This window comes from Dipodomys spectabilis, unplaced genomic scaffold (assembly GCF_019054845.1).
Source record: "Dipodomys spectabilis isolate Male_0828 unplaced genomic scaffold, ASM1905484v1 ptg000140l, whole genome shotgun sequence".
Lineage (NCBI taxonomy): Eukaryota > Metazoa > Chordata > Mammalia > Rodentia > Heteromyidae > Dipodomys > Dipodomys spectabilis.
The window spans coordinates 8,823,811-8,957,500 of NW_024870817.1; the positions used below are offsets into that span (position 1 = coordinate 8,823,811).

Here is a 133,690-nt window from a genome sequence, read left to right on the forward strand (position 1 = left end):
GAGAGTCAAGGTCTCATGTCTGTAATCCTAACTACTCAAGCGTCTCAGATCTGAGGATCATGGTTCAAAGCCAGCCTGGGGGCAGAAAAGTCTATGAGACTTATCTCCAAATAACTACCAAAAAGCTATAAGTAGAGCTCTGGCTCAAGTGGTAGAGCACTAGCCTTGAACAAAAAAGTTCAGGGACAGTACCCAGGCCCTAAATTCAATCCACAGGACTGGCACTCAAGAAAAAAAAAGGGGGGGAGACAGAGACAGAGACAAAGAGAGACAGAGACAGAGAGAGAGAGAGAGAGAAACTATTGCCTAGCAAGCTTGCCTTTGGAACTGCCAGGCAAGCCATTGCATAACCATGGGCTTGATTCACTGGTCCGCCTCCTTTATTCAGCTTGCTGAGATTATGATATTCTTGTCTTTAAGGATGATGATAGGCCTACAGGTTCAAAATTGCCCTCTGCAGCCTTCTTCTGGCTGTATATTTATTGTCTATTGAGGTCCCTGATTCTTTTCCCTAAAAGTTTTAGCTTATGGCTTTGACTCACTTAGAACTTTACAATGAAAGAAGGTTGTCTCGAACAGGCGTTGAGTTCACAGAGTCACTTCCTATTGGACTGGAGATGAATCTGTCCTAACTTTCAGCTGATTCATATTTTCAATGGCTTACTCAGTTATGACTCAATAATGACAACATCATTTTAAACATAAAGTTTGAAGAGAACCATGGACAGAAATAGAAGGGGGAAACATATAAAATGAATTAGAATAAAAAGAAACCATACCAAATGAATGACTCCCAGTGTTTCTTTGTCTAGGTATGAAATAGAAACTTTACTAATAGCAACACATCATTTATAGTTAAGTAGTGCTTTAATGGTCATCATTTTGTTTTATGTCCACAACAACTCTGTGAGGTAAGCAATTGCAAAGCTGAATCTCAGAAATCCTAAAGAACCAATCAGAGGCCACAGCTTAGAAAGTGGGGCATGAGTCAGGGAAGGGTCAAGTGTTCTGCTTTGCAGGCCTGGCCCTCTCAGAACACAAAGTCACAACCTAAGGCTGCTGCCCTAGTGAAACTAAGAAAACAAACAGTAACTGTGTGCTGATTGAAAACTCAATGAGACTTGGGAGCAAAATAGTAAATACAGGCACAATTCCCAAGTTTTCTGAGAGTTTGTAATACAGAAAACAGAAGAGGCACCAAAGCCTCATTGATAATCTAAGAAAAAGACAGAAGAAATAATTGTAAACAGAGAAGGTAGTATCCATAAAAGGAAACTAGAGGCCAAACTAATTGGGAATCTACTTTGTTATATTTCAATTTTAGCAAATTTTGCTGCTGATCTATTCATAGGCTTCTTTTGATAAACATATCCCCGAGAGAAAGAGAGAGGGGGAAGGAGGGAGAGAAACTCAGAGAGAGACAGACAGACAGGGAGAAAAAAAGAGGTTGAACCTATTAGAAGCCCATATGTAATATACATTTCATATATATATATAAATACGTGTGCATGAATTCCCCCATAATGCCATTTAACAATATAATCTGTGATGAGAACAAAAATATCAAAACTGTATAGGAAATTTATTTCCTTATCATTTGTTGAATAACATCCAACAAAAATATTTAGCATGGTTGTTCTGTGTACAGATAGATAAGTAACTTCGGTTTTGCCTTAGCTTTGTTTTTAATTATCTCTTTCTCAACTACAAGGAAATCTTAGTGCTCATAAACAAAAGGAAAGAAAAGAGAAAGAGTGGAGAGAGTGCAGGCAGAGAGACTTTGGCTGGTCTTCATCCTGCATGCAGGTAGTTGCTACACAAGTTCCAGATCTTGATTTGAATCTCAGAGGCCAGAGCTGTATGTATTCCACAAAAGGCCCTTTGAAACTCTTTCCTTTTCCTGGTCTGACAAAGGCCTAGCTGACTGACCTTTAAGGGACAGGAGCCCTGGTTTGGCTTGGCCTCTGCTCTCCTGTGGACTGTGAGCCATCCTTGTCTGTCAGGGATATGTGGCTGAGACTACTTCCTCCATTATATTTAGCTCTTTGGTTGTTTTCCTAATGAGCTGTTCGTTTGCCTCCAGCCAGAAGATGAATATGTGAAATCATAAACTAGACACCCAGCTCTCAAGAGCCAAAAGGAACTATTAAGTAGATTTTGAAATCTCCCCTCTCTGGAGCTCTTGCTGTAACTGGTTCTTTATTCCCTGTGCCTTTGGCTGAACAGACTTGCTGCCCTCTAGCTAGAGCCGTCCCATCCTTGGACCTACATTCTCTCAAAAGGCCACCTACATTAGCTGCCTTCACTTCACGGGCGCCAGGCTACTAAGATAACCGGCAGGCACACCCAGCACCTGCTTAGGTAGCAGAAATACACAGAAAAAAAAATGGAAAAAATGGAAAAACATTTAATCAACAAATAACCACAGTTACCATAGAAACAAATTTTAAAACATCAACCTTGTGATTTTGAATGGCCTTTACTTTTAATTATATATGGTGGCATAGCAAAACATATATCTTTGTATGTTTCATTCAGGACTCTATAGGCATTATTGAGACTGCTTTTTAAAGTCCTATGATTTGTCTTTTGCTTGTCTCTTCTCCCCAGTGAAACTTTCACCCAATGTTGATGTGACTCAAATAAATCCTGCTGAAAATCTGGGTCTTTCAAAACCTTAATCATCCTTACTTAGCATGAACTAGTTAGCTCTTACCATTCCTTCAGAGTCAGGAAATCATTAGAGAAAACATGGAATAACCTACTTTCAGTCTTAAAAGCCAAATGATAATGTTTTGTTCTTCTGTTTAATGGTAATTCATAAATCCTCTCTTTCATAGTGAATGCACATCAAATATAAATTATTACTCTTTTTTCCTGTGTTGTGTGCTGATCCTAGGGTTTGAACTCAGGGCTTGGGCACTATCTCTAAGCTTCTTTTGCTCAAAGCTAATCCCTAGCATTTCTGGCTTTTTTGGTGGGGGTAGTTTATTGTGATAAGAGTCTCACAGAGTTTCCTTCCCAAGAAAGAAACAACTGCCCAATAAATAAGCGGACTAAAGACTTAAAGAGAAACTTCTCTGAATAGGAGAAAAGGATGGCCAATAGACATGAAGAAATGTTCAACCTCCCTAGCCATAAAAAAAATGCAAATCAAAACAACATTGAGAAACCACCTCACCTCAGTTAGAATGGCTCAAATCAAGAACTCTAATAACAACAGATGCTGGTTTCAAATCTTAATCCTCATATTTCAACCTCCTAAGTAGATAGGACTACAGGTGTGAGCCACTGGTGCTCAGCACAATTATTTCATGAGCTCAACCTCTCATCTTCTAGAAATACATGGGCACCTATTATAACTAGTTTGTATATAGATTCACTGTATAAAAATGGACTTCAATGTTTTTATTTAAAACTGGAATGTGTCTTATAGCAGAATTCCTCCGAAACTATTAGGAAGCAGTTTATACTCCAAGAGAGAAAACCATGTGGACATAGAGTCGGTGGCGTGAAGACATGGTTGCTGTGTGTGCACAGCTGGAGCATTTCTACTCAAGCCCACACAATGTGGATGAAAAAGCCAGAGAAAATTTGAGATTCATTTAGCAAATTCACTCACCAAATACCATATGGTCACTTGGTTTCAAAAGATCTTAATATATAACATAGATATTATATTAACATATAATTTTGACAAAAAAATTAACAATGAGGTAGCCTGCATATGTTTTCATTAAATATATCTAGGTAGAAAGATAGATATCACACTGGGTCATAATAAAAACATGCTACCAACTTTTTAAACAAAAAAGAATGTAGATCTTTAAAAAGAACTAGGAAACACCTTAAAATCTTTCCCAAACAAACTAAAAGACTTCCCAGAACATTTAAAAGACAGTATTGATATTTTGATATATGGCCTTAAGAATATCTTTGGGGGGGGGAAAAAAAGCTACACACAGATTGTCTACAGTGAGAATTTTGTGTACAGTGAAAATTGATTGGCTCAAACAACCGGTACACTCCCTCCCTCCCCAATACCCGCATGCCCGGAGCATATGAGGACTATCGGACATGCTCTCCCTCCTCCCTCTGCCCTGACAGGAAGAAGTGATATGGCCTGGGATTTTTGTAAACATGAGACACTTGCTCACTATTCTTAGGAAGGTAAACCCCAAGCCTGGCAGAGGGGAAATCTCCTCCCAATTCCCCAAACTGGATCGTCAAGATTAATTTGAACCATGTAATCCAGCTATGCCAAAGTAAGCCTGGACTGTCATCCTGTGGCCACAGCAAATCAAAACACATAGCAATATAGGCCCATTTCCTTGGCAATTTTTGGATGGCAATGAGAACTCTAATCCCAGGTCCCTGCTACCTCCTTGGAACCTCCAGGAGAAACTTCCCTGTAGAGAGCCTTGTGATTGACTTGAAATGGACTTTGTTTACCCTTTGTGTACGCTTTGTTTACCCCTAGATGAATAAAGGATCTATGGAGAAGTAAATCCCCCTGACCACAGCTTCCCCAAATGATTTTTCTCCCACACCCCTCATGGAAAGCCCTACAAAGCACAAAATCAATCCTCTGCCCTTTCAACCTGCCTCTGCCCTGCACAGATGTTGCTCAATGTGAAACATTACAGGGGCTCCTATCACAAAACAAACAAGGCCTATGTGGCCGGAAAAAGAAAACTGCTCTTTAAAAGCTTTTAAATGCTGTTATATTTTTAAAACCACTTACTGAAGAGGTGAGTTATTTTCTACTCCTCCTTCCCCCGAAGCATGTAACCATTATGGTTACCTGGAAACCTGTCCAGGAAGCATGTGGCAAATAGCAAACGTGCAATAGAAACATCCGGATTTGTCATCTAATAAGAGATGATTTCAGCAAGGTCATGCTTGTGTGGAATATGAAACTTAATTAATTTGCATGTCCTGGCTATTTGAGGAGGCTGTCCACATGGACTCCAGATGAATGGGCTGTTTTTAGTTCTTCACTTAGCTGGGAGGACATTAGGTTGGCATAAAGTGGAAATGAGAGGTCTGAGATTGAATACTACCTTGGCGGATCACCTGGGAAGGAACTAGCAGGAGAAAAAAAAATCAAATACACCTTTTTACTCTGAAGGAAAACCTGATCAGCTGGAGATACTATGTACCCAGGGAATGGCCTAAGAACATTTGTTTTTAAAGTTTTGCAAGTAAAATAATATACCGTGAAGGACAAGAATTGGGGCAAGAAGACCTTACAGTGATGATGACTTTGAATAAGGTGTTGAGAGACAGAGAAATCAACACAGCAGAAAGGCAGAAGCGGGCGTGGTACATTAGCCACACTTGGGGCAGAGGACATGAAATGAAAGAACTGCAAGATAGATGGTAGAAGGAAAAACTTACAGTGATGTTTACTTTGATATTTTAATTTTTCTTTTTTGGGGGGGGGTCCAGTCGTGGGGCCTGAAGTCTGGGCCTGGGCACTGTCCCTCAGCTCTTCAGCTCAAGGCTAGCGCTCTACCACTTGAGTCACAGCGCCACTTCCGGCTTTTTTCTTTTTGCTTATGTGGTGCTGAGGAATCGAACCCAGGGCCTCAGGCATGCAAGCCAAGCGCTCTACCACTGAGCCACCTTCCCAGCCCCTGATATTTTAATTTTTTCACTATATTTGTGTGTGTGTTTGTGTGTGTGTGTGTGTGTGTGTGTGTGTGTGTGTGCCTGTACTGAGGCTTGAACTAAGGACCTTGTTCATTCATGGGTGGTACTCTACCACTTGAGTCACATCTCCCTTTCTGGCTTTTTGCTACTTATCTGCAGTAAGTCTCTCAGATTTGTCTTCCCAGATTTGTCTGGCTTTGAATCTTGACTCTCAGATCTCAGCCTCTTGCATGGCTTGGATTACAGGCATGAGCCACCAGTGCATGGCTTTCATTTTTTTTTTTTTAATTAAGTCTAGAGAAGTAAAAGGGAGAACACTGCTCTGTGTCTTGATAACCTCAGATCCAGACTGCTGAGCAAAGCCTTCATTTCATGAAAGCCATTCCCTTGCTTCCAAAGAGCTTATTCCTAATGTATATTTCATTTCCAACCCACACCTTTCGATGTCAGCCAGTGATAACGCTTGTAATTGCAGGGCAGCCTCAAACTTGTATCTCAGCTATTTCAGGGTAAAGCCTTTGCCACAGACTAATTCGGTTTTTGGGAAATCCAGCCAGCATGAACACAGCAATGAGGAGCAAAAGGCCATTTAAAAATGAGGTCTAGGAATGTTAGCCTGTTCCCTTTTGCTGTAGCCCCAAATAGATCTTTTTTTTTTTTTTCCAATTCAGCAAGAAGATGAGCGACAAGTCAAACTCTGCTCATTCTGAAAGTTAAGCTATGGGCAACTTATTCTGAAGAATCAGCAGAAACCCACAGGCCAGGCAGTGGGACAATTCCTGGGTTTTCCACGCTGACATCTTTCCATTCAGCAGTCATCAGTTCAATCACGGGCACCAGGCATGAGTCAGTGAAACATGGTTACAAATACTTGGGCAACTCTGCAGACTTAGACAATTAAGATACAGACAGGAAATCTCCGAGTGCAGACAGCCCTCAGGAAGGGAGGAGGAGTACGTGATGGAAGCCTGGCTGATATTCACCAGTGCTCTCCAGTGACTCCAAACCAGTGCTGGCAACCTGGGAATAGGGAGCAATATTCCAACCTGTGGGCCTCATGGGGCACAGGTCTCATCAGTGATGAGTAAGAGACAGGGGGAGGGGATGCTCACCTGTGAGCTGGGGGACATGACCACAGACTTGTTGGCAAGAACTTCATGACTGACCTCAGTTATTCTAAAATGAGATTGAGGCATTTTCCAGACTGGAACCTAGTCTTCTGCATTCTGTAGTCACACCCCCTTCCTCCCCCCCTTCATTCCCCCTTTCACCACCGGCAAAAGGTTGAGAGGCAGAAGATTAAAGGTCTGATTGGAAGTGGAAAGACTGAATCACACTTCTAACTACATGAGCTCAGGAAATTCACCGAAGCCCTCTAGGAATCTTTCCCTAATTCACTTCAATCTGCCAGGTTTACTGTGCAAAGGTCAGGCATTAAAAATGGCAGATGAAAGCTGGGTACTGGTGGCTCACACGTGTCATCCTAGCTACTCAGGGAATTGAGATCTGAGGATCATAGCTCAAGGCCGGGCCCCCCAGTTGAAAAAGTCCAGGAGACTCTTATCTCCAATTAACCACCAAAAAGCTAGAAGTGGAGCTATGGCTCAAATGGTAGAGCGCCGGACTCGAATCGGGAAAGATAAGGGTATCCAGGCCCTAAATTCAAGCCTCAGGACTGGCACGCACTCAGAAAAAAGTGGCAGGGAGTACCTGGAATGTTCTGTATATTGACCAATTTTCTTGTGTAGCCTTATTGTTCTCTACCACTCTGATGTATTTGAATCAGTGATAACTTAGCAAAGTTCTAGTCTGTACCTCTTTCTTTTCTCACACCATAGAATGAGACCTCTTTCATCTTTTTCAACCCCAGTCTGTTTCTCTAAGTGTAAAAAGAATAAAACTTTATTACAGCACACATGCAAGGGAACGCAGAACATGTGAAAGCATCATGTGTCCTGTAGTTTAGTTGGACAAAGATAAATCTGCTGGACTTGGTTGGGAAAAAGAGTTGATCTTGCTGTTATTTTTTATGTGTTTGCTTGTTTGCTTACTCAGCTGGCATCTCTATCTACGTGTCTGAAGCCTTTTCGCAGCATTCTCATTGAATTCCATCAAAGCTAAGAGAGATCTTGGACAGGGAGGCTAGGGAAGAAGGAAAGACTGAAGAGAGTCCCCAAGAAGGTGTCTGCCTTCCTTCTCCAGTCCCCAAAAGATGTTTTCCTAAGTGAAAGCTTAAATGGACAAAAAGAACAAAACAAAAAAACTGTGCAAATAAAAAAATCCAACCTGGCTAGAGATTGCCATAGGGAAACTGAGGAATAATGAAATTGGGGGATTTATTACAATTGGCATAAAAATTCCCTGGGAGGCCACATAGGCAGAACTAGGAATGGGGTTTGAGGAAACTTCTTGGAATGTATTTCCCCATACATAAGGACAGGGGAAGTAGAGGAGTAGAAGACCAGGGCCCGGGTGGGGGGCATGGGAGGAAGCTATTCTCCTAGGGCCAAGGCCAGCAGCTGATGGGCTTTCAAGTCAGGTGGGCTGCAGTCCTGAGTCTAGCCTGGAAAACTTTAGTCTCCCTCCTCCTCCCAAGTTAATTCTCTTCAGGTGCTTCTCCTGATGTAAATTAGGGTATTATTACCCTGGCTTCTTTGGGTTCACTTGCTTAAGTCCTTTCTGACCCTTCCAGCTCTGCTTGTTTGTCTCTGCCTTCTAACCACATCTTTCCCACCTTTGGAAAATTCTGTCAAAATCTTCACACCAGATCATTTCCCATGGTGGCCCTGCCCGGTCCAGTCATCACTGTCTTCGTAAGCAATCCCCTCCAGGGTTTCCTGCCAAGAAAAAGATGTTGCAAGTTTCACCTGAATTTCTTCACAGTGTACTTTCGAAGAGTCAACTAACGACAGTTGTTACCCCTTATCCATTGTTTTCATATCTGTGGTATCAGCCTGACAGCCAACAAACATTCCAAAAAAAGAAAAGGTGGTAAATTCCAGATAGACACAACTGGTCCCTATTCAACTTGCGCCATTCTGAGTGTGGTGATTCAATCGTATCCATCCATGCTGTTCAGCACGGTGCACCTCTGTCCAGTACTGTGCCCACACTATGCATGCTGCCTGTGTCACCCAGTAGCAGGCAGGGTTCATAGATTAACTGGCAAGGTATTTGCAGTGCTGGGGTTCGAGACACCCTTATCTTTAAACATTAAATAATTCTTAGATGTTAATTTGATTAATTAATATCTATTATATTATATCTAGTATTATCTAATTATTAAATATTAGATAACAATGCCCCCTAAAGGGCCAGAGCCATTTAGATACATACACCAGGGAAGCTCCAAGCCTCTCCCTTAAGTGACAGAGGAAAAGGTTGCCACTTCATGAGGAAAAGAAAGAAAGAAAAAGAAAGAAAAAATCTATGTCCAGGTTGCTAAGATCTACTGGAAGGACACATCTATCCAGAACCCTGCAAAGAAGGGAAAAAAAAAAAACAAAAACTCATGCTGGCTTTGTCCTCGTACAGCCACAAGATAAGATATGGACAGAATGAAACAATGTGGGGGGGGGGGGAATTAATCCCCATCCGAGGTCTCCCTGCCCCATGGCATGCTCCCCACACCAGAGACAGGGAGGGCCAGGCCCATGGACTTGGGGGGCTTTTTGTGACCAATCCCCCCCTTGGATCTATCCCAAGTGAGTGATGCCTGTCCATCCCCCCCCAAAGAATCATACTTAGGAAATAGCACAGAGACAGCTGGTGGCCCAGAGTTCAAGGGACGGCCTAAAATGAGGGGAAGCTGAGTCGTTTACAGAAAGTGAATCTGAGTCACGGTGGGTATGCTCCTGAAACTTCACATGAACTCATCCTGCCTGTAAACGCTGCACAGCCACGGTGAGCAAACGCGAGCTCCGGCCAGGCCAGGCACAAGCGCTTTGTTTTCCGCAGGGCGGTGACGCCAGATCCCCGCGGCTTCCGACGAAGGCCCCCGTCAAGCCTGTGTGTCACCGTTTGCGCACGCACCGCAGCTGAGCTCGGCGGCACGCGCAGGCTCACCTCGCACCCGCTGGGTGACTCCCGCAGAGAGGGCCGGACGGCGGGCCCGCGTGGGGTGCAGCGCCGCCTTCTGGAAGCCGTGTGATACTGCAGCAACCTGGAGCGGATCCTGGAAACACAGTGTGTTGATTATGTTGGTTCGCTGAACTGCAAGGAGAGCAAAAAACACTCAAGAGAAACGTGTGCCTTTCGACCCAATCCGTTCAAATCAGCCCTCGAGGCTACATGCAACCTTTTCCTCGCTGTAGCATGTGGAGCGGGTTGCATGAGTACATGGGAATGGATGTGAAGTGTGTGTGTGTGTGTGTGTGTGTGTGTGTGTGTGTGTGTATACATGTGTGGGGTGTATTGTGCTGTGTGCATGAATGGATGCGGTCTTTCAAAGGTACCACAAATGACTGATCATCTCTTCTCCTTGCTGGATTTGTATGGCTGACAGACATTTACTTAAACAATCTCGTTTAATCTCCCCCTACTGCACAAGCAAATAAAACTGTCTGAACCAAATAAATACTGGCTCTACTGGCAGAATTACTCATAAGCTAGCTACGTTAGAGAAGCAGCTCATTAGTACTCTTTCCTTCTTTCCAAACACTTAGCCTGTGTGGAAACAAAGACTGTCCCCTGCCAGGAAGACTGGCCTTCAGCATGGAGGAGATGATGAAATACCATCCGGTCCACTAGAGGAAAAAAGTTGCAAATCAAACTTGAACTGCTGCTGAGAGACTGGCTGGCGGTGGCCATCTCAGAAAACTCAGGTCAACAGCATACTTAGGTTTTTGCCAGAACCTCTGGCAATTTAGACATGCTTCACATGTCATAACCATGAGGTAATTCTTTCTGCCTAAGAGGCTTCTGAACTAACCTGGAGGCTTCAGAAAAACGTGATGATTCTCAGTACCTTGTTGTTGACACATTTTTGCTTGTTAGTTTTACGTGTGTGTGTGTGTGTGTGTGTGAGAGAGAGAGAGAGAGAGAGAGAGAGAGAGAGAGAGAGTTTGCTGGGCTTAAACTCAAGATCTGGGCTCTGTCCCTTAGCTTTTTCACTCAAGGTTGGTACTGTACCATTTGAGCCACAGTTCCAATTCCATCTTTTTGGTGGTTAAATGAAAATAAAGTATCTTAGATTTGTCTGCCTTGATTGGCTTTGCACTGTGATCCTCAGATCTCAGCGTCCTGAGTAGCTAGTATTACAAGTGTCTAGAGTGCCAACATTTCTAAGAATATAAGCTACTCAACTGGTTCCCCTATTTCCCTGACTGCTGAATAATAAAAACTACAGTGGCTTGAGGGATTGCTTATGCCAAACAGTAGGCTGAATGCTTTAGTTTTTATTTTTCCATGTAGTTCTTGTAAGTGTGTTTTGTAAGATGTCTATGATGACTAGATAGGGAAACTGAGTCTAGAGCCGGCTATATAGCTCAGAAGAAGTAAAGGGAGCATGCATGTCCAGGTCTCTGTGACCCAAAGACTATACTCCTGTTGTGTTCCTGGCTGTTCTCTGGCTGTTTGCGCCCTGCCAGAGCCTGCACTACAATGTATTTTACTATTGGTGTGAGGGCCAAACTGCCTCATCACCACTTGATCCCCCCCCCCTCTTGTTCACTTCGAGCCCCTGACTGGGAAAGCAGGGCTCCAGGAGAGAGCTTTCCTTCAGTTTGTTTTGAAACAGTTGGAACAAATAGTTCTGTGTCAGAGGTCAGGGGACAGGCCAGGCTCCAGGGCAAAAACAAACAAGCCTCACAGTATGCTTCTCCAGTGTGCTGGGCCGCTCAGGCTCACACCCCCCACCTGGAAATGGAACAGACAGAAGGGGACAGCCTGGTGCATCTTCAGTCTTGCCACCTGCCCACTCTTGAACCCTGCAGCAGACAAGACTAGGGGAGCTGCTGCACCTTTGGAGAGCTCTGGAGAGTCCAAGACACAGCGCACAATGATGATGCTCACCACCCAAAGTCGCAGTGGCGCAGCAAACCCCAGCTCCAGAATACTCTGGAAATGTGCAAGCATTAAACAGAAGAGAAAAAACAAATCCCACCAAGTACAACGCATTATTCTCATTCACTCTGGTATGCAATTATGGGAGAGGTGACAAAGGGACACAGTGCTTACAGTCGTTTGCTCCCTGGAGAAAATCATGCGGATGCAGAGTTACATGGTGTAGCCCTTTGACCGTGCTAGATAATCAAGAGTGACATGTTTTATCAAACTCGACCTCCACAGGCCCACTTTGCTACCATCCATCCTCATAGAGCCAACCAGTCCTAAGAACAGGAAAACAAAAAACAAAAACAAAATCCCATCAGGGACAGGTGTAGGTCTCAGTGCTCTGCCAGGCATGGAGAGAGGAGAGAAGGAAGGGAGAGAATGCTTGCAGCTCTTTCTTGGTTAGGATCCATGCCAAGCCGGTGCAGCGCACTCCCTTCCCAGCCCCCACCACCACCCTGCCCTGCCCGGGTGTACAGAGCCTCTCCCGGGAGTGTGGCAGCCGGGCAGAAACTGGAACCTGGCACTGAGGAGGCGGCACTGGCCTCCAGCTTCAAACAAAAGCCTTCTTGTCTGGGAGATGCTGGGAGATGCCACACAGCACTATTTCTTTCCAAATTAGCTTTTCCCTTGAATGCACTCTCGATCCTGGAAGACTATTTCCGTGAACTAACTTTTAGTTCTCCTGTGTGAGTGAAAACAGGAATGGCCAACATTAAGAGAATGGTAAAGTACAGAACAGCATAGCCCAGTGACGTTTGGGGGAGTTTATAAACATGTAGCCAAAGCGTGCAACAGCATAAACGAACGCTGCTGTTGTCAGGCTGAAATGGTAGCTCTTGATCTTACGTGAGTCAAAACCCATAAGCTGCCTCTCATGTATGTAATCCTAACTACTGAGGAGGGTGAACTGTGAGGATCGCAGTCCGAAGCCAGCCCAGGCTGTGGCTCAAGTAGTAGTACTCTACTACTTGAGTAGTACTCTACTCCTGAGGGGGGAAAAACAGCTCAGAGACAGTGGCCCAGGCCCTGAATTCAAGCCCCAGGGTGGACTCAAAAAATAAAAACAAACTGGAAAGAAAAACAAAGCTTTCCAACCCATAGAACAAACCCTAATGTATTCAGTTCCTTGCCACACTTATCCAGTCAAGTTCACTGTAAATCTAAAATCAACCTGAAATATGGCTATTAATCTGCTTACTGAAAAACATTATCAGACAGAAATGGTTAGGATTACCATACTTTAATGGTGGAGTTTTGACCTTTTGTTCTTTTCTAATTAATTCAAGAATGAGTACCCTACACAAAATCGAGGTCTGCCAAGAAGCAGTTAAGCAAGAGAGTACAACTCAGGGCCCTAAACCCCCATGTTAGCCAGGAAAATCCCAGTGTTATACTTTAAATATGGTTATCCTCTGTAGAGTTTTCTTTGGGAAAAAAATAATCCTGTTCGTTTAAAAACACATTATCAATGAGTTATACATGTACAATGGATTACTTGGTGAAGACAAAATTCAACAAGAGAAATGCACCCATAAATATAAATATGAGCCCTTCAAACAGTGCCCCATAGGGCAGAACAATTATCTCCAGGGTTCCTCCTAGGTTCTGGTTTGTTTTGGTAGGAAGGGCTGCAGTGCTAACGTAGGCTGCCCTAAAATATAACTACGCTCTGATTTTCTAGAAGGCACAGGGTGGAGTCCTCGACACAGTCCTGTGGAAGTTCCATGTCACTGCAAGGTTTCAAGATCAGCAGCCACAAGGGAGGTGAGCAGACTGGCAGTCACACCAGGGGAGAGACCCATGCAGCATGGACCTGCCACCCAGCTCCATGAAAGGACCTGTGGTTCTTTGGTTGGGATAATCCCAGCACGTATCAGAAATGTCTCCCAACCTTAAGCTATGGAGATGAGGATGCTGTGGGGGAGGGGCTGGAGGATGGCTGATCACGTGTACATGTGTCACAGTGTGTGTGTGTGAGAGAGAGAGTGTGTATGAGAGAAGGAAGGAGAGGAGGGAGGGAAGAAGAGAAGAAAAGGAGATAGATTTTGTTAAAAGGTTTTTTTTCTAGATGGGAAACATATAAGAATCCCCAACTCTCTTCCCTGGGTTAAAAAGAAGAAAGTGCTACAATCTTTCCACCAATAAACCAATGTGAAGTAGAGAAGAAAAGAAACGATGTGTTCAATTAAACACAACAGCTACTAAGATAAGGAGGACTTGTATATACTATGAGGAATGCTTGTTTGCTCTGCTGATTTGTACTAATTCCCTCCCCCATGCCTTACCACACAGGTTGAATTTCTCTTTTATCTCTGGAACAAAAACAAAACTATCCCAACCACTAAATCTGAAGAGATGAACTTTTCCACATTACTAACTTGACAAATCTATTATACAATTCTCTATCCTCCTTTTCCCATCCCTCTCTTTATCCTGCATTGTATAGTTTATATGAGAGGTCATTTCCCCAAAGTACTTTACCATGGGTTTTGGTGGTAAGCCCTCTATGGGGGCAAAACTTCTCATTGAAATGTAGTTGGAATACAAGCCTACAACCCAAAAGTGAGCCCTGCTATTGCCACTTGTTAATTATACCTCCTACTTGGGAGACCTCTGTCACCCGAGTCTTACTCCTTTACAAGATAACTATTTTGGGGGAGGGTGTCCCATTGTGGGGCCTGAACTCTGGGCCTGGATGCTGTCCCTCAGCTCTTCAGCTCAAGGCTAGCGCTCTACCACTTGAGCCACAGCACCACTTCTGGCTTTTTTCTTTTTGCTTATGTGGTGCTGAGGAATCGAACCCAGGGCCTCATGCATGCAAGGCAAGCGCTCTACCACTGAGCCACCTTCCCAGCCCCTATTTTTTTCCTCTGGACCTTTCAGACTTTTTGTTTATGAGACTACTATTTTTTTCTGCCTGATGTCTTTGTGTGGGTTTCTCTGTCTGTAGTATATGTTGTAGACAAACTCCACTTTTCAAAGTCCCTCAATTCTGGGAAAATGACTGCCGTTACTTTCTTAAAATATTTCCAGTGCTCATATTTTTGTTCTTTTTCTGGGATTCCTATTATCTGGAGGTTGGAACCTCTACTTTTAACCTCCACACACCTTAGTGTATATATATATAGAGAGAGAGAGACAGACAGACAGACAAAGAGACAGACAGAGAGACAGAGAGAGAGTTTATCTCTTTATGTTTTTCTGTACACCTTTAGGAAAATTTATTTTGTCTTCCAAATCACCCATTCATTCCTCATCTTATAATTCTATTCCTATTGTACATTACAGCCTTTATTTCAATTATTTTATTCTAATGCCTAATTGAGGGGAAGGAGTTGTCCTGGTGCTTAAACTCAGGGCTGGAACCTTGTCCCTGAACTTTTGTGCTCAAGGCTAGTGCTCTACCATTTGAGTCACAGCTCCACTTCTGGCTTTATGTGTGGAGGGAAGGGTTTAACTGGAGATGAGAGTCTCACAGACTTTTCTGCATGAACTGGCTTTGAACGAGGATCCTCAGATCTCTGCCTCCTGAGAAGTAGGATGGCAGATGCGAGTACCTGGCTAATGCCCAGTTTTTGCACTTGGTTCTTCTTACTTCAAATTACCATTATTCTCCTTTCCTAATATAGTCTTGCCTAATTCTTCAAGATGAGGAATAACTCACATGTGAAGCAGATTTGGGTCCCATTTTGTGAAGGCTTTGACTATGGGTTCCACATGACTCTACTATCTACCATCTTCCTGAAGCAGCTGCCAATAGATTTCCCTTGGTTTTCAGAAGCAGCTGCTGTGAACATGGGGCAGGGGCACCTGGAATTCCTGACTTCAATGACCCCATCCATTTCTGGGCCTAAAGTTGCTGCAGAACTCTGAGGCAGACTCAAACTAGGCTACAAGCTTTCCTGGCTGATCACTTCGAACATGTGCCACAATAGCCCAGCAAGCGTGGACCTTGGTGGTGGGCGGAACCTGACTGACAGATGCCAGGTAGTGGGAATTGACCGGTTGGGTGGAGACTGGACCCAGAGGTTCAGTTACATGGAAATGAGTAGGTCTGGGAAACAATGCAGCCTTGTTTTCTATCACTTACAGGAATGTGTCCTCAATATCTCTTTCCTCTGAGAAAACAGACCATTTCCTCTGCAATAAAAGCCCACACTTGTGTACTGTGCTAAGAATGTGGAGTGCAAGCCAAGACTGGACACATGCACATGTGTGGCACGTGTGTGTGCATGTGCTGAGCTTCAGGAAGCAAGCCTCTCAGACCTCGTCTGCCGACAAACTACCTTTAACTCTGCCTCCTGAGAAAGCTGTTTAAGGTTTCAAAAATTAGGAAGTAGCTGAATGAATTAGCTTTCATGGTTTCTTTGTTTATTTTAGACTGGGACTCAAACTGAGTATCTGATATTTTTGCTCATTGGCTTGTGCTCTACCAACTGAGCCACACCTCCAATCCCAGCCTGTAGGCTTTTAAGCTCTCTGACTGACCCCAAACTTAGACCTGAAAGTGAGAGCTTCTTTTACATTGAACAGGCTCAAAATCTTCCCTTCCTGAGCACAACAGTATTACTTACAAATCTGGGCTAGAGTCTATTCCTTAGGTATAATCTACTTTCACTCATATATATTCTTGCAGATTTAATTAAATATTTCCATGTCACATGGATCTTCCAGAGTGACTGGATATAAATAATAACCACCACATCTCAGTGCTTAATATAGACAATGCTCCATTCTAAATGACTTAAATATGCTAATCTGTTTAGGCCTGTCAGCTAATCAAGACTATCAGTGCTAATAAAGAACAAAGAAGGTAGAGATAGATGATGATAGATCAATTTTTTTAAAGCTGAATCTACAGTTCATTGACTAGCCAAAGACCACAGGCTAGTGAAGAAACTCACTGAGTTAAGTAATAGTTCACTGAAAAGGAAAACTGTGAGTGGCTGAACTGCTAGCGAGTTTTGCATAATTACTAAGAATTAAAATCCAGTACTCTGGACAGGATTCAGTAATGCTGCAGGCCTTAATGCAGTTGGGTAAAGCTAACACTACTGCTTGCTCCTTAGTGAAGAACATTCACATAGAACCAAAGTGTACCAACCCACAGACACTCCAACTGCATGATCCTTTATCAGCATCTGGTGGTTAGAGCCAGCCTTGAGAAACACAGTAGTTAGCTATGACCTCTCCTTAGCAAATGCTGCCATAAATGGAAAGATTTTCTTTCCATTCCTTACAGCACTTTTGAAGGTGTGCAATTATTCTCATTCCCATTTGACAGTCCTGAAGATGAAGGTACAGAGGTATAAAGTCACATTCCCAAGATCAAGCTCAAATTCAAATTTAACGGGCCAGCACCCCAACTCATGACCCCTCTTCTCAGTCAGCAAACACCGATTTAAAACCAGTCACTGATAAATGTGACCTATTCATAACACTTTGTTAAAATTATATTTATTTTTAAATTGTACCTAAGTTGAATGAACACATAATTCAAGTACTATCGCAATTTCAATGCTGCTTTAACTTGAGGTCTGACTTTAACCTTTGCAAACCATTTCATAAATGTTGGATATTTTCTGAATGAAATAAAAGTATATAAATAAAATATAAAATAAATTTGCTTTTTCATGTCAAAACCAGCTTTACAATGTCGGTGGGGGGGGGAGGGGGGGTATGATTGGGTGGGAGGGAGGGGGGAGGCTGGGAAGGGAGGTGAAGGGTAAACAAAGGAGGAGGCTGCAATGCTTGGTAAGAAATGTATGCATTATCCTGCCCATGTAATTGTAACCCCTCTGTACAGTATGTTCTCAAATAAAATAAAATAAAATAAAATTAAAAAAATAAATAAATAAATAAATTTGCTTTTGTATGAATAGGAACTTGTTGAAATAGGGACCAAGTCTGACTATACCACTTGTAACAAAACTACCCTGGCCGAGTGAGTAGATTTCCTCCTTGTAATGACTTGTTCTCATTTTCCACTCATCCTAGGTTTACCCTGGACCTTGCTTTGAATCTTCCCTAATTGGAATATAAAGAAACACTGTCTGCTATGATATTAATTGTAGTTGCTTGTTCATCTACTTCTTTCCTTGTATCTGTGGTCAGTTTAGAGTTTATTGCTTGCAGCCTCTCGAAAATAAAGCATCTCAGCCAGGCCACATGATCTAAGGATCATGGTTCAAAGCTCATCCAGTCAGGGAAGACTGAGACTCTTGTCTCCAATTAACCACAAAACAGCTGGAAATGGAGCTGTGGCTCAGTGGTATCAGCCTGAAGCAAAAATGCTCAGCGACAGTGCCCAGGACCTGAGTTCAAATCCCAGAACACTCTCTCTCTCTCTCTCTCTCTCTCTCTCTCTCTCTCTCTCTCTCTCACACACACACACACACACACACACACACACACACACACACACACAGTAAAACATCTCCTAGACACTGAGAGGAACGATGATATTCTGCACAAGCTGTGACCATTCTCTTTCATGTGTTAAGAAGATTAAATTCTCAAAATTAGATAATATCTGAAAAACCTGATGTCTAAGAAAGTCTATTGAGCTGTGAAATGCAGTACCCAAATCAACTTAGTGTGGTTTTCTACGTGATTGATATAAATTGAATCAAAGACAATTTCAAGAGAGGTTTTTACATTGACCTTACCAATGGTAATGCCATTAGAATACAGTTCCTCCCAATATTCTCTTTAATAGTAATGGTTTCTTAGGTTGTATGTTTGGTGAAATATTCAGTACCAACTACAGAATTAGCTGTACCTCATATAAGCATTGAATTTAAACACACAGGCAACATGATGTCTTCCCTTGATATCAACTCTATGAGTGAAAAGTGTTGCTTTTTTGCAAGGAAAAAGAAGAAATAAGACATTTGGAAGTCAAAAAGTGAATCTTATCTTGGAGAACTCAAATAATTACTGTTTGTTATGGCACCAACATACCTTTAGAATTATTAGTAAAAAAAAAAAAAAAGTCATAAAATTGTACCTCCTATATTTTTTCCTCTAAAGCATTTTTAGGTGGATCTGGTGTTTTTTGTTTTTGTTTTGTTTTGTTTTTATAGGAAACGTCTGAATGCTGTTGACGGTACTATTTACTCATTTATCCTGTGGAAATGGAACACACGTTCATCGCATACACTGTTGTGCATGGCCACTAGGTGGTGCTCCAACTATGTATCTTCCTGAGCTGGGAGCACTTGTTCCCTACATAATGACCCTTGTCAGGCCCACTGAATGAAGCCATGTGTGCATGCGTGCCTACAGAGGAACTTGAACTCAGTCTCTCCCTTAGTGTTGTTTTTTTTTTTTTTTTTCAAGATTGGACTCTACTACTTGAGCCACACTTCTAATTATGGCTCTTTTTTTTTTTTTTTGCTGGTTAATTGAAAATAAAGCATCTCACAGATTTTTCTCCCTGGGCTGGCTTCAAACCATGATCCTTAGATCCCCGCCTCCTGAGCCAGACTCACTGGTGCCCGGCTTTACTCCTGATACTCTTCAAAACAAGAAACAAGTCTCTTCTTTAGCAGGACTGGAGATTCACTTCGGTCCCAAAGTTCAGAAACTTTACTGTTTTGTTTTTGTATTTTAGGATTTTTGTTCTGCTTTTGTTATATTTATTTTACTGTCTGAGTTTTGGTAGTACTAGGATTTGAACTCGGGGCCTCTTATTTGCTGGGTAAACACTATCCACTGACCCATGACTCCAGCACAATTTTTTGGCACTGGCTATTTTTTAGGATGGGACTTTGCTTCCTTCACAGGTGCACACCTGGGCTGCAATTCTTGTATTTTTTCAGCCCCACCATAGTTGTGGTGTTGTGCACATACCACCACACCCAGCTCCTTCCATTCAGATGGTGTCTGGCAGACTTTTCTGCCCAGGCTGGCTTAGAACTGTGATCCTCCTGATCTCATGTAGCTAAGATGGCAGGTGCACAGTACCGTGCCCAACTAAGGGTTGAGAAGGCATCTTGTGAACTTTTCTGCCCAAACTCTGGCCTTAAATCATGGTACTCTCAATCTCAGCCTCCTATAGGCATGAGCCACTGACACTTGAATCCTTACTGTGTTCTTACCATAATTATTGCTATAATTATTGTCCACTTTATGTTCCCAATCAGATTTCTGACCTTTACCACATTCTCTCTCCCTCTTCTGTGGCTGAAATGGAAATCACAGAATCTCCCTCACTCCTGTGGACTGGCAGGTGGAACTCCAGCTGCCATTACTGAACACTTAGGGACAGGCACTGTGGAAAATACTATTATCTCTTAGAATCCTCACCCCTTCTCCGAGGGGGGCCCTATCACCATCGTTAAAGAGATTAGGGGCTTGCCTGAAATCACACAGCCATAGTGGAGTGGCGGTCAATAGACTGGAATGCTTGCCTGACCCAGAAGCCATGCATAGTCTGCCCACACTGCTCTGTGCGCTTTGCTGCAGGAACCCTTGTCCAGAATTAGACCCCAAAGGTACAGAATGACAAAGACAAGTAAGGGTGCCCTGAAATACCACCCAGGAGCCCCCAAAGACTCAGGAGGTCATGTTGCTGAAGAACATAAGGCCGAGTGATTTCAAAATTAATGTGTGACCACACACACACACACACACACACACACACACACAGATGGAGGGAGAGAGACTTTTCACAGAAGGGGTTCTTCATGTGTTACCCCAAAACAATTTTTAATGGAATTGATGATTTTCAACATTATCCTTCCTAAGAAGTGCAAAATTGTTACTACTACCTCCAATTCTGATGTGTTCTTCCTTCCTCTCCTCTTCCTCTTCCTCCTCTTCTTCTCCTCATCCTCTTCCTCCTCCTCCTCCTTCTCCTCCTCTTCCTTCTCCTCCTCCTCCCCTTCCTCCTCCTTCTGTTGCTAAGTTTCTTATAGCTTGAATTATAAATGATTATTTCCTTTTTCATTTTCCACACATAAAATCACCATGTAGTATATGGTTTTCAGACATATTTAAAGTACTTAACCCCTCAGATGGCATAGGCCTCAACCACTCAGAATCTCTGTTGCTGTCTACCATATTGGTTGAGTATTAGTGCAGGACTGGCCCTGAACACACATCCCAACCAGGAGTCATTCAAAACTTCCTAAGAACATCACTCCCATTCCAGACTGGCCTTAGTGTGTCTGACAATGGAGTCACAGAACTCCACTAGAAAAAAAAACAAATTGGAGATTGCGTCATTCCCTTTCTTTTACGCAAACCTTCCTCTTGACCAGTGTCTCCCTCGATGCACAATTGGTCATTCTCTCAGTACACAGGAAAGGAGATCATAGCATCTTCCAGGTGTGCTGGTGTACATCAGAGAGTCTACTGCATTGCTAGCATGGCTACTCACCTCCAACTTCAACTATTAGGAAACACAGCAGGTGCACACACCAGCCACCCACTTCTTCTCCAAAAGGGAGTTTCCACTTGCTTTTTGGGTCATAAGAAGGTGTGGCACTTTATGTCATAATCCTTAAATATGGACTCATTTGGCATTCAGAAGCCAACTCCTAAACTGGAACATTCCTGTTCTTACATGTTGGAGCAGGGTATGGTGACAGACATGACAGGGTCATAGAATGCCTGGCCTCCTGGGAAGCAGTACTTATACAGGGTCTCAATGTGTTTGAAATAGGAACACTGCTCCGCTCAGTAACATGGCCGTAGGCCTGAGGAGATGGGCCAGAAAGTGAGGACAGCGATGCAGACTCAGAGGTCTTGCCATTGAGTCCTTGTGGATTACCAGAAATAACTAGGCATTCATAAGAGCTGAACTGAAAGAGTCAGAGAATGCTATCTTCTTATTCTTGCCCCCCCTCCTCTCCACACACATACAGAGTTATAGTCAGCCCTATGTACCCATGGTCTTTCAACCAACCACAGATCCAAAATATTCAGGGAAAAAAAATTGCATTTTCCAAGCAATGATGGCTCTGTAATCCTGGCTACTCAGAAGGCTGATATCTAGAGGATTGTAGTTCAAGGCCAGTCTGGGAAGAAAAAATCTAAGAGACTCTATTTCTAAAGTAACTAGCCAAAAGCTATGCTACAGGCATGGCTAAAGTGGTAGAGTGCAAGCCAAGAAAAAAAAGCCAGCAAGAGTGAGGCTTTGAGCTTAAAGCAGGTACTGACGTTAAAAAAAAAAAAACACTATCCTGATGAGTGTATATTGAAGAATATGGTGTAGGTCATATGCAAATAATACTTCATATTATTTAAGTGACTTAAATAGACAAAGAACTTGGGTATCTGAATGTTTTGAAATCAAACCTCAACAGAGGTTAAGGTAACTGTATATTCAGTTCCATGGAGGTTTTCAAGGCCTGTGGATGATGATGTGGTCATACAATGAAGAATTTCCTTCCTCATTCTCAAGAAAACTGGGGAAAGCTTTGTTGAGGCATTTCTGGGGTTTTCTTGAGGAAGAGTACAAATATACCAGCCCTGAGATCTCTTCAGGTGCATCTCAAATCTCCAGTGATTTGTCTCAGGGTTCCCCATTATTAACAATTCCCCAGGATGTAATATCTGTTGGTCCCCAAACACAGTAATCTCTATAAAGCCTTGGCTCACCATCTTTCCTTAAGTTCCCCAACCCAACCAGCTCACACTCTGGAAATTCACTGTCATATTACTACTAGATGGAAACCCAAAACTCCACAATAGGCAGTTACCTCTGTTCATTAATGCATTCATAAAATGAATATTATAAAGATGAGTTAAACCTACAAGTATTCAAAGTAAATTGTCAAGTGGCAGAAGCAAGGACAGAGCAGAGAGCTAATGTGATACAATCTAAAGCTCACCTCCAGAAGAAACTGGTAACCGGTGGCTGCATTTTGAGAGGGGAACTAAGTTGAAGATTAAGACTGAGAGGAAGTACACATTTGTCAGTCTTGGGGCTTGAATTCTGGGCCTGAGCGCTGTTCCTGAGCTCTTCAGCCCAAGGCTAGCACTCTACCACTTCAGCCACAGCGCTGCTTCAGGTTTCTGGTAGTTAATTGGAGATAAGAGTCTCACAGATTTCCTGCTGGGCTGGCTTTGAACTACTATCCTCAGATCTCAGACTCCTGAGTAGCTAGGACTTGAGCCACCAGTGCCCGGCTTGCGTGTATTTTTAACAATGAATCCTAGCTATTTTTTAAAATTTTTTCTCATGAGGAAAGAGGGAGAAGAGAAATCACCTATTTAAGAGTATTTGAGAGTGACCAAGTTACAATCTCACCAAGGACATCCTTGGAAAGAAAATGAGAGTACACTCCCTAGAACACAGCAGATACTTTCAGAGGCTCTTGTCGAACTCCTAGGAGTTCCTCTTCTGCCTTCCCACATCACCCCCTCCACACCCATCTTTTCATGGGTTCACATTTCTCCATACCCTGAACTCTGTGTCCCTTCAAAAGCTACTGGACAGGCACATTCTTCCTCCATGATCTGCCATGCGAACACCAACAGATCTATACATGAGGTAGGAGTCATTCCCCTACCCTAGAGCACAGAAGAGCCACATTTCTTAATCTTTATAAAGAAAATTAAACCTGATTCAGTCTACAGCGCCCCTCCCTTGGGATGATCAAAGGACATTAGAATCCTGATTTTCACCACTTAGGAACATTATGCAGGGACTTTCAGTACATCATGGAAACAACAAAACTGTGTCCACGCCCCTGGGTTCCACCTGCAGGCATCTTGGTGGTTTCTACCACCTGCCAGTCAGACAAGGTCTCATCTTACTTGATTCACCCTAGATGCATCTGAGTTTAGGTGCTGACGAGGAGAGACATGCATGTTATGTCCCCACTACGTGAGACCTGACTGTCCTCAGGGTCTGGATGCTCTTTTCTTCCCCAAAGAGCCCATTTCTCATCTCCCGCCTGCCTCTCCCTGTTCTTCACATTTCAAAAGCAGCATTTCCATTCTCAAAAGCAAAAGCAGTTGACATTCTGCCCATTTCTCACCCAAGACAAGGGGATTAAGAACTCAACCCATGTCCTTCCTGTGAGGGGCAGGGGGAGGTAGTGGCATGACAAGAAACACCACACAGCAATTGTCAACACATCGTTGTGATATGCATCCTCTCACTAAACTTTCAGCTTTATTGCCAGAAGATTCTTTTCACAAATAAATGGGCCTACTCCCAAAAGGATGGCTTAATATTTGTTTAATGATACTTATTAAAGCACAACAAGGAAGATTTTATTCATGAACATAGCAAAAAGTTCAGGACCACAGTGACTGGGTCTTGCATTAGAAGAAAGAGATTGAGATCAATTCCAAAATCATCATAGACAGTAGGAAGTGTGCATGTATGTGCACGCTTATGTGCACGCTTATGTGCACTCAGGACCTGGGCACTGTCCCTATCTTTTCTGCTCAAGACTAGTGCTCTACCACTTGAGCCACAGCTCCACTTCTGACTTTTGGGTGGTTGGAAATAAGAGTCTCATGGACGTTTCTGCCTGAGAATCATGATCCTCAGACCTCAGCCTCCTGAGTAGCTAGGATTAAAGACATGAGCCACCAACCCCTGGTTGGACAGTGAAAATTTATAGCCAGAAATTTATAGCTAGAAATCACTAAGGAGAAATATCAGGGTTAGGAAAAATTCTGGTTAAGTGAGTGATCCTAACAAGATTTTGTGCAGAAGACAGGTTAGAATGACCAGACAAGCCTCAGGGCCTGGGGGAGTGATATGTGGGAAAGGAAGTAGAAAGCATTTTGCTAAGCTGACTTAGCAGGACTCTGCTATAACTGGATTTAATAGGATGTACACAGATGGACCCAGCAGAAGACGTAGGAGCCTGCCTAAAGGTTGACCAAGCAAAGGATCTTTGTCAGAAGGTTAGTCTAATTGTCAGCTGGGGCTCCTGAGCTTTGAATTCCTGGAACTAATGCCACAGCACGTCACAGGATGGTAAGCTTACCAAGATTTGGTCATGAGCCAGAGAACAAAGTGAACTTTTTGTCTCCCCACAAGACAGAAAGGAAACCTTTGGGTGTCTGTTCCGCTGAGGAGGAAAGGTCTTTGGTAGGAACATAAATTTAAGAGGACCCAAGGGATTGAAACTGAATTAGTCTGGGGTGGGAGATAAGCTCAGTCAGCTATTTTTTAGTTTCCCAGAAGAGTCTAGTATTCAGATGGAGCTGAACAAAGTGGAAGCTTTTAAGTTTCCCCCTCCACCTCCGCGTTCCCATTGTGCATCTTCTGATGAACACTCTGCATATGTCCTCAGAGCTTCTGCCCTCCCCACAGACTTGAGGCCAACACTCTGGATGATGAAGTCCCTCACTCAGGGGAAGGGCCCTTCCCCTCCTTATGCTATCGCAAATGTCAGGAGTAAACCATACTAATCATTAGATAGGGAGGGTGCTTACCCTGTCTCAACCAGCTCAAGCCCGTTCTGCCTTGGTAGCCAGGAAAGATGTGGGGGAGCTGAGCAGCAATCAGGTACCTCAACAGGGCAGAAACAAGTCAGCCACCCAAGTTCAAAGCATAGTATGTCACGCTGTCATCCACTGTAATAAGCAGGCTTGGCCCCAAATGGCCCCCTAACCTCTCCGACTGAACACCTTCTGCATCCATCTTTCATGCTTCAAACATAACTTAGCCCAAATACTCGGTAAGGGGTACAGAAGGATAACATGTCATGGAGGCCTGCCAGTTCTCTGTGCCACAGGTTCTCAAGTATCCAGTAAGTTCAGTAGGCAGAGCTATCACCACGCACAGGGGAAGGGCCTCGAAGGCCGTGTCACTAATATTGTCCATCAGCAGTGTTCTGTCAGCCTGTGAGTCACTCTTACAGCATGTTATGTGAGCCACGGTTCCCATGTTCCTTTCCTTGAAGCCAGCGTCAGTGTCAGAAAACACCCACAGTGTCAACCACTTCCCCTGTTTCTCAAACAGACTGGCCTTTGCCACCATCTGTCCCTGGCAGGTGTGCCCATGTCTTCACTTCAGAATTCAGTCGCCTCATACTTTGCTGGTATCCCCAAATCTACAGGAGGGAGGTGTTTGAGCCTGGGATAACTACCATATTCTCTGTTTCCTCTTTCTTTTATGGCACCTCAAAGTGGTGGTCACAATGATCAGACCGGAATCTAGGTTACTTTGTGTCTGTGTTACTACCTTCTGCTTCTCTGACTACAATGGTATTGTAAGTTGATCCTGTATTCTTCGCCTTTATAGTCTCTTTCTATGTTCTTGAATTAGTAAAACCTCTATATCCTCCTAATTGTACAAGTGTCGAATAAATATAGGCATCTACGGAGCAGAGCAGGGAAACCCACACCATCCCTCCCATTCTCTCCCATTCCTCAAAGGTGCCATTACCCACAGCTGGCCACACACCTGCCCAGTCTCTAGTCTAAGCATCCACACCACACATTGCTGGACTCCGCAACCTATGTCTATGTCATGTTCATTCACTTTTTAAAATAAGTATTGCTATTACAATGAGAAGTACAAAATGTCATGTCAAAAACGAGCTTTACAATGTCAGTGTGGGGGGGGAGAGGGGGGAAGGATTGGGTGGGGGGAGGGGGGAGGCTGGGAAGGGAGGTGAAGGGTAAACAAAGGAGGAGGCTGCAATGCTTGGTAAGAAATGTATGCATTATCTTGCCCATGTAATTGTAACCCCTCTGTACAGTATGTTCTCAAATAAAATAAAATTAAATTAAAAAAAAAAGTATTGCTATTATAAAGGTGATGTACAGAGGGGTTACTCTTATGTATGTCAAATGAAGAGAACATTTCTCTTTGGACAATGTCCTTGCCCTCTCCCCTCTCTCCCCCAGTTTTTCTCATCCATCCCCACCCACAAGTTGTATAGTTCATTTTCAACATAGTGTCTAGTGAGTACCACTGCTGCATTTGTTCACACTTTATCCTTCCATTTCTGTGCCCCTCCCAAAGACAGATAAATGAATCAACAAGACAGAAAAGAAAAACAAAAAACAGCAACAAAGTTACAGCATCATGTTTCCATTTCCGGAGTTCATTTCCATAAATATTATTTTATATGGTCAGAGCCACATTGGTATTGTACCTGTGGGTTCTCACCTAAACATAGTCTCCATTGCTCTCAGTGAGTGTGAATACCTAGAGTCCTGTGTTTTGTAGGTCTAGCTTCTGCATTGTTCTCTCTCTTTTTAGAGAGAGAGATACTATTTTGCAACTTTTAAAACACTTCAAAATCTATAGGTTAGGATACATAGATACATTTATATATTGTTGTATACACATTCTCTCCTACACTACATTTTGAGATTTATACAAGATATTGTCTTATATACATGGTTTCACACTTTGATTTTTAGATACTAGAAAACTCATTCCATACATATTTCTGTTCTTATTATTGACAACTACAACCTCTTCCACTATTTGAATATGCTAAAATTTATTCATCATAAATCCACTAGGAACACTTTTGCTACATGTTATACTTTTTGTCTATCTGAATGAGAGTCTTTTAGTTGTAGTCTGTATTTTGTGGAGTAGCAGGAGACATTAAAATTATCACTTGAGCATAAGATGCTGGGAAAAAACTAGAAATGGAAGTAAGGATTTCTGAGGGAAGAAGGGCTTAAACACTAGTATTTGCTTTTGGCTTATTTCCTATATTTTCTGGTAAAGTTGCTCAATAGCAATTGTTAGCTCAGACTTTTATTTTCCAGAGTCTGCTTCTTTTAGTTTTACCACAAGCTCTTTGAACAAGTCTTTCCATCTATGTATGTGTGTGCTTAGTGGTTGTTTCTGGATAGGATAAACTGTTTTTTTCTAACTAAAGATACAATAAAAGTGATTCATTTCCTTTCAGCATCTCAGATCATGTTAAAGGATTTTTTTCAATCAGCTGTACAAAAATATAGCTATGATCTCTGTGTAAGATGGGTGTTGTATACCTGATGTTAACAAAATGTTTCAATATTTTGAGCCATTAGATTTTATCAACATATAGTTTGCTGTCCTTAAAAACTAGTCTTACTAGTTACATAGACCTGACTAAATTATGGCATGATTTTAGCCAGTTGTGTTTTCCAAGAAAAGCTTGATGCTATTTTTAATGACTTCTGTTGCTTTAAATCAGCATTTCTGCCATTGCTGCATATATTTGCTAATGCAGCCACTATATAAACCCAAATCCTTATAATTGTCTGCTTATAAACCTGAATTTCCTATCGAGTACTATTTTTTTTCATTTTAATTGGTACTTGGGTTTGAACTTGGAGCCATGCCCTTACTAGAAAAGCACTCTACCACTTGAACCACACCCCAGTTCTTTTTGTTTTCATTTATTTTTCAGATAGTATCTTATCCTTTGGGGCTGGGGCTAGCATAGGACAGTGATGCTTCTACCTTCGTTTCCTGAGTAGCTGGGCTTACTGGGGTGTGCCGTCCATCACACCCAGCTTACTATTTGTTTTTAATCTTTTCCACTGAACCAGTTTTTCCATCGTCTTCTTTACTTTAATGTCTCCATGTTCTGATCTTTCGTAGTCTTTGAGCTCCACGTGCCTCTTCCCTGTGTTGGAACTCAGAATAGTCTCTTTCGCAATTTGTCAAGCCCTAGCATCCTTGTCCTCTTGGGACTTTCAGCCTACCCATCTTCAGCCCTAGCCCTTCCATGTTCCTGACACCCTGGCCTCTCCCTCAAAATGCTAGCCCCCATTCTGGCCAAGATTAACCTGTAGTTTGGCCCTTTGTCTCCTCCTTCTGAAATAGATGGTAAGGGATGGTCTCTTCTTGGGTCACTGGGAGAGGAGTTAAACATTATTAAATATGGCTACAATACTGTTAGTGATAAACTTTTTTTTGTAAGCCCCATTCATTTTTGTTTCTTTAAGTGTGCTGAGAAGTTGGGGAATGGCAAGATTTAACTCACAGTTAACATCTGCTAAACCCTTCCCCAGCCAGCCACACAGCTGGACTGCCCTAATTCCAGTACCCAAGACAGATTCTGCTTCAGATGGTACTACTGTAGAAAGCAGCTCAGACCAGACTTTTGATACTACAGAAACTACTTCCGCTCAGGTCAGAGGGGAAAGAAAGCTCCAGTGGCCCAGTAAAAAGCCTCTGAATGGTGACAAGGACTGAGCCATGGTCAATATAAGCACAATCCTTCATTTTTGTGAGAGGACTGCTGAGATTGATGCAAATACCAACTGGAGGACACCTTCCATTACAAACTAGTTCCCATAAAGACTTCCTCCGGAGTGGCAAGCAGTATGCAGGAAAAATAGAGAAGCAGCACCGGGAGAGAGGCAGTAGGGTTGCAAGAAGGGCCTCCTTTAATGTCTGGAAGGTGTCTCCTTACTTCTCTAAACACTATTTTCAACAAGTTTACAAAGAAAGAAAGAAAAAGAACAATTTGAATGTGATACATGCATATGCACATAAATATTCATTGAAGAATAATGGAAAAGAAAACATCCTACTCCATCTGACTGCTAATTTTTTTACCCAAAAAGTAGTGAGGAAACTTACTAATTAATTGACTTTTACTCAGGTTCACAGATAGATGGATGGATGAATAGACAGACAGACAGATAGACAGATAGATGGATGGATGGATAGATAGATCGATAGATAGATAGATAGATAGATAGATAGATAGATAGATAGATAGATAGATAGATAGATAGATAGATAGATAGATAGATAGATAGATAGATAGATAGATAGATAGATAGATAGATCCTATTTACATGTATAGAATCAAATTGTTCTGATTTTACTTTATAAATAAAATTCAGAACTATATCCTGGCACAAAAATCTGGGAACAGTGGTTGCCCCTGGTGAAAGGAGCTGAAAGGTTGGGTGACAAAGATAAAACAAGAACTTTTTATTGCATATTCTTTTGTATTATTAAAATGTTGTGATATGCTTATATATTTCTTATTTAATTAAATAAATCACCTAAAATGTTATATCTCATACAGGGCTATATGTGTGTGTGTGTGTATGTGTGTGTGTGTGTGTGTGTGTGTGTGTGTGTGTGTGTGTGTGTGTGGTGTGTCAATACTTGAACTCAGGGACTGGGCACTGACCCTGAACCTTTTCATTTTTCTGCTCATAGCTAGCCCTCTACCACTTGAACCACAGCTCCATTCCAGCTGTTTTAAATTTTTCTTTTGGTTATTAATTAGAAGAAGAGTCTCACAGACTTTCCTGTCTGGGCTGACTTTGAACCATGATCCTCACATCTCAGCCTCCTGAGTAGGTAAGATTACAAAAAGGAGCCACTGGTTTCAAAATAATCAGTTATGTAGCTTTACCCTGATCTGTGCATTATGGCCATATTCATGAACACTGGCTCCTTCTCAGGGTTTAAGGTTAGTTTGTGTTATCACAAGCAGAACTATGGAGAGAATCCTTGACCCCCACAACAGCCATGTCCCTGTAGGATCTTAGTGATACTTCTTTTCTTCTCTGTACTGAGATCTCATGATGGCTCTTTGTTACCTATTCATTTTTAAGTGAGTTTTGCTGGACAGACCTCTCTAGGAAATCTGATGCATGCTGCATGTGTGAGATGTTGGGGGGAGATGATAGGAGAGGGGACAAGGCCAAGGTCAGGTTCCTAACCTTCTAGGAGAGTCCTATGACCTAGGATGTGGGTGAGAAACTGCAATGGGCGTAAGACAAGCAGATGGAAGGAAATAAGACAGGTCAAAGTTGTAACCCTGGTTCCATTTACCCCATAGAAAACTCACAGATTCCTTCTAAACCTATCTCTTCCATGTCTTCCAAGGCTTTTCATACCTTGTCAGTAGGCATGGGGAAGATCAATGCATAGATCCACTACCTGTGATAAGTGACCCATTAGTGAATGACATTGAGATTTCAGTCTCTGCTTCTTACAGATATGCATCATTCTTTAAGAATGTTTCTCTCAGAGCCCTTCTTACTTATCCAGGGGATGAGAAAATGGACAAAAGCATAAACTCCAATACTCCTTACTAGGTCAAGGCATGTGGGTGGACAAAGACTATGCGCCACACTTTATGGAGTCCATTCCCTCCTCTGTTAGCAAGCCCTAGGAAAGAAGTCAGGCTAGGTGTTCGTGGCTCTTTGTCCAAGATTCAGTATTCATCCCTTCCTATCTTCAGCCTAGCAATTCTACTACAATAACAAAATCTTCCTCAGTATATCAAGTTTAAAATATAAATGAGCTGCATCTTTATCTTATTCTAGATAGTCAATGCCAGTTGATATAGGTCTGCTCTTTAAAACAATTTAAAATATTCCATCATATCAATATATTATTACTAAGCTTTTGCATCTTTCTAGAAGACATTGAAGACAAGCACTTGTTATGTTTTTTCTTTTCTTTTTTGTTTTTTTTTTTAAATTTTATTGTTATTATAAAGGTGATGTACAAAGGGGTCACAGTTACAGTTACCTAAGTCAGATAAATAATACAATTCTTTTTGCTCTCTTCTAGTTTTTCCCTCCCATCCCCACCTAGTCATACCTTTTTAAAATGTTTATCTACCACAAGGGGCTTAGCATCAAAAAAAATCTCCTATTCACAGATGTTTTGTAGAGTAAATGTCTACAAATGAAAAAGTATATGCAGATAAAAGTTAGACTCAAAATAAGATGAAAGCAGGAGCATCTAATTTTGGTTATAAGTTTATCTCAGGTTGATTGCAGCTTTGTGGAGCTTTTATCAACTGTGTGAAAAAGAATGGCTTAGCTTCAAGAATGGCACCTATACTTTTATCAGCTTGTAGAAGCATCTCCAAACAGATTCTAAACAGAAATTTACTTAGATGTGTTTTCAGAAGAGCCTAGTAATGTGATTTTATCTTCACTCCTATGTGCAACCACTTTTTTCCCCTTTCTCTCTCGCAAGGCCATGAGTCTATCTCATGGGTATCTGTGCACACATAAGCTGATTTCTTCCAGATCCTCTATCCATGATCTTGAATGAATGAATAAAATTTCCCCTCTTACCTAAGACTTCTGTGAGTATTGGGTGTGGGCATGCCATTCTCTGGGGAGTGGCCATCACCTCCCAAATCGACACTCAAGGTTCCTTTCCTTAATTTGAATTCCTCCTTGTTCCATGAAGTCTACAGAGCAGGTTGGACAAGAGCTAGCTGAAAAATGGCAGAGTCGCTAGCTCAGGATTTGAAGATTGATATAGATAGTCTTTGGCACCACCAACCTTCAACTGCTCTCCAAAATCTTTGCTCTGCAGAGCAGTGGAGAAAGCACCTGCCATAGACTCACTAGCTTGAATCCCACACATATTACCTCCCTGCTGGGAAGACTTGGACAAAGTATCCTTATCTTCCCCTGTCTTTTCTTATTTGCAAATGTCAGGTACTGGCTCCTACTATAGTGGATACTTATTTGTTAAGTAAATATCATTTTGCTGAGCTTACTGAAACATTTAGTCTTAGCAGGCACTACAGTCTATTGAACAGCAGAAGTCTCACCTTTTACTTCAGTGGTTTTGGCTTTTATCCACTAAGCAAGACTTCTACAGGTGGCTCACTGCTCCTAAGAAGTTTATTCTAGGAATTAGCAATGGAATGGTTCCCTATTCCATTTCCATTTTCTCCTTCATCTTTCTTTAGAGAGCTCCTGTATGCTCAGAAATCTATTCCTTCCCATCTCACTTTCTTTTCTTTAGAAAATAAAACTAACTCCACTCCAGGGATGGACCTGGTTTTCTCCAAAACTAGTAGTTATTCTTTTTTTTCGGATGGGGGTCTTATATGAGCTTGTAAAGCAATGTCAAACAATAGCTCAAGGTAAGTTGTGCTGAGGGACAACTTGAGAGTTGTCTTTTCTCATGTCCTCTGGGTATGATTGTCCATGGAAAGGAGGCATTCAATGATGATTGCAGGATGATTGCAATCCCAAGGACTTGGTGGGGAAACGAAGCTCCAGCCACTGAATTATGCTTGCCCTCAAGCCAGCCCTACTTCAGACTTGTGGTTTGTTTAGGTATTCTGTTTTGTTAAGTTGGGATTTTGCCCTCAGAAACAATGGCATCATGAGAGTTAAGGAATGATTGATTGTACAGAAAATGCCTTTTTTTCCTGATGTAATTCCCTTGGGAAGGACATACCAGTGAAAAACAGAACCCTGCCCTCCTTGAAGGTGAAAGCTTGTGATAGACAATAAAATCTGAACTCCACATGTGGCTAATTGCCCAAGAGCCTTGTTTTCTTTTCTTAGGGGCCTAGAAAATTCAGACACCAGACATACAACAAGGTGAGTAGCAAGCAAAAACTGATCCTGAGGTGAACACATGAGCCAGTTCCCACTGGGAAATGGAAGAGAAGAAATGTAAGGAGGATTGCTTGCTTGTGCCTACATTTGAATGGATTGTGTGAAGCCCAGCTGTGCAGCTCTGCAGATGCCAGCTTAAAATCATGAGAAAGAATCAAGAGACGGTCAGGCACCAGGCAGCTCATACTTATCATCCTAGCTGTTCAGGAGGTTGAGACCTGGAAATTGCAATTTGAAGTCAGCCCAGACAGGAAAGTCTGTGAGACTTTTATCTCCAATTAAGCATCAAAAAGCCAGAGTGGAACTGGGGCTCAAGTGGGAGAGTGCTAGCCTTGAGCAAAAATGATACGGTGCTCAGGCTCCTCTGAGTTCAAGCCCCTGGACCAGCACACACATACAACACACACACACACACATACACACACACACACACACAGAAAGAGAATCTTAGAGACACCTGTTCTGAGGCTAAGATCATGGAGCCTTGAGCCAACTTCCTACTACTGCATTTCTCTAAAGATAAGAAAAAATGAACCATTCTGATCAAAATTAGATTTAATTGGTATTTTGTTATATTCTACCTGAAATACCCTGAGTGATGAAATTGGTTAGAGGTGCTAGCTACAAAATCTGGGGTATTCTGCCTACTCAGATGTTACTCTGAAATCCAAAACTATGTGTTTCCCACACAAATGACCATAAAATCCTTAGAATCCAAGCCAGGCTGGGGTGTGGCTTAGTGGTAGAGTGTTTGCCTAGCATGCATGAAACCCTGGGCTTGATTCCTCAGTACCACATAAACAGAAAAAGCCAGAAATGGTGCTGTTGCGCAAGTAGTAGAGAGCTAGCCTTGAACAAAAGAAGCTCAGGGACAGTGCTCCGACCCTGAATTCAAGCCACAGGTCTGGAAAAAAAAATTATTTAAAAAAATACTCCAAGCCACAGTCCAAAGGAGACATTAACCATTTCTGTCCCCACGCATCCATCTCATAGAAGACAGGTATGGAACCGGAGCACTGAGAACACATCTCCTCTTGCTCAATACATATTTGACTTTACTGACCCTCCTCTTTCATAGTATCAGGTGAGGTGTGTTTTCTCTCACTACTATGAATGTGGTGATGAGCAAGAAGACCTGGAGCAGCTCCCTCATCTGGCCTGTCCATTGCCATAGTATGTCAGGAGATGGACGTGAATAAACAGTCAATGGCAGTAACCACCTCCCAAAATAATGATCTTGGTTTTTAAGGCATAATGTTTGGTGACTTTGTTTAGAATCACATGTGCATTTTTGTTCCCAATCCCCTACCTATGGGAAGCTGCCATCTCCTATGTAAGTTGACTCTAAATCAGCTTCTTGGGCAAGATGAGACTTTAGGATGAGAGTCTCTGACATATTCTGATCAGCTAGTTCATTGTAATAAGCTTCTTTTTCTACCATCACTTTCATCTTCTCTAACAGGTTTTCATTCTGTTGTGGGCCATTTAAGTGAGTCTCACAACAAGGGATGGATGTGGTGTGATAAGATATCCTTCCTAAACATCAAGCACTGGGCAAGGAGAGAGATGAAATTTGCTTCTCTCTTGGTGTCCCTAATAAGAGATTCTCCTTCTAGAAGGAGTCATTTGGTTTATCTGACATGGTTATGTTAGCGAGTATTCCTTCCCATGGATTCAAAGACAAGAATAATACCCAGATGGCCAGAAATATCTGGAAAAGCCTTGGATCCAATCCTTAATTTAAATGGGAGAAAGAAACCTCAATGGGACCAAAGGATTTTTAGATTATCTATTCTGGTTGCCAAAAATGTACGTCTGAACTGTACTTGGAACTTAGAAATTGTGGCAACGGCTGTGTACTGGTAGAATCTTACCTATTCAGGAGGCTGACTGCCAGAATATGTCTAAGACAGATAAGAAAGTCTTTAATACTTCATCTCTAAAATAGTCAACAAGAAACAGGGCTAGAAACATGACTTAAGTGGTAGAGCACTAGCAAGCCCCAAGTTCAAATGTCAGTGTCACCACACACACACACACACACACACACACACAAGAGTGGAAAAATAGGCACTGTCCAAATGAAAAGAATATAAGACAGAGCCTGTTAGGAAGCACTTGATATTCCTGATCTTAGTTGAATTTCATGTCCTACATGTTAGAGGTCATTTCCTTATTCCTCTAGTCAGTTTGGGATTCAATAATATCCATCTTTTAAAGTTGTGATAAGGCTTAGAAATGACCTATATAAAGCTGTCAGCACTGATTCTGGCATATAATCAGTGCATAATAATTTAGCAATTTACCATTTAACTCACCATATGACCATAAGATGTGACATAGTCTTTAGTTGACTGGACATTTAACTATCCATGCTTAATGTACTTCTTATGGTTCAGGATTCAACTCTTTTTGCTATGAATGCTTTCCTTAACTACCTTTAAGGTGGATTGGCCATTTTCATTTGAGGTCCATATGTAGCTCAACTATAGCACTTAGAATCCATTTTCCACAGCTGTATCCCTCATTATACTAGGACTTTCCAAGCACTGGGACATTCTTTGAGCATGTGTGTATCTGGCCCACACTGGTTGATTAATAAATATTCATTGAATGGGTACACAGATAGAAGGACCAAAACCTATATCTATCAGATCATCTCCTGGACTCTGATAATGAAAGGATTAAATCATCTGTCCCTGTATTCAAGGAACCCACTATACATGGCAGAAAGTTCATTTAGGCAAACAACACATGGTAAGTCAGGGCAGAGAACCTAGAACCCAGACCAAACCTGTGTTTGGTCCTGTTGGAGCAGCATAACTTAGCCACACAGAAATAGGAAGGAGTAGCATCCTTGGCCTGGGGCAGCAGGTCACACTCAGTGAAGATGCAAGAGGCGTAAGTTTGATAACAGCACAGAGTCCATTTGACTGGGGGAAAGGAGAAATGGGAGAAAGAGCAGGAGTGTAGCAAAGGACATTGGGAGGTCTTGTCATACGGGGTCATATCCCTCAGGGGAATCTGAATTTGATGCTAAAGAAACCTGGATGTCTTTTAAGAAAAAGAGAGAACTGGCCAGCTTTTGTGTCTTTAAGGATTGTCCAGCAGCAGGGTGGATGGGGGGTGAGGCTAAGGTGATTGAGTAAGGGCAGGACCTACATTAATAGCCAGACATTTGGGCAGAGGGGAGAGTTAGGAGGCAAACCTGGGAGGCTTGGCCACAGTGTAAAAGCAGAGGGTAGTAAAGAAGCCTACAGATTTCTGGCCAATAGGATTAATGATGACACATTCAGGAGGATGAGCAGGTATAAGAGAGAAAGGAGGATGACTTCAGTGTGGTCCCAGGAAGGCTGAGAGACTTGCTCTATGTAAGTGTTCTCAGCAGGTGATAATATATTGGTGGGAGGCTTGAGAGAGAGGCGCAAACAAGAAAACTGAATGTGATATTCATCAGCAAATGCAAAAAGATGATTGCTGGGACCACATGTGGAGATAAGATCTTCAGGGGGGGTGGGAAGCACTCGGTGTGAGAAGATACATCTTCAAGAGATACCAAATGTGTACAGAAACTCATCCCAAGAGACATGATGGCAGAGGATCATACAAAGAATCAAGTAATCCAGCTGCCATTGGCATTGAGAAAAAGTGGGCTTCTGGAAGGGAAACATGATAAACAACATCAAATCCTGGAAAATGAACAACTAAGAGAAAAGCTTGAGAAATGCTCTTTTGTAGCCAAATTTTTATAGCCCTTGTCAGCCTGTGTGTACAAATGAGATCATGGTAACAGCAACATCATTCCCATCCATCACTAGCTTGCTGCCAACCATCTGCATACCAGACCTGCTTTTCCCCTAAAGAAATACCCTCAAATCGCACTGTTTCAGGAAGGACACAGGGGAAGGGGGTCCTCACATGACTCCATGGAGACCCTCATGTGCTCTTCCACATACACACATACCCTCTTTGTGTCCACAGATCTTGAGGACAGGTCTCCCAACAGCCCCCCACTTCTACTCCCCACTTAAATGCCTGCGGTCTCTGCTGATCTCTGCCAAAGCCACAAGCCGACATGCCAATACAGCAGAGAATCCTGGCCTTGAATTTTTCACTGACTGAAGCCTTGGCATTTACTGAGAAATAGCACACTCCCACTTTGCCATTTCATCTGTTTCTCTCCCATGTCTCACTCTGTGTCTCACACAAACATCTTCTTCTGCCCATGCCTGGTGACCATCTGTCTGTCCCATGACTTCAGACACCAGTCCTTGAGGCTGAGCTGTGGGGTAGACAACAGAGGTCCCCTTGGTCTAAGGTCTGCCCTGAAAATAAGGGGAAAAAGGTAGCTGAAGTAGTTCCCCTACCTCCATTCACAAGCAGTAAGAACACAGGGTCACAACCCTATAGAAAAACATCCTCAATCTACTTGCAGTTTGTGTGGGTACCCAATCCTGTGTGACCAGTCCTTTGGGAGATAAATGCTACCAGTTCCCCAAAGACTCCACACCCAGGCTTCTGGGTTAAACCCAGTCAGGCTAGCTAGCTACAAGGTGATTTAGCAATGCAGAGGAGTGGTTGATAAGGAGGTCAGATTACAACAAGAGGAAAGAAGAGAAGGTGAGTGAAAACAATTCCAAACTGCAAACACCAAGTGTCAGGAAGGGACAGAGGAAGACTAGCAAGAAAGGGAAGACAGCAGTAGTGGCTTTTAACAAAGAAGTGAGTTGAACATATTCAGAGAAAAGAGAAATGGAATGAAAACAACCTAAAAGGGAAGGCATCTGAGGGAACAGAGCAAGCATGCTGATGAACTCTGGGTGTTGGGAACAAGAGGGACCCGTTGGGGACTCAGGTAGGCCTCTGGGAGGAGACTGGACAAAGGGATCTGAAATGAAGGAAAGAGAAAATGCAAAACATAGACCCCATCACTGAGCTTGATCTGGAGGAAACATTGAGCCCAAAGGTAGACTAGCCCTATTACATTTCTTGGTTTTTTTATAGAGTTCTTTCCAGCTTCCTCTGTTGCCCAGAACCTGACCATTTATTATTTTACCACTTTAATTTTAGCAACAATTAGATTCACAGGAAAAAAAAATGTTTCTACATAGAGCTTCCCTATGACCCAGCAATCCCACACCTGGGTATTTACCCAAATGACCACAAACCAGGACACACTAAAGCTACCAGCACACCATGTTTGAAGGACTGACCCTCAGTCTGTTTTCCCAGGTGCACACAGACACCAGACAAGCCAGCAAAGGTAAGTGCAGACTGCCTGACGCCAGAAGGGCATTCTGCATAAGCCTGGCTGTAAATAGTCCATCATGGGCCCAACTGAAAAGCCCCTCACCTCCCTAGATGTAATGGCTTTTTCATTAACCTTTGCCTCCTTGCTCAGACCTCATTAAACCCCATTCCTGAGCCCATCTCCTGTCCACAGGAAGGCTGTGTTCTCCCGTGTCACATCTCAATAAACAATGCTTGCTGATGGAAGGTTGAGCCTGGCCTATTTCCTTCCTTTCTCCTCCATTTTCCTAACAATGATCATTGCAGCATTTTTTTTTACCATAGCTAAGATATGAAATCAACCCAGATGTCCGTCAGTGGATAAATGGACCAATAAAATGTGGTATATATACACAATGGAATTCTATGCTTTCATCAGAAAGGAAATTTGTTAAGGAAATGGAAAGCCTTGGAAAAAATTATATTAAGTGAAGTATGCCAGGCCCAAAGAAACATAGGCTTCATGGTTTCCCTCATTTGCAACAATTAGAATGTGCCTCTAAATCCACAAGTAAACCCAATGGATAAGAAAAGACAAAAATTATACTTGAACGTGATTAAACAGCACTCTGAACATTCAATCACATAGTAAGACCAATGAAGTATATTCTTAGAAGAGGATCACAAGGGCTCAACAGCTATGTGAATATGATTATATAAAAATATGTTTATTGAAATGAACTTCAAGAAGTGGAAACAAGAGGTTTTTAAAAAAAAAATAGTTCTGTTTGCAGTTCTTTTCCCCACCCCTTTGTTTTAGTCACTTTTGTCCCCCCCTTTTTAATGTACCCTTTGTCTTGTGTCTTATAACACCTGAAGATAGTAGCTAAATCATCACACTACTTCACTCATTAACAGTGGAAGCAAAGGATCACAAAGTCCCACAGAAAATTCCCTCAATTCTACCTGAAACTGGAAGTCAGAGGTTGAATGGGAATTTTTGTCCTTCAAGGGGTCATGAACTCAAATGCTTTCAGAATGAAACAGAGGTGTTAAAGGCATATCCTGCCAGGAAGTAGGGTCTGGGAAAACTTAAGGCTAAATCTGCTTGTTCACAAGATAAAGAACCCAAGTCAGCCATAACTGCTCTCACTGAAAGCAACTTAGCACTGGCCCACCTGACTTGACAGAGAGAAATTCCAAGTCCAGATTCCCATATTTTAAAGTCCAAGAACTGATTCCATTAACATTACCACCATCCACAAACACCCACTGCATGGGCAAAGCAAAGCACCCTGGGAATGCACTCCACACAGTGCCAAGTCACCACTTCAGTCTGCTTGCTCTGAAGAGATGCCAAGCAGTTGCTTGTGTCTACATTTTTAGAAGCCAACTTCATCTCTCAGAGGGGAAACTTCTTTTCTTTCTTTAAAAGGTCACTGTCTCCTGGGGTCCTTCCTGAGGCTGGTCTTGTCTACCCCATGCTTCCCCAGAGATGACCTAATTCTGATTCAAGCGGAAGGGCAAGTGCTTCGGATGAGGGGCGGAGGGGGGGGGGGGAGGAGACAACAACTAAGCCAATCTGGCCCTTACTATCACTGATTAAACAGCAGGTGTGCCTGCTTAGGCTCGCCTAACTAGTGAATCACACCAGACTGAAAGGACTTTGGGACTGTCCCTTTAAAACTCAAGCACGCTACCAGGCAAACTCCTCCTCCAAGGAGGTTGCTTATTAAATGAGAGCCAGCTGTCTGGGCCGTTCAGCACCCCCAGCAATACCTGCAACCCAGGATTCCTCCCCGGGAGGCTGCAGTCTGTCAGCATGGCTCAAGAGTTTGTGAACAGCAAAATCCATCCTGGGAAGGTGGTTGTGTTTATGAAGCCTAGCTGCCCCTACTGCAGAAAGACCAAAGAGATCCTCCATCAATTGCCCTTCAAACAAGGGCTCTTAGAATTTGTGGATATCACAGCCACCAGCAACATGAGCGAGATTCAAGATTATCTGCAACAGCTTACAGGCGCCAGGACGGTGAGTGTGCTTCGTTTGAACGGGCAAGAAAAGGGCTCCCGGGTTTCTTTTTCTTCCTAGGGCTGTGACTTTATGCCTGCGTCTTTTCTGGGACGCCACCAGGGCTCTGTCCTCCAAGACATCCTGAGGGCTTTTGTAGGGTGTGGGGGAGGGGCCTATCACTTGAATGGGCAGCTGGTTTGCAGCCACCAGAGTTGTCTCAGAACGGAGGAGAAAGCCAAGTGGATGGGTGCTGTCAGGTTAGTAGACCCAGCAGCTTAGCTGCGAGTCGCCAAGCGCCCAAGCACTGTATCAAGAGGCTTTGTTTAAGCACTGCCACTGACAGTTTGTAGCTGGCAGGGCACGAGGAGGATTGGAGAGGTCTGGCAGGAGCTGCATATTTCCTTTAAATCCAGTATGGTATCATGCACTCGCTTTAGTCTAGTTTTGGAGGCCAAATGGACTTTGCTTGCGGGCTTTCTTTATCAATAACCTTTATCTGTTGCTCATTCTTCCTTATTGGACTCCTCCCACTTGAAAAAGCCAACACTCCCATTATTTGCCCTTTATTCTACATTAATTATAGGATGTTTTTAAGGCCTGCCAGAATTTTTTGGCCCAGCTTTCACAATGAATTGCTGGATATATCTTAGACAGGTTACCCCCTCTGGGATCCTCAAAGACCCCAGCCACAAGACTAGAATGGCTGACCTTCAAGTAAGTCATTCTTTCTACAATTTACTGTGGAACCCTCTGAAAAGTGCTCACTACTGCCTGTGAGAGGTTCACTCTCCCATCCCCCACACTTCCTCTTTTCTCAACATCCTGGGCTTCTGTGGGAAGCCCCCGCCAGGCAGTTTCTGAACCTGGAAGGATGAGATGTTGCACCAGCTTTGATGAAAGTCCCTTTCAGAAGGCACATATCAGGACGCAGCATTGGCAGACCCATATATTTCAGCTTTAGCTTGACTTTCAGAATTTCTGTGTTTGGGGTGTAAAGAATTAGAAATTGTCTCTCCTCTTCTGTCCAATCAGAAGTCAGCACATAGTACTTAAAAAGGCTGTGAGCTGAGGGTCCTGGAGCAAAGGCACTACAGGAAAATTGCTTTGTGGACTTCCTATATAGATTCTGGGGCCTGAGAAGGAAAAGGTACTACAACCACCACTATGAGCCCCTGCTCTGCCTCCCACCAGGGATCCCTCCCAGCCACAGTTTTCTGGCCAATAGAATCACCTGTAGAGCTTTTGGTCTACTTCGTTCTCCAGTACAAGTTCCTCACGGTGTCAGAGATGGGAGCCAGGACAGAATATTTTGGAATATCCTGAGGGCTTCCAGTTTGCCACAAAGTTTAGTTGTGGAGATGGGAGGGAAGGGATGATAGGGGAAAAACAAAGGAGGAGGCAACAATGCTTGATAAGAAATATGCTCATTACCTTGCTCATGTAATTGTAACCCCTCTGTACAGGATTTTCACAATAAAAAACTTATTTAAAAATGGCTTAGACTGACAGCATGTTTTCTAGTAGATAAAGCACTTCGTGCATTTATTTAACATTGTTTTAAATTTATTTGTAGAGCAACAATATTTTTATCATTACCTTTGAAGTTTATTTTAAATTAAATTAAAATTCTTTCTCAAGTTCTACTGCCCAAATGCATTCCTTTAAGTGGAAGAAAAATCCTTCAGCATTGTTTGCTTCCTGATCCTCCATGGTGAATTGTTTGAAGGAGATAAGGAACAAGAGGGTTGTTGCTGTAATGATCTGTAGATCACTACAGATTTGTGTATACACTCGGAGTTCAGATGAACTTACTCCTTCAATCAGGCCATTAACTTAAGAAGCCACAGCTTCTAGATCAGTGCTTTCATTTATTCTGTTTTGCTCTTCCTTTCTCCAAGGGAACTGAGGTTCTTATCCTATATCATTTCTTTTATCCCTGAAGAAGTCTTTTGAAGCAAGTCTATTAGAACACATTCACTCCAGTTTTGTCTGGAAAAGTTTATTTTTCTTTCACCTATACTGTACCTATACTGTAGCAAGCACTTTTCTACATAACATTTATGTTTCAAGCTGATAGTCTTATGATCAAAACAATAAATGCAATAAGCAATATACTGGGAGGTGGCAAGTAACATATATCATGAGGAAAATTAAGTAGGGAGCCAGAATACTGGTGGCTTATGCCTGTAATACTAGCTCCTCAGGAGGCAGAGATCTGAGGATCTTGGTTTGAAGCCAGCTGAGGTAAGAAATGAAAAAGTCTGTGAGAGTCTTATCTCCAATTAATCTCCAGAAAACCAGAAGTGGTGGGACAGCTCAAAGCGGTAGAGCACTAGCCTTGAGCAAAAAGGCTCAGGTTGAGTTTAAGCCCTGTGACCAACAGAAAAAGAAAAATAGGGCTGGGAAGGTGGCTCAGTGGTAGAGTGCTTGCCTTGCATGCCTGAAGCCCTGGGTTCGATTCCTCAGCACCACATAAGCAAAAAGAAAAAAGCCGGAAGTGGCGCTGTGGCTCAAGTGGTAGAGTGCTAGCCTTGAGCTGAAGAACTGAGGGACAGTGCTCAGGCCCAGAGTTCAGGCCCCACGACTGGACCCAAAAAAAAAAAAAAAGAAAGAAAAAGAAATTAAGTAAGAAATAGGATATGGGGAGTACACAGTAAGATATATCCCTCAAGGCCTCACTGATAAGGAAATATTTAAGTAGGCCTCTATAGGAAGCAAAGGAAAAAAGAACACATACATTTAGAGGTAAAATATGCCTGGCAGTGGCAACAGCAAGGACAGAGGTCCTGTGCTAGGAATGTGCTAGGGTTAGTTTAGAAGATGTGGGAAGAGATTATATAAGGGCCAGGGTGGGGTTGAAACTGGGAGCCATTAGGAGGCTGTAGCAGTAATTCAGGGGACAAAGGAGGTGGCTGAGGGAGAGTGTTGGTATGTAACTTGGAGCAGCTGTGTATGACTAACCTAAAGCACAGAGGCTGTTGCCTTGCTGGGGCTGAGAAAATGCACCCCAGGAGAATCCAGGCTCAGAATAGCAGAACTGGATCTTTTAGTGACTGCTCTTTCCCTTCCTGGGCTGTAGCAAACAGGGTCTCTATAGAGTTTATGATGGCAGAGAGGTTTTCCTCTTCCTGCCTGAATCACCACCAGTACTTCAGTGTTTCCTGTTTCAACAGCAGCATAGCAGCAGCACACCTGGAATTGGTTAGATGTACAAACTGCTTGGCCTCAACCCAGACCTCCTGACTCAGAACCAAAGGGGAGAGCACATCTGTGTTCGATAAGCCCTTTCACAATTCTGGAGTGTCCTCCAGTGGGGAACCTACACCCAGGAGGGGACTCTTTTGACTCTCCGTGCTTCCAGCCAGACACAGTAGCTCAAACCCTGAGGTCAAAACCTTGGTGGAGGTATGACAGGCTTAAAACTGGCAAACATTGGGTCTTTTTGGAAATAGAGACATTGAAAAATGAATGACATGGCTTCATTATTTAAAGCTCATTTAATTCATCCATACTCAACAGCAGGACTGTGCGGTAGAATCAACTGATGGCAGAAGGAAAGGGTAATGGGGGGTGATTGTGATGTATGTTTGGAAATAAAATAATGGAATCATTAAAACTGAAAAAGGGAATAAGAAAAGGTAATCAAGCATGTATAGAAATATTGTGATGAAACCCCTTTGTACAATTAATATACAGTAACCTTGAATTAAGTATTTTATTGGGTTTCTCTACTGCTTTCTATTACAACTGACCACAGTCAAGTATTTCTGGGAAATAGAAGCTGAAAGGCCTCCAAACTGTTAGTTGCAGGGAGGGGACTGTTATTTTTTGTTGTTTTTTGGTGCCAGTCCTGGAGCTTAAACTGAAGGCCTGGCTGCTGTCCCTTATCTTTTGTGCTCAAAGCCAGCATTCTACCACTTGAGCCACAGCTCCACTTCTAGCTTTTTGCTGTTTCATTGAACTTTCCTACCCAGGTTGGTTTTGAACCACAATCCTTAGATTCCAGGCTCCTGTTTTCTGCCGTTCCCCTTTCTGGTTCCTCAGGTAGTTTCTAATGTTTTGGGAGAGGGCCTGCTGCCTACCTATGGCTCAGGTGATCTACCTGCACTTCTCATTGCCAGTCCACCTTCCTGTGAACACCCTAGGGAACTGCCTGGGCCACAATGGAGCAGCACACTCCTCCTCTCTGGGATTCTGGAATGTATGCTTGGACCTAGCAGTGGGTAGGCTGCACATGACTGGAGAGGCATCCTTTCGGCAAGCATAATGCCTGTGGCAGTCTGGCTTGCCTTGGTTCAACCACCCTTGCAGATGTGAAGCCAAAGCAGGTGAAATATCCTTGTCCTAGAGCTAGAACACTTAAACAACCTACAATGGGTCAGGGATTAAACAAGGAGACTCATATACCACTGCACACTACAGAGAACCAAATTCACCTCTATTTCAATAACAGAGAGAAGTGACTATATTTAATAAATCACAGACCTAAAGATCAGACTAAGACCAAATGCAAATGTTTCCCTGGCTGTGGTTAGAAATGAATGCCTCCTTGGGTGCTGTGGCTCTGTTTTAAGGTCTCAGGTGTGGTTCCAGTTGCAGAGAAAAACCAGAATGCAATCAGGGTACTCTGACTGTAGCCAATCAAAATTCTCTCCTGAAACATGTTTCTATATAGTAAAAATTTTAAATTCTTTTGCAAGTTGGACAGTCATATGCCAAGCATACTCAATTTGTAAAATATTCTGGCTTCAAACATTGAAGAAAAGGTTATCAAGCAATTTAGAATCCTGGGAAGAATTTGAAAGAAGGATTAAAATATCACTCATTCTAATCTGATCATTAAGTTCCTTATCTCTTCTGGACTCCATTGCTTTTGCAGGTTCCTCGGGTCTTTTTTGGTAAAGATTGTATCGGTGGATGCAGCGATCTAGAAACTATGCAACAGAATGGGGAACTTTTCTCCAGGCTGAAGGATATGGGAGCTCTGCAGTAATTACAGGTGACATGCTGGGCCAGGAACACTGGGAAATAAAACATTGGGGTCTGCTGCCAGGTTTGATTATACTGTGGGAAGGCATCTTGGGGGTCAAAAGAATGATCCAAGGAACTGTGGTATCACTTGTTCATGAATTTTATATTTACCCAAGGATGAATTGTGTCAGTGGGAGAAGTCCTTTTTATCAACATTCATTTAACAAATATTTATATGATGCTAGACATTATACATAGTTAACACAGAAGGATAATGTGAAACACATATTCTGGAGAGGCAGACAGATCATAAGGAAGTATGTAAATAATTCCTGAGAATATATTGAACTAGCATGGTGAAGGAGGAGTACAGTAAAGGAGCTAGTTTCGTAAAGGAGAGACTTGCCCAGAAGATCGTGCTTAACAAGGGGGAGAAAGCCAGAAAAAGATGTGGCAAGTAATGAGTGCTCAAAGGGATGGGGAGAAGAAAGGCAGACTAAGAAAAAGCACTGAAAAAAAGAAATAAGAAATGTAGGCAGGACCCACAGTACACAGAGGCCATAGTAAGCAACTTGGATTTATTCTAAGTTTAATTTGAGATCAAGGTAACTTTTGTTTCTCCTGGGTTCACATGCAAATCAACTCAATCTGATTGGCTTATGCAACACTCAAATAAAGTTTTATAAAGTCAGTAACCTAAAATCTTTGACTTGGTGGAAAACCATGGGGTGATGAGCTGTTTAGAAAGAAATCAGGATGCTTTGGAGGGCTGATAAAGGAATAAACATTTAAGTATAGCTGGGCATCAGTGGTTCATACCTGTAATCTAAGCTCAGGAGAATGAGATCTGAGGATCATGGTTTGAATCCAGATGGAGCAAAAAAGTCTATGAGACTCTTACCTCCAATACTACCCAAGAAGCCAGAAGTGACTCAAGTGGTAAAGCTAACTTTGAGCAAAAATGTTCAGACACTGCCCAGGTCCTGAGTTTAAGCCCCAGGACTGGTGAAAGAAAGTCAGAAAGAGAAAAGAGAAAGAGAGAGAGACAGAGAGAGAGGGAGAGAGAAGGAGGGAGAGGGAGAGAGGAAGGAAGGAAGGAAGGAAGGAAGGAAGGAAGGAAGGAAGGAAGAAAGATAGGAAGGAAGGAAGGAAGGGAGGGAGGGAAGGAGGGAGGGAGGGAGGAGAAGGAAGGAAAAGAAGGGAAGGAGGGGAAGAAATGGAATGAGGAGAAGAGAGAGGAGGGGAAGAGAGGAGAGTAGGAGAGAGGAGAAAAGGAAAAAAAGGAAAGGGAAGAAAGGAAGGGAAGGGAGGAAAGAAAGAGAAAGATGTCAGGGTTCTGGTGGCTTTTGCCTATAATCCTAGCTACTTGGGAGGTTGTGAACAGAAGATTTCTATTCAAGGCTATCCCAGGCAGAAAAGTGCCTGAGACCCCTTCCTAACCTGTGGTTGGGTGCTTCTATCATCCCAAGCTATTTGAGGGGCTGAGATTGGGAGCTCATGATCCCAAACCAGCCTGGGAAATAAAGTTCAAGAGACACCATCTCTGCTAAGAGAAGGTAGACGTGGTGGTAAGTGCACACGATTTCAGCAATGACTGGTAGTCTAAAGTAGGTAGGTCTCAGGCTGGCACCTGTGAGAGAAGTGAAGCTCTATCCTAAAAATAACCAGTGACAGTGTGTGGTGTGTGGCTTTTTGGTCTTGGGCCAGCCCAGTAAGCCTGCAGTTTGCTAAATTCAAACTGAAGTACTAAGGGGAAGACTGGGGGGAAAAAAAGAAATATCATTTTCCCAACTGCACTTTATTATTTTGGTGTGGGCTTGGGTACCTTCAGAGTCTGGAAGTTTGATTGCATTATCTTTCCTCAGCATTCTCTCTTGTCTGTATGTCACTGACAATCCCAACCTAAGGCTATCTATAACAAAGTATGTTTAAATGGCAAGAGTAAATGTTCTGGGGATAAGAGCAGAAATGGAGAAAGCTTACCCTATTAAAAAGGCCCATTCTTTGTTTCTTTCCTAGCAGAGCAGACTTCTTGCTGAAATCCCCCTGGAGAGCTGGACTACATCACAGAGGATGACAGCATTTCCTGGTGGATGGGAATTGAAGCAAAACCAACTTTGTTTTCCTTTTTTTTCTCAGTGTTAAAAATTGGACCAACTTGCTCCTACCCACAAACCAAGAAGGTTGACAGATTAGTTGGTTTTCTCCCATATTGGCCCCTTGGGTTCCAAAAGACCATGTCAAGTTCTGGTTTAGAATTTGTCCTCTGATCCGAAAAGTGCTCTTTCTCTCTGCCACATGTTTCTTCTTAAACTTTTCTATGTGCCAGCATGCCTCTACCCCCAATCATGTTTATCCAGAAATCCGTCCTCCTACCTCCCCCCACACCAAGAATGAATTTATGGTTGATTTTCTCCTACTGGCCATCAGCTGAAATTATTTTGCTAAAATTCACTCCATGCAGTTTATATTATGAAATTGATGGATATTATGATTTATTTTTCTCAAAGTATACACATGCATCTTCCTCATCTCACCTTGAGAATTACTTCTCTGAGCTAATGTTCTCAATCTTACCATCTCTAGCTATCATTTGAGATAGCATTTGAGGAACCAGTTTGAGAAACTGTATGTAGAAGTAAAGCGTGATTGGTCCTCCACCACTGGAGATATGTGGACAAACATGATAGAGCAAATGCATAGCAATATTGTGGATAGAGGATGGCTGTATAAATAATTCTGAAAAACAGTATGAATTCATTTAGAATACCAGAAAAATTAAAATATGAAATGTAAGGTTATCAAAATATCCTTGTAGGACTTTCCCCAGAAGTATATCTGGAAAAGGAAGCAAATTTGAGAAATACTGTCAGAATTCCCCAAATTCCCTTTGAAATCTAATCTCTTACTGTGAATTTGTCCTAGAATTGAAAGTTAATTTCCTTTTGTACTCTCTAATGAGTACAGTTAATACCTTTCTAATAAAAAAGTACCTATTGTGGGTTTTGTCTATTCTGTGTTCTCAATACTATAAGCAATAGTATTAGTGTGAAATTTAAAGCCTTATTCCTTTGTCTCTGCTATTTATTATCATTATTATAATATCACAATTCTGATTATTATTATTATGATAATGAGTGGGTGGCTCATGCTTGTAATCCTAGCTATTCAGCAGGCTGAGATCTGAGCATCATGGTTCAAAGCCAACCCAGGAAGGAAAGTCTGTGAGACTCTTACCTCTAATTAATCACCAGAAAACTGAAGTGGCATTGTGGCTCAAAGTGGTAGAGCAAAACGAGAACAAGGACAGAGCCCAGACCCTGAGTTCAAGTCCATGACTGACTTCTTTCTGCCCCTGTCTCCCCACAGAAGTGCTGCTGCTATCACTCTAAATATACCTGATGGAGATGATTGTTTAATTTCCTATTGCAATGACTATCATGTCAACACTAGCATGCTGAAGAAAGTTTGGTATTTGATCATTGTTTTCACTGTAAATTCCTTTTTTCCATTGCCCACCTAATACTCTTGTACTTTTAACTAGCCAGGATTGCTATGGATAAGTGTACAGGTTACATATTGAACAACACAATGAATATCATCCTCTGGAAGTTAGGCACAACTCTAGATCCACTCAGGACCATACCTGAACTTTCTCCCATATTTCTGGGTCCTTGCTCCTTGTGTTTCCTCATCCTGAGGTATCCTTTCTCTTTTGGTCTATTTTCATAGTCCTCCTCCTGGAGCAGATGGTTTTCTATACACCTCCCTTCTGTCCCTGTCTTTTTTGAGTAAAAACAATCATTGTTTCCTTTCTGTAATTCAGAAGCACCTCCAGCACTCCACAGCTGTTAACAGGCTATGATATAGTTGTTCCATAGCTATTTACAGTCTATACTAGAGTTGCTCATCTGTATTGGTTCTTGACAGATTAAGAAATACCCACAGACAAGAAATTTGACTTAGCTGTCTTTGTACCTCAATTTCTAGCTTGGAGTTTTTGTTTTGTTTGTTTTTAAATCAGGCAATATGCCAGGGTGCCAGTGGCTCACACCTATAATCTTAGCTACTGAGAACTGAGGATCTCAGTTCAAAGTCAGCCCAGGCAGGAAAGCCTGGGAGACTTATCTCTAATAAATGCTGTGGCTCAAGTGGTAGAGTGCTAGCCTTTAGCACAAAGAAACTCAGGGAATTCAAGCCCCAGAGCATTAAAAAAAAATCAGGTAATGTATATATGTAGTTTTAAGAGCTAAACAATATTTAATTGTTCTGGTGCAATCCTGATCAACTCTAGTTTTGGTCAAACATATCAGTTTCATGGCTTATAAATCTTATAAAATATTATAAAGCAAACATACAGAAGTAAAGTGTACAGGTCTATTTAGCATCCATGTATCTACCTCCTTGGTTAAGAAACAAAGTACCTATGTCTTTTTTCAATAAGACTCCCTGAAACACCCATAAGCAACATGTTTTACTCTTTGGTTGTTTTGGGATTGTTTTTGTGACAGGGTCTTTCTGTGTAGTCTAGGCTGTCCTGGAACTCAACAATCCTCTTGCCTCTGCCTCCTAAATGCTAGGAACAATAGGCAGGCCCATCATGCACAACAACATGTTTTACTTTTGACTAGCATAGCTCTGTAAGGAAAAGGCATTACTATTACATCATAATGAACAATCTCATCCCAGAAAATAAGCTGATTGGCTGAGAGATAGACTGATGTCAGCTTCCCTGGGAAAGCCCTAGAACCTTTGCTAGCAGTGCCATCTCTAGGGAAATCTCAGAGGTTTTGAGTGGGTCCACAGAAACACATTCTTGGAGGTGATTTATGAGCTGGGTGATGAGCATCTCCCAGAAATATGGTCAACGGGAAGGGACTGCTCTGTATTTTCTGTCTTCAAGCTCCTCTGGCTTTCAGAAGTAGGTCAAAGCATACCCACAACTCTCAACTGGCTAGCTGTCCCAGATGGACAAATACCATCAGCTCTAAGCAAGCTAAGGACAGATAAAGAATCCACGTCAGCCCAATTGGACATCATGCCCTGAAGTTTAAAAGACAAAGATGGAATACCAGAACATTCCTCATGTGGATGAGTTGCTCTCTGTGCTGGGATTAAGATCCTGGGCTCCATTTCTCTTTACTGTCAACCGGGGGTATTCGCTTTGTCTCTAGTCTATGTTGGATCTCCTGTTTCCTGTGACCCATATATATTAGGTAAAGCTGCTAAACCAAGAACACAGAAGCACAGCACAGGAATATTTCTCTCAAAGTAGTCTAGAGGCAGGTAAGTGGCATTTGCTCCATGAGGTATGGGTAGACACAGCAACTGTGTAGCACTCTGCTCATTGGCCAGAGCTTAGTCTGTGGCCCCACCTAGCTGCTGAAAGGTGAGGCAATTGCATCTGTCTCTTGATCAAAATGCTTCTAAAACTCAGGTCTATACCAAAATAAATAAATAAATAAATAAAATGGTGGGAGGAGGAACAATAGAGAATATGGAAAGAAAATTAGCATGTTGAATCTTCCCTTTAGTCTTTTCCTACTGGGCTCCTATTTTCTGTTTCTGTCTTACATGTGAAAGCCTTTTTTAATATAGTCTAGAGATATGATTCTCCATAAATATTTAAGATGGGGCACTAAGTCAGGTGCATGTACTAGACCTGTAGTCCTAACTAATTGGGAGGCTGAGGTAGGAAGAAGATTGCCTATGCCCTGGAGTTGATGGCCACCCTGGGAAGCACAGCAAGACTCCACCTCAAAACAAACAGGCACTGAACACCTGGTTGGAAGATGTGTGTGCCTGGGCTTGTTAATTAATGGGCTTTATCATACTTAGCAGACTGTTCAAATGTCTCCCTCTCAGAAAGGGCTCCACATTGCTCCATGTAAAGTGGAACACCCTGCCATCATCCCATTCACCCACCCTAATCCCTCGTTTCATTTTTCTCTACGACATTTATCATCTAAATAATTGTTCAATTTACTTAGTTTTTATTATCTCTCTTTACTATTAGAGTATAACCTCCTGCGGTCAGATTTCTGTTTGTTTTATTCATAGCTGAGTCTGTGCATCAAGAAGACTGGCAAATACTAGGCATGTGATAATAAATGTCTGCTGAGTGTCTGGGCCAATAAATTAAAGAATGGACGCCCTGGCCATTTGAATGGGAGGTTCCCCAGACTGTTAGTTCCTGGATGTCTTTTCTTTGAGCTATTCAGTTTCTCTAGTGTCACAGCTGGGGAGGAGGGGCTGGACCTTCTTGCCAGGGTTCTGTCTGCCAAGCAGGGCAAAGGGACTTGGCAACTCCCTGGTCAGTATGCAGACTCATATGATTCCCTGTTTTCTGTAGTGCTCCTTGCTGAGTAATTCTGTAAGACAGGCAGTGATAGGAAGGACTATCATCAAAAAAGTGATGAAACTTTGGCAGAAGAGATGGGCAGGGAAAGTAATGTGAATAACTAACAAAAACACGGGCCAAAGTGTTACTTTTTTTGTTTACTTAATAAAACCAGTGATTTAATCCCTGCAAAAGCCTCCTTTCTCTCTGCTGCTTCCAGCCTAACTCCTGATGCTGGACTCCTGGCAGATATTCCTCCCATTCAAGTCTGCCTGAAAATGACCCTTAAGGGAAAACAACAGCCACGGGTATGGTAATAAATGAGTAGATATGATCTGGACCAGTCTATTTAAATCCCTAGTGAGTATGACTATTACCTTGACATCTGGTTGTGAGAAAGCCATATTCCCTAATTTACTTCCCCATAATCATCATTTACCAGTCCTGGAATATATTTTCAAAAACTAGCCTCCTGCAGCAGATTACTGAAAATTTATTTCTTACATTAATAACAATCTTCTCTTATTAAGTACTCCGAATGTGAGAAGGGACAGAGTTTAATTGTTCTCAAATTAAGCACAAATAATTTTTAAATATGGGCCTATTTTTATTCCCAGGTTTATATTTACTGTCCCCAGGCAACATTTCTGGGGAACTGTGCAGAGCTGACAGGGGAGCAGAAAAGGCAGGGAGTAGGAGAGCCAATGAAGGTACAGAACACGGTGCATCTTTCAGGCCTTGCTTAGGGCTTTGGCTCTGGTGGACCTTCCTGCCCACTTCTCCCTCCCAATCAACTCTCTGTAGCCTCTGGGGCCCTGCAGCTGAGCCTAATCGGAGAGCAAAGTCTCTGCCTTTTTACTTCTCTTGTGTGTCTCATGAAACTTGAAAGATTAGTGAAATTACATACAATTTATCAGGCGTGGTTTTGCACTGGCTCTATTCTTCTTCCATGTCACCCTAGAGAACTGGGCCTGAGAGCTCTCTAAAACAATATACCCAGAGTTCTAACTGGTAATAAGGACCAAAGAATCCACTTTCAGAATGGAAGATCCATTCCTAGAAATACAGAAGCCAAGAACATATCTGGAACCTGTGGTGTTGGGGGACTGCTCCCGTTATCTAGATCAAATACATGTGTGACCAGAGTGAGTAGGTAAAGCTGATTCTAACTTTCCTTACCCAGCCCCTCATGGAAGATCTTGTTCAGCCTCAAGGCAGTTCCTATGTGATGGAAGAAGACCAGAGAGGCAGAAGAAAAGGGTAGATCATGGATTGTCTCCAGAAAGGGAAGACTGTGGGAGCTCCAGATAGGTAAACCACCAAAAACGCAAGAAAGAGCCCTGATTCCCTCCCCATTCGATGAGGCAGGAGCAAGCAGCAAATGGGTAGAGGGTGGGAACCATGAAGTAGCTTTCTACCACTTTAGAAGCCATTTCTACCACTTCTTCTGATGTGGCCTTATGGTTAACAAGACTGCCAATCCAACCACAGGAATTATTTTCCTCTCTTCCTTGTCCTATTCTTTTCCCCACTCTCCCTCTCCTCCTCCCTATCCAAAGGAGCAAAGAATGCAGAATGCTTCCTAAAGACTCCTCAGCTGAAAGAGAAGAGAGACCTCCCTTTATCTGAATCCAAGGACCGAAACAGTAAATGTTCCCCACTAATGAGTAAGCCATTGTTTCTGATAATTCTTTGACTACAGAAGATTGAGCCCCTATGAGCTTCAGACAATGTAAGACAATGTACATATATCCCATTCTTCACAATGACAACGATATACAAACAGTGGCCATTCTGTATTATCTTTCACTGTATCTCTTTTCCCAATATCTTAGTAAAGATGAGCACTTGATTTTTCTGGTTTATTTATGTATGGCAGTAGCAGCAGGGAATGAAATATAAACTCATTTAAAGGACAACTGTCATGTACATATAATTATCTATTCAAAAATGTTTCTATTCAAAATGCATCCAGCCTTCACAGTAGCTTTTGACAATTGCTGTAAAAGCACGGTGAGTAGCTGTGGAAAGGTGGGCTCTATTCCACGTTAATTTTGGAGACCACTACCACAGTTGTGGTTTCTAGATTTCCTTTTTACATAGACCAGAATCCCACAAGCAGCTCAGAAAGGGGTGGCTTTCAATAATGATTCACTCTTACCAATGTTAATGCTAAATGAGTCCAGTGCAATATTTCCCAGGCACTCTCAAGTGGATAGGCAGTTTCTCCATTGGTTGAAAAAAGATAAAGAGTCTGCGTGTTACGATGGACACTTAGACCCAGCTGCCTAGGCATTTTAAATTCTGTATATGTTTTCATGTGGTCTCAGAGCACGCCTCCAATCTAGTGTAATTTCCATTTTACAAGTAGGGAGACTGAGAAATCTCTAAGGGGGCATCCAGGAGCAAGTACTTATAAGCCCCTCCACCCTCCAGTCTTTCTCTACAAGAGGTCTGTGTTCCCTGGCCCAATGGGGCAACTGTCAGGCCCCTGAGCACTGAGCCACAACCTCAGAAAATGATTAGATACTTCTCTAGAGTAGATTGTCACTTAGCACAGTGTTTCCCAGAGTAGGTTCCATGGAACACTGGTTCCACAGCCTGTCAATCTATGTGCCTCCCTGAGTGAGCCACCTTCCCTGAGGGGCACCTCCAGCTTGGACAGCTATTGTGGGGCTCAGTTAGCGGGTGAGCTCAACTGAGGCCTTCAGCCCAGTTTTACCCTTTAAACATATCTGAATTTATTTTGTGCTGTTACAAAGGATGGGAAACAGACTTATTTTAAAAACAAAAACAGTTTGGGGGCTAGGAAATCCGAAGTTGAGGGGCCTACAGCTGGCAAGGTGCCTTCGTGCTGAATCATTCCATAGGAAAGGTGGGTATGCAAGAATAGGGGAGAGTGCAAGGAATCAAACTCATGAACTTTGTATACTTGGCATCCATCCACGATAGATAAGGCTGGAGCCTTCATGGCCTGGGCACCTCCCTGCGCTCCACTCCCAGCATTAGTGCACTGAGGATTTCGGTCCCAATACATGGGCTTTGAGGAACACCTTCAAACCAGAGGATTCTGCCCCCTGGTTCCACAGATTAATGTACTTCTTACATGGAAAATGTCCTTATTCCATTTGAATAGCCCCACATCTTAACCAATACTCTAAAGTTCAAAGTCTCACATAAACCTGTGTTGAGCAACACTTGGGGTAAATTATCTCAAGCTATGGAACAGAAACAAGTTTATCTACTTCCAACCTACAATGAGACAGGTGTAGGACAGAGGAAAAATTGATAAGCAAAAAAAAAAAAAAAAATGGAGCACTGTTCCCAAATAAATAAAAAATCCAACAGGAAAAACATTAAGTTTCTTATCTCCAGAATAATTTTCCAAGACTCTATGTCCTACATTTCAGGTACAATGAGGTGAGGGTTGAGCGTGAAGCCATGGGCAACCCCAACTCATGGGTTTGTGGGTCACAAATAGTGCCACAGCTGCTACTGTTTGGAAGCCATGCCTGAAGCTTTCCTTGGCTGGAGCTGCAGTCCAAAGGTCTTTGTGGCAGCCCCAACCTCAGTTCTGCTGGACATTTCATTACTAGGACTTTCTGGGTGACTCTACCAGTGACAAGTGTCCAGGCAGCCAGGCTGTCCAGTTTATCCTCTGAAACCTAAGTGGTCCCTGCCCTCAAATAATAGCTAAGTAGATACTATCATACACACATATCTAGAAATGCTGCAATAAGATTGACCACAAGATATGAATGATGAGCTGGGGAAATACATGTAGAAGAAAATAATTCTCCCTAAGAGAGGAACACAAAAGAGAAATGCTCAAGTTGGGTTTTATTGGATATGCACGCTCTTGCAAAGTAGACAGAAGTGATGACCTAACCCAATCCATTCAGATGATCTGTGTGGACAGTCATGTGTCAACATGGGAGCATATTTTCTGCTTGGGAGAGAATTATCAAGGCAGAAAAGATATATCATAATTATGAAGGGTCTTGCTGCCAATGAGGAGGACTATGCAAGTTTTTGCATGGGTGATATGGGTTTTCTAGGAAGGTAAAGTATCTATATGTGACGTGTTAGGAACAAAATCCCATTTTAACTATAATGCCTTGATGCATTCAGTAGACTTTACAGAGAATTTAGGAATCTTCAAGAGAGGGACCACATCATAATTTGTTCTCACATTGTAACTGCCTTTCTCTCTCCTCTTCCTCACTGGGCTCCTTAGACCTAGGATGCTCCAAAATCTTATCCCTCTATTCAACCGAGTGACCTCTCCATTTTGCATTTCTTGGGTTCTTCAACATTGTAGCTTACAAAGAACTCAATCTATGCTTCCTAATTGTCAAACCCTTCTGAATACTTATTTAAACAAAGAAAGATTCTTTTATCCTTCAACTAGTTGTTAAAATTAATAAAAAATTGTCCATTAATTGTTCAGTATTAGAGAATGAACCCAGGACCTCAAGATGCTAGACAATTGCTTTATCACTGAGCCACATCTCCATCACATAAATAATTCCCATCACATAAATAATTCTTTTAAACTTACCACACACATATGAATATCAGCAACATTTTAAATATTTTATACATGATGGAAATTTTTATGTAATTATGCCTCAGAAACACAAGGTAGTATGTCCAAAATAACTGTAGCTATTTAACATCTGAGGTACAATAACTATAAGACAATTCATTAAACTTGCTTTAAAAAATTTTTATTTGTTACAAAATGTTAAATACTAAAGCTAAAAACATATAAATTCCAGTCAGGCTATATTAAAATACACATATACCCTTCTTTGCAAAATTATTAAAGGTTGAATTAAACAGATGCTTTAAATAAAATAATCTTTGAGCACATTTAGGTCTAATTATATCAATGTAGTGTAGTTTGTAAAATTACAGTTGAAAAGCTGGCCTGTCAAATTTATCCAATTCTTCAGTCTTTTACCACTACCTAATACTGAGCCACCATGCTGGCTTCAACAGGGTAAATTTCAATTACCATACTGAGAGTTCTTTATTATATATCTCCTAGCAAGACGGAGTAGTCAGAGGTAAAAAAATGGTTAAATAGAATGAAAACTTGGCCAAGAAAGCAAGGGCCTTAGTTCAATTACACATTATCTTCTCTAATTAAAGTTGATTGGTAGATACATTGAAGCAGAAATCAACACAAGCATACATCCATCTAAAAATAATATTTCAATTGCCCAAAGTCCACAAAAATCTTAAAACCAAACTCACTTCTCAAAAGTCATTAAGTAAATTTCTCATTATTTAAAAGTGAGTGAATTCAAAAGTAAGAAGAGTCTACATTCAAACAGGTTTAAGTCTAACAAACTGTATTCTGACTAGCTCTGGAGAATCATGATATCTGGCTAAATCACTTATATAGGTGGTGAAGTACTTTCCACATCTAAGAGTACCAGTTTCCAAACTCAACTCTTACTCAGAACCATCTCTAAGAACTAGCTTTAATTCTACTTAGAAGTCAAATTGTTTTTTCAAATGATATTTTATTTTGAAACTTACATATCTCAATTTCCTAAAAGTTTTAGAATCTGAAATGCTACAATTAAGAAGCAGGCTGAGATTACGGTTATTTAAAAGTTTGTAAATATGAGTGGATTTCTAAAAGTTAGCTCTAGTATCTATTCTTAACAATACTAATTCTAGTCAATTTGGATTTGCTATTAATTCAAGTGAGAAAAATACACACAAAAAACTCCATAAAATACATTCCAGTAATATTCAGTGACACAGTCCAATTAAAGTTAGGTGTCTTGGAATATTTCTATAGGGAATTTTTACTGCTTCTCTGACAGTGTTGATATACATACAAGGCTAATTGTATGGAATCCTAATACTATAGGACTTTAATCAATCTTTGAAAGTTGTGGAAAAAATGTATATTCTAGAGTCACTAGGAATTAGAGGAAAATACATTCCAATACTAAATTACATATGACAATGAGACCAACAATAAATAGTAATCTGTTTTTCCAAATCTGCAGGCTTGTGAGCTTCTCATGGAATCATTACGTGATAGGAGAGAAACTCTAATTCTGTTCTCTACGACCATTCTCTCTGAACATAACAGTCTAATTTATATCCTTCCTTTTATCTTACTGGGTAAGGTAATTGAGGCACAAAACTAATGTCATTTCACACCATATAGCCTTGTAATCTACTGGAAAGAGTTCAAGAGATTCCAACTACTAACATCCAAATCTTAGCAAATACACTAAGGAGAGAAAACTTCTCAAGCTGTCATGGCAAGCATCTTTTGCCTGTATCTTTATAAACATGGAGTATTACAGTCAGGCTAATCAGTCATTCTTACCAATATTCTTGTCTTTCAGAATGAGTAAGAAGATACTTCTTCATCTGGAGCTGAGCCACAATGAAGTGTTTTAAAGCTAACACAAGGAATTTCTCACATACCAGTGGGGGTGGCAGTGGAGGTCTTGGGTACTACAAATTTCAGCAATCGCAATTGCGCATTCTTCCTTCCAACAAGCCACACCCTCTTCTCTTAGGATCAGTGTTCCTTTTCTGCTGTCAGAGTATGGTGTCTGAGCATGAAAACAACAGTATTTTTCTTTTCAGGAAATAGACATAATTGGTATGTCTGCAACAGGGGCACAGTGCAAAGTGAAAGCATAAGGTCCTTCTCTAAATGATGATAAGAATTAAGGATCTGACAACTACACTCCAAGTGGAACCCAGGGCCAGGCCCTTCCAAGTGTGGGTGCTGTGCAGTTGAAACAGGTTAGGCCCGATAAAGCCTGATTAGGTTTCCTGCTTAACCAGAATCTTAAGGAGGGGACAAGACAGGTAGGCAACATTGTCTGGAAAACAGACATTTTTCTTCATGATATTCATCTATACACTCACTGATTCAGAACCAAGTGGCATGCCACTTCCATAATCTGGTTTTAATGATTAGTGATTAGTTCTTCCCCTAAATTTTTGACTATAGAAATAGTTACACTGGGTCTTTCTTAAGGCTCTTTATTTTAATAGAACACTTAGACATGATGAAACTTCTGTATTAATCTAGGTTTTTTTTTTTTTTTTAACTTAACATTTTTTTTTAACTGGAAGGAGTTTTCATGTCACTAAAGGAACAGGATATTTTAAAGGGAGAATACACCTGTCCTACAGCTTTATATTCTACACAGAAGCCTTTTTAGTCTGCAGTATATTGCGTTCCCTTTTAAGACCCACAATAGTGTTTTGCAAAGAGAACTAATAAATTTATCAAGCTGTATGGTGATGTATTTTTTTAATCACCCATATTCGGTCTCAGTTATAAGAATTTCACTGGAATCCAGAGGCATCCCAGTCTTCATAGTAATAAAAAAAAAAAAAGTGTACGCATATAAAAGCTCCAGGTTACATGACTAAGCATCGACATTTCCGGGAGTGAATATACTTCCTGTATTCTGCAAGCTGCTTCAAGTACATATTTGATGGCCATCTGTGCTTTTCAACAAAACTGCGTTCTTCCACTAAAATTTTAAGAGAAAAGAATGTTAATGGAACTTATTTTACTTTGGATCGGTTGAGGTATTAACTATCAATTTCCTATACAGTCAATGAGATTCACTCTGTTATATACTCTTCCCCTTCCCTCAAGCTTTCCAGAATCATTTAATACAATTTTAGCTAACTGAATCAGGAGGCTTTGTTGTTGTTGTTGTTGTTGTTAAGTGATTTCCAATTATATGTGGCTTGTCCAGAGATTCACCAAGTAGTGTCTGATGGTTTACCTTTTCTTTTTGAGTACAATTTTTGTTTGTCCTAGATGTAAACTCATTTATTTTCACTTAGTTTCTTTGTAGTAAATCTTCTAAACACTGTGTTCTCAATCCTGCTTTCGACTTGGTCATCGTTATCAGATAACCTATCCATTCTCTTGTAATTGCTGCTGCTCCAGAGGACTGACTTCTAAGGCCCATATATCCTTTCGGCTTTTATACTTTCATCATAGATCCCACCATTCCTCAACTCCAGGTCTTTGACTTTGCTTATTCTCTAGTTTTGGTGAAACATACCCTTTAGTAGCCTGCCTTTTTACTGAGTAAAAACTTTATGTAGAATAAACTCTCAGCTACACAACAGAGAAAAGCAAATTATTCCGAAAGGAAGGTTCAAGTCTAAGAGAGATAAGATTTTTGCCCTCCTCTTTCCTTTTCTCTCTTCTCCTTACTGGCCAACTTTCTGTCCCCAACTCAAGACAACTTTCAGGCATTTCCATGAAGAGTTTTTGTCCAGAGTTTGAAAGTACATGACCAAGTATTCTTTCATTTCCTTATCTTTTTAGTTCAAGTTTTCTGCTTGAAACTATGCTAGATTATAGCATAATTAATTAATTAATTAATTGCTAATTAATCTGATTGTTTACTCTGAAAGCTATTCCATTTTCATTTCTTTCTTTTTATGTAGTATTAGGAATCTCACCCTTTGATTTGTTTCTATCTTTGTAGTTTATCTTACAAATTGTATTACATATACTTTCTGGTTAGTAAATTCACAATACTTGATCAATTAAAACATGTATTCCAAAGCAATATAAGGAGTGCTTATATAAATATACTTAATACATATAAATATTTAATTTTAAAAGACCATGTACTACAAAATAATTAACAATAGTTAAGTTCCTTTATAAGAACATATTAAAGTACTATTTAAATTTTGCTTCTCACTTATAGGTAGTTAAAACTAAGATCTCATTTACCACAACCAAATGCCACCCTAGGACAGTATGACCACTTTATCTCTCAGACAAAAATGCATGGCACTTAAAAATGAATGAGAAGTATAAAATAATCATTAGAATACTTGCTGTGTAACATAAGTCAAGCTGCTTATATGACACAAGTAGCAATAAATAAAAGTGTCATGCAGTATGTTGAATCATTTAAAAGAAATATATTAAATTGACTATACTTTCTTTTCCAAAACCATGATTTTTAAAATTATATCTCAAGAGCAAAGATTAGAAATATTTCTTTATTTATCTTTTGCTATTTGAAACTGAATCCAGAGTCTCTGCTCTACCACTTGAGCTATGCACCACCCCTCCCCTCCCCCCAAAAGTTTTCTTTTCAAAGTGAAATTGGCAATCTACCTGAAAGGTCCTGAAATTCAGGCTTTTGACTGAAGATGAGGTAGTTAGTGGCAATGAAATGAAGTAGCCAGGTGGAAAGGCAATCAGAGTGGTGAAACTGCAAGGAAATGAGAAGAAAAAAACATTGCACATAAGGATCATCATTATGAAATTAAGGCCAGACAGTAGCCTGAGAGAAATCAAGAAGCCTACTTCCAAGTTTGTGTGTGTGTGTATGTATATGTGTATGTGTATACATACACACACACACACACACACACATATATAAATGCCTTTATATATATATATATATATATATATATATATACATATATATATATATATATATGCCTTCAGGCAACTGTCCCTGCAGAGAGGGGAACATTATTTATAAATAATAATAAACTTACTTCATTCAATGAAGAAGCAGAAACACTAAGTTGATGCTGCTAGAGTGACCAAATGTCTTCAAGCTGAGGCTTGGCGACATTTGTGATTAACAAAAACCATTGCTCTTAAAGATTTAAGCTTTTAATTTACCAACATCATAGAATTCACTAGCTATACTTATGTTTCCATCACATAAAAATATTATAGGGAGCAACAGCCAAAAAAAATCCATCTGAGGAACAAACATAAAACTATTTTGAGGAGTAAACATCATCAGCCAAAGGGTGTGGGTTTCCATGTGCAAATATTTCTATGAGGAGGTAAGGTTTGAATAGTTGCTTTTAATGGATCTCCTGTTACACTGAGCATGATTTCTCGCACAATTCTCCCCATTCTGAGTTCAAAAAGCTGCATACCAAAGGAAATTCATTCAACCACCAACTCAAGAACTTGCAGAGTAAAGTTTATTATTGTTTTTTTTTGGCCGGGGGGGGGGGGGGGGTGGGGGTGGGGGAGGGAGGTTGGTTGTTGAGTCTTGAACTCTAGTACTGGGCACTGTCCCTGAGCTCTTCAGCTCAAGATTAGCACTCTACCACTTGAGCCACAGTGTCACTTCTGGTTTTCTGGTGGTTAATTGAAATAAAGAGTCTCACGGATGTTCCTACCCAGATCTCAGCTTCCTGAGTAGTTAGGATTACAGGCATGAGCCACCGGTGCCTGGCCATATTACTGTTATTATCATCCTTGTGATACAATATGTATAACAGGTGGCTTACCATTTTATCCAGTTCTAAGTGTACAGTTCAGTGGTACTAAGTATACTCACATACTTGTGCAACTAGTACCCTACTGAGTTCCAAAACTATTTTATCCAAACTGAAGCTCCACATCCATTACATAATAACTACTCTTAACCTGCTATCCTTGGGCCCTGGTTATTTCTATTTTACTTTCTGTCACTATAAATCTGACTAATCTGGGTCCCTCATTTATTTGTCTAGCTCATGTCTCATAGTATAATGTTTTCCAAGGTTTATCCACATTGTAACATCTAAGCCATTTCTTTATGAAGATCAACAGTATTATACTGTATGTGTATGGCACACTGTTTATCCTCAGACAGACTTTAGTATGTATCCAACTTTTTGTTGTAGATTTTTCTTTTCAGAATTCTCACAAATATTATACAAGTAGTAAATAAGTAGTAATATCATGCAAGCACAGTAAATAATGTTAAGTTATCACCTCACATCTTAAGGAATAAACAAGGACAAGGTCTTCCAATAGGTTATATAGTATGAAAATATCTTAGTATACAAATTAATACATCCCTCTTTTTGTTGTTACACAGAATTTCTGGGCTGGAAGGAACTTTATAGTTTTATATAATATCACATTTCAATTCTTCTTATTTTTAAGCAGATAAATATAAGTTAAAAATAATGTAGTATATAACAAAAGATATTATATCATTAGATGATTGGCCCAGAGCAGATAACCTTCCACCAGAAGGTCAGGACATCAAGATAATGGCCTAAGGCTTATGACTTTGAAAGAGAAGAAAAATCAGAGATAATAGCTGACTGTAAAAATGTGCTTCAAATGCAGAATCTTACATTTTTTGGTGAATGTGTATGTGTGTGTGTCTGTGTGCATGTGCAGGTACTGAAGTTTGAACTCCCTTAGCTTTGTTGTTCAAGGCTGCTATTCTGTCATTTGATCCATATCTCTACTTACAGGTTTTTGCTGGTTAAGTGGAGATTAAAGTCTCATGGACTTTTCTGCTTGTGTTGGCTTTGAACTACAATCCTCAGATCTTAGCTTCTTTAGTAGCTAGGTGTATGTCATTCGTGCCTAGCTAGAATCCTAATTTTGACTAAAATTTAAGATACCACCATTGTGAGCTCTTGACAAGAGGTGGAAAGCATATCTTTGTTAAAACTAGTTTTTTGGAAAAGTCTATACTGTCATAATATGTTTAAATTGAAGTAGAAAAAAAGAGAGAAAGGCATTAAAAAAATCCACAAACTAAATGGTATTCAACCTCAGAGCTATATAACAAATACAAAGAAATTACCTAAGAGCCACAGAAAAGAATCAGATCTGAAGTAAGCCAGGCCCAAAGAAACATAGGTCCCATGGTTTCCCTTATTTTCAATAACTACTATATGTCTGGGACAAGCAGAAAAGGTTAAAAGCAATGTACAGATGACCAGGTAAGATAATATTAAGTGAAATGAACCCCAAGATAGGGACACAAGTGGTTTTTTCTTTCTTGCTATTGTTTCTAACACATAATATACCATGTAATTTTTTTGTTTCTTTGTATGTTCCTCCCCCACAGTATAACCCCTGTTTTCACTGTATTTGATATCAATGCCTTGCATCTTGTATATACACTTCTCTACTTTGGGGAGGGGAAGGGAAAAAACAAAATGTTTAAATAGGGATACAGGTTGACCCATTGTAACAATGAGATGCACAAGACACTATGTTGAAACCGAAATTTACAATTTAGGTGGGGGGGAGGGGGTGGAGGGTGTAGTTTTAAAGGTAGAAGGGAAGGGATGGTAAGGGAAAAACAAAGGAGGAAGCAACAATGCTTGATAAGAAATGTACTCATTACCTTGCTCATGTAACTGTAAACCCTCTGTACAGTATTTTTACAATAAAAACATATATTAAAAAAGAATCAGATCTTATGGACCCAGGTAGCCAAATATTAGATATACTTTATAAGAATACTATTAAATTTTAATATGAGAGTAAATACAACTTCATAGTATTAAAGTTTGCATAGATATTGCTTAAATGTCAGAGAGAAGGGATGATCATTTCAGTGTGAAATTGATTTGACTGAGCAAAATAAACAAGGATCATTTGTGTATTAACAGATGGAGTGTGGCCAGGCACTAGTGGCTCACGCCTGTAATCCTAGCTACTCAGGACGCTGAGATCTGAGGATCATGGTTCGAAGCCTGCCCAGGCAAGAAAGTCCATGAGACTCTTATCTCCAATCAACCACCAGAAAAACCCTGGAAGTGGAATTGTGGCAACTCAAAGTAGTAGAGTACTAGCCTTGAGCTAACACTTAAGAGACACTGGGACAACACCCGGGCCCTAAGTTCAAGCTCCATGATGATGATGAGAGGGAGAGATAGAGACAGAGACAGCGAGAGACAGAGAACATACAATTTATTTGATAGAAATAAAAGAACCAGTTAGAATCATAGTAGACAATCAGGAGAAGGAAAAGTAAGAATACCAAAATTGCTCATCTCCAAAAGAAGGCTTGAATGAAGCTCAGTCTCACACTGAGTTTTATTAAATTCCTCACACAGTTGGTAAGACATTCCAACAAAGGGCATTTTGCAAGGATTAACAAACTATACTAGCTTCTCCTATATAAAAGTTTCACCTTCAAACATAAACAGGCAATGAATGAAGAGATCAATGAATTTAGTCTAATCACACCTATCCTTATACAGGGACTCATCTTGTCATTTTTCTTTTAGAAGTTATCATTTTTTTGGTAGGAGGGTAGAGGGATTCAATGGAAATTCAACTTCCCATCATGCCTGTGTGACTCAGTAGGGCACTACACTCAAATGACTTTGGTTAAGGACCACTACTGAAAGAAAAACTCCACATCCATAAATTCTGCTGCAACATTGCTTAGTCACAGACACCACTGTGTCTCATAAAGGTATTTTTAAAATATCTCATGAAAATATTTAAAAGGTTAATATATGGCTGGTTGCTGTGGTCAGGGCTCAGGACTGGCTATCACTTTAGTCGAGAGACTGAGGAGTTCACCACCACCCTGAGTCCTGATAACTAGCATTTCACAGTGGCCTTCTGGAGACAATGCCTTAATCCAAAGAAGTGACTTGAGGATAAAGAACTTCAGGTGCATTCCATCATAACCAGCATGAAGTTTTCTTTGGAAGAAAAAACTGGTCACACAAAATGGACTCACCAATCATATCAGCCTACTGCTGGAGGGCAACCAATCACACCAGTGCTGAAGTAGATGTCCAAGGGCTCTGAAGTTGTAGAGAGCTGCCCCAGAACCTGGATTCTGGACACATTGGAACATCATTTGGATGTCACTGGTGAGCTGACTGCTCAGCTAACAGATTTGTTTTTAATCCTCTGCCAGTTATCATTCTTCTTTCTATGCTCCTTTGGATTTCACATATTCCTGGACAACAGCAGCACCTCGTAATTCTCAGACACTGTCATTCCTTCCATGACTGTGTTTCTGAATCCTCTGAGATCACCAGCCAAAGCGTGTGGAACATGTGCTGCACTGTGTACAGCATGGCCAGTGCTCATTGAGAGGAGCCCTAGACTTGTGACAATCCCTGACCCTTCCAGTCCCAAAGTGACTAGAAGAGTAGGTTATAATCAAGACCTGATGAGAATACAAGTGACAGCAAATATGCTCAGAACCATAGGTCTAATTCTGCATAGAATGAATACCTGAAGACATTGGACATGGATAGATAGCTATGCTTCTCAGTGCCACTTCCTGAAGGGCAGCTGGTGGAAACTCTGGTGCCCACAGTTGTGTGATGGAAGCCAGGAAAGTGACTCATAAAACTATGTACCTATCCAGCAAGAGCAGGTCCCACCCTTCCCCCAACCAAACTGGACATGGTTGTATGGGGGAGGGACTGCGGGAGCAGCTCTCATCTTGACTCCACCCATTCTGCCTGGATCACAAGGTTCTGACCATGGCCCCTATTTTTTCATGTTTCTCTCTGACCAATGGGATATAAGAACTGGGGCCACACCCATATTTCATGCTGCCTAGTAGCACTGGTATTCCCTTTGTTGATTTATACCACTACCACCAGTTGAGGAAGATAGAGGTGGCTGAGTGGTTGAGTGACAGAATTGAGGTGATTTTGGAGATACAGTAGGAAATAGACATAGTTGGTGGTGATTTTGAGAATAAAGATGATTTCAGAGCCTGGGAATGTGGCCCTTCCACCTTTTCCATCTCAGAGCTGGGATGTCTGAACTAACAAGACCAAAAAAAAAAAATAGTTGCAGGAAAGAAACTGCTGCAAGAATACCAGCAGAAGATTTGTCCCGATAGACCTGCAGAATCTAAGAAAAAGAAGAAAATGAGATATGAAAAGGAAAAGGAGATATCCCCAAGATGAACACCACAGGGGATTGTAATTCAAAGAGGATGTGGCCAAAGATCACATTAACCCTGAGCCTTTGGGCACAGCGCTGCCAGGGTCTGGAGTGTCACAGGCCCCAATAACACCGAGGATCTGGAAAGGTGCTACCACAACACCTGAGAGTTGCCCTGGACTCCAGCAGAATATGAAACCAGCAGCTCTGGGGTGTGACTGAAAACTAGCAGGAAAAGAAAGACCTGCAGGATCAACAGGAAAAAGAAAATGAGAAGAAGCACTGAAGGAAGCCCTGAAGACAGAGCTGGAGCTCCACAAGCTATCAATACAGATGTTGATTTCAGAAAAATCTGATTTACAATCTGCCCTGGCTCATGTGCAGCAGGTGGCCAATGAAAAAGGACTGCAGCATGAAGATCATGCCAGCCTCCAGCAGGCTTCACAGCACCACATTGCAGAACTGGAGATGACATTGTCTACAGTCTTCACCATGCAGAACGAGCAGAGAGGAGCATCCTAGGGCTCATTCAATGTCTGAATAATGTGAAGTTGCGGCTCCAGGGAAAGGTCAGAAGCTATGATGACCTGGAGGAAGAGAACATCTAGATGCAAGAGAGGCTCAAAGTGCTCCTGACATAAAAGGCCAACATGAAGATCAAAATTTATGAGTTACAACAAGCACTAGAGGAGCAGACAGAGCTGGAAAGACAAATAGACAGCAGGAAAGAGTTGGTGACAACATTTAAAGTTGGAGAAAGACACCTTTTCAGTGGACCTGAGGCTAGATGGGTCCATGTAGAGGAAGGAGAAGGAGCAGTAGCTCTTGGAGCAGATGAGCCAATTGAGAGTAGAGAAAGAGCAATGGGTGAGGCAGGTGTTAGAACTAAAGAGCAAGCTGGTGGAGCTGAGAAAGCAGCTAGCAGAGCCACAGCCACTGAAACCCCTTGCAGGACCATCTCTGGCTGAGCAGCAGCTGTAGGCCCAGGCCTTCCAGATGCAGGAGGAGCTCAAGAACCTGGAGGAACAACTTCATATGCAGATGCAGGAAAACCAGAGTCTCAGCCTCCAGAACCTGGAAGCGCAAGAGTGTCTGTGGATACTGGAGAAGAAGGCGGAGGAATGGGATCAGCATGCTGAGGACTGATACAAGATCCTTGAGACAATGGAAAAGAAACATGAGACCATGAGATGCACACTTGTGCACAACCAAGACCTGAAAGATCAGCTGGCCCAGTTACAGAATGCCTGCCACAGACTGAGTGGTGAGAAGGAGGAGCTCACCAACATCCTGCACTCAGAGCACAAGTAAAGAAACATCCATGAGAAGTTAGAAGAATGGAAAGAGATGGCTGAATCAAAGAGCCAAGCAGCTCAGAATCTGCAGGAGCTGCATAACCAGTACCTGGCTCAGAACCACCTGTGAATAGCACATAGTCTCCAATCAGCTGCTGACCTCAGAGAAGGAGGCCCTGCAGCAGCACTTGCTGAGACACCTGCAGGAGCAGGTGTAGAGCAAGTTGGGGAACCAGATGGTTCCTCAAGACTTACAGGAAGTGCCTGGAAGCAATAAGACATAGAACATGCAGCTGTGGGCTTAGCTGAGCTTACTAGCTTTCCCTAGGGAAAGTGAAAGAGCAAGCAAAAAGGAGAAGGATGAGGCCACTACACCTGATATGACTGTTCCAAAGGATGTAGACAACCCACAAACTATGTGGAATTTTTACCTTGAAGTGCTATCCGTTGCTGAATCAAAGAAGGTAAAACTCAGCTGGCAGTTGCAGGAGCAGCAGGCCCACTGCAGGTACCTAGCCAACCTGGCATCCCAGTGCTAGATAAAGCTGGAGCACCAGGCCCTCTTCGCCAAGAGATGAAACTGTGGCATGTCTGGGGACAGGAAGCAGTATACACAGGTGCCCAAGTAGAAGCCAACATCGATGTAGCCAGCTGTCAGAACACATCAACACCATCTAAGAGTCTAGAGTTCTCTACAAAGAACAGATGGAAGTCCTAGATGAGCTGTGTCATCTGGCAAAGATGAGTGTGTCCTCTGGCTGTCCCAGGAGAAGAGGGAAAAGCAGCTGCAGAAGGTGCTCTTGCACCTTGCAGGTGAAGGCACAGAGTGCCAGGACAACATGCCGGCAGCCACCCACACCTCTGCTGCTGTGGGCCCACTCAGACTTGTCAGGCCCCACAGAGGTGTAAGTTATGGAAGAGGAGCAGAGTTTTAAAGAGGTACAACTTGAAGACTACGTGGAGCCTTCCCAAGGAGAGGCTAGGGCAACCTGCTCCGTGGAAGACCTCACCACAGAGCAGATTGTGCCACTGCTGCCCAATATCCAGCACCACCAAGACTGCAGGCTTGAGCAATGAACCCTCCTCCTCTTTCTTCTCTAGACTGATGCAAACGATGAGTTTGAGATAATTACTATCTAAAGGCCTAGAAGCCACCGCCTAGAGAAGCGGGCTCCTGTCCTCTTGCCTTACTTTGAGACATGGCAGCTGGGTGGCATTCTCTCAGGCCTTGTTACAATGGGAAATTGGAAGGGGTAACTACAGGCCAGACAGGGCAGACATTTCTAGGAGGTGGCCCAAACTCTAGGGACCTCTAATAGTCTTTTGGTTGCCAGGAAATGAGGACCACATGATGGTTATTATGAAGAGTAAATTCTCTACAAAGGAAGATGGGGAGCAAGGGCGTAGTTTTAGTTTATTTTATGAGTAATGTTATTTTATAAATTACTTCCATATTAGCATGCTCATGATATTATTTTCTGATACAGTTTCACGTTTATTTATGTAGTTGTTTTCACAATTCTTCAGATTATTTTAAGGAAAATTTATATTGTTTCCTCAAGTAAGTTATTTCATTATTTAACATTAGATGTTGATACAGTCACACACTTCTTAAAGGTCTTAAACATCGCAACACTGAATTTTCTCCTTTGTAGTTTAATATACTACAATGGTGGTAAACTGAGGTGATAAAATAGTACAGACTGTGACAAGAAGAAAAGGTTATTAAACCTGACAGTTTGAAAAAAAAAGAAAAAACTACTCATAGAACAAATAGAGGCAGGTGTCCCGTAGTGGCAAAACATACACCAAAGCAGTACAGCCATGTAATGCAGAATACTATACCCAACTACTGATCATCTCTGAAGAATAAACAAGCCTCTCGAGTTTTCACTAATGAATTTTTCAAGCGATAAATGTGGCATACTGTTCATCGAATCTATCTAAATATTAAAATTCAAAAAAAGGTTAGTAAGTTGTTGTTTTCTAAATCACACACCTTGGCCTTTTTGAGTAGGTCGACAATGTCAAGGTTCATGGAAGCCAGCTCCCGGCTGGGCATGCTCTGCAGCTGTGTGATGATGAACAGCTCACAGATGTGCTGCAGCCTGGAGACTTGGTACATCTCAGCACAGATCAGGAGACACATGGCCTGGAAGATGCCAGCTGATGAGAGGAGGGGAAGAAGAGAAACACAGGTGATAAAACTTGCTTTTATCACCCAAAACAGAAAGCACACACACCCAACAAGAATGAGATTGATGGTATTATCTGGTGTAGACGAGAATTCCCTCCAGGTTAGTCAGCATTCCAAACCATGACACCATTTTATAAGAATCCAATGAAGTCGCCACACTCAGAAGGAAGTTTTTTTTTCTTTAAAGTCACCAGGAGGTGATTCTGTAACTGCCCTTCATCAATGCAGAGCTCTCAGCTCATTACACTGTTAGCTAAACTCAATCCCTGTGATGTTGCTTTCTTGGCTTTAGTCCTCCCCAGGCTTGTTTTGTTTTCACTGTGGTAAAATACATGTAACACAAAACATACCAGTTCCATGATTTAAGCATGCAATTGAGTGTTGTGAAATATAGTCACATTGTTGTGAGCGAGTGTATCAACAAGACATCTCCAGAACATCATTCAACTTCCCAACCTGAAACTCCACATACCCACGAAATGATAACTCACCAATACCCCTCCCTCTAGTTTCTGGCACCCATCCAGCTGTTTTCTTGTTTGGTTTTTTGTTCTGGCTCTACTAGGGTTTGAACTCAGGGCCTCTCACCCAATACACAGGCACTCTATGATTCCTCCAGGCCTTTTTGCTTTATTTTCTGAAGAAGGTCTCATTTTTTGCACAGGCTGGCCTGGGCTGCAATCTCCTATTTATGCTTTCCCCATAGCTGGGATAACAAACAGCTACCATCATACTCAGCTTTGAATTCAATGAAATGAGCCCTTGTTAACTTTTTGTCTAGCCTGGCCTTGAACCACAATCCAATTTGTCTCCTAAGTAACCAGGATTATAGGCAGGAGTCATTACACCTGGCCTGTTTGTCTCTTTAAAATACAATTTTATACATAATTTTCATGTAATTCTCTTCCTTAAACTCTTTTACATTCTTTTGTAGCTATGGAACTAAGAACACAGTAAATATTGAACACGAATAGAGTAATAGTCTATGAATGAATACAGTAACATTGTAATTTTCCCAATGCATTTATTCTAATATTTGGCTCAAGTCTGTTCATTTTCATTTTTCTCTGTATACCTTTCACAACTGTAAAAGTACTTTTCCTAAACTCATTGTCACTTTCCTGAACAATTTTTCCTGATTAGCAAGGTAAAATTTAAAATTAGCAACAACTTCAATTACTTTAATTGAGATGATGATTAAAAACCAAGTTTTGCCAGGTGCTAGTGGCTCACTCCTATAACCAGAGCTGAGGATCTGAGGATCACAGTTCAAAGCACAGCCTAGGCAGAAAAGTCCCCATGAGGGTCTTGTGTACAATTTAATCACTCAAAAACTGTTAGTGTAGCTGTGGCTCAAAGTGATAGAGTATTAGCCTTGAGCAAAAGAGCTCACTGATAGCACTCAGACACTGAGTTCAAGTCCCACAACTGACCAAAAAAGATAAAGAAAAAAGAAATAAGTTTTCCTATTACTTAAAATCTGACCACTTTTAAATTTTAATATACAAATTTCCCACTATCAAAACAGTCATATTGCTGGGTGCCAGTGGCTCATGCCTGTAATGCTAGCTACTCAGGAGGTTCAGATCTGAGGATCATGGCTCAACGCCTGCCCAGGCAGGAAAATCCGTGAGACTCCTATCTCCAATAAACTACTCAGGAAAAGCTGAAAGTGGCACTGTGGCTCATGTGATAGAATGCTAGCCTTGACCTCAGGGATAGTACCCATGTCCTGAGTTCAAGCCCCAGGACTGGCAGAAAACAAAAACAAACAAAAACAATCCATTGTCACACAAAAAAAACAACAGACTGCTTTAACACAGGTCCTTAACACAGACAGTAACAACGGGCTCTAAAACCAGATTAATTAAACAAAAGAAGGAATTTTCTTTTTGGAACTACTAAAACTTTTCGTTAGAGGGCTCTTGATATTTAAAACTTATTTCATCAATTTTCAATTCATGAAAGCAGTGAACCTAAAGAGAGGTGTGTGTTTATGTTTTCCCTCTGCTAGGGTGTCTAGCTGAGACTTCAGTTGCAAATCTCAGCTACATGGGGCTTATTCTAGTTGTTTGTGGTGGGAGCCATCTGGTGGTCAAAGGGTAAATAATCAAAGGTGCTTCCATGCCTGCAAGACAGGGCTCTCTGTCTATGCTTGTTGAAAGGATTTTGTTATTTCTCCAAGGTACCTCCATTATGGGAAATTTGCAAGATTTGTTCTAACCCTTAGGTGCTAGAAATGATTGGTTCCTGGTCAAGGACAGTCTTTGGTTAGTGCATTTGGAAATAAAGCCTACAGTCCTCTGAGTATTATAAATATCTTCAGCTATGTTTTGAGAAAAGTACATTTTAAGATGCTGTATGGCTTCACAAGTCAGAAAAATCAACATCTTAGATTGATATCATTAGTTTATGCATGTAATCCTGACTAAAGTTGTGAGGATTATGACTGAAGACGAGCTAGGGAAGAAAAATTCACAAGACTCCTTTTCAAACAGTGGCTGGGTATTGTGGTGCATAACTCCTAGATATATGGGAGGTTGAGACTGGGAAGACTCAAGTTCTAGAGCAGCCCAGGAAGAAAGTCTTTGAAACTCTGTATCAGTAGAAGCTGGGCATGGTAAACACCTGTCATCCTATGACAGAAAGCATAAAATAGGGACTTAGGCAGGAAATGAGGCTCTATCTAAAAAACAAAACAAAACAAAAAAAAACAGCACAAAAGAGGCTCAGAGGTGTGGCTTAGCTGCAGAGCGCTTGCTTAGCAGTTATAAGGTCCTGAGTTCAAAACAAACCCAACATCCTTCAGGCCATAAAGAAGACCAAAAATTATCCAAAGTCCTTATCAGTGTCCCAATCAAACCAGAACAGTAAAAGTAGGCACCCAACCTTTTTATGAGATGTCCTCTGCCCAAATCCACAGAATAGCCACTGACATATATTCCAGCCCCAAACACCTACATTCCTGGTGATCAGCCTACAGTGATCAGCAGGCTGCTGATTTTGGCTGAGACTTGTGAATTTATGCCAGAATAGAAAAGTTCATAGAAGTCTCTCAACCATTGCTCCTTCATTTGAAGTAACTGAAACTCCATTGTTGTCCAGAGATCATCTCCAACTGCTTAGCACATGCCTTGGTGTTAAATCTGTTCTGCACCAACCAGAGCAGATTTCACAGGAACTTATCAACTTAAGTGACAAGGAAACTAACTGAAATATCACCTAGCATGTCTGCTGCTCACCTGGGCAACAAGAGTCCGTGTATAGGTATTCTAAAAATGACAAGAAAGTCTCTTTAGAAACACCATAAACTGGAATCAGGACACTCTTTGCTTCCATGTAATTTCCATTAAACATGGCTGCCATCACTTCACAACGGGCCACCAAGATGGCTCTGTGGGCTGGCACTGTGGTACCTGAAAGAAGGAAAGTCAAGTAAGATCAACTTGTGAAGAGTTACACTACTACCTATTTTCTTTCTAACTAGAGTAGCATTGTATTAGGTACAGCTAAACAAATATAGAAACTACATTTTGGGATGACAATCAGCATCACTTGGGAGATGTTTTAGTTTTAAGCTAAACATCAAAAAGAATGCAGAAGTTGACTCAAACTAATAATGTGCAGGCTAGTCATTATTTAGTTCACATTTTCTCAAGAGAGAAACATGGAAATGACATTTGTTGCTTTATACTTCTAGTAGAACAATATATTAGAACTTTCTGACTGGCTTGAAATAGCACCCCGGAATCCTCCCAAGAAAACAACTCCATTCCCCTTCTTGGCAAACTTGCACAAAACACTTAGCCAAGCTTCCTCCTCTTATTAGAAAGAGGAAACTGTAACAAGTAAACCACAAACAGTCCATACCTTACAGTAGGCATGTCAAACGCATCTCTTGTGGAATCAAAGAAAGCACTTAAGAACTTATGAAAATTTGGTATGAGCAGGGCGCCGGTGGCTCACACCCATAATCCTAGCTACTCAGAAGGCTGAGATCCGAGGACCTCGGTTCAAAGCCAGCCCAGGCAGGAAAGTCTGTGAGACTCTTATCTCCAATAAACCACTCAGAAAACCGGAAGTGGCACTGTGGCTCAAGAAGTAGAGCACTAGCCTTGAGCTGAAGAGCTCAGGGACAGTGCCCAGGTCTAGAGTTCAAGCCCCACAACAGACAAAAAAAAATTTTTTTTTAAATTGGAATAAGGTGACCTCTTCTGTCTTTCCAGAAAACAATTCCCCAGGAAGCCACTCTTTTCTACTCTTCTATATGAGCAATTACTTCTTGTTGAACAGTCAGGCCATCTCAGCCCATACCCCACACTGAAGCTTATTAGCTCATTAAACTGAACTGATAGAGCAAGCTTGCTTAGCTCTCCAGCTGTAGCTCTACCACACAAAGGCAGCACCAGAAAGGGGGTATAAGTGGCCTGGGACTCACAAAGTGGTAAAGTAGTTGTTACTATCACTGAAGGAGACCAGGTGTCCATACTGCTAGCCTTCAGTTCAGCCTCTATTACATTCATAAGTCATATTCAAGCAACAACCATGTGCCAATCATTGTGTTTGGAATTGAAGACACAAAAGTTAGGAAGTCAAAGCTATTCTTACTTTGGTACAATGGTTTTAGTTAGTGAAGACCTCACTGCTAGTGGATGACTAAGCTGCCTCCTTCCAGAAAGTAATGCTATGAGCCAAAGCACTCTCCTCTGCCCAAGAATTCACCTACATAGCCATAAAAATCTCATACTTACCATAATATATGTTCTTCTCTAAAATATTTACAATTGGGTTCTTCATTCCCTTAAATACAAGCAAAACACCTTTTGACTCAGTGAGGAATCAAAGAGCTCCATGTAAGCACAGTGGCTTTGTCCCAAGCTAGTCATCTCTCTCAGGAACCACAGGCAACCCATAATATTGCCAGTGGAGCCCAGTGGTTGGCACTGTGGTTTGCACAGCGACACCTCCCCCAGAAACAAGAAAGCAGTTTCAGGAATCACTTTACCCCTGCCCCATAAACACCACCTACCAGTAGCAATGTGACAGTTTTGCCCACCAAGAGGACTGACTGAATTCCATAGTTAAAGCATGCTGGGTATATTTATAGCCAGCAATTGACAAGAAATTAAAACCGGTAATGAAGTTTGGCTTGTAATTTTTTTTGTTAATATTTTTTATTGTGAAAATACTGTACAGAGGGGTTACAATTACATGGGCAAGATAATGAGTACATTTCTTATCAAGCATTGTAGCCTCCTCCTTTGTTTCCCCTTCCCATCCCTTCCCATCCTCCTCCAGCCCCCCCACCTGGCTTGTAATTTTAAGGTCCAAAATTTTCTAAGATGAATAAGCTATCTTTCAAAAGAGCCAGGAAAATTTATATACATAGCTTAAACAAATTGGATGATGTATCATTTGAGTTAAGCAGAGGGATTTAAGTGACTAAAAATACAAATGAACAGCAGATAGGGATGAATTTCCTAAATAAGACTGGAAATTTTAACAGACATTTCCATTGATAAGGTTACAACAGAGTTACAAAACCAGCAACAAAATACCTGAAACAGTCAAGCATTTTAAAAATCATTTTGAGCTTGGAAATTAATGTGAAAAACCATTAGGCTGCCCACGAAGACAACATCAACTTTTTGTTACTCAGGTCTCTGAACAACTGTTTTAGAAAGTGGTGTCTTATGATTATGTAGCACAATACACAAGTATGGTTCCATTTTTAATACTGTATATAAAAAGATATCATAGAAGGACAAAACTAGTGTTTATGCCTGATTGGCAATTGGATGCAAGTGAAGGATTACTTATAGGGAAAAAATGCCAATTTTCTTTTCAAAAGATAAACATGTTCTTTGAAAATGTCAAGGCCAAACTATCTCTTTTTTTATGCTGTTCCTGTGATATCACAGCTTAAGAAACTTCTTTTCTAAGGTAAAGGAATAGTAAGAAACAAAATAAGCCAAATATATTGGCTTAAGCCTGTTATCCTAGCTATTTGTGGGCAACTGACCAGATGGAGTTCAAAGCCAGCCTGGATACAAAAAAATGGCAAGATTCCTTTTTACTCAATGCCTGGACAACATGGTGCATACCTGTTAGCTAGCCACAGCAGAATCACAATGGCTTGGCTCAGTGGCATGTAGCTGTCATCTCAGTGATGCAGAGAAGCACAAAGAGAAGAATCACAGCCCAGACCAGTCTGGGTATAAAGTGAGGCCTGATCTTGAGAATAATCAACCCCCAAAATGACTAGAAGAATGGCTTACATGGTAGAGGGCCTATCTTGCAAGTGTTAAAGCCTTGAATGCCAAACAAATTTAAAGACTCAAATGTTCTTGTCACTTTATATAATCAAATATCTGTTTTCTTCACATATTAAAATACAATAGCATAGTTTTCCTTTTGCATACTACTATCTAGGTTTTGAAACCCAAATATTTAGATTGTATTTGGTTTCATTCTTAAAAAAAAAAAAAAGGATACTTGCTTAATTTGAGAGGTTTAGAATATATTCAATGTAAGTTAACAGGAAAGGAATGTACATTTGTAAAGGTACTTTTCACATGACACAGGTTTAAATGTTAAAAGGAAATTCCTATCTTTCTACATCATGCCTAAATATTTCCAAGACTAACTTTAGAACTATTGTAGTAATTTTTTTAAAGCAAATAAATAGCAATGGTCACCTATTATGGAGACAGTATCCATGTCAGAGTTTTACATTCCATGTCAACTCCAGAAGCTGGTGACAGCTGGAACATTCTAAAAAAAAGCTCACTGTGGCACCTGGATTCAAAGGAAAATGTACCAAGACCCAACCATGCTGGCTGCCACTGAGAGAAGAGCAGTAAAGTCAGGCCTCTGCTCATCATTCATGTGTCCTTCTCCATGGGGAGAAGTTAAAATTCCTATCTCATAAGTAGGAAAGCAAAGGTGTTCCAAATTATGACTGCTAAAATTTCGAAGTCACTTTTCCACTGTATTTGAAGTTTTCAAGGTCACTTATCAAATTCCACTGGTATTTGGAGGTAAATCTTAAAGGAACAGAAATATAAAGTGAAACCACCAAATTTGAGCAAAGATCCCAGCCAGGTCTTTCTGGTCTATATGGGTACACCCCATCAAGGCAAACTGGTATGCTGGCTCCCCTAAATTGTTACATAGATTTTATTCTCACTTAGGTTTCTTAAGTCTCTTAGGAGGCTGAGTGATGTTCATACTCCAAATTGGAGTGAAGAAGTTGAACACTTATTGCATGTGTCTTAAAATTTACTATTATTATGTGAGGAGAAGACATTAAAGTAAATAATTTTAATGTACAGACACAAAAACTGCAAGCAGTGACAGAACAATTGTCTCACAGGCACAAGGCCCTGAGTTCAAACTGTAGAACTGATAAGAAAAAAATGTAAGAATATCTAAAACTTCACTATAATATATTAAAACTATTTATAATGAAGATTTGAGATGGGTTATTATCCAACCATTATTCTTAAAGCTTACTACAAATTGGTTTACCAACATTATTCTTAAAGCTTACTACAAATTGGTTTAAAATATAAAAAATGCCCCCATTTGGGGTATAAAACATTTAAATTAATAAATGGATCATGAGGAGATACATTCACACCAAAAAAAACAGCTGGTTCCATTCACAAAAAAAGGACATTAGTTTTTCAAAGTGAAATTAATATTTGGCTGTCTGTTCATAACTACAATCAGAAACCACAGGCCCAAATGTTGTTACACTGAGATGTATTAATATGACCTTATAAAGCAAATCATTTCCAGAGAATGATAAGAATATTAAGCTGTCTTTTAAAAAGGAACAATAGCTATGACTATGCCACTCTGAAATCAATCTAGTTTCCCTGGCCGCACTAACCAGGTGTCTTACCTACTTTGGAGTTAGAAAGGTACAAATTTCTGCCTCACCATCGCTGGACAAGGTAGGGTATGAGTAACAAACCAGAATGTCAGGCAACTGCTGCAAAAGCAAGAGCAGGAGCACACCAGTGTTGCTTAAAGACTTGATCTTTATAGCTGTGGTCTCTGGTACAGTTGCCGCCATCACTCAGTACTACTGTATTATTGATCTTTATAGCAGTGGTCTCTGGTACAGTTGCCGCCATCACTCAGTACTACTGTATTATTGATCTTTATAGCAGTGGTCTCTGGTACAGTTGCCGCCATCACTCAGTACTACTGTATTATTCATGAGATACTATCAATAATGTATATAAATTTCTCATTACCAAAATGTTTAATAAACCAGAACAGATTTGCCTTTTGATTTGCACAATTTCAGCTTCATGTCTAGATTCAAATCTTTTTAAAGCTGTATCAGTTATATAAGAAAAAAATAAGATACAAACACACTTAATGCTATAGATAGGTTGAAACAAGCACTCTCCACATACAGCCAATAGAAATGCAAATTGTTCTCAGTCTTATGTGAACATATACAATATAATAAACTTTGGATATTAAAATATTTATATTCTTTGACTAAGGATTTAACATCAAGCAAATAATCTTAATTTCAGAGTTAGATACTTACACTGAATTTTTCAATGCAGTTGTTGTTATTTTAATAGTGAAAATGTAGTAAACACCTAAGTTTTTATCTCTAGCATAAAAAAGATATAACCATATAAAAAGACATTTAAAATGTTGAGGTTTTTAAGATTATAAAAAATGTATATATGGGCTGGGAAAGTGGCTCAGTAGTAGAGTGCTTGCCTCGCATGCATGAAGCCCTGGGTTTGATTTCTTAGCACCACATCAGCAGAAAAAGCCAGAAGAGGTGCTGTGGCTCGAGTGGTAGAGCACTAGCCTTGAGCTGAAGAGCTGAGGGAAAGTGCCCAGGCCCAGAGTTCACGCCCTATGACCAACAAAAACAAAAAATGTATATGATACACATTTTAAATAAAGGATATAAAATTTGAAAGATTGTATTTATTGCCTGGTCTTCTGCTTTAAGCAGAGGAAAATAACAAATATACTCAAATCAAACATTTGGGTGTCACTGTGTATTGTCTTATGAGTCATTTTATTTATTTATTTTTTGCATCTTTATGTATTGAGTATCTTTCAATAAGAATCTATAACATTTTTTCTAATCAACACTATTCTCATTCTAAAGATAACCACAATTCACAATATGGTCTCTATTACCAGGCCCCCCCCTTTTTATACATCTTTGAATAAAACAGGCATATTTTCTATCAATGAGGCTATTCTGTGAAAACTGGTCTATAACAAATCATATGATTTTCATAATAAGAAGAGATTATTTCCTCTGCCATTTTCCTGGTTTAGAATGCCTCTCAATTTTGTTGGTGCCCTTTGTTTTGCTTCTTTCTCTAAATTTTGGAAGGATTCCAGAAATGTATTAGAGTAAACTAAGTATGCTGCCACCAGGCCCACACTGGTGAATTCACACCTGTAGGTGGGATGATGGACACATATTTTAATTCACTCAACTAATTCTAACTCAAAGTTTCTTAGTATTCTCAAAGCTATCATCATACAAGTGCAGCAAGAATAGAGAAAGATAGCTATTAGTGAGTTATGCAACTCTCAATACTAACAAGACCCTTCTAGAATCTGTGGTTCACCTTCCTTGATTAGATGATATGATAGGAAGACTGTACAGGTCAATGACTCACCCAAGGACATACAAAATGATGCAAAGTCAAAGACCCCCAACGTTCAGTCCTCTACTGAACTCCTTTACATATATTTTCCTATTCTTGCTTCCAGAGATGCACAAAAGTGATTGCCAGACCCTGTTGCATCCATTCCTGCTCCTCTCTGCTCCCCACTCTCTAAAAGGCTTTGGGTCTTAAACTAGTGAGTTACACAACATACCACAGCAGTCACTTCACATTATCAGCACAGGCAAGCAACTTGCCCTTCCTATCCCCAGCCCCTGTGTAGTAGGACATGGGTGGAAGGAGTAATATAAGCAGGTATCAAAAAAAGGGCCAGTAGGTCAAATCAAGAAGAAAGGCAAGAGAGAAGAAAAGTAAGGAGAAAGGATTCTCCATTTTCTCTTACTATAACATGTATTTACATGGGTTGCATATTCCCTTTGAAAATCTCTTCAGCAGATTAAACTGACATGTTGGGTATCAATGCTTTCTATACTAATTACACACAGACATTCATTTCTGCTATGCAAATTTGATGACTATGCTGTCGAAAAGCAAAAGATAAAAGGTGGGGGATGGGAGATAATCCATAATTCATTAATCTATGATAGGGCCATAATTCATATTCAATTTACTTCAGAAATTGCTCTCACACTGAGTTACACAATTAACATTCTTGGCAAAGAGACAACTCTTCCTCCTGTGATAGATTCATTACCATGCAAAGTCTTCGTGAAGAGCATTTGTGTTCTGAGTGTTGATGACCAACTTCGGCATTACCAAAGCCAATTACTAAAAGTAGGTCACTGTTCTGGGGACTGTATGGGACCCAGTGATGTAACAACACAGATTGTTATTTGATAGTAACTGTACGTGTGCTCTGAAACTCCAATTATGGCTTCTTTTTCCAGCAAAACTTCTAAAACATATACATGGAGGTAAGATTACTCATTTGGAAAAGAATTCCAAGAGTCTGTCTTCAAGTAGATGACTGAGAGGTTTGGATACATCCAAACCCCCAATCTAGACCTATTACAAAGGAGGAGGAGGAGGAAGAGAAGGAGGAGGAAGAAGAGGAGGAGGAGGAGGAAGGGGAGGAGGAAGAGGAGGAGGAGAAGGAAAACGAGAAGGGAGGAAGGAGAAAGGAGGAGGAGGAGGAGGAGGAGGAAGAAAGAAGGAAGAAGACACAGACACTATTGCTTTCACCAAAGGACTAGAACTTGGCCATGACATAAGTGAATAGCTAATCAACTATATTCTTCATGATTTGTATCAAATACTGTGTGAGTAGTAGCCATAAGACCAGTAGCAGAGCATCATCCAGAGAAGTCAGAGATGTTGGATGTGGCTGATATACATGCTCTGTTCCACAGCAGGGTGGCAGAGAGTTATCAGAACTGACCATGGCCTGGATGGAACAGTACCGGAGGCTATTTTGCACATAACCTCAAGGTTCCACTCCTTTTCCTGATGAAAACACACCCTAAGTTATGAAATGGCCCCTATAATGGCTGATCTGCACTTATCCTCATCTGGAGTCTGCCCGTTTGAAGTTGGTTCACCATGAGTCCATCTTAAATACAAATGTGGCTCAAGGGCAGACCCTTAGTGTCCCACAGACAGTTGCTTAGAAAAGAGCCCTCACCCACCTCCAGTGACACCAATCACCTTTTGGAACACAGGGTTGCTATTTCTTCTCTCCAAAAAGTATTTAATTATTATTTTTTTTGTCAGTTGTGGGGCTTGAACTCTGGGCCTGAGCACTGTCCCTCAGCTCTTCAGCTCAAGGCTAGCGCTCTACCACTTGAGCCACAGCGCCCACTTCAGGCTTTTTCTGTTTATGTGGTGCTGAGGAATCGAACCCAAGGCTTCATGCACTCTACTATTGAGCCACCTTCCTAGCCCTACACTTTGAATTTTTATTTTAGATACTAAAAAATCAAGGTATAATAATACTAGAGGTTTAGTCAAGGTTGGTTTCAAGTTTCTCTAAAATAATGAAAGGTTATAGAAAGTCTGAGTATTCTTTGCCCACACCCCATTTTTTTATGTTTCTCAAGGTTACTCTTATTGTCCCATTTTTAGTGTCTCAGGCTAACATTGCATACAGTGCAACTGACAGTAGTTGGTGTGTATGTATGGTACTGAGATTAGAACTCAGGGCCTTGTAATTGCTAGGCAATTACAAAGTAGCCCAAGTGGTAGAGCTACGTTATTCTCAACATCTTATTTATTTATTTTGGAGAGGTCACATATTTTTTTAGCCTAGCCAGCCTCAGTTCATGATCCTCTTACTTATAGCTCCATCTCCAGTGTAGCTAATATTATAGATGAAGGTTACCACACCCTGCCTGTAAAGCTTTGAACTTTACCCTGGAAAGTTTCCAATGCATTGTTTACTTTGGCAAATGATCAAAGATTAAACTAAAATGAATTTAGGGGAAGACTTTTAAAAGAAAATTACAATTTTGTGTGTATGTGTGTGCCAGTCCTGGGGCTTGAACTTAGGGCCTGGGCACTGCCCCTGATCTATTTTGCTCAAGGCTAGAGTACCACCACTTAAGCCACCGCTCTAGTTATGGCTGATGGTTAACTGGAGTTCAGAATCCCAGACATGGAACTGGGAAGGTGGCTCAGTGGTAGAGTGCTTGCCTTGCATGCATGAAGCCCTGGGTTCAGTTCCTCAGAACCACATAAGCAGAAAAAAGCTGGAGGTGGCACTGTGGCTCAAGTAGTAGAGTGCTAGCCTTGAGCTAAAAAGCTGAGGGACAGTGCCTAGGCGCAGAGTTCAGGCCCCACAACCGACCAAAAAGAAAAAAAAGAATCCCAGACTTTCCTGTTCAGGATGGCTTTGAATCTTGATCCTAAGATATCAACCACCTGAACAGCTAAGCTTACAAGCATAAACCATGGGCACCTATATTTCCATTATGAAAAATGACATCTTCCTCTTCATGACAATCTACTTAAGATTCCACTTTTTTGGAAGCAGCTTCCATCTGCAAATAACTGAAGCTATCTGACAATTAACTTATCTTTAAGATTATGCTTTTAATCCATTAAAGAGAGATAAAGTTATCCATGTGAGTCATCAGTATTGGGCATTCAAAGTGCTCATCTTTATTAAAATTAGGTAGCATTTCTTTCCCACAGAAGCAAGAAGCAACTTCCAGTTACTCTAGTGATAACTATCTGTGGTTGCCTGATAGGCCAAGCAGCAAAAAGAAAGCTGAATAAAACAGAATAAAAGTAGTACAATCTTAAAGAGAATTGGTTTCAGATGAATGAAAAACTAGGATCTTAAATATACAAACTGAAAAATGTTATCTACTACAGATTATCCAACCCTTAGAAATAAACAATGGAGTAAACAATAAGGGGGAAAGTATTAAAGAAAATATTTTTAATATTTTTTTAAAAAGACTTCATTTCCCCAAAAGATTCTGTTGATAGTCATCTGTTATGAATCTATGTCTTATAAAAGAGAACAGTCATTCCTTCATCCCAAATTATCTGAACTGGAAGTAAAAAGTAAGGAAAGCAAACAGCCAATAAAATGTATAATGAACTTTGTAAAAGCTGAGCCATACCTTGTATTTCGAAGACAACATCAGCAAGCATTGGTTTATTAAGGAAAAACTTCAGGGAAGTGTTATAAAACCACAAAGGTTTCCTGGCTTGGTAGGTTTTACAGTTCCTTAGGCAATTGATCTGTAAGCAAAATAAATATAACTAAGAAAAGAAAAGGCTCCTCAGTGTGCTTTGATAACACATATATGGTGGTCTGAGAACTAGAAAACTGAATAACGAAACAATGATGACCTACTCAAGGACATCATGATCACAGCACTACAGCTGCTGCCTGAGCAACACAGGACTCAGCCATCACAGCAGTGCAGGCGCTGACTGCATGGAAACTCGACTCTACAGCCAAGAATCAACAGGATCCTGACTTCCTGAGAGTCATGGACAGGAAATGGGGCAGTAGTTCAAACTGATATGAAGACCCAGTGAAATATATTTCCACATACAGTCTAATTTGGTCATTAAGAACGTACACAGAGCCAAGCACTAGTGGCTCATGCTTGCAATCCTAGCTACTGAGTAGGCTGAGATCAGAGGATTGTGGTTCAAAGCCAGCCTGGGGTGGAAAGTCCATGAGATTCTTATCTCCAATTAACCACCAGAAAACCGGAAGTGGTGCTGTGGCTCAAAGTGGTAGAGTGTTAGTCTTGAGCTGAAGAGCTGAGGGACAGCGCTCAGGCCCAGAGTTCAAGCCTCACAATCAACAAAGAAAAGCAAGAAAGAAGGTATACAGATGGCTAGATGTGTTATTACAAATCAGTAATCTAGAACTCACAGAAAGGAAGCAGGAGGATTGCAAAGTCAAGGCCAGCCTGAGCTACATAGTGGAATCCAATCTCAAAAAAACAAAAAAAAAAGAGGAGGAGGAGGAGGGATAAAGGAGAGAAGAGAGAGAGAAACAGAAAAAAGAGGTAAAACAAGAGGAAGTATATAAAAAATTCAATTTGAGGCTGGGTGATGGTTGCTTATGCCTATAGTCCTAGCTACTCAGGAGACTGAGATCTGAGTATTGTGGCTTGAAACCAAGCTAGGCAGTAAAGTCCATGAGCTTCATCACCAATAACCACCAAAAAGCTGGAAGTGGAGCTCTAGCTCAATTAATATAGTGCTAGTCTTGAGGTGAAAAAAATGAAAAATAAAAAATAAAAAAGCTCAAGGATAGTGTCAAGCTCTAGTACCAACAGAAAATAATAAGATTCATCAGGCCTGCAATTGTCTGTTGTGTTACTGGACCTTCTCATTTGAAATGACACAGTTATTTTTATTGAAATACTATTATTTGTTTCTGACTGTCCCATCCATTTTCCTGACTGAATCTCAGAAAATCAGCCCTCATGAGAAGTCCCTCTGCTTGGCCAGCTAAGGAAATCAGAAAACTTTACCTTCAGAAATCACACATGGATTTCCGCAGTAGAAGAATAAATGATACATACCCCATACTCTGGATTAGTTTACCTTGGAAGGAAGTTTTTAATCTTTGGTAAAGAGAAAATGATACTATCCTTCCTCAAAAGAAATAAAAACTGACTCCAGGATGGTATCCATGAGCAAGACAGAGGCAAAGTAATACCACACAGATCCTGGTCCCATACATTCTGCTATAAACATCATGTTTTATCACCTACAAAAAACTGGCTACAAGATGCAAGCATCATACATAAAGGACAGCCAAGCTGTATCACAGAACTGGAGAGTTAGCAGGGGCTTTAGAACCATCTAGTTTATCCTCATTGTCAAGAAATCCATAAACTGCTCAAAGCCACACAAATAATCTGTGGCAGACTCACAGTTTAAATCCATACTTCCTGAGGCCCAATTCAGGGTTACATTCCTACATTGTACTCCGTGAATGGGAGCAACCTTAAGACTAAGAAAGCACGGAGGAGGGGAAAGGGGAACTCTTTTATATCAACATCACAGAGTCACATACCTATTTCCCAGTGGGAATTCATGCTACTCTCAATATGCAAAGGCCTGTGTGTAGAATCATACTCAAGGACAGGTTCAGAATGAAAGCAATACTGTGCTGTTGCTGGTTGTGTGAAGGTGACGAATTTACATAATGTGAATATTATGTAGAAATGCACTATGTATAAATGTATATATGTGTTCTAACTCTCTCTAGATATATGGGGAGAGAAAGAGAATAAACATGAATTTTGCAGATTCCCTCATTTGTATTTGAAAACAAAAAGAGGTGTATAGGAGTTTGGTAGAACACAGGGACATGATATGCATTTCACTGGTCCATAAATGAGATATGAATTTCACAACTTAGGGGGTAGGGGAGTGGGGGGGATGGGTGAAAACGAGACAGGGGATAACACTGTTCAAAAAGAAATATACTCATGGCCTTACTTATGTAACTATAACCTTCTGTACATCATCTTTATAATGATTTTTTAAATGATGTAGATATATGAACACATTTTGACGAAAGAATCATTTATTTGAATTAGGCTGTAAGAAGCTACTATCCCACCAGCAATTCTGTACGTAGCAATTTAATTTTTCTTTAAGTCTACACAGCTTCGGTATGCTTGTTTTGTTGTTTAATTTTTTTAAAACAAAGACCTTGCCTCTTAATACTACATTAGTTGAATTTTTTCTCAATCATTTGTCTTCAGTAGTCAAAAATATTCACTAAAATGAGTGTAGCTTATTTTATTGGTGCCAGTACTGAGGCTTGAACTCAGGGAGTTGTTCCCTCATAAGGCTTTATCTACACATGGCTAGTGCTCTACCACTTAAGCCATACCTTCATTTCTAACTTCTTGCTGGTTCGTGGGAGGTAAGAGAGTCTGGTGGTGGATTTATCTGCCCAAGGTAGGTACAAAATGTGATCCTCAGATCTTAACCTCCTGAGTAGCTAGGATAGACTCTGTAACTACCAACATAGTTTGTAACTCAGGTTGTAGAAAAGAGAAAGTCATGTATATAAAAAAATCAACAGAAAACATTTTTTCTTATATCTATTTTTTCTTAATGCAAACTTACACAATGCTCATAATTTACCCTTTGATTTACTACGGCCAATTTGCTTATCACAGAATTTGAAATAAGAATATGCTGGCTAACTTGTATAATGTAGTTGTCTTAAAATTTAGCAAATCTACTTTTAAAGCCCTTCCTGAGTCCATGCAATCTAAGGTACTGGAGTTTTAGTGTGCATATAATTCCGGTTATATACAAAGTCCATAGTTTTATAACCTTAAACCCAGTTTATAATAGTGAACCTGTACTTGAGAAAATCCTCAACTGTCCACTTGTTTACACAGATTGCACAGAACCTGGAAAAGGTATACAAAGAAACTTGTCTTGCTTCTCAAAACTAGGTAAGGCAACAGAAACTTAACAATAGGGAAAGAGAAAGCTTCCCCTCTAAGAAGCTTAACTACAGCTGGACAAATTGGCCTTTGAGGCCTGACATGAAGTATGTCCCAGAGCTCCAGGGGAGTATTCCAAAGTATGGAGTTAACCAAATCAACATTTTAAAGACATGACTCACACATACTTTAGTTCTTACATAAATTCAAATCTAACTGAAAATGGCATATGTTTTTGTTTAACATTGAAATAGAAAAAAAATGGTTAGGGAAAATACTCATATTTATTCATTAGTTAACTTTTCTAATGACTTCATATTATATCCATCACAGTATATCAGTTATAATTCAGAGGCACACATTAATTTACCTTTCCTGGTGTTTTTAAAATGCATTTAACTTTTTCTATTACATTAGAAACATCCCCTGAATCTCTCAGTTTCTTCCTGATGTCTTCTTCCAATTCTTCCCACTGAAAAGCACCTGTAATAAATTAGCACATGTCAGATACTTCTGTTAATAACAGAAAATATGAAAAATACATCTTGTAGTGATCCTGGGTCTAAACACAGTCTGTGAGGTTTTCAAGCTCAAGACTAGCACTCTATCACTTAAGCCTAAGTTCAACTTCCAGCTTTTTTAAAAAAAAATTTTTGAGTAATTTATTGGAGATGAGTGTCTCATGGACTTTCCTGCCCGGGCTGACTTTGAACAGCAATCCTCAGATCTTGCTTCCTGAGTAGTTAGGATTATAAGCATGAACTACCTGGCCAATGTTCTTTTTTTTAATGTAGCAATTTATTTTTTTTGTCAAACATATATCCTTATAGTTAAGGGATAGATGTAATAGCTCTAGCATTTTATGCATAGAATTCTTTCTCAAAACCAGAAGACTCCTTCACTGCACACCTGCCACTTCTCTGTGATAAGCAACTAGCTAGCGGTAACAGCATTGCTAAAGTAAGAGTTTCTGTGACAAGTGGTCCAACACCCAAATTATTTATTATTATTTATTTATTATTATTTGGATGTGGTCTTTTCTAGTTGTATTAAATCATACTGGTTGTGGAGGACAATGCCTACTATCCTGTAGAGGAATACAAGCATAATGTATGCAGAAGGTCTCATGCATTGTTAGAGTCAAAAAGGACTTCCTGATAAGCAACTCTATAAAACCTACCTGAGGAAGGCAGATAGATAACTTCCTGAGCTACATGATATGCCACTGCAGCAAAATCACCTCTCTGGGACCATTGCTCCCCTTGCTTTCATGCCAGCCCATGTCAAAACTACTCCATCTTAGAGTCACTTCCCATTTGTCCTCACTGTCAACCACTTCTAAGCTATTGATCATGAAATTCCTCTTCTATGACCAGTTAGTTTATCTTTGCCCCAAGTTCTCCTCGCACATGGTCTATGTCTGCTGTCCTAATGAACTTCCCCACCGGAGTTTTCAAAAGCATGATTTTTTCCAAGGGATTCGCCTCACCCATCTCATAACTTATAGAAAGTCTAAATTCCACAACTAGTATTCAAAATATGTAGATGAGTGGGCATAGGTAGGCCTGAGTGCTAGGCCCAGGTTCTAGTTCTATCTCTATATTACTGGTATGAGTACAGGCAAGACACTTCACCTCTGCAGGTATTAGGAGATCTTTTCTATGTCCTCTCCCTGCTGCTTCTGATGAATAAAGACAACTAATTCACAGCTCAGGCAATTGTACCCAGCTTCTACCAACAGAAACCAAACCCAACCTAATCTAGAGACTTCAGAACTCAAAGGCCCTCAATCTAGGTAGCTGAACCTGGCAGTACTTAGCATTTATGTACATTCTTCTGTTTTTAAGGTTTTTAGAATATATATTTTAAAAGAAAATAGCATTTTTACAACTGAAAAATGAATTAAATTGAATATTATAGGTGTTTAAAAAGTCTAATAGAAAAATATGCATGATTGCATATAAACGTATGATTTGAACTGTATTAATATTTTATGCATCCAAACCTAACACACTAAATCAGTTTAACTTCATCCTCAGCTACAATTGCTACTATGCATCTTAATACACAAACACTATTTGCCTTTTTAAAACATTTTTTGTATACTTTTTATTGTAAAAATGCTGTACAAAGGGGTTATGGTACATGAGCAAGATAATGAGTACATTTCCTATTGAGAATTGTTGCCTCCTCCTTTGTTTTCCCCCTACCATCCCTTCCCTCCCACCACCACAACTATCCACCACCAACTACCTGCCCCCCCCCCACATTGTAAGTTTTCAACATAATGTCTTGTAATGTTTCATTGTTACAATAAGTCAACCTGTATTCTTATTTAGGCATTTTGTTTTTTCCTTTCCCCTCCCCGAATTAGAGAAGTGTATATACAAGACGCGGGCACCGACATCAAATACAGTGAAAACGGGTTATTCCATGGGGGTGGAACATATAAAGCAACAACAACAAAAATAAATCACATGGCGTCTGGGCGCTGGTGGCTCACGCCTGTAATCCTAGCTACTCAGGAGGCTGAGATCTGAGGATCCAGGTTCAAAGCCAGCCTGGGCAGGAAAGACTGTGAGACTCCTATCTCCAATAAACCACTAGAAAACCAGAAGTGGCACTGTAGCTCAAGTGGTAGAGCGCTTGCCTTGAGCTGAAGAGTGCAGGGACAGTGCCCAGGCCCAGAGTTCAAGCCCCACAACCGACAAAAAAAAAAAAAAAAAAATCACATGGTACATTATAAATAGAAACAATAGCAAGAAAGAAAAAGATATTTGTGTCCCTATCTTGGGGTTCATTTCACTTAACATCATCTTATATGGTCATATGTACATAGCTTTTGGCCTTTTCTGCCTGTCCTACACATGTATAGTTATTGCAAATAAGGGAAACCATAGGACCTATGTTTCTTTGGGCCTGGCTTACTTCACTTAATACAATTTTTTCCTCCAAGTCTTTCCATTTCCTAACAAATGGGACAATGTCATTCTTTCTGATGGAGGCATAGAATTCCATTGTATGTATGTACGTACGTACATAGTATGCGTGTGTATATATATATATATATATGTATATGTACGCGCACGCGTGTGTGTGTTTGTGTGTGTGTATATATATATATATATATATATATATATACACACACATATATACCACATTTTCTTGATCCATTTATCTACTTAGGGGCATCTGGGTTGGTTCCACATCTTAGCTATGGTAAATAATGCTGCAATGAACATGGCTGTGCTAGTAGCTTTAGTATGGGCTTGTTTGTGGTCATTTAGGTAAATGCCCAGAAGTGGGATTGCTGGGTCAGAGGGGAGCTCTATGTGGAGTCTTTTGAGTACTTTCATACTGCTTTCCAAAGTGGTTGAACAAGTTTGCACTCCCACCATCAATGTAGTAAGGTTCCCTTCTGGCTACATCCCCTCCAGCATCTGTTGTAATTAGAGTTCTTGATTATAGCCATTCTGACTGGGGTGAGGTGAAATCTCAACATTGCTTTGATTTGCATTTCTTTTACCATTTGCCTTTTCTATGGCATAACTATTCCTATCATGGCCAATTTCAAGCTAGCAACTCCAGAACATGAAACTGTCAATGCTACAGACAATGCCAGTAGCAGTGGGTTCCAGAACACCACTAACTCTTCCTACCAATGATAGCTTTTATTCTGACATCAGTGCTCTTCTGCCTCATATCTAAATGAATGTGTACTCTAAAAAAATTATCTGCTTTCCCTTTATACCAATGACTTTTAACTTTGGGGGTCACAATCTGACACAGTATTTGAATTATCTCTCCAGAAAATCTCCCAGTAATTCCTAACCCTTGTTGTGTGTTGCATTTACCTGGAGATAGAGCTTTTATAAAATACCATCCAAGGAGGTCTGATTCCAATTAAATTAGAATATCAAGATTTCTGAGCAAGGGTTCCTGATACTAACATGCTTTAAAAGCCTTTTAGGGCGGGGTGCCAGAGGCTCTTGCCTGTAATCCTAGCTAATCAGGAGGCTGGGATATGAGGATTTCAGTTCAACACTAGTCCAGGCAGGAAAGTCTATGTTCAATCAACTTATGTTGATTGTTATGTTCAATCAACTACCAAAAAGCTGAAAGTGGAGTTATGGCTCAAGTAGTAGAGCACCAGTGCCCAACCCCTGAGTTCAAGCCCCAGGACAGAACAAAGAAAAGCTTCTTTGGGTCTGTAAGTACTGCTGTTGACAACTGTTCCTCCTTCAGAAATTAAAGACATTATCAAAGGTATAATGTGTATCTCTGATTGTCTACACTTACCCAAGCTGAAGAAGAGCACAGATACTTTTTTTGTATATGCCTTTAACATTGTAGCATTATGTTCAGCAAATACAGAAGTAAAACATCACAACTAAAGAACATCTGCACAGGATCGCCATTCCAAGGATTATGTGAAAGCAAGTAAGCATCAAATCAGCTAAATATTTGGGGTTAGTAGCTAGTAAACCCCAAGGGCCTCTGATCAGTCTGAGCTGTCTGAGAATAGGCTTACAAACAACCGGTAACTAAAAATAGAAGGAAGATTAATTCTAGGAGCACACTAATGAGTGGGCTGTTTTTTTTCTTCACTAGACATACTGATTAAAATCACACATTTAGGTTCTAATAAAACAATAATATGAAGGCTGCGAGTTTTTGTAGTAAAACATTCAACATTAGATCTACCCTCTTAAAAAAATCTTAAGTGTAGATGGTACAAGTACTGTTAACAGTAAGTAGTATGGCAAAATTTCTAGAACTTATTCTTTTTGCATTATTCATTGAGATGTATTAGGATACCTTCACAAATCATTTAATGTCCTTCAGTCTCTTAGATGTCGTGAAATACTCCTGTATATGATGCTATATTTTTATGAAGTACAGAAAAAAAGGGGCTGAAGAACAGTTCTGGAAATGTGAGAAGCAAGAATACAAACTAATGAAGAGAACATGTCTTCAACTACCCTGGGCTAAAGGATGGCCCCTGTTTCTTTCTTGTGACAGGAAGAGCTTAAAGTACATTCCGGAGGGCTTACAAAGAGTTCAATTTCTAACCATGGGAGATCATGTGAGTAGGGCATTTGCAAGCTCAAGAGTATCAAGTATTGTAAGAATGTTACAACTGAAGCCATTTAAGGATTCTCCTGGAAGGCCAGAATTGCAGTCCTCACTGCTATCAGCCCTCTCCTTTAAGCTTTGGTCAGTAAAACTTTCACAGTATACAAGGTTCCTTGTTATACTTTGGAAAGTCAACATATACAAAACAGGCATACCCGGGCTGACTCTAACTTTTAAAATATTAAGTAGGAAAATAAACTAAGGCCTTATATGCAAGTGCAAAATGTTAACTAGACCATGAAACAGCCACTCTTAAATATAAAATCATTCGTTCACAGTGACACAATTTCAAATTCCTAAAGGTTAAAAAAAAGTATGTTATTTTAAAAGGTTTAGGATGTTGTTTAAACTGGCTCATTTTCTAGGAGTCAAGAGGTAGGTTTACTGTCATTTTTCAGTCTGTGTTTGTCAGTCCAGCTCTGCCTGACAGTCCAACTGATGTAATGAACAGCCGACAGCTCCAGTCAAGCATGCTTCCCTCAGAGGACCCCAGGCAAGTGGTCATCTCCTACAAGGGAACCATCGTATGAGTGTCTGAAAAAAACTTGTCCGTTGTTCAGAGTTTTACAAATTTTTAAGTGTCTATTTAAAGAGGTAGGTGAGGTTTTGTTTTGTCTCTTCAATTTTTTTTCCTAATTTTTTCTATCATGCAAATATACATTTATTTACCAATTTATTTTTTGGTGGCATTCCTGAGGCATGAACTCAGGGCCTAGGCACTGTCTCTGAGCTTTTATTCGGAATACTAGCAGTCTACCACTTGAGCCACAGTTCTACTTCCCATTATTTTGGTGGTTAACTAGAGATAAGAATCTCACTGAGGGGATGGGAAGGTGGCTCAGTGGTAGAGCGCTTGCCTTACATGCCTGAGGCCCTGGGTTCGATTCCTCAGCACCACATAAGCAAAAAGAAAAAAGCCAGAAGTGGTGCTGTGGCTCAAGTGGTAGAGCGCTAGCCTTGAGCTGAGAGACAGCACCCAGGCCGAGTTCAGGCCCCACGACCAAACCCCCCCCCCCCCCCAAAAAAAAGAATCTCACTGATATTCCTGCTTAGATTGGTTTTGAACCACAATCCTTAGTTCTCAGCCTCTGGAATAGCTAGGATTACAGATGTGAGCCACCAGAAAGTGGGAGAAAATGAGGGATGGGCTAACACTGTTCAAAAAAACAATGTACTCATTAGCTCACTTCATGTAACCATAACCCCTCTGTACATCACCTTTACAATAAAATTTAAATTAAAAATAAATAAATGAATAAAAATATAGCCCTTAAAAATAAAATGAATTAAACATTACTTCTGCTGGCCATCAGAGGTATTATCTATGATAGTTAATGGGTACCTGTAAAACCAGTCATTTCTCCTCAACTAGCACTGAGGTCTACCCATAGCCTGAGTCAAGGGAGCGCACTACCTGTGCATACCCAATACCACTTTCTACTTTGGCTGAGACACAGAAGAGAGATCAGAACTGATATACATAAGTTTAATATCAGGTTAAGAAGCAGAGTTCTGAAGGCTGAGCATACTGTCTTTTACAAAGGCAATCCCAGCTACTAAGGAGCTAGAGATGAAGAAGTCTGCCTGGGCAGAAAGCTAGCAAAACAAAAAAGCTGGACATTGGGTCCATACCTGTAATTCCATTTATGCAAGAGATGAGGCTGGACCTAGACAAAAAACGTAATGTACTAATTGAAAAACAATTAAGTCAAAAATGACTTAGTGGTATGGCACAAGAGCAAAGATGAAAGCCTAGCACGGGTGAGGCTCTAAGTTTACAGCAAGTACCAACTCCCCCACCCTACCCCCGCAAAAAACCATGGTTAGGCTCTCAAGTGGCTGGGTTGCTAGAAAACTCTCTATAATCTCTATGTCTCCCTGTCTTAGAGTCCTTATTGCCTACCTCCGTGTCTACCCATCAGCTAAGCACTCACATTTCTCCATTTTGGGCATGAGACATAATAACACTGAGAACCCAGGTCTCAACAGCTCAGCAATCAGTTAGCCTTGCACTCAGCTCCATTTTGACCACGTGACTTAAGTTGATAACAGATTCCTTTCCCAACTCCTATAATGAGTTCCATGGCCCAATTCACTGGCTCTGACTGGAATCTAGTTCTTCCGAGAGCATCAAGCATCACTGGAGACTATTCGAAATGCAATAATTAGTGCTCCCTCCCATGCCATTGACACAATTAGAATCTGCACAGAATCATTACTAACAAAATCCTCAGAAGACCCTCATTCTAGATGACAAAGGCCAACATCCAAGTGAGACTGGCAGCCAGAGTAATGGGGCCTCCTGATTGGATTCTTTCCAGCCTGCTTTATCTCAACCTTCCACCAGCACAGAGAAGCATTCTGAAGCCCAGTCTGTTCATTCTTAAGACTCCAGCACAGCATCTAGGATCTTCAGGATCCTAGATCCAGGAATGGCTCAGCTTTGGCCAGCCTCGTCTCCCATCAAACACCTGCTTCCCACTCAATGCTCCAGACCTGTGGTTCCCAGAAAGCAGTACTTAGCAAGGCCTGGACTTTTATTAAGGCAAGTCTGACTTGTATACTAATATCTTTCAAATAGTATCTGAGAGAATACCAGAAAACAACACTGAAAAGCCTAAGTATCACAAATAAATGGTTCTGGGAAATAGGGCGAAGGAACAAAGAGAATGTTTTATTTTCTTTCCTCACTTTTCTATTTGCATTCATTTTTCCCCCTCTTCTCCATGTATTGATTTTGCAATCTAGGAGAAAGCTAGGCTGGTTTAGACACTGGAGAGACGTGTAGCTGGTTTCAACTGCTACCATATTTTAAACGCTATAACTGACTTCAGAGTATGTTCATGTACCTTTGACAGGATTAAATTGATATTGTGGGAAACTTGCTGAATAATTCATATGGTTTCAACAGTAAAATCTTTGAAAAGTCAAACACATCCCTCACAGCTCCTTAAACATGTCATTAAAAACATTATTGTTCTTTTAACATGTAATCATTTTCATTTTTCAAAATTAGCCTTAGATTCTGAACTAGGAGATTCTAAGTTTAAACAAAATTTGTGGTTCTAAATCAAGTCCTTAACTAGTGTGGCTCACTAGTGATGCCCTTACTTAGTATGGAATCATCATACGATGATTCATTGTTAGGAGCTGCTCTTAACTAGTATGTAATCATCCTATGATGAGTCTTACCTAGTATGTAATCATCATACAATGATGGTTAGCCTCTAGGACCTGCTCTTACCTAGTATGGAATTATCATATGATGACCTTTAGTTACTAGGACCTGCATCACATGCAACTGAAGTCTACATGCCAAACTCAAGGCAGTATACTGGTCCTGTTTAGACCTTACCAAGTGAGAATTAACTAACCTACCATTGCATTCCATACACACACGCACGTGCGCACACACACACACACACACACACACACACACACACACACACAGAGTTTGCTACAATTGAACTTTCCAAAACCCTAATTTAAATTTTAACTTGCAAAATTATATAATCACAACTAAAATGAAAAAGTAGTATCTATTTTTTAATACCAACCATTTAAATAATGACCATTCTGAATTCATTATTCCATGCTGAAAAACTATTAACAAGAAAACTTACATTTAGAAGCTTGCTCATTTTATATCCCACTATTTTCCATTCTTACCTGAACACTTAGATGTAAGATCACTGATTCATTTGCTTAAAATGATTTAAAACTTCTACTATTTATAATACAGTTGCTCCCAAAGTTTTTAAGGGACAAAAAATAAAAAATGGTTAAGAAGTAGAATTTTTAAATAATTAGGGCACCATTAGGGGCAATTAAAAAAAAAAAGTATGACCACGGTACTCAAATCCAGACTTGATCAGATGCCAAGTAACTTTAGATACTGATTTCCTGTTTCCAAACTGAATGTAATGACTTTCCTCAATTCCTTCCCACAAAATCTCCCATTTGGGAGAGTTTTACATTTTAGCTAGGTTTTTAAGGGTGTGTGTGTGTGTCTGTGTGTGTGTGTGTGTCTGTGTGTTTGTGTCATATACTGTTGCAAATTTTTATTTCTTTTTTTTTTTTTTTTGCCGGTCATGGGGCCTGAACTCTGGGTCTGGGCGCTGTGGTAGGCTAGCGCTCTACCACTGGAGCCACAGCGCCACTTGCAGCTTTTTCTGTTTATGTGGTGCTGAGGAATCGAACCCAGGGCCTCATGCTTGCAAGGCATGCACTCTACCGCTGAGCTACCTTCCCAGCCCAAATTTTTATTTCTTTAAAGCTTAACACTCAATTCTTATAGTTTGGACTTTAACTATACCTTTTATACATTCTCATCAGAAGATTTTATTTTTTATAAGTAGATTTTAGATTAAAGAAAGTGAAATAAGCATAGTAAAATATGCACAACATCACTTATCAATAGGAATTTCAAATCAAAACTATAATGGAACACCATCTTTAATTCATTAAGTTTACTACTACCAAAAAACAAAACAAAACACAAAACACAAAAAATAAGTCTTGCAGAAAATGTGTGGACTGGGAAAGTAGCTAAGTGGTAGAGTAGTTGTCTAGCATGCATGAAGCTCTGGGTTCGATTTCTCAGTACCACATAAATGGAAAAGGCCGGAAGTGTTAAGAGTGCTAGACTTGAGCTTCTAAAAGAAGCTCAGGGACAGTGTCCCCTGAGTTCAAGCTCAGGAAGGGCAAAAACAGAAAAGAAAATGTAAAGATATTGGCACACTGCTGTATACTATTAACAAGAATTTTTAAATGGTAAAGCCATTGCAACAAACAATATAGTAGTTCCTTAAAAGTTTTTAAATAAACCACAGGCTCATGCTATTCATCAGGCTAAAACAGGATGACTGTGGTTTCAGGGCAATTTAGGCAAAAAAGTACATGAGGTCCCATCTCTAGAGCAAAAAAACTGGGCATGGGGGCACACGCCTATCATCCCAGATACAGGAGGAAACGTAAATAGGAAGACTGTGGTCCAGGCCAGCCAGGGCAAAAAGCAAGCTCTTATCTCAAAAATAGTTGGTTCATTGTATATACATTTTTCTAATTTGGGGAGGGGAAGGGAAATAACAAAATGCTGAAATAAGGATACAGGTTGACTCAATGTAACAATGAGATGTACAAGACACTATGCTGAAAACAAACTTTACAACTTTGGGGAGAGGGAAGGGAGGGAGGAGTTGGGGAGATAGGAAGGGAAGGGATGGTAGGGGAAAAGCAGAAGAGGGGGTAACAATGCCTGATAGGAAATGTACTCATTACCTCACTCACATAACTGTAACCCCTCTGTACAATATCTTTACAATAAAAATATATATTTAATAAAACTGGTTCAAAAGGATTGAAGACAGCTAGAGCAGTAGAATGTCTGCCTGAGCAAGCATGAAGCCCTGAGTTCAATCCTTAGTAGCATAAAAATGGGGGAAAAAATTCAGAGAATTACCAAATGATCTAGCAATTTTATTTCTGGGATTATACTCAAAAGAATTAAGAGCAAAGTTTCACTCTAAACAAATATTTGACAACCATGTTTATAGCAGCATAATACATAATAACTAAAATGATAGAGGCAATAAAAATGTTCATCAGGAGATGAATGGGTAATGCAATATACTCTTCAGTCTTAGAAAAGAATACAATCTGGAATACACTATTACAAAAACACCACTCCAATAGTAATAATAATAATGTTATATGATTGTAATTACATTAGACACTTAACATGGTCAAAACCACAGAGACAGACAGTAGACTTGATGGATAGGTAGATGTAATTTAATGGGCCTACAGTTTCAATTTTACAGTTACCAGGTATAAGGGTATATGCTTAAAACCCCAACACTTAGGAGGCAGAGGCAGGAGGGTTTGGAGTCTGAGGCCAGCCTGGGCTACCTATTGAGTTCAAGGCTAGCCTGGGCTACATAAGCAAGATCCTGTCTCAAACAAACAAAATAGAGCATAAATAGTTAGAGATGGATGGTGGTGATGGTTGTACAGCATTACAGACACCATTACTATATCTGAATTGCACACTTACAATGGCTAGGACAGTAAATTTTGTTAGGTTATTCTACAATTAAATAAGTTACTGGAAAAGAGACAAGCAAATGCTTTTATAAGAACACAGAAAATCCACATTGATTCCTGAATATAAAGCAAATATTTTATATTTCATGTATAAAGTCCATCTCAGACGGTAGTAGAAGATAAAACTAATAAAACTAATCAACACTCTTAAGAACCACAGGCATACTTCATTTCAAAAGGTCAAGATGGTAAGTAACCAGAACCAATAGACAAGGTACCTGAATAAATGAAGCGTAGAATGTCTGATAAACAAGAACAGAAGAGGGCATCTTTAACAATGACTCGTAATGGTGGGTTGCCTGAAGATTCCTGGCTAGCACCTGCAAATGCGGTATCTCTGTTTATAGCAAATAGATCCTGGGTAGTTCGGATGATACTCGAGTCCTGAATCTCAGTGGGACTCTTCACATTGAAAAGCAGCATGAAAACATGGCTTACAGCGCAGAGAACAATCTTGTGGGCCTCTACAACTTCCTTTACATCTGGGTGGTAAAATACCACGTCCACACACTGGCAGCAGAACAGCAGGTTATTTAAGTCAGAGTTGTAATGCGATGCTTCGGCCTTTAAGACAGGCATTTTTTCTGTTTCAGAAAATAAAAAGAATAAACTATAAATGTAATCACTTCAGCTTTAATTTAAATATAACACCATAGTTTTAATAGTATTAGCTCAAGCCATAAGAAAATGCCAATATTAGCTCATTATTTTTAACCTACAAAAACAGCAATTTTGAGGAGCTTAACCTAACAAGATGGAAACATCTAAAGTCCTTTACCTCCTGGGACTGAAAGTGGAGGTCAAGGGCTATGCTGATGATATTTTAGTGTGACTTCTCAATGTCAGAGAAGTAACATTTCTTCACCTTTCTACTTCTTCATAAATTGTAACTACTCACGACACCTCTGGGTACTTACCCAAAGGTCTGAAACCACCTCATCCAGTTTGTTTGGGACCTAGCTTTTTTCATTCAATTAAAAAATATACTTCACATGACAGTAATGTCAACTCAGCACACCTCATCAACAGTGTTGACTAAGAAGATTTACTAGTTTATCACTAACAAAGAAATGAGTCCTCCATCAGTCCAGAATATACACCCCCAACACACACATACATTTCCTTATAAGACATCCCAACTATGTCTACCTTCTCACTTTTTTGCAAAGCTGAACTAGATCTATCTATGAAGGTTTGCTGGAGAGATGTGCAGTGGTCTAAATCAATGGAATTCAAGCTATTGGAAAAAAAAATGTTAAAAATCCTTTACTCTCAAGCAGAGTAAAACAGTTAACAAGGTGTTTTGGGGTCTGACCACTCTCTGCACTGTACCCCTCCCATCCACCCTTTAATTACCTGTAGCTCCTTCATAGGACCTAAGTGCTGGGACAAGTCTGAAAGTCACATACCCTGGAGCCAAGGATTTGTCTTTAAAGCAACTGAGCCCCAGAGCCATACTCCTGACTGTGTCATGTGGATCCTGAGTGTTGTTTATTGCCATGCTCAGGCCTCTCTTTAACTGAAGAGAGCAAGAAATAACCTTGGGAAAGTGGAGACTGCATTTATAACTTCAGAATACATTTATGACCTATAAAAATCAAAGGAGTAACTAAACATGCTTGCTAAAGAGACACTTTTGAGGGGCCCTGTTTACTGAACCAATGAGTGCTACCAGATGAAGATTCACGGAAGAAATGTCTTTTAGTGCTAAAGGATATAGGATGGGCTTCACTTTCTCTGAGGAACTAGTATGTTTTCTCTCCTCGATCAATAAGAACTAACAACCAGTACATTACATTACATCTACATTATTGATCTGGCCATTTCCTCCCATCTTCTAATCCAGGAAGTATTTAAAGCCCCAGAGTTTACTACTAAATCCCTCTTTGTACTCTGCATCCTGAAAGCTCAAAGTCAAATGTGGGTCATTTATGGATTATGTTGCTTACATTTTTTAAACTTGGAAATTATCTTCCATTCTAACCTGTATTTTCCTGATTTTTATCTATATCTACTCATTTCACAAATATTTTTCAAATACCACTTTTGAATTTTTTCTTTTTCATTAGCACTAAGAATTTTACATATTGATGAGGGTATTGTATAGTTATCTAAAACATGCACACAATGTATAATGATTAAACTAGGGGACTTAGCATTTCTATCTACATATTGCTTTATATTTGAGGCCGTCTAATGCTTCATTTCCATTTCTTTATAAAACATGTAATACATTCTTGTAAATGATAGCCCACCTACTATGCTACCAAGTGCCAAATTCTTCAAACAATATCAAAATCAATAGAGACATATTTTATTTCATCATAAAATTATATAAAAGTTCTAATAACAGTTACAGTAATTAAATTGAATAAATTGCTTTCCTTTGAGAAATACAAAGCTTTGAATTCAGGGTCTGACTCTTGCCCATGTACTCTCATTTGAGCCACCCCCCCAACCCAAATAACTTAATCTTTTAAACCTCTCTTAACATTGTGAAACATCAAAAACAGTTAAAATTCTGATGCAGTGAACACACTTAAGATTCAGTAATTATTAACTTTCAACTTTTTTTTTGCCTTATCTCTAGATAGAAAGTCAAACAGACACATGCACATGGTTGAACCACTTACATATAAGTTGTAGCCACTGGGACACTTTGGCTCTAAAATGTTTTCCAATTCATCTCTCAAAACTAAAAACCTTCTCTTCTAATCACAGTGCCATCATCACAGGAAAATTAACTAAATCCTATAATATTGTCTAATGTCCAGTCCATACTAAAATGTTGCCCAAATGAATTGTCTTTTTAGGGTTTTCATTGAACTAGTATTTGCTGTAAGGTTCACACATAGCATTTATTTTATAACTAGAACAGCTCCCCTTTACCACTTTCTATTTTTAAAAATCTACCGGATCAAATTTAACACAGTCTTCCTTAAACTGTGGGTTGCATATCACCTGCTTCAGCATTACCTGAGAAGTTTGTGAGCTCAGTGCCAAGTTCATCGAACCAGAGATTCACACAAAAGCCCCAAACACGTTTAGATTTGAGAATCACTGCTCCAAACCTTGAGGAATTATTTATATGTTATATTATATATAACTAATTATATATTTCTTTTATGTGTTACATATAACTATGTGCTTTTGTATTATATCTTTTATATATAACTACTAAACGTCTGCATACCTGGTTGCTCAAGCTGGGGTGGTCTAATTCCATGAAATGAGCCATTCATCTTCCTTTTCTTCATTTTTTCACTGGTCTTCTGGTTTAAGGCTTGAATCATAAAATACTCCAACTAAAACATGCATCAAATTGGAATTAAAAATCCAAAAGAATTGTTCCTCTGATATGTTTGTATCCTAAATCACATTTGCTAAAATTTTTATATAGTCCATGCATTAACATTTTTTACTAAAAAAATATCTAGAGCAATAGATGATACCTTGCTGCACATTAATAAACTTCCCCTATTTAATAAAGTTTTCCTTTCTTTTCCTTTTTTTATTTTTAAGTGGTACTGGGGATTATACTAAGGCCTCAAAGATTGTTAAGCAAGTATTCTATCATCTGAGTTACATACCAGTTTTTTGGGTTATTTTATTTTTCAGAGAGTCTCATACTTTGTCTGGGCCAGACTCAGACAACAGCCCCCGCCTTTAGAAGGGTTGAAATTACAGTCATGTACCACCACATTTGACTAGGTTGTGTTTTGTTGTTGTTACTGTTTTGTTGTTAAGACAACAGTTTTGTTCTCTTTGCATAGGCTGGTCTCAAACGATGATTCTGTATCTCTACCTCCTGAGTAGCACTGATTATAGGCATAAGCCATCACACCTTTCTAATTTTCTAATTTCTAGTTTGTAGTAACAATTACAACTTGTGGTTACTAATTTTGTTGTCAGTGGACCACCACTGGAGTTAATACTAGTAAAGTACAATGCAAGTGAAAAATCTCTATGTCTACAGATGGTCCTACCATCTAGGCAACTTCAATTTTTTTCCTCTTATCTACATTTCTTTGAAAGTTTTCTTTTACTTTTCAAATTAGAAGTCTCATCCACATGCATTTTTGTAGATCCAAGCAAGGCCAAAAGCAAAAGCATAAAGAGATGTCCACTCACACAAAACAACAACTCAATGTTATAAATCAAGAAAACAAAGCATTACATAAAAGATATCTTATATTCTTGTTTGACAAATGTGTCATCATCCAGTCCTAGACAGTCAAATGTAGATTTTTATTCTCAGATTACTCAGAAGTTTGTGTAGCTCTCAGACACTAAGAGTACCTCTCATTTTCTCACCTCTGATCCATCCCATACCCAGAACAGAACTGTCCCCACAAGTAGACACCCAACCTCTTATCTGTTCTCCATTCGCCCTTCCTCTCCTCTCAGACCTTCAGGTATACACACCAGCAATGCAGTCCGCCTTCAGGACAGACCCCATAAAAGAGGTCTGCACATTCCCTGAAACAGACTCTGGGCCAGTGAGCACAAAATTCTGGAGGCCTAGGTTTGGGGGTACAGCCACAGCTCTGTCCAAGAGAACCTTCTGTTGATAGACATGTTCTATAATAGCTGTTCTGTCCAACAGCAGATGATGCTTATATGCAGACATGTTGCTATAGAACACTGGAAACAGAATGCTTAAGGAACTCAATTTTATTTTATTTCATAGACACATGTAGAAGCTATCACACCAGACAGTGTAGGAATAGGAGAAGGGTAGGCATATGTCCTTGGCTTCATAAACTTGGCCTTGTTGGACAAGGGCCAGATGATGATCTTCAAGGCTCACAGAAGGTATCCCACTTTCCTGGGGCAGAAGGGAGCACTGCATAGCTCTTCATCCCTGACTCTTAAACATACATTTTGAAGCCCTTTCACTCTAGTATCATCTCCATTCATATTCTTTCAAATATCAAGATTTATTACCCTCAAGATCTCAATTGGGCATAAGTGATCAAAAGTCTAGAAAGATGCCATTCGGACTAATTTTGTCAACAAAAACATTCTTTCTCCCAACTTTGACCACATCATCAATCCTTATCATGCTCCCAACTCCCAACCTCACTGCAACATTAGACCTTAGGAAGAAGGAGAAGCAAGGAGAGACAGAAAAAAGAGAATGTGTGAGTGGGAAGGTGGGAATACTGATCCTTAGTTCTCAAGCTTCAGATCTTTGAATGGGGATCCTGAATCCCAAGGCTCACAACAGAATCCAATGTCCTTAGCACAAATGAAACCAAATCCAATCAATAAAACAGCCAATAAATGAAACATGGCCCCTTCCCCTTGCTTATTCCCTGGGTATTTTATAGAAATATTTAATTCGGTTAAGAATTACACATCTTAAAGATATTAAATATAATTCCTGGGTGAATAATAGACACTTATATTTGATACAGAGCAGTCCTGTGATACTTGCTTCTTATTCTAGCCAGCTTAGTTAGCTCCAGAACAAATTATACTTTTAGTACCATCAACATTTCAACATGAATGTACATAATGAATATTGTGGAGTACTGGGAAAAGTGATCAAACACAAGCTAGGACAGTCACAAACAATTCCAGAGTGCTCATGTTTAATGTAGACTTTTCTTTGGTTTGTCACCTGCCATGGCTGATAATCAGAGTTGCCTGTTGAAATGAGGCACCTTTTCCCAAACTTGGTCAGTTCTTAAAATGATACAACTCCACAGCACCCTCCAAGAACCACACAGTCCTAATATTATGTCTAGGTGTATGTGTTAAGATGAGCCTCAAAATGGACCACAAGACAAACTAAAAGCTACTGCCACTGAGCAAGCAATCTCTGGCTGGCATATATCCAACAAGAAACTATTTATATAAGCAGTTCCCAGAATATGATTAAACTACAACAATTTTAGTATGTGCAACCTTGCTGAAGCAAACAGAAGGAAGAAAACCATTCTTTTTGAGTAGTTGAAAAAACAAGAACTTTCAGGTCCAACTGCCTCAGGTAGTCATGTTCACTCAGCTGCACCATGATTACTATCAGCCCAAACAGGAAAATATGCTTTTGATTATATACAATGAACAAATGAAAAGTATCTTAAGAGATAACAGAAAATGTTTCATTTAAATAGAAAAATGTATAACTTTCCTCTATCAAGCTGTTGCTATTGACTTTCATTTTATTTCTCAAAGTTAAAGACTAATCAGGCTTTAAAAGTAAAGCTTTCAGAAAACAGCCAAGGAATCAATCTGACAAATGGCTTAATATGTAACAGAAATTTCCACATACCACTCCTCCAAAATATTTTCCTATGTAGAAGTCATCAAGGCTGTGTAATTCAAGATAAGTAGCTCCCAGTTCTTTAGCAAGTTGAATTCCTTCTGTTGTACTAACACAGCTCCCACGGTCTGAGGTACATAGTGGGCATGTACAAGGTAATTCTTCTGAGAAAATAAATTCAAAAACAAAGAGCTTTGAAATTAAACAAGTACATATAGGCCATCTGAACATTGAACAAAGATTAAGAGCTTAAATTAGTAGCACTAGCCACTGTATGCTCAACAAAGTATCAGGAATAAAAAACAAGCATTAACTACAAGGGAAATAAACAGATTATTAGAAAGCAGAAGAATGTAAAAACAGGCAGTGGGTATTACTAAACCTAGTATAGTAATAGACTAACCCTGCCAGAACAGCAGACATGCTCTTTCATATAACCTTGACAATCTGAACTTCAATGTTCTAGGCCAGTAGAAAAGAATTCAAAGTTGAATTCCCCATAAATCCATGAAAAACAGCAGGGTAGATTTTCTTTGTAATGAACTTTAAGTATATATCTATATTCACCAAACATGAATAAGCTTTATACTTTCATTTTAATGGAATCCTCAATCTAACCTCATGTTCAAGGCAACAAACTCCTACTTTGTAGATTTTGTACAAAGTACATTTTTATTAGTTCAGACATGTAAATGATTTGACTCCAAAATATTCCAACTTTAGAGACCAAATTTGGTCACTTTATCTTTGTCCTTAAGATTAAACATTACCGAAACAATAAGTACCCAAAAAGTAAGCTGTCCCAAGATTGATGTTGTACTATACACATATTTATAGCTGGGAAAGTATAGACCAGCCTATGTATAAGAACACACCCTACTAAGTCTAAAGATACGTCTTCAATTCCATATTTAACACTTTGCTGTTTCACCACCAACATACCAGATGTATCACTGTTCAAAAGGCCAGCAAGTCAAAGAGGGCAAAGTCATCTCTAGAAATGCATGCCCTTACAGGTTGACTTCCCTGAGCAACACAGCTCTGACATGAAGACTGGTGTGCATTAACCTTAATCGGGGAATGGATGATCTTAAGAACAACTCTTAAGATGATCTTAAGAACCGAGATATGAGTCTCGGTTGAAGGAAAATTTGAACTGCAATGCAGCTGATCATAGACTATAGCTCACCCTACAAAGCTCTAAAGCCTAGCAGCTGTTTCAGAGTTGCTCTTCCCTTAAAGGAAGGAAGCAGAACCTCCATACCTTCTTCCTACATGGCTAGGAATTAGACGAGTGCATAATCTTGGGCAACTTCCATCCATGGAGGACAATAAATGTAAGAAAACTGACTGAAAGACACTCAGCTGTTTGCCATCAACTGACAATCCTGGTAATGAAAGGGTTAGTGTCTTTGAAAGAGTATTTGAGTAATTCCTCACAGGTGGCCAAAACTTGTTGCCTAGCTACGCTATATGGATGGAGCACTTACCTGTACATATTGGGGTTTATATTAAGGATGTTTAGTGTATATGCATACTATGTATGCAATCATGTATTATGTATGTGCACACAACATGACTTCTGGGATGCATTTTTAGAGCTCAGAAACTATGGATTCACACCCCTCATTTTTTAAAGAGGTGAAAGTTGCTTTTTAGAGTGGTTACATGGCTTATTCAAGTCTCCTCATTTATGCAAAATGGAGAAACAATAATAAAACTTGTTCTATCTGACAAAGTAACATCAAAAGAGAGAATGAAAATTTAGTTTGAGGGCTGGGAAGATGGCTCAGTGGTAGAGTGCTTGCCTTGCATGTCTGAGGCCCTGAGTTTGATTCCTCAGCACCACATAAGCAAAAAGAAAAAAAGCCAGAAGTGGCGCTGTGGCTAGAGTGCTAGCCTTGAGCTGAAGAGCTGAGGGACAGCGCCCAGGCCCAGAGTTCAGGCCCCACAACTGGACCCCCAAAAAAAAAAGAAAAGAAAATTTAGTTTGAGTAAGGAGTAAGCAATTCTAAAGATGCAATAATTTAAAATTTAAATTTGGCTTCTTTAATTATTCCATAAATTTTAATCTGAGTCTTTCTTTGCTTTTTACTTTTTCCAAAATCCTTTGAGGTTTGGAGCAAAGTTTTCATGAAGAAATTCGTGTGTCATGAAAAACATCACATTAGAGTTTCTCATTTCTCACAAAGCTTTCTTTACAAAGCTTTGATTTTCTGAAGACAGAGGCCTTGTTAAGTCTACAAAAGTCTTCTTATATTGAAGGAATGGGGTGAGTGGGCAGATCATCTTATTAAACTTTATCTCTGGACAAAAATTAAGCTAAGTCAGTGTTTCAAGTGAAAAATCAAGTGAACATAATATCAAATGACTGTTAACAAACAACTGTGCTTTTAGGAATAAGTAAAATTAACTTTAGGTTAAAAATGACTGATTAGGGTTTTTCGCACGGTGTATCCATTTCTCAATGTTACTAAAGACACTTCTTTAATTTTTTTTTTTAGCAGTATTCAAGTTAAACTCATTACCTCACATTTACTAGGCTGGCCTTCAACCACTTGTGATATAATTCAGTCCCACAGAAACTTATCTTTTTGTTTACTTACCAAAAAGGATACGTGTGCACTCCTAATACACAACAATTTGTAGCAATTAGTTGTGTCTGAGTTATTTGCTTTTTATCTGAATTATAAAGTATTATTTTTCAAACCTTCTTCAGAGACTTTTGTTCTAATTACTTATCTTGTAAGTCTCTTCTGAACCACCCTACATTCTTGTGCACATCAAACAGCTACATAAGCAAAGGTTCTAAGTAAAAGTCTACCTTGACTTGATTATACAGAAGAACCAAAACAAAAACGACTCTGTATTTAATAAATTTACACTAAGCATTTTATCAAGATCTGAGGATCCAAAATAAAAGCTGATATCTCCCGGTCATAGTGGATCATGGCTATATTTCTAGTTAACACTGTAGTCCTTTTTCCTTAAGAAAGCAGGAAACAAAGTTAACTCTGGCATTCAAATAAAGGGCAAAAGTTTTCAAAGGAGATTTGGGAAGTTGCAGAGCAATTCTTACAATGTTGCTACTGCACAAAAGTTTTGTAATTCTTTTCAAAACTTCTAGCTCTATCAAAAATTAAAGAAAAACACCTTCAAGGTAGAATGCCCATCTTCAGAAGTTTAAAACATCCTTGAAACATTTTGCAAATAACTTTCCTTTAAATGTAGACCCACTGTTTAGTAAAAGCCAAAAATCTATTTAGAGCTATGATAAAATTATTCACACAAATATAGTTTGCTTATCAAAAATGTGAGTCAAGGCTGGACTACATTACATAGCCTGGAATCCCAGCATGTAGAAGTTGAGGTAGCAAGACCACAATTCTGAGGCCAACCTCAAAAGTTCTGGGTATTCAGAAAGTATGTCAGGCCAGCTTGGTTGCATAGTAAGACTCTGCCTCAAAAACAAAATACTACCTATAGACAGATATAGATAAGTAATACACATACAGACTCAACAAAAGAAATGAAACTGATTATATTTGCTGAATAATTTCTAGAAAGAGTTCCGAGAGAATTATCAGGAGAGCACCCAGTTTGGCTTTATGTATTGTAAGAAATAGGGCAGGAAGGAAGTGTACAATAATGAAGATCCTCAAGTTAAATAGCCAGATTTACATCTGTAATTACCTTTTAATCACATCCTATATGGTAAATTAATTTGAACTTGTTAGTGAAATTGATTCTCTTCACCTAGATTATTCATAAAGCCATTCATTCACTCATTGAACAAATGTTTCTTAAGTACCTACCACACATCAAGCAACAGGGACATAAAGATATAAAGATAAAAGGGACTCACAGTCAACTGAACCAAGATAGACATGACTGCCAACATGAGTAACATAATATAATAAGTACTAAAATAAAGGTACACATAGTTGCCATAGCAACAGAGGCAAGAAAATTAACTCTCTGTAGGGATTATGGAAGGCTTCACAGAAAAGATAATGACTTAACAAATAACTATGAGCTTGCTAGGCAGATATGATAGCAGCTGTATATGAGGCATTCCAGTCATAGGAAATGGCACAGGTAGAGGCCTGGATGTGGGAAAAAAGAAAAGAAACATACTCATTTCCATTTTCAAGATGGCAAACCAAGCCCACACTGCCATCTTCCCTCCTGGCCATACCGTAGAAAGGGTAAAGTGGAGAGGGGAGGAGGTAGGAACGATTGAATAGACCACAACATTAAAAGTAGAGAGGAGATCTCATCAGCCCAGAAACTTAAGAGTTCCTGACAGAATGAGGGCAGATAGTGCAGGACTCAAGCAGAATGAGAAATCCAGGAGACAGGTGAAACCCACACACTGCTCAACAATATGGAAAGCAAAAAGCAGGAGGTCCCAAAGCAACTAACTGAAGATTGGCTGAACAACAAACAAGGAAGCACTGAGGTCCACAGTGTGTGTTGTTCATCTACTTCTACTACAATCCCCAGAGAGCAGCTGGGCAGAAAGAAAAGAAAAGCCAGGCACAAACTTTCCCACCGGGGGAAGTATGTTGCACAAGAATGCAAATTAAGAGTGTCTGAGAAACAGCTATGTCTGAAACAAAACCTCATCAAATGAAAAGATTCAGGGGCTGGGAAGGTGGCTCAGTGGTAGAGCGCTTGCCTTGCATGCATGAGGCCCTGGGTTCGGTTCCTCAGCACCACATAAGCAAAACCAAAAAAGCCGGAAGTGGTGCTGTGGCTCAAGTGGTTGAGCTGAAGAGCAGAGGACAGCACCCAGGCCCAGAGTTCAGGCCCCACGACCAGACCCAAAAGAAAAAAGAAAAGAAAAGAAAAGATTCAGAATACCAACATAAAGCCAGAGTTAAAATTCATCAAAATAGAATTATCAAGTAGAATTAATTATTGAGTTAAAAAATATTATATCCTTAAGACAGGAACAAGAAGTTATGAAAGATCCAGTTAGAAATCTTGGATATGAAAAGATATTGAAACTAAAATTTTAATCAAGCAGAGTGGCAGAACAGACCCAGCAGAACTAATGTATGAGCTAGAACATTAGGAAAAAAAGAAGGCCAAGGACAAACCAACCAAAAGACATAAAGGGATCTCTGTACTCCCAGCACTTGGGAGGCTGAGGTGGGAGGTTCAAAAGTTCATGGCTGGTATGGACTACATCCTAACACTGTCTCAACAACAAAATGAAAGGGAGGGAAGGAGGGAAGAAAAAAAAGGTCAGAAATAGAAAAGAAAGAAGAACATCAGAAGAGTTACCCAGAAGCATCTGCATAACCCTAGGTGATGTCTGAAGTCAGAAGATAGTCCTACACAGATCTAGTTACTGTAACTGGTATGTAAGACATAGGGAAATGTGCCTTGGAAGATTCTAGAAGGAGCTACAGTTCCTTAGTGAAGTGAGAGACTAATTGGAATAATAGGGTCAAAAGGAACCTCTGAATATATGATTATCTCCCTCCTCCCCTTCCTTCCCTCTCCCCCTTTCCTATATCTCTCTCTCTCTCTTCCCTCCCTCCCTCCCTCCCTTCCTTCTTGCCTGCCTTCCTTCCTTCCTTCCTTCTTTCCTTCTCCCTCCCTCCCTTTCTTGGCTCAATTCTTTTCCTTGAAAGGATTTGGAAGCAGTGACTAAGTAAGGTTCATTACAGTTAGTAATGACAACAGAAGGGCCTGGATAGAGGTGCCCATGTATCAATCTTTGTGAAAAGGAACTGGGCAAAGGTGGAATTCTAGGGCTGGGATGGGCAAAAAATGTTTAAGGTGAGCTTTGAAAAATTTACACAGAAAAATAAGAAAGGGTTAAAAACTGACTGGAGCTAGTCCTTCTAGAACAACTAGAACAAACACTAGTATTATCTCAGAGAATAATTAGAAAAATAGATAATAACATGTTGAATTTATAAAATAAATCTTGAGCCATATGATTCTAAAAGAAAGGTATAGGAGGAAAGAGAAAGTTAATTGCTCACAGAAGGAACTGTTTCAGGTATAGACAGAAAGAAAATTACTGGAGTTTCTAGGTTTTGTCCATCCTGCTTAGGTTTGTAATTTTGCAAAATAAAAGTGAGAAAGGAAGCCCCTAAAGAATTCAAAGCAGTCAGTGTCATGATCTGACTTGTGTTCATGTTTATTCTGAGATTTTATTTGAGAAAGAGGCAAGCCAAATATAGGCCAATTTACCATGAAGCTGATGCAGCTCAAGTTTCAAGACCCTTTCCTTTCACCTTCTTCCCAAAGCCCTGGGGAATATGGACAATAAATTCCTTCACATGGTTATATGCTTTTGCAAAATAAACTTTTTAAAACAAGTGAAAAATTTACTTCTATGATACATTCACTATGCTATGAATTCAACAAAAATTGTCTTATTTAGTATTAGAACAATACAAACAACAAATTGTTAACCAATAGTTGTTCCTTTAATAGAAGAAGAAATGAAATTTAGTAAGTGATTTGCAAATGTCTAAATTTCTGATATATAATACAGCTTGGGATTCTACATCTTATGTTCATAATTGTTATTTAATTAAGAATATTTTTTTCAAAATAAAAGTATTTTCATTATATTCAGTTAAGATCACTGACTCTACTCTGGCTTAATCTGCCTTTTATCAGGCAGGCAGCTCAGGAGTAGCCAGAGCTACTAAGAGGAAATTTAGGTTTTAAAAAGCTATTACTCATGGCTTGCCCTTGTGTAGGTAAGTGCTGATAACTGTGCTCCTACAGGAATGACTTTCAGAAATGCTTCTGCCTCCTGCAGTGCAGACTGCCTGGGCCTCAGATGCAAGAGGCTGAACTGAAATACTCACACAACGCCAACTGGAGAGTGAAGGAACTGAAAGGAAAACAGACTATTATTCTCTTCTCTGTATAGGAAACATCACAAAGTGACTGATGAAGAGGTGGTCAAAGACTTCACAGCCAAAAGGCAAATGCTAAAAAGGGTGTTGTATTTGCAACTTTTCAGTAGCTTTAAAAAATTAAAATATAAAATAGTATTTATTGAAATGATCTCAGGAAATGGAAATAAGAGGGCTTTATTTTTCTTCGTTGTTTTGTTTTCTTTTCGTCTTATTCATTTAGCTGTCTTTCAGAGAGTAAAGGGAGGGGACACAGAAATGGAGAGTCAAAGGGTAACTATATGCAGCAATGGTACTCACTAGACACTATGTTAAAAATGAACTATAGAACTTGTGAGTGAGGAAGGGAGGGGAAAATTGGGAGAGAGTAAGGGAATGGGTGGCATTGTCCAAAAAGAAATGTGCTCATTACCTGACTTATATAACCCAAACCTCTCTGTATATCACTTTTATTATAACAATAAAAACTAAAATAAAAACATAATTTGTGGTACTTTCTCTTTTCATTACAAATAAATATTTTGTTTATATGTGCATGCATCTATAGCGCCTTACTATGAGCTTTCAAAATTGTGAGTTTGAAGCCCTACCAAAAGCTTCAAAGCACCTGTTTTAGGAAAACAAAATGAAGACCACTAGGAAAGATGATTATAAGGATTTAAAACCCAATAGATGCTGGAGGGGATGTGGACAGAAGGGAACCCTACTGCATTGTTGGTGGGAGTGTAAACTTGTTCAATCACTTTGGAAAGCAGTATGGAGGTTCCTCAAAAGACTTCACATAGAGCTCCCCTATGATCCAGCAATCCCATTTTTGGGCATTTACCCAAATGATCACAAACAAGATCATACTAAAGCTACCAGCACAACTATGTTTATCACAGCATTTATTTATCATAGCTTAGATATGGAACCAACCCTCTCCTCAATAGAAGAATGGATCAAGAAAATGTGGTATATATACACAATGGAAGTCTATGCCTCCATTAGAAAGAATGACATTTCCCCATTTGTTCGGAAATGGAAAGACTTGGAAAAAATTATATTAAGTGAAGTAAGCCAGGCCCAAAGAAACATAGGTCCCATGGTTTCCCTTATTTGCAATAACTAGTATATGTCTGAGACAAGCAGAAAAGGTCAGATAAGTTGATGTTAGGCAAAATGAACCCCAAGATAAGGACTCAAATGGTTTTTCTTTCTTGCTATTGTTTCTAACATATTTATAAGGTGATTTTTTGTTGCTTTGATTGCCTCTCCCCCACAGTATAATCCCTATTTTCACTGTATTTGATGTTGGTATAATTTGGGGAAAGGAAGGGAAAAAACAAATTGTTCAAATAGGGATACAGGTGGACCCATTGCAACAATGAAATGTACAAGAAGATGCTATGTCAAAAAATGAACTTTACAGCTTTGGTGGGGGAGTGTAGTCATGGAGATGGGAGGGCAGGGATGGAAAGAGAAAAACAAAGGAGGAGGCAACAATGCTTGATAAGTACCTTGCTCATGTAATTGTACAGTATTTTCACAATAAAAAAACTTATTAATAAAAAGAAAGAAAACTTTATCTGTAAAAATGAATAAAACCCAATAAAGACTGAAGTAAGTTTATTTAAACTTATTTAAAATTTAGCCAAGTTTCTCAATCAACTGGATGTGGGGATGGGACATAAAAGTAGGTCTACTAAGGTTTTAGGTTGGGTGAATGGAGAGGTTTTTCATCATTCACTATAAGGGAATTCAGTAGGTGGAAGATAAGGGTCAGGAGAAAGAGTTGAGCCAGAGAAGCAAACTAGACAATAACTATGTCTCTACTGGGAAACCCCAGTAACTGACTGGCATTTTTTGTGATCTGGGTAAAATGCATGAAGAAATAAAGCCAAAGGATGGGACACTGGAAACAACTCACACACAACACACGGGTGTTTGTGAAAGAAGTGTGAAGGGACCAGTATAGAAGACAGGCAATTGGAAAAACCACACACACAAGAAAGAGCAGCCTTATTAAACTGAAGATGTTTGAGTAATCCTAAAGAGAGAATTATTACTAAAGTATTTTAAATTTGGCAAATAAGGATATAACTAGCAACCCTAAGTAAGAACTCAGTGCAATGTAAAAGTTGATGTGAGACTAGTAGGCTGAAGATCAATAGGAAGTAGACTCAGAAAATGCGGATAACTCTCAAGAATCATAGCCAGGAACAAGAAGTAGTCAAAATACTGGGTCACAGCAGGGCTAGCTTCCTTTATTTGTACCAACTGAAAAAATATCTATGTTACGATCCAGCAATTCCACTCCTAGGAAAGGATCTAAGTATCATCAAAAGGAGAATTACAGCTCATTCATACAATGGAATACTATGAAACATTAAAAAGAGGAGTCTGCATACACACAACACATATTACATAATTCCATTTGTATGAAGTTCAAGAATAGTTAAAACTAACCTGCTGTTAGAGGTCATAGTAGTAGTTATCTCTGAGGAAATGTGTTATTGCCTGAAAATGAGGACTAAGTGAACCTTCTGGACTGCTGTACTTTTTATCTGTGTGACAGGTATACTGAGGTGTGGATAGGTTAAAAAACAAAACAAAACAAAACGCTGTCATTAAGGTTAGTGAATTCAGCCAGGCAACAACTGGCTCACATCTATAATACTAGCTACTCGGAGGCAAAGATCTGAGAGTCGAGATTGGAAGCCAGCTAAGCAGGAAAGTCTGTGAGACTCTTATCTCCAATTAACTACCAAAAGAGCCTAAGTGGAGCTGTGGCTCAAGTGGAAGAGTGCTAGTCTTTAGCTAAAAAGCTCAGGGACATCGCCCAGGACCTCAGTTCAAAGTCCAGTACCAGCACAAAGAAAGATTAGTGAACTCTACATTCCTAACTTTGTGTCTAAATAAAGTTAAAACAAAATATACATTAATGAAAATGAAATTTGAAAGACCAACTTTACTAATAAAATACCACTAAGAATATCTCTGAAATACCCCAAATCTCTCTGAGCCTGACTTGCAGTACTTAACATACTTTTCCAGGTCCATCCATTTCCCTGCAATATATCTCACTACCATATTTTCTTGATTCATTCTGCCCTTATAGAACATCTCACCTGTTTCCCCACCTTGGCTATGAATAGTGCAGTAATGAACACGAGTATGCAAGTGTCTTTAGTATATCCTCACTTGTAAGGGTAGAGTGACATCACGGGATCAGAGTCATTTTTGTTGTTGTTGTTTTGTTTTGTTTTTGTCAGTCATGGGGCTTGAACTCATGGCCTGGGTGCTGTCCCTGAGCTCTTCAGGATGTCCTTGAACTATGATCTTCAGATCTTAGCCTCCTGAGTAGCTAGGATTACAGGCATAAGCCATCAGCACCTGGCACAGGGTAGTTTTATGTTTAGTTTTTTGAGGACTCTCCAAACTGCCTTCTATAGTGGTTGACTAGTTTACATTCCCACCAACAGTGTAATAGGGTTCCTTTAAGTTAGTCTTAGAAAGACAAAGAAAACATTAGCACAGGTTTGTTTCATATGAAAAAGTTAAATCTAAATAATATACATATATGAAAACATATACAAGGCCACATGCATATATCCACCAATAAACTGACTAAATTATGGTACATTCAATAAACTGACTAAAGTATGGAATTCAATGATGTAACTACTCTAAACAACTTGTATTTTCACAAAATGAATACCAGGAAGCCAAACAAAGGATGGGTAGTGTAATGTGAATGGCAGGGCCTGTGAATACAATCACAATACTAAATGAACATGTGAAATAGCAGAACCTGGTTATAGATGAGGTAGGCATAAACCGGGGGGCAGGAGGAATGATAAAAGGTCTAACACTGATCAAGATGCATTGGGCTCATAACTGACATGTAAAATTAAAACTGCCTCTGTATAACTGAAGATAATTAGAAAAACTAATAAATATGATGCAGTCCAAGTGAATCTTAAGTTGGCCCCAAGCTATTTGACATTAATATGCATAGCACCAGAACTGGAACTGCCTGAACCAAATGAATCCATCTGCCTCAGAGTCAACACTCCTTCCCTCCGGCAGTCTCATCAGTGTTGTCAGTTTATTCGTTATCAATCTAGAAATCCTGCCTCCTTTGCCTACTTCTGTCTCTGGATAATCTATCCTTCCCAACTGCACAACCTTCAGAGTGTCAGAAAGAGCTTTCTAGGGCTCGACTTCAGCCTAATATTTTTCATGTGTGAAGAGCAGAGTTCCTAATTCCCTTTTCTACTGTGGAAAGGCAGTTTAAAAGACAGCTTTGTACCCATCAGATTCCCAGCAGAAGTTTGTGATCCTCTCCTTTGATGTCTAGCTTTCAGATCAAATGAAGAGATAACAGCAAGCATTTGAACCCACAGTCATTTGGGGTATTAATCATTAATATATTATATTCAGTTTTCTTAAGATTTAGTATAGTACCTGCATGCTCATTAAAAAAAGAAAAATAAGTACTTACCATTTTGTCTGGTTCCAACAGCAGCAATAATTACTGGAACTGAATTTAATGCTCTTTTTATCACTGGAATATAATTATCTTTTACTTCATGGAATGAAAACTTGTCATTTACATTGTATTTGATCACAATGATGTCGGCACTCCCAATTAGATTTCGAGATGTGTACCAATCACTGTCAAAAATGTCCTAGACCAAAATGCAAATAATAAACATTAGTTTAGTGATCTTCAATCATAAAATCAATTAGAATATAAGTAATGTAGTCATTTTAAATATTTTCCTCTCTTTTATTTTTTTGAATAATTTATATAAATTTTCCTCGCTTGGCTTTTTCTGCTTATGGATGACACTCTACCCCTTGAGCCACAATTCTACTTCTGACTTTTTGATGGTTAGTTGGGAAATAGGAGTCTTGAGATTTGACTGCCCAGGCTGGCTCCAAGCTGAGATTCTCAAATCTCAGTCTCTTGAGAAGCTAAGATTATAGGCATAAGCCACCAGCATCTAGCTATAAATTTATTTTCAATTAGGTAACTATATATTTTAGTGCTTTGAATTGCCATATACTGTGTATTTTGTGGTGTTCCATATATTGTATTCATACTTTAAAAAGTCACATGTAGGGCTGGGAAGGTGACTCAGTGGTAGAGCACTTGCTTTGCATGCTCGAGGCCCTGGGTTCGATTCCTCAGCACCACATAAGAAAAAGAAAAACGCCGGAAGTGGCGCTGTGGCTCAAGTGGTAGAGCGCTAACTTGAGCTGAAGAGCTGAGGGACAGCGCCCAGACCCAGAGTTCAGGCCCCACGACTGGACCTCAAAAAAAAAAAAAGTCACATGTACTTTTCAGCTTTATACTGTGCATATGTAGCGTATCTAGCAGAGTGGGGAAAATATACCTCTCTCAAACCTGCTGTTTTACAACATGTAAACATGGGAAGGAATATATTTGCAATTCATGTATTTTGCTTCTACATTAAAAACTCAAGGTAAGCCTTCTAGTTGTATAATCTTTCTTTTGTTCCGAGTTGATAATAGTTGTATTTATAATTGGAACCATAAGCAATGTTATAGAACCTATTCCTTAAAGTTTTGCTGCTTTGATACTTCAAAAATAATTTTTAAGCCAAGTGCCAGTGGCTCATGTCTATAATCTTGGTTATACATGAGACTATGATCTAAGGATTGTGATTTGAAGCTGGCCTAGGCAGGCTTTTATCTACAATTAATGCTCTTATGCATAATAAAAATCAGAGCTTTGATTCTTCCACAAAAAATTGTGAACATTCACCTCACTTTTTTTTTTTCTTTTTGGTCAGTCATGGAGCTTGAACTCTGGGCGGGGGCGCTGTCCCTCAGCTCTTCAGCTCAAGGCCAGTGCTCTACCACTTGAGCCACAGCACCACTTCTGGTTTCCTGGTGGTTTATTGCAGATAAGAGTCTCATGCACTTTTCTTGCCCGGGCTGGCTTTGAAGCGCAATCTTCACATCTCGGCCTCACATCTCAGCCTCTTGAGTAGCTAGGATTACAGGTATGAGCCAATGGTTGCCGGCTCACCTTACTATTTTTAATCAATTATTTTTGGTAGAAATGAAAGAATCTAGAAATGTGAAATGAATAAATAACATGATTGCAAACACAAAAAGGAGTGGGTGAAAAAGAACTACTTAGTAATGAGCTACATCCAATGAATTTGAAGCCTGTTTCTTAAAAAGTGCCAAGTTATAAGGCAATGAGCCAGAACAAGGCAAAGGATCCATAGAAAATTACTTCTGAAGGGAAGTACAACTTTCTCATTCCAACTCCCAGGCAGCAACAGCTATGTCAAAGAGCAAATGCTCCACTGGTTTCTAGAATTATGAAGGAAATAAAATTCTCCCACCCCTTGTAAATCAGTTCCTGGATTTCCTCTTGGGGATTACACAACATAATGCTTGGAGCCATATTTGGAGAATTTAACTCATCTTAGGAAAAAAAAATCTGAATTTCTACAATATACCAATTTTATCCTACTTGATTACAGAGCTACACATACAGCACCTAGTAGAATTTATGTTTTGCAAATGTATTATATTGGTATAAATCTTAATGGGCATGTGAGGAAATTACCTCTGTTAAGTGTTAAGTGATACATGACTATGCTAAAGTTTTATAATAAACACTTTATTATAGTAACTACCACTTCTGGAGCACTTACTCCATGCCAGAGTCTAAGCTTTAGAACTTTTACATGTACTATCTCATTTACTTCTTGGAACAGCTCTAGTAGGCAGAGATAATGCAGAATTCTCTAGAGATAGGAAAAATGTATAGATTGAGAGGTGAAAGATTTACCAAAGACACAGAAGCACTAAATGAAAATGTCAGAATGCAAAATCAATTCCTTTTGGTAACAAAGTCTTTTGTTTACTCTGCTGAGATAATTTGATACCAATATAAGGTATATATGTCATTAATATACTAAACTTTACGATCTTTATCAGTATTACTACTACTAAGAGAATAAAAGCACTTGTCAATGAAGAGACCCATTAAACCTAGAAAATTATACCTGATTTTTAAAAAATTAGGCTCTGATACCACCAGAGTCAAACCATACAGTATAATATTTAATAGCTTAATAAATCAAATAGCCAAATTCCAGTCTACAAAAGTTTGTTTGATCCATTTGGAAGATTTCATTTCACTATACATAACACAAAGGATCATAAGTATGAATTTTTGCTAACTTAAACAGAAAAGGATTAATAGATCAACAGGAAAGGCAATCCCAACCTCCTAATTTGCTTTCCTCTACATTTATTTGCTTTCCTCTACATTTATTTACTGTGTTCACTAAACATTTGTTCAGTAGTGTGTGGAACAAGTTCGTTTTCAGGCTGGATGATCTTTTATAATGAAAAGACCAGGAGTAAAAGGAGTGCTTCATTTTCTGGCACAGACTCCTGCTAGAAAGCAAGTTCTCCATGGATACTTCTTTTGCACAGCAGTATCATTGCCATCTCACGGGCTCAACCGCATCCTAATACTGAAAAGGCTGTTTTTAATTTAGTTTAGCACATGAATACAACCTTCCTTTAACTGAAAATTTGTATGAACCATTTGTTGCACAAGAAATTCTTCTAGGTACATTCTATATATTTTATTTAAAAACATATGTTATCTCCTGATAGCTATAATCCCTTTGTTAAAAATCCATTTTAAAAATAAACAAAACAGGCAGGTGCTGGTGGCTCATGCCTAGCTACTCAGCAGGCTGAGATCTGAGGACAGTGCTTCGAAGACAGCTGTGGCAGGAAAGGCCATGACTATTAAAAGAGCCAGAAGTAGAGCTGTGGCTCAAGTAGTGGAGTGCTAGCCTTGAGCAAAAGAAGCTTAGTGACAGAGTCCAGGCCCAGAGTTCAAGCCCACAATCAGCACTAAAAAAAAAAGTTAATAAAACAATCGAAAAGTAAAGGGGGAGAGAGAAAGGAAGGAGAAAAAAAAGCAAAATCTCAAATCAAAATGACAACTTGTATTTTTTTTCAGGCACTAAGTTTCCTCTTTAAAAAAAAATCAGTCTTCAAGTGAAATATATGTAACCCCAATACCAATAAACAGGAGGATGTTTTTAAATTCGGTTATGTAAAAACACTTGAAATAGAATGATAAGGCACACTGGAAATACTTTTGTGTTAAGGAAGAGACTCCTTTGACCTTTTACCAGACACTCCAGAATGAGACTAAGACTTTTCTGTAGTTTCAATTATCACAAATCTGAAAGATTTTTTTAAAATTTTCAAATTAGTAATATTTCTGATTTCAGATCACTACAAATAAACAGCTAATATCTGAGAAGGGTTTGCATTATTGAAATTAATTAAGGTTAACAGTGTTACAAATGTGTCTTTTAAAATGAATCTTAGTCCCGGTCTTTTCTCCTCCTTCTATGCTATTTCTGCAGTGTCCCAGTGAAAAGTATTTTTATGTTGAGCTATACCAGGGCTGTATTTATAGAACATCACAGAAGCATGGGGTGTGGGGCAGGCGATCAAAAACAAGAAACAAAAAACAAAAACAATGCCCTCAGCTAGTGGAACTTAGTGAGCCTGTCCCTTTGGGGTTGACGCATTCAACAATCCACTGTTTACCTAGGGACAATCTACAGTTTTGAAAGAGTAAGGACTCTGTATTCTCACTGGGACTTCTTAACCTTACAGGAGTTCTGACTCTCTCCACCCCCTCGGCCCGATGAAACAAAAGACCATATTAATAGTACTTGAAAAAGAAAAAAGAAAAAGTTTAAAAACTCTACACAAGTAACACTTCACATCCACGCAAGTGGGGTAAGGAGGAAGGAGGGGAAGTTCCCTAACAGGAGCGTGGGGGACGCTTTTTCGGCCTCGGCACAGAGCAGCTGCTCCTTACCCAGACGGGACAGTCGTGAACCACGAGCTTGACGTTCCCAAACGCACTGGCCTGATACTCGGTGAACACCGGACGCGCCACCGTGCCGGTCGCGTTCAGCAACAAGCTGCTTTCGTCCCCGGAGACCAGAGGGCTTCTCCCCAGGTACGTGCGGATGAGCCCCGACGGCCGATTGTCCTGGTGGAACGCGTCGCCCTCGTTCCCCAGAGCCACGATGTGAATGGACCTGCAGGGACAGAGAAAGGGTGCGCGGGGGCGAGGAGGAGAGCCGCGGTGAGCGCGCCCATCACTTTGCGCGGAACAGGAAGTGCGGGGGGCCGCGCGCCGCCGGGGTGGGCACCGGTCCCCTAGCCCCCCGGGCGCGCGCCACGCGCTGGGGCTGGAGACAATGGCTGGACGGCGGTACCTACATGATCTCCAACGCAAGGGCAAAGCGGCGACTCGGAGAAAAGCAGCCACACGCTTCCTCACGGTGTCTCCGAGCCCGGCGGCGGCGGCGGCGGCGTATTTACCCGCAATGTGCTCATCACCCCCCGCGCGCCTCCACCGCGGCGCGGCCGACGCAGAGCCGGGGCCCGGCGAGCCGGCAAGCTGGCCGGGAACCGGGGACCCCGGAGGCGCACGGACGAGCGATCAAGGAGTGCCCGGGGACATGGCGGGAGGCCCCCTTCCGAGAGTGGCGGGGCGCGCAGCAGGGCTGCAACCCCGAGTGGATTCAGCTGACCGCTGCCCCTCTCCGCCGCGCCTCCCCGGCGGGGCAGCTGTCGCCTCCCACAGCTGCCTCTGCTCCGCCTCCTACTCCTCTTTCTCTCCTCCTCCCGGCAGACACGCGGGGGGGAGGGAGAGGGAGCGAAGGCTGGAGCCCCCGCCCTCCGGCGGGCCCGGCCCCGCACGTGCGGGCTTCTGGAGTCCGGGGGGAACGTGGCGGACGCGTTCCCCGTCAAGGTCCCCAAGTCCCGAGTGGACGCAGCCGGATACAAAGGATCGGCCGGCGCCCGCGCCGCGGAATATAAATTAATAAATACAACGCTGAGCCCGAGAGCGGCCGGCTCCAAATCCGCCTGCAGCAAGTTTGTTCAACTCACAGGCTGTAACCAGAGCCAGGAAAGCGGGGTGGGGCGCCGAGGCCCCCGCGCACTGTGGACTAGGAGAGAAAGAGAGAGAAAGAGAGAGAGAAAAAGGAGGTTAGCAAAACTGGGGATTCTATCTAGCCCATTTGCGGCTTCAGCAATTCAGTTTTGCTCCCTCCTGGCCTTGTCATTTGTCACCGTGCGCTACAGCTGTTTTCTAAAATCATACTTGAGAGACGAAAATCAAAATAGAAAATAAAACTTAAGGCAACATTCATGGTACTGCAGGAAAAAAAAATATAGGTGCTTTGTTCGCCAACCAATTAATTGGCTAATGAATGTCTCTTTGTCTTTTGCAGGGATTCTTTATTATTTCCAGCTGTATTTGGCGTATTTACCTTACACTGAAAGGTTTGTGCTGAAAAACTGGAAGAAATGGTGCTAGTTTACTTGGAGATTTTAAAGTCTATATTATGGCTACATATTTAATACTGGTCGTCAGACCAACTGAAACAATATCATGTTGATACGAGGATACTTTAGATTCTTTCATGATGACACAATAAAGCCCAGGATGTTGATGTCTCTCCCTAAAGGACACCAACAGCCTCAGCGCAAATCACAAGGGTTGAAAGGATGGTTTCTAGTCCCCAAACAGGTCTGGGGTTACTCTGGGGTTCCTCCATACACATTAAAATTCTCACCAACACTCTGTCTTAAAGGACTCATTGTTTACCCTTTGATTTATTTATTTTGCCCTACTTTAAAATTGGGCTGTGTCTTTTCTCAGCAGATCTATTTTGAGTGTGTGAAACAGGAGGTAGCTGGGGTTTCCAGAGAAGGCTAAGGTAAGAGGCCTTTGGGAATGTCAATAGCTCTTTATTACGGGGCCTTTATTTCTCAGTTGGAAATACTTGAATAATTTCCCCTACTTCAGAAATAGAAGACAAACAATAGAAGTCTTTCTCTTCCATGGTTTCTGACCTCCCCCCCCCCCCCACACACACACCTCCCTGCTTTTTTTTCCCCTTTGAAATGGGATCTTGTTCAGGTTGGCCTCTAACTTTTGGCCTTCCCACCTCATCCTCTGAAATAGCTGGGATTCACAAGTTTGTACCTACATGCATGGCAGGTCACTGATTTAAAATAAATAAATAAGTTACCCTGTACACCTATGAATGTGCTTTTTGTTTCTAACTAGGAATGGGGAACCTTTTTTGTTTTCTTCAAGGGCCATTTGAATATTTATAACATCATTTGAAATTGACATTACAGGCAAATGGATTAGGGCAGCCTACAAAAGCATATGTGATTGTCTTGTACCAACTGATTTCCTAGGACCTAATACAAGCTTTAATTAACTAGCCTGAAAAATTAAACAAGACATTGCCTTTTCTCTCAGGTCCACAGGAAATATTTTCACATCAATTTCCTCCAGTAGCATGCAAGGCAAACACAAAGACACTAGAATGATTGACTAAAATATGATATGTAAATATAATGAACTTAAAAAACAAAAAACACCAACATCCCATTGTGCTACCCAGCATGATCTGAAACTTCTGGGCTGAAGTGATCCCTTGCTTGAAGCTTCCAGAATAGCTAGGGCAACAGGTACTCATCATTACACACATTTTTCAAAACTGTTAATCAGCATTTTAAAATGTAGGAAATCCTCCAAGATTGATGATCCTACATACACGACAGGGTGCTAAGTGAAATGAGGCAGTCACTAAAAGATCAGTAGAAAATCATTCCACTTTCATGTGGTATCTAAAATAGGGGAACTCTTAGAAACAGAAAGTAAGAGTATTTAACTAGGGACTGGAGGGAGAGGGGAGGAAAGAAGTTGTTTAGGGTTTCAGAGTTCCAGTTTTCCAAGATGAAGACGTTAGAGATTTGTTGGACAATAAATTGTATGTTGTAATACTACTACTATACTGGATGCTAAAACCTAAGGCAAATTTCATGTTATGTATTTTTTTATCACAATACAAATCAGATAAGAATAAAAAAGGATACTAGATAAATTCCAATTATTAAGTATCAGGGTTGGACAAATCATCTACTTTTTTTCCTCTCAATTATTAAGCATATGAGCCAGGCCTGTGCTTTGTAGCCATGAAAGATACTGAAATACACAAAACTCCATCCTTCCCTTGAAGAAGCTAAGTCTGGTAATGGTCACTGAACTGTGACTATTAATGCAGCCAATCCTTTTGAAAATATAAGGATTTCTTAATAATTATCTAATGCATCTCATAATAGAAAAACATGCAAAGTATAAGGATAAAATTTTCAGTGAATGTTTAGAAGAGATCTGTGGTCTGTGTCATCAGAGAAGTTCATAGAGGAAGTAAACATTGTCATGTGTTTTAAAAAGATGAGGAAGAGTTTGCTAGACTTGGAGGGGAAGAGGTTAGGGGAAATGAATATTAAAAAACAGTAGACATACATGTAAATTACATACGCAGTGAGAAATGCATGACTTTTGCTATTCAAAGAAAGACTAGATGGATTCATGCTGGTTTGCACATTCCTGTATTATGGCAGGTAGAAAAAAAAGGTGGTGGAGATTCCCCAATATAAATCAAACCTGTTTGGAACACATGCATGTGCGCACACACACACACACACACACACACACACACACACTAGTGCTCATCAAATCCATTTTCTCTTCCAAGATACATAAATGCATTCCCAAAACATTTTACATGTTGGTAAAGCCATGTATTTATCACATTTTGTCCCCCCAAATAGGTAAAAGAAAGTGTTTCTTCTCTACTTTGTTTATCCTTCCATCTACCAACCAGATGAAGCTAGGTCAACCTAGAAGTATGTTTTGGAAGACATTGGCACTGCAGTGTGGAATGAGTTCCTGAATACCTGGTTGTACAGCAGAGCCTCCTCACAGCATGCCCTGTGCTGTGACATGAGTGAGAAATAGATCTTTATTGAGTTACGCCAGGCATTTTGAGGTCAATTATTACAGCAAGCTAGTGTTGCTTATTTTGGCTAATAGACTATCACAGATGTTCCATTTCTTGATATCTTAAGATCACTTTTTAGGAGTTATTTCCATCTCATTAAAAAAAATTCTATTTGGTTTATATCTTTGTTGTTTTCCTTACTAGCATTTAAAAATAATACTTTTACTAAAACAAATTATAGCAAATTAGATTACCTTATGTCCCCAACTCCAAGGTTACTGGGGACACACAGGAAAGGTTTCCACTCCAAATGGTATTTTTCCCTCCTTTAAAGGCTGAATTGCCACCATTCCATACTCATTCTGTTCGATACTTTTATCCCATAATGAGATGTAGTGCTTGTTACTTAGTGAGCTATTACTATTCCCCATATTATAACTATAACACCTTTTTTTTGGGGGGGGGTCCGGTCGTGGGGCCTAAACTCTGAGTCTGGGTGCTGTCCCTCAGCTCTTCAGCTCAAGGCTAGTGCACTACCACTTGAGCCACAGCGCCACTTCCGGCTTTTTTCTTTTTGCTTATGTGGTGCTGAGGAATCGAACCCAGGGCCTCAGGCATGCAAGGCAAGCGCTCTACCACTGAGCCACCTTCCCAGCCCGACTATAACAACTTTTGAAACGCATGACTAGAGTAGGAGCAAGTGTTGGTGAGGGCAGGCCTGGAGAAGGAAGCAGATCTGGAGAGCTAGCTTTTGCACATTTGTGTTTCACAGAAACTAGGTGTTCACAGAAGAATCTTGAAGCCTTGCCTCAAGGGTAGCAGAGAAAGAGTCCACATAGGTAGAGGGCTGAGCTCTGATACCCTCAGCTAATTAACTTTAAGTAGTCTTGTTGCCATGTTGTCCTTTAAATGCTACAGTATCATGTTCATTTTTAATCTTTAAAAAAGTTTCTAATGTTAAAAACAAACAAAAATTTAAGACTCCTTATCTAGGGACCTTGCTGTAGGGTACAGAAGATGCCCACTGAAACTCCAAAATTAAAAATTCATTCTTACATTCACAAATACTTGGATTTTTTAACCAAAATAAGAGGGAAGATATTAAATTGTACTACTGTTTCGTGAGTGGATTGGCACTGGTACCCCCACATGATCCATAAGTGAGCTGGTACTAGATGGGGAGAAGTGGAAGGACTCTTCAGTGGTGTCAGTATAAGGCCTCATATTCTCCCTTCTGTGTCTGGCTAAAGGGGTTATGAATGATCTTTAAGTAAACTCACATCATGAATGAATGGAGATAGTGTTACAAATGCAAGAACACATAAGCACCATTAACCAGGCTGACATTTCTGACACTTTGGGAGCCACGTTAAGGTAAAAAACTGATGACTAATCAGACCTGAAAAGATCCAGCCATAATTGTTATTAAACGACACTGTCTTAAGCACAAATTTATATTCATTATTCCTAATACTGGTTTCACTTTAAGTGTATATCACAATTAGCTAACTACTTAAGAACTGAAGATCCAAACACAAATGCAGGTAAATACTGAGCTATTCAAAACAATGGTGGGTACTAGTAATAAATTCTAAATAAAAACCCTCTTCTAAGCTTTCTTTTAAAAAATGAATGTCAAAAAGGAACCCACTATTCAGGAAATTATTTTCTTCTTGCCAAGATAAAAAATGTTGGAAATAACACATGGAACACAAATAGGGTGAATGTGGGGGAGGGGGAGGGTTACCCAACATAACTGCATTCCTTTGTCAGCAAATACCTTGAGAATATGCACATAAAGCTTGAATAAATATGGAAAGTCCCAAGTATTAGAACAAGTTACACAGTGTGAGAAGTTTACTATAACATTAAACTGAAAGCACAGATGTTTTTAATATGTTCCACTGTATGGTATTTGATAGAATCTGTTTCGTGTAACACTTAGGAGACTGTGTTTCAATAATGAAAGCCAATTTTGAAGTGACTTTTTTTTCCCATGAGCCACTAAAGGACAGCTAGAAAGAAGATAAACAATCACTTATACATCTTTTTTTTTTTTTTTTTAATTTAATTTTATTTTATTTTATTTGAAAACATACTGTACAGAGGGGTTACAATTACATGGGCAGGAAAATGCATACATTTCTTACCAAGCATTGCAGCCTCCTCCTTTGTTTACCCTTCACCTCTCTTCCCAGCCTCCCCCCTCCCCCCCACCCAATCATACCCCCCCTCCCTCCCCCCCACCGACATTGTGAAGCTGGTTTTGACATGACATTTTGTACTTCTCATTGTTGCAACAGGCACTTCTACATCTTTTAACAAGGCTGTAAATGCCAGCCTCCGATGGCTCATGCCTGTAATCCTAGCTACTCAGGAGGCTGAGATCTGAGGATTGTGGTTCAAAGCTAGCCCGGGCATGAAAGTCCATCAGACTTTTATCTCCAATAAACCTCTCAGAAAACTGGAAGTGGTGTTCAAGTGGTAGAGCACTAGCCTTGAGCTGAAGAGCTGAGGGACAGCGCCAAGGTCGAGTTTAAGCCCCACAATTGACAAAATAAAAATTAAAAAAGACTGCAAACAATAGTTGATTTTTTAAAAATGAGAACTATGTTTTCTGTAAAATTTTTGTAAGTGTAACCATTGATGGACTAGTAGTTTTGACTAAAACAAAATTTTTTTAAGTGAAGAATAATTTCAAGCTAAGATGACAATGCAAGCAGTCACATTTATTTACAGCATATCTCATAAGTACTTATTCTAATCAAGAAGCTGGACTCAGAACACACAGTACTGTAGGATGTTACAAATGTGATTTGTTTTGTGAAAACAAATTCTATAGCTGTTTAAAATTTTATCTTTTTACATTTCACATTTTTCATTCTGAAATATCACACACATGCAAGTGAAATACATAAAGCCTGTGCATATCATTTAGTAAATTATTATAAAACAAACATTCCTAAAATCATACAGGTAAAAAAATGTATAAGACTGTTTGTGCACACACACACATTCACACATACACATACTCACCATACCCTTCTCCTCAGTTATAACCCTCTTCTTTCCTCAGACAGAATAATGAATCTGGCTTTTAGCATGGTTTATTTTTCCATGTAGTTTTACTGTCTATATATACATTCCTAAGCAAATGTTTTGGCTTAGATTCCTCTTGAATTTTCTGTAAGTGGTATCACACAGTATATATTCTTTTGTGCTTTGATTCTTTGGCTTGGCATGATTTGTAAGATTCAACTATGTTCATATAATTGTGGTTTATTCTTTTTATTATAGAATAACATCCAACAGACATATATTTATGTATTCTGCTAGATAGACATGTCAGTTATTTCTAGATTATTTTGCCTATTATAAACAAAGCTGCTAGGACTGTCTTGTTTTAAAATAAATGTGTGAGTTTGATAGGATACAGGATGTGTTTATGTCCATCTTTGCCAGATAATGACTTTCATTAAACTTATAGCGAGGCATGAGAATTTGCTCAGCCTTCATACACATATTTATTATACAATAGACATTATATTAAGAACTTTACAAGTACCAGTTTATTAATTCCCATAATAATCCCATAGCATGCATTCTACAACTATCCTAATTTACTAGAGACAAAACTGTAGCACAGAGAAGTAGAGTAACTTACCCATAGCTGCCCAAGCAATGACTAAAGAAACTGAGATCTTAAAGTGATTGGCTCCAGGGTCTATACCCTTACTAACTATGGTATGTGAATGTTTGAAAATATTTTTTATTATATAATTTATGTGTAGCCTCTGAAATTTCCTATCTTACAGAATTTTCTAACTCCCTTAAAGATTTTCCAAATATAATTTCAGTGGATTTTATAGCCATGTGTTAAAAATGTAAAATGTATATACAACATCTTCTAATTAGTTTGCTGGAACAAATGAGCAACATTAATCAAAATGGTAATATATTCATCAGATTTTAAGCAAAACCTTTGCATAATTTGTGATGGAACTGAAAAATAAGAATCACAATTTAGTAACTCAGCTAACCAAGCTGAGTTTTGACATTTAAAGCCACATATCATGTCTTTAAGAGCTCTTTTCATCATGTCTTTAAATGAATTGAAAATAGTATTAGACATTTGCTAACTGTATTACAGAGTATAAACCAAGATTTAAGCTATAACGAGGCCTATTCAATTATTGCTCTCCCTAAAAATCTTTATTAATAATCACATTTTAGAAAAAAATGTTTTATAATACATTATTTAAAATTTGATTTACTTGATGATGATTTTGTCTATTGAAAAATTTCTGTTTCCATATGTTTATTGGATTGACAGTAACATACTATGATGCATGTTGTTTATAAAGCTCTTAGGAGCATGCTTTAAATTCTTTCTGGTAGAGTGCTCCGTTAAAAATGTTTGGCGCCTGCTGGCTGAGGCCTCAAGCTATCCTCTGGAGGGCAAGCTTACAAGGACATAAGCATGAAAACAGTGCTGGCAGGAAACAGACCAGGGTGCAGTGAAGGAGGCTGGGAAACAGGAAGTAGGGAGAGAGAGAGGAAGGGCAACACAGACATAGTTCCAATCTAGTTGCCTAGATAACAATCTGGTGAAAAAAAAATGTTTGTGTTTTTTTTTTTTTTTAACAAATCTAATATGAGATAAAGTGCAAATTTTCACACACAAAAAGCCTTAAAACTCACAATTATTTTTCTTTTGCTTTAAACAAGAGTTCACATTTACTATGGGTAATAGTAAAATAATCTACCAGAGTCAGTAACCATTTGGTCAGTCATAAGGAAAGTTGACTTCCCTCCTTTTATTACATGGGTGATTCTTTCCAGGGAAAGTTTTTCCCCAAATTGAGTATTTTTTTCCCCTAAATTGCAAGACTGCAAAATAAGCTGACTTTGAAGAAGCCAAAAGGATAATCCAGAATGTTATATCCATGCAAATCCAATTCCCTAATCTTGTTCAGAAAAGGTCTAGCATATTTGTTTCTCTTTTTCTTTCGATTTCTACTATCCACCCACATATATCACAGTGGCCAGTGGTGTTCAAACTGTTCTGTTTTTTCAAGTAGAAATATTACATAAATACTAGAACAGATGCTCCTTTAAATCAGTACTAACGGCACTTTTCAAAGAGTTGAACTTCAAAGAAATATGATTGGTTAGCATCAAAATGCCAGCTATGTTAGTTAGGCCTTGAAAATTTCTAAGACTTTACTGAATTATAAAACATATTTCCCAGGAATGCATATAAATGGAATCATTATTAAGTACCATTGTGTATCATTTATGTATAATATCTTTGTGAAATCTTTCCTTTGGGGCTAGATAGAAATGCTGGACATTAGAGTATTACAAAACTTTGCTAGTAGCCTTTTTGAGTACTCTAATACACTAAGATAGATTTTTAGAAAATTACTGTAACCTGGCTTTTCTTTAAACTAAAAGTTGTATGCGTTTCCTATGATAGTTCCTCTTAGATTTTCCCTATCTTTGCCCCCATTGTAACTGGCTGGCTTGGTGTACTCCAGCTCTGCCTCTGCCTTCCACTGGACACTATCCCAACTGGAACACTTCACAAGCATGCTTTGAAATATTCTCTTGATTTATTCAAAGGCCGTCATAGTCCACTTTACCTGACCTCTTCTGCCCTCACACAATATCTGTGAACCTTATTTGTCACAACCTGTTTTTTACTTTCTACTTCCACACTGACAATCCTGTCTGAGGTTAAAAACTGTATTTTACAGTGAATACCAATTAAAACTTTCTCCAATCTCACTTTGTGACGATGGCCCAGTTGATGACATAAAATATGGCATCTTGTATCCTTGGTGAATAGACTTTTGAGCATTTCAACAAATAACTTCAAGAGGAATCTAAAATGTTTGGCTTATCCTAAGGACATTGAAATTGTTTCATTTCAGTTTTCCTCTGCTTGCTGCCTTCTCTACAGAACCCCTTGGGCACACTCTTATTAATATTTGTTTTCTTAGCCCTCTTCAGAGATCCATTAAAATTTCCAAATATTAGGCTGGAACTTCATTTCTCCTTTCTTTTTTTCAAATGAAAGCAACTAGATTTGATAATCATGATCATTTCTCCAACTAAACACCCTGGTTTCCTCTCCCCGCCCCCCTAATGTAATCAGAATCAACCACAGTCCCACAATAAGTAACTGTAAGCTCCTATTGGGCCAACGCAGTTTCTGCTGATGAAGGGCCTTGGTCAGTGTTCTTCAAGATATTGTAGTGTTACAAGTTCCTGCCTATTTATGATCAGGTTAAGACAAAGTCAATCTCAATCTATGTAAGATATTTAATCCTTTCTCAAGGATATGATAGATAAATAGAAAAGGAAGGGACAAGTGGAACTTTTATTGTTTTAATTAATTAATTAATTTTTTTTTTCAGTTGCAGGGCTTCAACTTTTTGGTTGTGGGGCCTAGGCATGTCCCTGAGTTCTTTTTGCTCAACTAGCATTCTAAAACTTTGAACCACAGCACTGCTTCTAGTTTTCTGGTGCTTAAGTGGAGATAAGAGTCTCTGACTTTTCTACCTGGCCTGGCTTTGAACATGATCCTCAGTTCTCATGCTCCTGAGTAGCTAGGATTACAGCCACCAGCACCCAGCTTTAATTTTTTTAATTATTATTTTTATAAAGGTGATGTACAGAGAGTTTTTATATGTCATGTAAAGCACAGCTTTACAAACGTTTACTCTGATATCTCCCCAACAGAGATACCTGAAAAAAGTCACTATAAATACACCCACAGAGCATTTTTAAAATTCACACCCAGGTTTCAGTGTGGGTAGCATGCTGCAAGCACAAATTTCTTCGAAGTCATGATTTTTACCCTTTAGTCACAGTATACCCTCATTGATTTAGTATAAAAATAGGCATTAAATTACCAATAGGTACCAGTAAAGGCTGTGTCATGCTACATTATGTCTTTTCTTTCATATACTTTGAGTTATTGCTGTGGAAGTAGTCAGGTTATAAGGAAAACTTGTTACATTCTGAGGGGTCAGAAAACCTCACATTAACTCTAGTAACAATTGACTTTTGCTGAACTAATTAGCAAGAAGCCTTTTGTTGTTGTTCTTTTTTGCAGATGGGCAGAAATAAAATAATTAGCAATCATTATTAGAATATTTATCCTATGAGGAAAAGCTGTTTTTATGGATCATTATGCCTAACATTCAGCATTGTGGAAAAAATCTCTAAGTTGCTTCATTTGTTTCAGTGTGGGCATTTTAATCTTTACTAGCTATAGCCTTAAGAACAGGATAATGTATTCCTAGGCCACTACCCATGAACAGCCACAAATTGTACACTATTAGTAACGCTCCATGTTGGACTCTAGAATTAGAAGGCATTTTCAGCCAGTATATTTTATTAACTCACTATGATCTAATAAATTGCTCAGTCCTCTTACATTAATTCTGATCAGAGCAATGTTTTTCTAACAATCCCTATCATCTTCTCCAAGATTTTTATTGCAGAAAGTCAAGTTGATCTAAATAGGGTTGCTGTTCTAAACAATCAAGCCAGAAATATCATGGGGAGAGGCCAGCTGGACTGTTCAGGCTGGCCTCAGTTTGACATTGCTTCAGTCAAGTCACATTTTCCAAGATCATTCCTCAGTTTTGCAAGTCAATCCAGAGACTTTATTTTGTCTGAGTGCCCAGAGCTGGTCACACTCAAGGGAGTAGGCTTGTGCATTGAGGCCAATGTGTAAGCTAGAATACTAATTTTCTAGTTTTTGATGACAAGGGAAACTATCTGCTGGACAGAAAACCTAGGATATGTGGCCAACTCTTTTTCCTGTAAAGAAGTCTAGAAAAAAAGTTCATGATAATCTTCTAATCCAACAAAATGTATTAAGCACTTAGAGTTCAGGTCATTTTGACCACAAGGACGTTTTGCATATGAATATATTTTAATTTGTATTATGGCCACATTGGCTTGTCATAGAAAGTTTGATTTAACTGAATGAAAAGGTACAGATGTAAGACAAATGGCACTTAAAGCAAATTTTGAAGAAATAAATTAAGTAGACACAATATCTAGAAGCAAAGTGCTAGAGGCTCATGTAAATATTCTGCTTCATTTACATGAAGACAGGAATAATGTCTACACAGAATATTTTTAAGAGGGGTCAATTTTTGAGTGTGCCAGTTGGATGATGGGATGGGGGAGGGTGAGTAAATGCCTCTGAGTGTCATTAAATTGAAGATCTCTGGCCTACCTCTCAGAGTGAAGGCCTGGGTGTGCTCAACAAACAGTCTCTAAGCTACATCCAATCCTTGACAACTGCCAAATGCCAGGGGCTCACACCTGTGACCTTAGCTATTCAGGAGGCTGAGATCTGAGGATTACAGTTAGAAGCCAGCCAGGCAATAAAGTCCATGAGTCTCTTATCTTTTCCAATTACAACTCAGTAAGCTGGAAATGTAACTGAAGTGGTAAGGCACCAGGTTTGAATGACAAAACTAAGGGATAGTACCCAGTCCCTGAGTTCAAACACCAGTACCAGGATGAAAATAAAATAAAATATAATGTATAAAGTAGAACCACTACTGAAAAATGAGTATATTCCTTTAACTTCAGTTCAGTAAATTTAATATGAAATGTTTTAATCTACTGTTGATTTTTTTCAAAAGCATCACCGAAGTAGAAATCTAGCTTTAGTATGACTGTTTCCAGCAATATGGAAAATGCATGAAGTCTGTTTTAATGCTTTCAAATGGAACTTTTGTCTATATCTCAAAGCAACTTTCACAAAGTAGCATTTTTTCTGCCTGAAAATATTTACTGTCACACTCATCTGACTCGCAGGCTCTTCTAGCATCTTGTCTATGCATGAAAGTCTTTACTATTTTCATGGAATTAATTACAGACTTTTGGGGAGAATCCAGTCTATAAATATTTTTTCTGGCAACTGGCCTAATATTTTTCTTCCTAAATAGAGAGTTTGTTTTGTGGCAAATCAGAGTACTACAAATTCTTTTTTAATTAAGTAGGGATGAAGCTCACTATAGAAATAATTCATGATGCTTTGGTTAAAATGTCATTTAAAATAACTGGATAAAATATTTTCATTAAAAAATCAAAGTTGTGTTTGTTAACACAGTTGTTAACTGATTTATTCTCCTGTTACTGAAGGTTATGCACGTCCTTCTGATAAAGCAGCTCCCTTTGGAAACTATGTTAATCTCTCTCAGTTAGCAAGCTGTTATTTGTTACAATAAGACAGTGATTTACTATGTCTTGCTAAACACTGGCCTGATAAGGTAAGAGACTGACTTTAACACAAAAGAACTATTGCAGTTGCCACAAGCTTCTGCTTTAAGTCAAGAAACCAAGTTGGCAGGCACCAGTGGCTGTGCCTGAAATCCTAGCTATTCAGTAGGTTGAGATCTGAGATCACAGTTAGAAGCCAGCTAGGGCAAGAATGTCCATGATATTCTTAGCTCCAGTTAACCACCCAAAAGCCAGAAGTGATGCTGTGACTCAAATGGTAGAGCACTAGCTTTGGGTGAAAAAGCTAAAGGACAGTGCCTAGGTCTCAAGGCCTTAAATTTAAGTTCCAGTACTGCTACATGCATGTGAAAACACACACACACACACAAATTAAAAAGAAAAATCAGAAGTGCCATTTTCTGATAAAGAACTTTGGGATAAGTCAACAACTGGTAAAGGTCTCTGAAGAATTTGGCTTAATATTTAATTGGGTAAAATATGTAGAAGTTTCTTATTAATAATCTTTGAAAAAATCTTGATGTCCTTTGCTAGAATTGCCTGTGAATATCGGGAAGTATCACTAAACTACAAACCTTTTTGTTTGTGTACAAGTCCTGGTGCTTGAACTCAGGACCTGAGTGCTGTTCTTGAGCTTTTTGTTAAAGGCTAACACTCTACTACTTGATCTATAATTGCATTTCCAGCTGTTTGGTAGCTAATTGGAGATAAGACTCTCACAGACTTTCCTCCCCAGTCTGCATTCAAACTGGGATCCTCAGATTGAAGCCGGAATAGCTAGAATTATAGGTGTGAACCACTTGTGTCCAGCCAAAACCTA

General features: G+C 40.0%; 2 protein-coding genes and 1 long non-coding RNA gene across 6 annotated transcripts; 2 read left to right on the forward strand and 1 right to left on the reverse strand.

Annotated features, from left to right (window-relative positions):
* Positions 1-39,945: 39,945 nt before the first annotated feature.
* Positions 39,946-48,218, forward strand: Glrx (glutaredoxin). 3 transcript variants are annotated; one of them, XM_042690710.1, is made up of 3 exons: positions 39,946-40,255; positions 45,117-45,236; positions 47,228-48,218. In XM_042690710.1, exons 1-2 carry the CDS (start codon positions 40,049-40,051, stop codon positions 45,228-45,230), a joined length of 321 nt encoding a protein of 106 aa, XP_042546644.1. In that variant the 5' UTR covers positions 39,946-40,048; the 3' UTR covers positions 45,231-45,236; positions 47,228-48,218. The 3 variants fall into 3 exon arrangements, with proteins under 3 accessions (XP_042546644.1, XP_042546643.1, XP_042546646.1); XM_042690709.1 differs by having other exon boundaries at positions 47,231-48,218; XM_042690712.1 differs by having other exon boundaries at positions 39,947-40,255; positions 45,117-45,278; positions 47,233-48,218.
* Positions 48,219-56,260: 8,042 nt separating this feature from the next.
* On the reverse strand, positions 56,261-120,328 carry Rhobtb3 (Rho related BTB domain containing 3). 2 transcript variants are annotated; one of them, XM_042690708.1, is made up of 12 exons: positions 120,005-120,328; positions 119,595-119,820; positions 115,188-115,374; positions 103,818-103,969; positions 100,731-100,842; positions 97,756-98,121; positions 86,667-86,779; positions 82,976-83,096; positions 72,960-73,133; positions 69,520-69,686; positions 60,706-60,802; positions 56,261-59,080 (listed from the first exon to the last, which is right to left on the reverse strand). In XM_042690708.1, coding segments are annotated over exons 1-12 (1,833 nt in total). In that variant the 5' UTR covers positions 120,007-120,328; the 3' UTR covers positions 56,261-58,964. The 2 variants fall into 2 exon arrangements, with proteins under 2 accessions (XP_042546642.1, XP_042546641.1); XM_042690707.1 differs by having other exon boundaries at positions 103,818-103,972; positions 120,005-120,326.
* LOC122117102 lies at positions 57,684-73,183 on the forward strand. Its single transcript, XR_006149090.1, has 3 exons — positions 57,684-57,765; positions 63,265-63,276; positions 73,174-73,183. It is a non-coding gene; the product is annotated as an uncharacterized LOC122117102 (long non-coding RNA).
* Positions 120,329-133,690: the final 13,362 nt, after the last annotated feature.

What these genes read in the sequence shown, in the direction of transcription:
- Glrx (XM_042690710.1), top strand. Translation starts at nt 40,049, where the DNA reads ATGGCTCAAGAGTTTGTGAACAGCAAAATCCATCCTGGGAAGGTGGTT. An exon ending in AGCTTACAGGCGCCAGGACG is followed by an intron (nt 40,256 to 45,116) that starts GTGAGTGTGCTT and finishes TTGCTTTTGCAG; the next exon opens with GTTCCTCGGGTCTTTTTTGG.
- Rhobtb3 (XM_042690707.1), bottom strand. An exon ending in TCTACGCTTCATTTATTCAG is followed by an intron (nt 86,780 to 97,755) that starts GTACCTTGTCTA and finishes AATTTATTACAG; the next exon opens with GTGCTTTTCAGTGGGAAGAA. An exon ending in TGTTGTCTTCGAAATACAAG is followed by an intron (nt 73,134 to 82,975) that starts GTATGGCTCAGC and finishes TCCTTCTTTCAG; the next exon opens with GTACCACAGTGCCAGCCCAC.